The following is a 143,468-nucleotide window of genomic DNA, read 5'->3' on the forward strand; positions in this document are numbered from 1 at the left end:
TTGCACTTTCTTCTGGAAAGAATTTCCTCCTCCATTATGTTTTGGTATGATAGATAAACATCTACCCAGGACCTCCAAAATTTCAGTCCCCTTTCCTAGCTCCCACCCCCAGTATAAGCCATGCTGCCATTTATCAGCACTGACAAGACTGATGATTCCCAAGCTTCTGAGTGATGAAATTACAAAGAAAGTAGGAGGAGGCTTGTTCACCAGAGGGTAGTTTGAATTGATTGTGGACATGTGTCAAAGATGTGGCTCAATGAATTCAGGGCGTGGGCTCAGGTGGCCCAGTGAAGAAGGTTACTTCCTTGGGCTCTCTCTGACCTCAATTTAAACAATTTATTTACAGTTGGGATTCTGTGGGTTTTCCATGACATTAAAGTGAGTTGAACACCTCAATGGACAATATAAGAATTACCCACTTGGAAGCCTCCCTGGACCAAGAAAAGTGATGCATTTAGATTTGGGGGAAAAACTCACTAAAGACCAAGATGATAGAAATGTGGGAAGAAATATCAGATGGCAAAATAAATGGTTTGTTTCTCAGAGAAATTAGTAGATCAGTGTTCCAAATATCCCATTTCATTAACAGCATCAACATGCTCAATTGCCAGTGATGGGTTATCTGATTAAGATGGGAAGAATGTCCATTAAAAAGTGTGTAGTATGAATCAAAACTTTCAAGATGTAAACATACATTTAATGCATTCTTTTTGGACGGTATTAATAGTATGTTGAGAAACACTTTGTTTGGTCAGAAAAATAAAATCTTAAGGATTTGCTTTTTTTTAAGACTATGTATTCCTTCTTCTCTTGAGAATCTTATTCTATTTCTCAAGATTACTGACAAAACTTAAAAAACTAAAATGACCTCAGTTATCCTTATTCTGGCCTTCTGTCATGAGATCCCCAAATATCTTCAAGTACTTTAAAATGTTTAGGATAAACAATGAAATTACCAAATGAAAATTTGAGGTAACATGCTGAAATTTTAGAGAATAAAGGAGGAAATTTTCTTTCCACTCCAACCCATGGAATATAAAAATGATAAATAGAAGCATTGACCAATCCTCAAACTCTTGCTAAGGGTAGGCAAGTGATGTTTCAGATTGGTGTCTAGTACAGTCAAGCTCTGGGTCTTCAATACCCCTAACTTCTTGATGTCTGATTTTTGCCATCTGGTTTAGCTTGTCCATTCTTGCCTGGAACTTTGTTATGGAAAACAAGATGGATGCACCAGTTGTATCTCTGCAATCTCTTTCTCGATAGATATTTTGCAAGAATGCTCTGCCTTTGACATATATATCAGCATAATATTATATAATATGTATCAATATTATATTTTTCTGAAGTATTCTGGAAAAGTCATCTATCCAAAACACATCCAAAGTAAATAGGAAGATAAAATGATATGTGAGCCACCAAAAAAAATCTTACAGAATACTCCAGAATACCCATTAGCCATTGTTCAGAACTTGCCTGCCTCTGTTTAGATACAATTCTTACATGCTTAATCTACCAACTTTTTATTCATCCAGCATCCTATTCTACAAAAAGAGAAGCAGTGAACATCTAGAGAGAAGGAACATGGCCGGCAGAAGTGGGAGCACTGGAAATAACCAAAAATAAACCTGATGATGGCTTTGGATGCAGAAAAGAGAACTTCAAAACACACTAAGGATAAAAGGGATGTCATTCTAAGACTGGAACGAGGAAACAAACAGACTTGTGCTTCTCAACATGCCCAAGACCTTCAAAGAGGTTTATTATAATGGAACTGAGTCATCAAGGAAAAGTTAAATTATGTTTCGAAATAAGAAGGCAGAAGATATATTTGCCATTCTATAACCTTTCAATATATATGGCTGAAATAATTTTGCTTATTAAATAGATATTGAATGTTTACCATGCATTAAACTGCACTCCCTCTACCCTCACCTTTTAATTTGTTCTTTAATTTTTAGATAACTGAGGCCTTGAAGATATCTACTGGTTCTTAATGACCTATTCTAACATAAGCCAGGCCATAAAGATAGTCGATAACTGAACCAGAATGGCTGGCCTTCTGCTGGTCCACTGTAGCCCCAAATCTCCCTCGTGAGCTGTTCATAATGTGACAGAAGGAGATGATGAGATACAGACAAATAAAACCCATTGCTGTGGGCTGGGATGGTGGCTCAGTGGTAGAGGGCCCCCCTAGCACGGGCAGGATCCGGGTTGGATCCTCAGCACCACATGAAAATAAAGGCATTGTGTTGTGTCCACCTACACCTAAAAAATAAATATTAAAAAAAATCCATTTCTGTGTTCACTATGAGAAATTTTAGTGGAAATAATAGGTCTGTGGGCCTGGGATGCATTTCTCTTTCTTCTTGATACAAGGAATAATACTATCTCTGTTTTTAAGTTGTTGACACTATAAATTGGAAAGAATTCTGAAAACTGGAAGAATAAATAACTGATTACCTTTCCTACTTTGCCCAAATATCAGAAAACTCAAAGCCAAGATAGTGACTCACTTTTGATTAGTGTAAAGGAAATCATGGAAACTATTTTGTGCACTACGTTTTGTTAAAACACATTTTAAATTTGCTTTATTATTCTCACTTATTTTGAATCTATATCCTTTTACTATTTTGTTTTAGTTTTGAACATGTGTATGCATATGGAATTTAACATGTACTAGAAACTGTTCTAAGCATTTTAAAAGTATTAATTCATTTTAGTTTTCATAAAACCTATGCAGTAAGCACTATCCAATCTATAGATAATCAAAACTGAGGCAGTGAGAGATTAATGATTCAATTCTTAGTCTGTTTAATTTTGCTATTACAAAATGCCTGAGGATAAGTAATTTATAAAGAAAAAACTCACAGTTCTGAAGACTGAAAATTCAAGATGTGGGGGCCACATGAGCTTGATTTCTCATGCTGTTCTGGATATGGTGGGAAAATAGATGGATAAGCAGTTGCATGTGGAAAGATGAGTGCAACATACAGTCACTCACTGCAAAAGAGTCAAGTGTCAGACTCATTTACAACAACCTGCTCTTGCAATAACTATCTCCTCTCTCACGAACCACATTAATCCTTTGGTAAGGGTGGAACCTTTATGACCCAATTACCTCTTAAAAGTCTCACCACATTTCAACATGATTACAATGAGGAACAGGTCTCTAACACATAAATTTTGCAGGATAAACCATCCCACATATATCTCTTTTAATCTACATAAAACTGTTCCATAAAGCAAAATATATGTAGCAATCTATAAACAACTAATTGGAGCCAGGTACCATGGCACATGTCTGTAATCCCCACGGCTTGAGAGGCTGGGTCAGGAGCATCACAAGTTCAAAGCCAGCTTCAGCAATTTAGCGAAGGCTTAAGCAACTTAGCAAGACCCTGTCTCAAAATAAAAAATAAAAAGGGCAGGGTTAAGTGTCCTTCTTAAGGCTCAGTGGTTAAGTGCCACTGGACTCAATCCTCCATATCAAAATAAAAGAAAAAAGAAAAGTTGTAGTATACAGCTTGGCTTATTGAATAAAAATGTTTATACATAGTACAAATGGAAACACCTTATGAAAGTAACTAAAAATTGAATTAGTGCCGTATTGGAAAAGAAAGTTGGAGGAAAGATGTAAGAAGTCAAAAATTATCTGCTATCATGAAGATTAATTTAAAAACTTAAAATTTATAAGAGAAAGTGATACATATATAGATATATGTGAGTAAATAAATACCAGGGGAACAAAAGCTAAAAGTTTAAAGTGGTTGCTTCTGGAGAGTAGAATTCAGACATTAAAGTGTCAGGAACTGCTGTGTGTGTTCCTTCATAAGTCTTTTCATACTTTAAACTTTTTAAAACTGGGGGAATAATAATTTTGAAAAAATTGTAAATATGATGACTTCTCAAATCATAAAAATGACTATTCTTTGGTTCCCTGGAAACACGTGGTGGTGTGACAAAATATCATAGGGGATTTTCTAGGCAACAGAGTGACATTTAAGGTGATGTATGTCAGGGTCCAGATCTGGCTACAGTTGAGGTTCATGTTGCTCTTCTGTCAGCTTGTATGTCTTCAGATTGAAAAGCTCTCCTTCTCTGAAATACAGTGTATCCCAAACTCTGAAACTTTTAAGTAAATACCTCAGGACAGTGTTTTTTAAAGTGTTTTTTCACACCCTGGATGCTTGGTGCCTCATGTTCTATAACAGATCCTCTGTGTGTTTGGCAATTAAAATTTTTAAAAAAACTTATAGTAGTTTGCATATATTTCATAAATTTGAAATTTAAGATTATAATTTTTGCTAAAATCTCATTATGATATAAGATTGTTTAAGCTTTTAGAGGTTGAATTGCATTGATCAGAAGCTCTTACCTAACATTCATCTAAATTGAAATTTTTTTCTCTTGGTTCCTGGTGCTTTCAAATCAATTAAAAGTAGTCACTTGTATCTGTAATATTTGCATTTTTTTATTGCTATCAATCCAGCTCAAAGAAAACATTTCCATAGCTCCACAATTGCTCATTAAAGATTAAAAGGAGTGATGAAATGGTAATGTAAATACTGTGACTCAAAATAAAATTGGAAGAATAAATAAAGAGCAGCACTCCAGTGTGAATAGATTATAATGCTGTTTGAGCTGAAGCAAATGAATTTAAATATGCAATGATTTTGTACAAACAGCCAAAAATGAAAAGTGTGACTAATATTATTATAAATATAAGACAAATGAATTTTATTGGAAAATTGATCCACTGCCACCAGTCCCAGTATATTATCTGTTAAAACACTTGTCTATAGTGACATGCAGCCCCAGAGGACTGCATGCATGGTGACTCTTGTGAGATCTTGTAGTTTTATAAAACTACAAAAAAATCATGTTATCAATACACAATAATTTAATTATTTTTCTGAAAGCAGATAAGTGGCCAAACTACAGACTGATATTTATTCTAATTTATACACCTGCCACACTTTATTACTATGCAGGCTTAAAACAAACAAGCAAAAGGTCAATGTCCTACAGCAGAGAGAGCAGAATAATCTTGGAAACATGATCAAACAACATGTCATATGAGGTATTAATAAGTTATCTAACATAGAACAATTGTAACAATGCTGTATCACCTCACATTTAGAACAACTAAGTCAGTGGAACAGGCTGGAAGCTCACACACACACACACACACACACACACACACACAAATATAGTTTTTACATATGATGGAAATGACTATAGACATCTATGGTAAAAGAATATCAAATTTAATAAATTGTGCCTGAACTGATGCTTATTCATATGCACAAATTAGCATTGTATCTTTACTTCCTGCTACATGAAAATAAGTAAGTTCTAGATTGTGTGTGTGTGTGTGTGAATCAAAAGAAGGACTTTATAAATGTTAGAATAAAATATAGATTTATTTATTTTTATGACCTCAAATTAAGTGAGTGTTTCTTGAACAATAGTTAAAACCACAAAGAGTAAATGAATTCTCTGGATAAAAGATTGAGATACCTGATTATGCCAAAATGTTTAAATTTGATATGAGATTTTAGGACATATTATGTACTAAAAACATGAAAATATGAATGAATCACTCTTAATTTGAGAGTGGCAGGAAGGGAAATAGATGCAGAGATGGTGTCCCAGAGATTTTAGTTATATTAATATATCTGTATATGCATATCTATATGTAATTATATTGAAAATAGAATAAGTATAACAAAAATTCTGGAAAAATCCTAGTTTGACAAAGATAACTTCTTGGTGTGAGTTATATTATTTTCTAGAATTTATTTATAATGCTTCAAGTAGTTAATAATAAAAGTCATTTAAGAATGTTTAGGAGGCATGGAAGACAGAATGCCAGGTCAATATTATTCTGCAATAATATTTATAGAAGGAAATATTAAGGCAAATGGGAAAAATGGTATATTAAAAGAGAGAATTGCTGAACAAAACTTATGAAATATACATTTTAAAAACTGCACATACATACACCCCCATGACTACATATTTTTCTTAAAGAGCAATTGAGCTTAAGCTGGGAAGTTTTTATTATAACTTTTCCCCACAGAATAAAAAGTATCTGAGCTGAAATGGAATAACTTTGTTATGAAACTTGAATTTCAACAATTTAATATTTTTATCAGTCTTCTAATGAACAAATAAAAATTAACCTACTGATGAAAATTCTTCTCCAAGTGACACTGTTAGATGTAATGTAATCTACATGGTAAACAATGTGGAAGGGCAGTAACTTTCTGTAGGCCAGCAGATAACTCATCTCATTGTTTATCACTGATGATCAAGTTTTGATGTGGATTTGAACATATACACAGTATATCTAAAGTAGAAGAATTTGATGATTTCTGTTTGTTTTGTTTTATTATTGAAAACCCAGACTACATAAGAACAATTTTTACTTGGTTAATTGTTTTTCTTACTGAGCCACATAAATAGGTCAAGGATTGACAAATTATGGCCACATGTCAAAGCTGCTTCACTAATGCTCAATCCACCAGCTATAATAACATTTATATTTTTAAATAGCTATAATAATAAAATAAAGAGCAATATTTTCTGATGCATGAAAATGTCATTTTAGTGCCCATAAATATAGATTAAAAAAAAAAACAGGCATAGTATAGGGGCCAAGCAGTTGCAATAGAAAATGTACAGCTTGCAAAGCCTTAAATATTAACTCTAATGATTTCCAGAAAAAGTTTACTAACTCCAGACACAAACTCCAAATACATAACTCAAATGTCCCAGCTGGATATACAAGGAGGAAGAGAGATAAATTGAAAGTACAATATTTTATATATCAGTGTCAATTCACATGCGGCTTGATTCACAGAGGAGCTGTGTAGAAAGTATACACCTTGGCCTAACACTAAATGAAATTGTGAAAATTATTGACAATGACTTTAACTCTTTTATTTATATCATATGAAAAAATCATGGACATATAAGTGATGGGGCTTATTCATACCACCATAGCCTGGCTTCTGAAGGGAAAACTGTTTGCACGAAAAGGGAGATGAAATTAAAACACTATATCATAACATTGAAAATGCCAGTAAAGATCATATTCTTATTTTCACATTGTGTTACTCTAGTTAATAGTAAGAATTTATCACCTTCAGACCAAAATCTCACAAGTTTATATGTTGAAAACAAGATGTAAATTTTCCTGAGAAGATAAAATAGTGGCTAAATTGACCATATTCTTGAGTTTTATTTTTCAAGCCTTTGATGTTTTGTCATTTTTCCGAGAATGAAATCAATGATCTATTATTATGAAAACTTAAAGTCCCCCTTACCACCAAATGTTGAAAGAGAATTTCCAGAAGTATTTCAAAGCGAAATGAAACCCACAAGTTCAACCTTATATTGTTGCTATTGTTTTACTGTGACAATTCATCTACACAAGCCCAATAAGGTGACAAAAGTCACTTTCAGTGAGCAAATCTCTAACTTCCAGGTCCATGTTTAATGCCAACAAGAAAAACTGTTACCAAACAGTTGCTCCCATTCTCAGTGAAGCATAAATATTATTTTCTAATAAATAAAGGTCAAGATCTTAAAAACTGCCTAGATAGGTGACCTCACTGTGCTACCTTCATGAAGACTGCACAGTCAGTTGTTCCTTCCATGGTTTGAAACAGAGATGATTAACATTCTAAGAATCTGCTTCCTGTTTTGAATCCATTATTTTTTATCTGCCTAAAAATTTTTGGCTGAACTTTTCATAAAAGTAGCCCACAGTCACTGGGATAAACTTGGATAAAATGTTCCAAAAAAGAATAAATGCCTTTTTTTGTTAGAAGTAAATAGTGTAAATGTCATGAAGAATATTGGAAATCAAGTGGAACCTGAAGAACAGGTAGGACTTTGATACAGATATAATTTGAGCTCAGAAAATCACACAAGCAGAGGCATAAAAGTGTGATAATCAAGGTAAGTTTGGAAATGGGGAGAGCAGGTTAGCTCCTGGGAGTGAAAAATTAGTATAAAGAGATGGAAAAAGATTGCAAAAGTAACTGAAAAGGCAATTCTTTTGTTTCCTACAATGATGATTTGTTAAATTCTATTTACTTCATCTTTAAAGCTTTGAGCTTTTTTTTTTAATTTTATAGGTCTACCAAAGAATTATCTAAAAGAATTTCCAAATCAGAAATGTGAGTGCCAGTGAGAACAGTGGTTTGTTATAAATGAAAAGGTCCTATAAATATGGACAAAGAGCAGAAAGAAACAAGTTTTCACAAACATACTGACAAAACTTTAAAAAGGATATGTCAGTTCCATCCTAAAATTTTAAAGACTCCTCAATTACCAAATAAGTTGGAAATTTGAAAAAATATTTTTAGAAATGCACTCTCAAAAAAACCCCAAACTTAATATCTATTCATCCTTTCTCAAAATGTTATTGGAGGATATAACCCTCCCCCCCACAAAAAAAAACAGAAAAAAAAATAAGAAAAAAAATATGGAATCCAGGCGTCAAAGCATCCAACACAGGAGGGAGACTGAAGGAATCACTAATACAAAGTAAAGGAAGATCTGAAGACCTGGCATGTTGAGCAGCAGGCTACAGGCATACCAATCCCCAGCAGGAAAAGCCAGGCAACTCTGGAAGCAACTTCATAAAGAATATGAAGTTGGAACACAATGTAATGTATTTGAAAATATTAGCTGGAGATTTACACAATTAGAGGAGAGCATGGGACCAAATTAAGTGAAAAACAAGTCACTCACAAATTCCAAGGACAAGAAGATATTTTCAGGAAAAAGGTAGAAAGAGAGAGGGAGAGGGAGAAGGAGAGGAAGTGAAAGGAAGAGGAAAGGGAAGAGAAGAGGAAGAAATTACAGCATACTACACAGCTTAGCAGCAATCAGTGTTTACCTAGTTATCATAATGTAAAACCTGAACATTGTTTTATTAAAGTTATCTATACAGGATAAATGGGGCATGGGAAGTCTGTATCAGGGACAGATGAAGATAAAATTGAACTATCTTCACCTTTCATAATGGAGAGTTAATAGTGAATGGCTATAAATTTGAGAAGTAGCAATATGCATATTTTATATAGAAGTATGATGTTATGACTATAAGAATCAGGAGTTTAAAAGGAAAGTAGGTTTGGCTTAGATGAGGGAGGTGTGGACTATTCTTTTTCATAAAAGTGTTACTTTTTGCAGGTATCTCTGACCTTATGTTAAGGATATGATTAAGTATATGATTAATTTATATTAAGTATATGATTAATTTCAATAAAAACTAAATAGTATGTTTTAAATTATTAAAATGTAGAATACCGCATCCTACCTATGAAGATGTGAAACAAGGATTAGAAGATATGGACTAATAAATACATTGATTTGCAGAAATTTCTTCCTTGATCCTTAAAATAATGTGCTAATTTAGATAAAAATCAAATGTGTTCCATTAATTAAATACAAGGATGAAGACTGGCAGGGCAGAGAGCTGAGGACATCACTCACACCTCATCATATAACTTTGAAATCCATGATAGTGGGTATCAGGTTGCTATGATATTTAGATTTCCTAGGATATGGGGGAATCGAATCGATTTTCTTTTTAAAAGTCAATATTTAAAATATACCAAACATTGTATCTTTTTTTAACAACATGTCTTAATTATGTTCTTAACTTGAATAGTTTTAGATTAAAACTTAAACTATTTGAGCGGATTTGTGATTTTTGAGATTTTTTAGGAAGTCTGAAACAAATAGTTTGCAAAACGTGTCTGTGGCCAGTTAACAAATGGACTCCTACTGCCCCCTGGTGGTTAATATGGTCAGAGACACATGACGTGAAAATGGGATCTTGTGGTCTTTTTGAAGGATGGAACTTTCATTTCCTTTAGTTGCACTAAATAAATTGCAAGTTTTATAAACTCTGAATACAGTGGAAATATTTTGAAAATTAGGATTTGCCAACTCAGTAGACCATAAAAACAACTGTGTGCTTTTAATAATTGTCATATGGATTGGACCTAGCAAGATTTTTGCTTTCCAGAGACATCCTGACATTCAAAGACAGGATGCGCACAGACAGCCCATCCAAGGAAGACAAAGTTGGCCCTTAGGCTCTATGTTCTTTTCACAGTGTCTTCTTGTCTTTCCAAACTCTGTCCGCAGGGACCACATGGCCAAATGCTGTCAGCAACTACAATGTACTTTGTGGAGAAATCGGGCTTAGTGGAATAAGTAGAGAATGGTGAAATCTGAAGGGGGGGGGGGAAAAAAACCCCTGATTTGTTCCCAACCATCAGTAGATGTCATTTTAGGAAAATTAACTTCTCTTTGGTCAGTTTCCACAACCATATAATAGTTAAAATTCTAGCTTCACTTGTGCCAAGCAAAACTATAAAGTCATGTAGGTAAGTTGCTCAATAATAATAATCAATTATAATTATTGCTACTTTATACATTTAAAAGATAAATAGGCCTGTGTGGAGGATACAGAATATAGTCACCAGCATCACTTCTTGGAGTACCTTGGTCATTTATATTCATCCACACATGACAACACTATTACATGTATCTTCCTAAGAGATTTTTTTCCTATTCTCTGAGACAAATATCAATTCTTGCCTGAATTTCCAGCTTGACGTTTTCAGCTGGCTTGCCATAGGAGTTTTGGATTTGCTAGCCTCCCAATCACATCAGCCAATTTCTTGAAGTAAATTACTCTATAATTATATATGTGTATAAAAGTATATGTATTTTATATATATGTATGTAGATATATAAATGTGTGAGTGTGTGTGTGTGTGTGGAGAGAGAGAGAGAGAGAGAGAGAGAGAGAGAGAGAGAGAGAGAGAGAGAGAGAGAGACTGATCACATGCTGATCACATATATATCTCCTATTGGTTTGTTCCTCTGGAGAACACTAATATAGTCAGAGGGACAAACATGGTCCTAAGTGTCTCCTCTATGGTGGAAAGCAGGTGTAAGAGATGGGCTAAGGGCATAGTGACCCATGCAGTATTATGCATATGATTACCAGAGAATCTCAATCTTACCCCTAGTTGTACATGCTCCAGTAGAGATTTGTCAGCAATACTAAGATTAGCATCTTATCATTAATGTAACTAAAATTTCAATCACTTCTATACATAACATATTTATACTGACATTTTGTAGCTTCAGTAGCTAGAAGTAAATTATGAAAGATTCTGGAACCTCTGCATTCTGGAAGTGCTAGAAGAGGTGACAGTTTCAAAAGACTTCCTATGCATAAGAAAAGTTCACTGTAGCTGGGCATGATGGAATTATATGTCTATAATTCCAGCCACTAGGGAAGTTGAGACAAGTTGATCACAAGCTTGAGGTCAGCCTGGATAACTTACAGAGAGAACTTGTCTCCAAATTTAAAAAAAAAAAAAATTGAATGGGCTCAGGATGTAAATTACTGGTAGAGTACTTGCCTAGCATAGGTAAAGCCCCAGATTCAACGATATTATCAGGTGGGGAAGAAGGGAGGTAGGAAGGGAGGGAAATTCATTGGAATGGTGCAAAGAAGTGGGGGTCAAGGAAAAGAGCAGAAGGAAATCTGACCATAGTGGCTTCAGTGATCCACTAATGAGCCTTCACTAGAACACTTTTCTTCTAGAACAGCAAAAGACATTCTTGAAGGCCATACCAGCATAAGGTATTTATTGACTCAAATGCTAAAATTATTGATAGGTGAGGTGCAGGTGAGATGCAGAGTTTTCATTTTGTGTTCATGGGGTTTGTTTTCACATCATTAGCACTTAGAGCAAATCATAATAAACTGGAATTCTACTGATCAGAAAATAACTTACACAGAAACTGAGTTGAGGAATAAAGGTTTGAGGACAGAAGATGGTTTGCTAAAAAATTAAACAGAGCTTAAGGTTCTTAAAGACAACCAGACAAAAATGCCCAGAGGCTTCTAAATATGGTGCCTTAGAGTGTGGGAGTGGTTACCATTGACAATGATGTGAAAATCAAATACTGAAACAAAATAAAAATAAAGCCATGAAAGTAGTAGATGGGATTGCAAAGGGACAATGTGTGAAGAGGGGAAAGCAGAAAGAGAGAGCAAGTACATTTTTAAGGATTTCAAACAAAGAGGTCTGATACGAGGAGATAAAAAGTTAATTTCGATGCAGCAGATGTTATTGTTCTCAGGAATGTGTTTCCTTTTTATTCTTGCTTGTCCCAGTTTATTCCACTTTGCCCACTTCACTCCGGGAAGGATTGGATACTGTCAACTCTAGGGGTATATTTTAAATGATATAAGCTGATCTTTGTGCTCCATTCATATAAGATAAGATAGTTTTCTGTATCTGTGAATTCCATATCCTCATATATGACCAAACATAGATCAAAAATATATGAAAAAAATTGTGTCTATAGTGAACAAGTACAAATATTTTTCTTGTCATTATTTCACAACTACTTACATAACATTTACATAGTATTAGGTGTCATAAGTAATCTAGAGATGATTTAAAATATAAAGGAGGATGCGCATGGGTTATATGCAAATACTATACTATTTTATCTAAGGGTCTTGAGCAAGATTTTGATATCTGCAGAGACCCTGGAATAAATCCCCCATGGATTCTGAAAGACAACTATTTATGTGTATGTATAATACATATCTGTATATAGTACACATAACTATAGGTGTTTTTAAACACACACACACACACACACACACACACACACACACAACAACAGCAACAACTGGCCAATATATTGTGCAGGGAAACCTGCAGTAGGACTTCTGAGAAAATCTTTGATGCTGAAAGGCACATGAGAAATGGAGCTCTCCTTCTGCTGGCTGCTGTTCCTCTTGGAGCTGCAGCAGCCATTTTGTGATGATGCTTTAGTCAACTTTTTTGCTGCTGTGACTAAAAGACTGACCAGAACAGTTGTACAAGAGGTAAAGTTTATCTGTGGGCTCACAGTTTCAGGTCTCAGTTCATAACAGCTAGCGCCATTCCTCAGGGCTCCAGGGGAGGCAGGAATAACATGGTGGAAGAGTGTGGCAGAAGGAAGCAGCTCACATGATGATCAGGAAGGAGAGGGGGGGGAAGGGGAGAAGGAAAGGGAAAGAGAGAAGGAAGAAAGGAAGGAAGGAAGGAAGGAAGGAAGGAAGGAAGGAAGGAAGGAAGGAAGGAAGGAGAGAGGGAGGAGAGGGAGGGAGGGAGAGAGAGAGAGAGAGAGAAAGAGAGAGAGGATCTCCACTTGCCATTTACAAATATATACCCCAAAGCCACACTCACAATACCAGACTTCCTCCAGCCACACCCCACCTGCCCACTCAATTAATCCCATCAGGTGGTTAGTTCAGATTGTGTTAGGGTTCTCCTAATCCAATCATTTCTTCTCTGAGCCTTCTTGCATTGTCTCACACATGAGATTTACAGGGGACACCTCACATCCAAACCATAACAGATGATGAAGAACATTAGCTCAAGGATGACAGAGTAGAAAGTGGAAGGAATCTGGGTTCTCAATCAGATCACTGAATCGTTAATTAACTACTCTAGAAAGAAAGTACTTAAAAATCATGGGAGACAAATTCTTTGCAGTGTTTAAATTAGTTCACCATATGCTTTCTGTTACTCATTTGCAGCCCAAAGTACAAAATACATAAAATGCAGCCAGAGTCTTTATATCAAGAAAAGTAAATAATAGCAATTTTTTCCTGATAGTTCAAGAATAAGTAGAAAAAAAGTCATTGATCTAGGTCCAAGTTGAAAGTGAAAAAAAATTTTTTGAAACCTTCAATTTTATTTAATGCATACTTTCAAGGAATACTTTTAAAAATAAATGAGAAATATTATATTGATCAAGGTTTAATCAGGAAAAAGAACTATGAGGAAATAGATGACAGGAAGTATGGGAATTAGTTACAGGTTTTGATCTTACCAATTTGAGGAGCTGGTTAAACAGTCGTGATGAACAGACTCTTTCTAATACTGGAGATTGAGGTCCACATGGCAGAGAGTCGGGAAGGGAAGATGAATGTAAAGTGGGAAAGAGTGAGAACAGTCCCAAGCTGACAAGCACAAGCAGGTGCCCATGAGAAAAGACTGATAAATGTGTCGTTTCTTGTTTCTTCTCACCTTAATGGATTGAGTGTCCTGCAGGAACAAGGGCCCTTCATCCATATGCAACCCTATAAAGCTGGCCAGGAAACATAGACACTGATTCCAGGGGAGGTGGCACAAGTGCAATCAGGATGACCAGGTCACCATTCACACAGAAAGTGAACCAGCAGATAAGCAACAAGATATGAAGTTCACAAAATGATAAGCAACAAGATATGCAAGGTCCTCCAAATCTCCCAGAAAACTTCCTTGTGGCCTAACAGGCAACACAGAAGAAAGGGAATTCTGGAAAATGTAAAGTATCCTAGCTAAGTTGATATGATAAAATTCACCATTCAATAAAATTCACTAGCTGCCAGTATCCTGTGAAATAAACAGAGTCTAGTTATTATGGAGTTATTTTTTCTTGATCTAATAGGATGGACTTTGGAAAGAGCATTTAAATATTTATATGCATCCTTAGAGAGCATTTTAGTAAGTAGCATACATTTTGCAAATTACTTGCACCTGCTCAGACATCCTATTATTTCAACTAGAAGGTATAAAATGAGTATGTATCACTTCTGTATCACACCCTGAACTTTCTTGAATATGCAGATAGTGAGAATGCACATCTTAAGAAACAGTTGATTTTACTGACATATACATCTGGCTATAATGGCAAGAGACTTCTGCCAAAGTGCCATACTCTAGAGTCAATTTTACCAAACGTATCAATAATATTATTGTCCTAGTCTCAGAAGATCCATAATGAGGGTCACTCAGGATCAAGGTAAAGTGAAAAAGAATTAACATCTGAGGAGTCTATTTTGACAAATGTGTTTTTTTGTTACAGCTAAATGAGCGTCTCAGCAGTAAACAAACCATAAACAAGATTAGAACTATATAAATATTTACATGGGCATACTATGTTCATATGTGTATATACATGTTTCAGTTATGTATTTTTGTGAAACAAACTACCTCAAAACTCAGTGGCTTAAAACAATAGTATTTCTGGGCAGAGCTCAATGAGGATGACTTATCTCTGGTCCATTGAGAGTTGACTAGAATGATTCAACAGGGTCTGCAGGAGCCCTGATGGCTTAATTTATATATCTGATGCTTCAGGGTGGGGTGACTGGAATGGCTTGAGTTATCTGGGCTTCTCTTTCCACATGGGTTTCTCAGAATTCATTGGTCTATCCCAAAATTCTTTACTTATTGTACTCCATAAGGAAGAAATTAAAAAGCTGCAGCATATGTTAAGACCTGGATCTCAAAGTCACACAATAAAGTTTTAAACACATTTCATTAGTCAGAGTCACATGGCCTACCCAGATTCAATAGAAAAAATTAGTCCTCACCACTTATTTGTAAATACAAACCTATCTGTTCAGGATTGGGTGCAATGATTGGGGTCAGCTTTCTACTTGACCTTACTGGCTACAACAATTCATATGCCATCTATGTACCCATGTAAAATATAACCCCTTACTCTCAATACTCCCCAAGTTTTCATTCACTTATGAAATCAAGTCTTGAAATCAAAATCATGATGTGACTCAGATGTGAACATGGATGAAACTCCTTAGGTGGTACCCTTCTTGTTCTGAAGATCTAGGAAGTGAAAAACAAATTATTTGCCTCCCAAACACCTAATAAACAATAGTGAGATAGGGATAACTTCAAAGACACTAGTATTTTAAAAATTAGAAATGAAAGACCCACAGTAGTAACCAGTCCATAGCACTTCTGAGACCCACCTGGGCCTTCATCACCAGCAGCCCCAAAATCATGGAAGACACTCTTCTTTAGTACTTTCTCTGTAGGTTTTAGTTCTAACATCTGAGCTCTCTCTCTCTCTCTCTTTTTTTTTTCAAAAGAAATGACCCATTTTTATAGATCAGCCACTTTTTCAGTGATTCCTGCTCATAAAAATGTGGGGACCCAGGAACTTCTTTTCTTATGAACCATCTGTCCAATGTATTCCCAGTAGGTGACTTTAAGCACCTTTAAGAAATACAGTTATGTGGCTGGGGCTGGGGCTCAGTGGTAAAGCGCTCGCCTTGTACGAGAGGCCCTGGGTTCGATCCTCAGCACCACATAAAAATAAATAAAATAAGAATACAATTATTATTTTAAGTGCTCTTTGGGACTTTTAAGAAATATGGTTTAGTGTCCCAAAAGACACAGCAATAATTTAGAGTTTCTCTTCACTCTTCCTTGGACACATCAAACCACTGTGTGGAAATGCCCTTAAATACAGGAGGACTTTTGCTACAGTCTGTCTATAATGTACAACATTTCAGAATTCTTGATAAGAGGAGTTATGATCACACATTGGGTTGATCTTTATCCTGTAGTACATTTTACTGGCCACATCCTAGATTTGATCTCTGTCCTGAGGCCATTTATTATATTAAAGATATTTTGAAGGATGGGACATGTTTTGAATCCTATTTTTTTCTAATTCTTGAAACAAAACAGTTCTTTCTTCAGCTAATCTCTCTCTTGCAATACCTCATCATACTAATAAAAGAAGAAATGGGCATTTTCCATGTTGTACTTAAAAATCTCCTTAGCCAAATCTAATTTTATTAGATACACTTTCTTTTATATCAGTGTGATAGCATTGCCAAATATTTCATCAGGGAAAGAGAAATTTTCTAACTGCTCATTTATCTGCCATATTCACTGTTCCTCTAGCTTTCTCCAAAAGTCTCCTTGAAAAATCAGTTGCATACACTTTAAAAGGTAATTTAATGGTGAAGGCCTGTCTTTCATATCATAGTGGAGAAAAATTTCTAGCCCAGTTTTTTTTAATCCCCAAATAGTCTATAATGAACAATTGAGATACTGTCAAAAATATTTAAAAATAAAACCATAGCTTTTAAATAACATAGTTTAAAAAGAAATAATGAAAGAAATTAGAAAATATTTTGAGAGAATAAAGCAAAAACGGAAGGTGTGTGTCCATAAGCCAAGGAATGGCTGGGGCCACTGGAAGGTGAAAGAGACAAGAAAAGATACTTCCATAAAGTGTTCGGTGGGAACACGACCCTCCCAGCACCTTGATTTTAAGTGTAGTTCCCAGAATGCTCCCATTAATGATTCCTCACTACCTGAGAAGATGAGGTACTAATGAGCAGAGTAGAGTGCTCCCAGTGAGTGAATCCAGTTATGCACACCTGAGTGTTATAAAAATAAGAGAAGAAACAAAGAAATGAACTGACAAAAGAATAACCAATGGAATGAACAAGTGAAAGGAGGAATAGATGAATGATCCTGGCACCAAACTGTTTGTGAAGTTGAGATTGGCCCATATTCTGTTGAGATTCTTAAGGGAATCAAATTTGCCGAGTTTAAAAGATATTTTCAAGCAAAACTGCGAAGAACTTGGCTGAATTTTCCAGTTTTAATATTTTGATACATTAACAAGCAAATAAAGGTCTCATTTTTATTAAAAAAAATTTTGAATTGAAAATAAAACTCAATATAGCAAAACTTGGGGGATGCCCCTTAGGCAGTGCTTAGAAGGAAATTTATTGCTTTTAGTGATTGTGTTAGAATAAAAACAGGGTTCAAAAATCAATGACCTTAACCATCACATTACAAAATAAGCAAAAGCAAAACAAAACAAAAAATTCTAAACCTAATGTAAGTAGAAGAAAATATATGAGAACAGAAATCAATCAAATAAAGAGACAAGCAACAGAGGAAACCCAGATGGCTTTAAGCTTTGCAATGACCTTTTAGGTAGGAAACAAAGGCACAAGCTGTGAAAAATACAACAAGCTTGACTTATTAAAATTAAAAATTTCAGGTTTGTGAAAGAAGGTGAATAAAAGACAAGCTGCAGACTCGAAGAAAATATGTGGAAAAGACACATCAGATAAAGGTTTGCATCAAAATATATTTGAGAGTGTTTAAAACTCAAAAAGAAAACAACTCAAAACGGGGCAAAGACTTAAAGAGAAACCTCCTGAAAGAAGACATACTGATGGCAAATAAGCATAAGAAAAGATATTCCATGTCATCCATATCATATGTCAGCAGGGGAATGCAAATTAAAGCAATAAAGGGATATCACTACCTACCTATTGGAATGGTCCAAATCCAGAACACTGACACCACAAAATACTGACAAGAATAGAATACGGAGCAACAAGAACTGTTATTCAATGCTAGTGAGGGCAAATTGGTATAGCCTCTTTGGAAAGCAGTTTAGCAGCTTCTTGCAAAACTACACACACTCTTACCACACTATCTAGCAGTAGTGCTCCTTGGTATTTATCCAAAGAAGTTGAAATTTTATGCCCATAAGAAATTTTCACACCAAAGCTCAGAGCAGCATTATCCATAATTACCAAAATTCAGAAGCCATCAAAATGTCCTTTATAACATGAATGGACAACTGTGGTACATCCACAGAATATTACATAATGCTAAAAAGAAATGCACTACCCAAGTCATGAAAAAACAAGCAGTGCATAAATGAAAGAGGCCAATGTGAAAAGGCTATCTATGTTTTACAATTCTGGGAAAGGCAAAATTAAAAGGATCAGTGGTTGCCAGGAATTAGGGCAGAGGGAAGGATGAATAAACGGAAAAATTTTAGGGCACTGAAAATACTCTGTATGATACTAAAAATTTGGGTACATGTCATTATATATTTCTCCAAAGCCATGGAATATATGCTAGGGGTGAGCCCTAATGTAAACTATTGACATTGGGTGATAATGATGTGTCACTGTAGATTCATCAATGTAGCAATGAACTACTGGTAGGGGAGGCTGACAACAGCGATACTTCGCATGAGTGGGGGCAGAGCGTACGTAGGATATGTCTGTATTTCCCAATTTTGCTGTGAACCTAAAAATGCTCTAAACCTATTTTTGAAAGTAACAAATAAGAAAGAAAAAAGAAAAATTTAATAAAACAAAAAACTGGTTCTAAAAATATCAATAAACTGGGTGTAGTGGGGCATTCCTATAATCCCTGTGACTCACAAGGATTTCAAGTTTTATGTCAGCCTCAGCAAATTTGTGAGAACCTGTCTCAAAAAATAAAAAGGGCTGGATGTAGCTCAGTGAAAAGCATCCCTGGGTTCAATCCCAAGTACATTAAATGAATGAACGAATGAATAAAATTGACAAGCTTTAGAAACAAAAAGGAAATATCATTACAGATTGCAGACATTTACAGGAAATATGAATAACTAAATACCTCTCCCAAAATTTGACAACCTAAAGGAAATGTACAAATTCCTTAAAAGATAGAAGAAACTATAAAAACTGACTGAAGAAATAGAAAATATGAATAATCTCATATCTACTTACACCAATCCCAAATGTTCTTCCTGGTCAAAAGAAGTCTGTCAAACATTTAATTAAGAAATTATACTCCTATACAAAACTCTTCCATAAAATAGAGGAATACACTTCTCAACACACCCCATATAAAAAGGATATTAAAAAATTACACCTTATGCAGTGTATACATGTATCAAAACATCATATGGTACACCATAAACATGTACAATTATGTTTTTATGTATCAATTAAAAAATTAAGAAAGCAAGCACAGGAAATCTCTGTGACTTTAGGAAAAGGTTTCTTGAGTAGAATACAAAATATATTAAATATTAAGAAAAAATTAGTAAATGTAATTTAAACACATTTGTACTTTGAAATTACTGTTAAAAACAAGGTGTTAGGAGATAATATTTATAATATAGATATAAAATAAAGAATTTGTACTCATGATATACTTAAAAATGCTTTAAAGAAGACAAACCAAATACAAAATGACCAGAAGATTATACTTAACCTAAGAAATACAAATGACCAAAAAGCATGTGAAAAAAGCCCAGTTCATCAGTCATTAATAAAATGGAAATACAAACCATAATGTGATTCCACTGCACAATTATTGTAATTCCTAAAATATATTAACAATAGTTAGTGCTGTCAAAGATATAAAACAACTGGAGTTTTCATACACTGCAGCATGGTAGAGCCAATTTGAAGAGTCTGGTACCTTCTTAAAAAGTTCAGTGGTGTACTTGTCATTATTCCTTTTCAAGGTATTTTCCTGAGAAAGAAAACATATACACAAAGCAACTTGCAAAGAAATGTTTATGGAAGTTTTATTGATATTAACCTAAAACTGGAAACCCCTTTGTTAGGTGAGCAATTATAGGAAGGAATGAAACCGGATGTAGTAGCCCACACCTGTAATCCCAACAACTCAGGAAGCTGAGGCAGAAGGACTGGAAGCTCTAGGTAAGCCTCAGCAATTTAGCAAGACCTTGTCTCAAAATAAAAAAGAAACGAACTAGGGAGGTAGCTCAATGGTAAAGCACCTTTAGATTCAGTTCCCAGTACCCACCCCAAATCCACCAAAAAAAAAAAAAAAAAAGGAATGAACTACTGATAGATGCAACATATACTAATCTAAAAACAAAACTAAGCAAACAAACAAACAAAAAAACCCCCAAAACTATGCTGAGCAAAAGAAGTTAGAATAAAAGAATGTACACTGTATGATCCCAGTGGTTTTAAACTCTAATGTAAAGATAAATTTAACCTACAGAATTTAAAGCAGATTAGTGTGTAGATGTCTGGGCCAGTTTCAGAATTGGATTTGACATAGAAGGGGCACAATGAAAACTTTTGGGGTGATGGAAATATTGTATTGTGTTTGTTAGTATATTCTTTTGCCCAAATGTACTGTATGCATTTTATTATATGTATAGTATTCTCAATATAGATGACTAAAAGAAAAACTTGAGTTTCCCTTTTTAGGATGTAGATAACTATCAAAGAAAACTCCTCTCAACCTAACAAGAAAAAACATGGACAATCTATAAAATCTTAGTTATTTTTTAAACCAATTTGAGCAGAGGCCACGAGGTAACCCAGTCAGCTGAATTGCAAAGAGTGGAAAGATTCTGAATTACAGTACTACAGAACTACATAAACTACAGTTAGAGGCACAGCATGACAGCAAGAGTGCTTAAAATAGGTAAGTATAAACCAGATAAATTTTAATAATTCTTAAAGGCTGAATGTGGACTATAGCTTGTGGTCACAAATGCAGTGAAAACATCCCTGTGTCAATTTGAGACAGTTCAGTTTCAACATTAGATCCCACATTATAAAGCTCTTGTTTGGTCATTTCTTGGATAAAAAGCAAGCACTGTGAGAAACCAATATGTAACAGGAAAAGAGTATGGCACTCCTATAATCTGAATCTATAGTTTGAAAAGTTGTGCAACAGATAAACATATCCCATAAACAATCACTTAGAATTATTTTAAGGATAAAATGCAAATACTATTTTCCTTTTAATTCTCAGCAAACTAGAATTAGAAGAAAATGTCCTTAAGATAAAGAGCATTACAAAAAATAAACTCCTTCAGTTAACACCAGTTAAATAATGAATTCTTAACTTCCTCTACCCCACACAGCAAATTGTCCATTCTTTTCCAAGTTTGAGGCCAGCCTGGGCAAATTAGCAAGCACCTCTCAAAATAAAAAGGAGCAGGGATGCAGCTCAGTGGTAGATAACTTGCCTAGCATGGAAGGCCTTAGGATTGATGCTCAGTACTGTATCCACCCTCCCCCCCCCCAAAAAAAGCCAAATCAAATAAAATATAACCTCTAAGAATCTAGAATGAACCTATTAGAGCTAATTAGTGATTATAGTAAGGTCAAGAAAAAATGTTACATCCAAAAAATGATTTCTCAAAAATCACATAAAATTATTTACAATAGCATAAAAAGATGAATTTATACTTAGGAATACATCTAAAATATGAACAAAAGCTAGATTAGTACAGTGAAATACCACAACACACCAAAAGAAATTTAAAATTCTAAATAATGAAAATAATGTTCTATGTTCATGAGATGAAAATCTTAGTATTAAGGGGCTGGGGTTGTGGCTCAGTGGTAGAGCACTCGCCTGGCACATGCAGGACTCTGGGTTTGATCCTCAGCAACACATAAAAATAAATAAGTGAAATAAAGGCATTTTGTTCAACTACAACTAAAAAATAAATAATAAAAAAAGAAAGAAAATCTCAGTACTGTTAAATTATCAGTGTTTTCCAGTCCAATCACAATCAAAACCCTAGTATGTTTTTGGGTAGACACTGACAAATTTGATTATAAAATGTGGAAACATAAAGAAATTAGAAAGGCTAAAATAATTTTGATTATGGTTTACTATAAGCATTAATAATTAAGATAGTGTGGTGTTGGTATAAAGACAAATGCAAAGTAATAGGACAGAATAGAGAGCTAAGAAACAGACCCATATATATAATTTATTTTCAATAAAAGTGAAATTGAGATTCAATGGAACAATCTTTTCAACAAATGGTGCTGAAAAAACTGGATATACATATCCAAATAAAACTATAACTGATCCAGACTGCACACTATACATGAAAGGCAAACTCAAAATTAATCAAAGACTTAAATGACTGAGGCATTTAAGACCAGGTATCAAGACCAGAATCAGTAACTTTGCAAGGCCCTAAGCAACTTAGTGAGACTCTTGTCTTAAAATAAAAAGCAAAAAAAGGGATGAAGAGATGGTTCAGTGGTTAAGTATCCCTGGATTAAATCCCACTCCACCTCCCAAAAGTATAATCCTTATGGTGTCATGTGTGACCTTAGTTTAGGTAAACATTTATACAAAGAGGAAAAAAATGATAAACAGAATTTAATAAAATAATTAAAACCCCTACATTTAAAAGCAATGTTTAGAAAATAAAGACAAACCACAAACTAGAAGAAAATATTTGCAAAATTTACTAATGAGTTGTATCAATAATTATATTTCATAAAATTGGAAAAAATTTGAACATACCAGTGAAAAGGATGGCAAATAAACACATTAAAAGATGTTCAACATCATTAGTTATTAGGGAAAATTAAAACCACAGTCAGTTATTATTAGAATGGCTAAGGTTTTTTAAAAACTGACAACAGAAAATCTCACACATAGAGTAATTAAGAACTCTCATATATAAGAGGGAGGAATGTAAAATGGTACGTTCAACTTGGGAAAGTCAGTTTTTCCTTTTTTTAATAAAGTAAAACACATAACCTGAAAATACTATTTCAAAAAATTTACCCAAGAAAAATCAGAATACATGTTTACCCAGAGAATTGTACATGAATGTTTCCACCATTTTCATAATAGCCAAGACTGAAAATCCAACTTTTTCATCCAGCTGCTGAGTAGATAAACAAATTGTAACATACCCAATACAAGGTATTTTTTCAGCAGTGAGAGAATGAACTACTGTTAAATGCAAAAACGTGGATGAACAAGAGCATTATGTTTTGTAAAAGGCAGACTCAAAAGACAATATATTAAATGACATTATGGATAAAGTAGTATCTATATGAAAATATCAGTGTTGTCAGGGGCTGGTTAGAGGAGAAAGAAATAGAATTCATTAGTAGTGATGGAAACATTTTGTACCATAAATACAATATTACACAACTGTATAATCTGTGAAAGCTAATCACACTATATGCTTAGAAAGGATGTAAACTTGATCTGATTTTTTTTTTTAATGTGAAAAATACAGCAAGCAAGAGGATTTATTTTGGTTGTTTTTGCTACTTGAGATTGAACCCAGGGGCACTCTATCACTGACTGAGCTACATCCCCAGTTATATTTATTTTTGAGACAGGGTCTCTCTAAGTTACTGAGGGTCATGCCATATTGCTGAGGCTAGTCTTTTAACTTGTGATCTTCATGCTTTAGCCTTCAAAGTATTACAGGTGGGCGGGCACCACTATGCCTGGCTAGATGGGAATTTTTAAATTTTACTTTAAAAACATTGGAAATGCAACATGTTTCTATTGTATTAGGGTCTTTACAAGATGGGTTCTTTAGGTGTGAGTAGAAAAAGATAATGTATCACGCCATTTAAAAATAAATTTCTTTTCAAAGTGTAAAGGAATAGACAAATCAAATTGTTTTATATTTTCCTATTATAACATCACCATTATTTCCTAAATAGCCATAAGTTATTGAAACCAATTCTTCATTTATATGTAAGTTTGGTCTTTGTAACTATGAAGTTAATTTCTGTATTGATTATTTAAGTCAGCAAAATAAATACACTATTGGTAAGACTCAGTGGCTTATGCCTGTAACCCAGGCTACTCTAGAATTAAAGCAGGTTGATCCCAAGTTCAATGTCAGCCTGGGCAATTTGGTGAGTTCCTGTTTCAAAATTAATGGAAGAAATTTATGGGTTCAATTCCCATAATAATAATTCCAAAATAAATGGAAGAAATTTGTGGGTTCAATTCCCAGTTTTGCAAAATGAAAAAAAAAATTAATTGGAGTCTCTCCCTGCCTGCTGCCAATTTTAATTTCTAGAAATAAGACTTGAGCATTTCTATGTCTCAAATGCCCCAGGTGATTTTTATCAGCAAAATTTAAAAACTGGAAGGCAGTAAAAAGACTTAAGTATTCAGAAGATACTGATACGGCATGCAACTTACTAATAATACCAATGGATCAAGTTAACAATAGCAAGATAAAAGACAGGCAACATTGGCATTTATAGGACATAGGCATTTCTGGGTAAAACACCAAAATAATGAAAAAAAATCCAATTTTAGGTATTGGAGATAAAGCAGTGAGTTGACAAAATTAAGGCTCTGCTCTAATGGAACTTACATTCTACTGGGGAGGTAGTCAATGGCAAATGATCAAAATACATAAGGTCTAGTAGAATACGTAAGAGTGGTGAAATGCTGGGGAAAAAAGCAAGGTAAGGGATTTAAAAATGATGGACTCAGGATACTAATTTGAGATGACAATTGAGCTGTGAACTAAAGGAGGTGACAGCTTGGTAAAAATCAGACAAACACTCTAATAGAACAATGCTGACCCAGAAGGATTCTTCCATGTTCTAAGAGCTGCAATGGCAGTAGTGATTCAAAAAAGACTGGAAACAGCTGAGAGAAAAGTGTTTAGTTAGGTCAGACCTAACAAAAAATGGGGAAGGCATTTTAATGTTATTGGTGTAAAAGGGGTGTTTGGTTTTACATATTATAAGATTAGATATCCACCAGCTATTACTTAAGTGGAGATGAGATCAGGGGTGTGCTTAAAAGCAAGATACTCAGCACAAAAAAGAAAAAAGCTATTGAAACAAGGACAGAAATCAAAAGTCATATGATAGCAATAGAGCCTCCGGAAAGTAAACAGAATTGAGACAACATCCAAGCAAAGAAAATCAAAAAACAAAACCACCTCCACCTAGTCCATGAAACTCTAGGGCACCACAAACAAAGCTTTAAGATTTGAGAAGTAAACAGATGAAAAAATGTAAACAGTGGGCAGCTCAGTTCCACAGTTCATTCTTTAGAAGAAAGCCTAAAAGTATATAACACTGCAATTACAATAAAGCGACATTTTCTTCCAAACTATGCTTATTACCAATGCAATCAGTATCTTAGCCCTTTTAGTAGAATTATTGTTTCAGACTGTTTATTCCTTCAGTTTAATATTTAAATCAAGACTCAAATGTAGAGTGGACCATGAAATTAAGAATATCTCATTCATTTGTGAGTTTAAAACACTAATATTTCTTCATATTACAACTTTTTTTTTTTTAAACTAAAGGACAAAGTGGCTAGAATTCTGTTAGGGTAAAAAAATTAGCACATTAAGGTCCACTGGAGAATTTCTATAGACACTCAGAAAAAGAATCTTAAAATTTTTTTTAAGTCCTCTTTCCTAAGTAATCACATCTTTCATCTTTATACATAGCTAAGATTTCCTATCCTTCACTCTTCCTTTACAAGGACTCCCAAGATATTCTATAAGGAAATCAACCCATTAGGTCCCAAATTTTTAAAAAATTTAAAAATGAAAATTTATAAATTCTACTACAAGATCACTTATTAGCTATTTCCAAGAAAAAAATGTAATTTTGATTGAATTATTTTCTTTACTGCTGCACTGTTCTCCAGATGTCTCCCTTTTAACAACTTTCCCTCTTTGAAAATCTTGTATACAGTGCTACAAAAATATGTAAATATTTTATACTTTTTGAGTTTTGAACTTAATCTGCTTAAAAATGTTTCTGTATAAAGATGTTTGTACAGATCTATTCAGAAAAAATTATATTATTTGCTAATAAACTAAAAAATTTAAAACTATCTCCCATTTACCAATATATGGTCATATTTCAGATATTAACTGGGTAAGCCTAAAACAAAAATCTCATATTTAAAAATTAGTTGCTTTTCTAAACCTCCATCCCTTTTCAGTCTTTGTATTTATAAAGCTACAGTAATTAGTTATGATCCAAAGTTAATTTTCTAGTCAGAAACAAACATGCAGAGAAAAAAGACATGTCAAATAACTCCTGTAATGTTCTTGACAAATCACATTAAAATGATAATCTGTATAAATCTGTTAGCCCACAATCTACCCAATCTTTTATTACAAAAACTACAAAACCAGATTTTTTAAAAAATCACATGTAATCTAGAGTATATAAAATTCTGACAGTTGTTTATTAAGCCACTCACACCCTGAAACTAATGAAGGAAATCATTCAAACTCCTGTTTTCATAGTCTTAAAACTATTTTCTTTCTATATACCCTAAATAAGGAATATTTTCTTTATAAGCAGAGAGGTCATTACTTTTAATAAGAATCTTTTATTGCATATTATTAAAGTGGAGAGTTGACTGATACAATGTTATGCAAAATCTCTCAGGCTTAAACAAACGGATAAAAATAGTAAAGCACAATGAGCATGTAAGAGACAAAAAAATAAGCATTTTTATAGAAAATGATCCCTGTTTAGGTACTCATGTTCTTCTCTATTGTTTCTTAACAAATTTATGGCTTATTCCTTTCCTAAATAATTACATTTTACAAATAATTACATGTTTAGTATCAATAAATGTTAGTATTAGATTCTTCATTCAACTCAGCTAGTTGACTGAAATATTAGAAAACTAGAGCTCATTCTCTTATTTCCAAAAATACAATACTGTTCTATGAAATTTGCACAAAAGGATATAATGCAAATGTCACAGCTTACTAAAAAATAATGTATTAAGAAAGGTCAACCCCAGCCCCTTAGCTGTGTTAATATATTGAGCAGCATAATTTTTTAATCAAATGCTCTTGTGCAATAAAATTATTTATATTAAATGTGGAGAAAAGTGGAAAACTTTTAAAAAAAAATGTCAGCACTGAGTTCTTTCTTCATTTTCATATTTAATTAGAAACTATGGAGTTATTCCTTCATATGTTGTTTCAGATATCAGGAACAAACACATCATCATTCTTCAGGGCAACTATATCTAAAAGAAAAATCTGTGTTTAAAGGGAGGGTGTTGTTTCATCCACATCATATAAATTTTAAAACTGACTGGGATAAAAGGAAAATATTAAAAAAAATATACAAACTTTAGTAGATTGCAGCTTCTACAACAATTCAATTTGGACATGTATAGGAATATTATAGAAATATGTCCATATACTTACATTTGTCAAAAGTAAGGCTCAAATTTGTTACATCACAGCATACATCCAAGAATGAATACATGCCATGATTCAAAATTTCCCACTGAATACAAGAAATAAAAAACCTATGAATAAATAAGGCATCCTAAAATATTGTCTGCAGAAAGCCAAATGGTCCAACAAAAATTTCTGTGATCTAAGTTTTATTTCATAGAAAGATGTACATAGTCTTCAAAATTGATTATTTGTAGTACTACACATTATCAATTTTCAACTGCTTACCAAAATATCCTTTCTCTGGTAGCTAAATATTACTTAAGGGAGAGAAAAAAAGATTAAGTGCTTTAGGGAATAAGAATGCAGGAGAAAAGTACAGGAGCCCACATATCCTTTTTCTTAAATTTAATTTGTAATATATAAGGTTTTTATATACAATCAGTGTGCATTGTAACAGTTTATATTAAAAGTCAATCAAGTTTGTCTAAAATGTTAACCTGGCTGCATAGCACATTTGACATTATTGCCCACATGAAAGGGGAAAACAAATGGATTTACAATAACTTTTGGCTGTTTTGGATTCTTAGAGTGTTCATACACCTACTCTTTTAAACCAAATGCATCTGAAAAAAATGTTTCCAGAGCATGCAGTTTAGATTTTCCATATTATTTCACCATTTTTTTTTTTTTAACTACAAACACAATATTGGCTAAAAAAGAAAAAAAGGTGGGGGGCATCACATGTATCTAATAAAATATTCAATATAAAAAAGAGAACTAATGGAAATAAGTGGCGCCTTTCCCCATTTTTTAACATTCTAAACAATGATTCCATCAAGACAAATTATTAAAAAGTGTTATTAACACTGTTTTTTTTTGTTTGTTTGTTTTTTGTTTTTTTAATAAGAAGGCCTGAGTTGGTAGGGAAAGGAACAGTGAAAAAAAAAAAAAAGCCTGAGAAGGGGAAGAAAAGTAAGGAAAGTTCATTTAATACATTTACAATAATTTACAGCCATTTTTTTCTTGTAAAAAGGCATAATAATAGATCACAAACAGGAAATTTCTGGCTATATTACAGATATAAGTACAGAATTTAAATATTCAAGCTTGTGATGAAAAGCGGCAAGGTGGTCGCAGTGTACAATGTAAACAAGTAGCTTTGGAAAGTGAACAAAGTCCTTGAGTGTTTTTTCTTTATTAAGAAAAGAACTCTCTTTCATTCCTTCCTGAAACATGATCACAGGTCAGAGTAAAGTTCATATACAAACATAATTTAAATGAAGGTCAGTCTAAAATCACTGACTTAAAAACAGTTTTATCCAGCCTATATTCGAGGGCAGTGTTGAGGTCCCTGTTATAGTAAACATTTTCCATTTCTTTAAAAAATAAAAAAAAAAAGTACTACAATATCTGTAGCACAGTGCAGCATAATCCTTAAATATAAAAATATTTTCTCTTCTGTTGGGATAATAGACCTTGCATCCTGGAAAGAAGTAACAATACTGCTACTGATAGAAGATCTGTTTATATCTTTCAAGTCATGTAAGGCAATTACTGTGTTGGTTTATGATATATGGCTAAAAGAAAAGTCCAGAAAGACAAAACATCAGTTTTTGTTATGTTTTCCGACTGCTCCAGGTATGCTCAGGTGTACTTTTGTGTTCAACTGAATGTTCAAATGGAGATCTGGAGCCATAAGGAGACCTCTGATCTAGTGGTGATCTAGGGCCACTACTGGAAGCTCTGTGGTCCATTTGCCAATCTGAATGATACCTATAATCCCTGGAAGATTTATGGTGTATATATTCAGAACTTGACCGGTGATCTGAATGTAACCGATGATCTGAATGAGATCGGTGATCAGAATGAGATCGATCTTTTAAACTTCCTTCCAAATTTGACCTGTGATCTCTACTCCTGTGATCATCCAGTTTTCTGTGTTTTTCTCTGTCACTGTAATATCTAATAAAAAAGAAATTAGGTTTTTAGTCAAACTAATAATTTAAATTTAAATGTTTCAAAAATAATTTTATTAAAAAACAAAAATAATATTTTAAAACATGCTTTTAATTGTATACAATCTCAGCATTTCATTAAACTATAAAAATGAGCTTTAAAATTACTGGAAATATCTCTTTGAGAAAATTATTTAATGCATAAAACTAAAGTGACCCATACTGAGTACCTCAGTCAGTAGCTAATTTCCCATGCCCATCTTAAGAAAACTGCTACTTTTTATACTATGAATCACTTGTAATAATTCATCTTGATTGTCTGAAAGTTGGAAAGTGATAACTACAAGTATATAAAAAAAAACCCTTAAAATTCAACCCTTTTTTGAATGTTGAAGATAAAAATATGTGATTTTACTCATTCGTGTGACAATTTGCTAAAAAATAAATGTGGTAATTTAACGAGAAATAATTTCTATGTTTGCCTGTTTAAAAAAATACACTGAATGTATGTTTTTTGGTTGAATAAAAGTTATTAAAAACAATACAAAATTGCCTGTGAAATTATATATAAGTATATACTACTACAAATATGCCTTTTTCTTTTTATTATATTCCCCTTTCTAACATTAAGTCATTCTATAATGGATATGTTTAGTATGACAGAGGTTCTCAGAGAAGAAATTGCTGCTGTGAGCATAACCAAATACAATGTCTTCTAATTTCTTTTTCTCTTTTTAGTGCTGGGGATCAAACTCAGGGCTTCTTCGTGCCTGCTAAGCAAGTACTCTATCACTAAGCTATATCCACAGCCCTTCTAATTTCTTGCTGATCTTTACTTTCATTCTTAAAGTTTTTGAGTTTACTTTTTTAAAAAATATTTATTTTTCAATTGTAGTTATACACAATACCTTTATTTTACTTATTTATTTTTATGTGGTGCTGAGAATCCAACCCAGGGCCTCACATGTGCTAGGTGAGCACTCTACCTCTGAGCCAGAACTCCAGCCCAGTTTACTTTTAGTAATGATTAAAAACACTGCTTTACCAATAAAGGAGTAAATGTTATTGTGCTATTATTATATATTCAGGCTGCTTATTCTTCAAAGGTTTCAAATAATAAAAACAATACATATTTAAGACTTCCTGCTTTCAGGACTATACCAGAGTGCTGAGATTAAGTTTAACGTTACGTTGTATCCACATGAATTATTTTTTTCTTCTCATGATTTTTTAAAAATATGAAATGCAGAATTCCCTTCAACAAATTTGAACCATTATTTCATCATGTTCTATTTTACCCTATTATATTTTGAAAAGTATTTGAGGCAACAGTCTCCAAAGCCAATATTGTAGATATATATTAGAAATAAAATATCCTCTTAATTTAAAGGTACTTTTAAACAATAATGAATGTCACATGAACAGAACTCCTTACAATAACTTTCATCTCTCGTTGCATATTTTGATTCAGTTTTATAATCCCAAAACCACTTTATACAGAAAATCAGTTCTTATTAATAACAAAAAAGTGGTGTATGTCAATTTTTCTCATTTACAGAACAAGACCTAGACTGACTGTGTGAAAATTAACTGGTTGATAGGTCAAATACAGCAAGTATGGTTTAATTAAAAGGAGAAGGATATGAATAAGCAAAATTTCAAAAGTAACTTGTCAAATTTACCTGCTGTCTTGCTTGTAGTGATCCCACTCACGATGATCTTTACCATTACTAAATGATGAATATGGTCTTTTCCTGGAATCTCTCTTTTTGTAAGAATCTCCCTGATGACGGTCTTTATGATGATCGTGATACTGAGATAAATGTCTATCAGAAGAATAACTATCCCTGCTGCTATCATCATGATTTGTATTTTCTTTTAATCTTTCCACATCTGTTGGATAAAGTCCAACTTTTGTTAATGACTTTAAAAAAACAAAATCATTTCCCAAATATAGGCAGTTAAACCAGTTTTAAAATGGTCTATAAAAGCAGCATAACTAAAGGTCACGGGATTCTGAAATGTAAAAAAAAAAAAAAAAAAAAAAAAAAACCTCACAATTGATAAATACAGGGCCCACCGTTTCTCAGATATTTGTGCCCTTATACAGAAAGAATACATTATTCAAAGTTACATTAAAAAAAATAAACATTAACCTTAAAAAATTATTTTACAACTTGTACAAACTGACAAGTTGGTTGGTTTATGGAAAAGATAATAAGCTAAAACATTACTGTTTAAGAGAATAGATTTTTATCTAATAATGTAGAAATATATGAAAATTATAGTATTTTCAATATAAAGGTACTTTTAAATTGGAACGACTCAATCCTTTTTATAATTTGATTAAAGCCCCCCAAAAGACAATTTTTTTTAATCTTCCAGAACAGTTAGTAAAGCTTACTTACCTGGATTTCTAATCATATGAGCACTCGAGTTACTGTTCTGGTCATTGTTTTGCTAAAATAAAAAAAGAATCTTTTAAATGCCTTCAAATACCCCTATAAAACAGAGGAATAGGTAAAATTCTTAAAAAAGAAAATTCTGATAATAAAGTTTCACATAAGACATAAAAATGAATATGTAACATTAACAAATCTTCTTTTTTCTCTAATCTATCCCATGATTGTTTTTTAAAACCAACTTTGAGATTTTATATTTAACACAACAGTTGTAAAAACAGTAATGAAAATTCCCTTATGTCCTTCACCTAGTTTCTCCTAAAGTTAACATCTTATATAGAATAATGATCAAAACCAAGTAATTAACAATGATTGACTCAATACTATTAACTGAAATATACTTTATTCTGATTTGACATTTTCTCTAATGTCTCTTTTCTGCTCCAGGATCCAATCTAGAACTCCAGGTTACATTTAGTTATTATGTATTTTGTGATAATTCCTTAGTCTTATTGGCATAACTTTGACATTTTTGAAGCATACCATCATTTTCTGTGATTCCATTAATTTCAACTTCCTTCTGTGGATCTTAAGCTACTATATATATATATTTTTTTTGGGGGGGGGGTAGTACTAAGAATTGGACCTAGGAGTATTCTGCCACTAAGCTATATCCCACAGCCCTTTTTATTTTTGAGATAGGATTAGCAAGGCACAATGGCATACACTCGAAATCCCAGTTGACTCCAGAGGCTGAGGCAGGAGGGTTCCAAGTTTGAGGCTAGACTTGGCAACTCAGGGTCCTAACCAAATTAGGAATACCCTGTTTTCAAAATAAAAAATAAAAAAGTCTAGGGACATAGCTCAGTGGTAATGTCCTTGGGTTCGATCCCTAATACTGAAAAAAAAAAAAATATATATATATATATATAAATATATATATATCAGACACAGGATCTTCCTAAATTGTTCATGCTAGCTTTGAAGTTGTGCTCCTTCTGCCTCAGCGTCCTGAGCAGCTGCAATTACAGGCATGCACCTCCACACCCAGTGATGTTATTTTCTAATGCTGATTTTTCTGTATCATTCATTTCTTCTACATTTATTAGTTGAATTATTCTGTATTAAAGAATGAATCATGACTTTAATGACATAAATTAAGGAATAAAATATGATGCACTATTTTACCTGAGACTCTTGGCGTTTTTTAATAGCATGCTTATATAATTTATGCAATTTTCTTGCATCAAACTCAGTAAATTTAGATACGAAAATCCATAGGTTTCTAGAAGAAAAAAAGATAAAATTACTCTGGTGGAAAATATTTAGCTTTTGCATAGAACACCAGTCCCTGACAAAAACACATATACAAGTAAAATTAGCCATTAATGAAACAAAGTCTAAAAAGATTAATTTTTGGAAGACTCTAATGATACAGCTCTAATTTCTCTTTCAAATCCCTTCATTTTGGAATGAAGAGCAGTAATAATCCTGATTTGAAATGGACCCAAAATATGTAAACAAACCAAGGACGAACTCTCGAGATTTGTGTTATTATACAGACTTTGTATGAGATCAAGTTACGTTAACAGCCTGTGTAGAAACATCAGCAGATGATATGAATTAAGCTTCTCAACAAAATGGTCTTAATGAATTAGAAATTGTTATTTTGGGGGCTGGGGATACAGCTCAGTTGGTAGAGTGCTTGCCTTGCATGCACAAGGCCTTGGTTTTGATCTTTAGCATCACACACACACAAAAAAAAAACCTGTTTTTGTGGGGGAGATGTGGGGGAGTAGTGGGGATTGAACTCAGGAGCACTTGACCACTGAGCGACATCCCCAGCCCTAGTTTGTATTTTATTTAGAGACAGGTTCTCATTGAGTTACTTTGCATTTCACTTTATCTGAAGCTGCTCTGAACTCTCAATCCTTCTGCCTCGGCCTCCTGAACTGCTGGGATTACAGGCGTGAGCCAACTGCACCTGGCAGAAATTGTTATTTTTTAAAGAATCATTTTTGAAAATTTTTAGTTGGAGATGGACACCTTTATTTATTTTTATGTATGCTGAGGATCGAACCCAGGGCCTCGTATGTGTGAGGCAAGTGCTCTACCACTGAGCTACAATCACAGTCCAGAAATTATCATTTTTAGTGATATGGTCACAAAAGTAACAGGATCAGGCACTCTAAGGTAATGGATGGTATATATCTTGATCTCTCTTCCCATCCAAAGGCAGCATCAGTAATTAATGAAAAATTTTAGTGATGATTTCCTAAAAAGTATGTATATTAGATAATCAAATTGTATGCCTTAAATATATATTTTTTATATTTTCAGATACAGCAAAAAAATGCAATATTAGGTTCCATCAGAAAGCACGAATATTCTCTGTAAGTATAGCTACACTAAAGTTTCAAAATTTTCTTCAGTTTATTATAATCATAAATAATTTAAAGTAATTTAAAAGCAAACTTGGCTAAGAAAACAAATGAATTTACAGACTATCTCTAACATACTTATATTCTACAATTAATTCACAAGAGCAGGTGGTAGAAAATTAATAAACTACTTTTTTATTCATAATTAACTTCTTTTTAAAAATGTTTTATTCTAGAAAAATCTAGTCAGGAATTAGATTCTGATTACATCACCTACATAACTGTTGTTAGGCCAAAAGCAATAGAGGTGTTATGACCAGACAAGGCCAAAAGTAAAAATAATAATAATAATAATAAAAACTAATCTCTGAAATATTTATCAGTTGGGGTCTTTCTGTTCCCCTTTTCTTTTTAAGGGAAATGGACATAACCAGAGACAGGCAGTGGCAGGAGGAGTTAACAGCAAGGAACATGGAAATAATGTGGTTAAGAATGAAATGGGAGAAAAATAAAAAATATTATTTGCCCAATTTGGAAAAGAAAACAGACTGGAGCATGTCCTTTAGAGGTAACATGACACATGACTGGGGATGGGGGGGGGGGCTTCTGACTACTGGTCTCTCTTCTTCCAAAGACTCTCCCCACTTCCTAATAACTAACTAAATCTGAAATAACATCTACTTGAATTAATCACTATTAAATTAGCTAAATTTGGCATCAGGAATAATGACTGCATTATCTTTTATTTTTCTAGTTTCATGAAAGGTAAGCAAACAATAGTCAAGATTATACTTGGCAACCATTTAACAGAACAAATTAAACTTTAGATCTTGAACGTTAATAGATAAAGAATTTGACCATATTTCCCTTTAAGTCTAATATACATAACTGAACTTCCTTGCATTTCTCTTCTTCTAGGGTTCCAGGCTTTGGAGAGCATCATGAATTAATAAGGTTTGAGAAGAATGGAATAATTCTGTTTATGGCACAACAGCCTCCCTCCACCCCCTTCACAGGTTTGTCACCCACAACCAACCATGGTCTGAATATATTAAGTGGAAAAATCTTAAAAAATAAATAATGTTTTAAATTTTGAGCCAATCTGAGTAGCAGGATGAAATTTCATGCCATCCTACTCGGTCCCAGTCCTACTCCATCTCACGTAGGATGTGAATTATCCCTTTGTCTAGCATACCCATGCTGTGCTACTTGCCTGTGAGTCATTTAGTAACTAACTTGGTTTTCAGATCTACTGCAGAGCTAACGCAGTGCTTATGTTCCAGTAACCTTTTTATGGCCCCCAAAGTGCATGCTGCCAATTTAGAAAAAGAAGCCATAAATTGTTTCTTTTCTGTGAAAGGTTAAAGTTCTCAACAGATAAAGAAAAAAAATATCATACACTAAGGTTGCCAAGATCAAGAGTAAGAACCAATCTTGTATCTGTGAAACTGTGCAGGGGATTAAAAACAAAAAACAAAAACAAAAACAAAAAAATGCTCCTTTTGTTGGTTATAGATACAGTACAAGTACTGAGATAAGATGGAAAAGGCATTAATATCTTGCTGTGCCTTTAATTTATAAATTAAACATTAATGTAGTTATCTATATACAGGCAAAAACCTAGAATACATATGGTTCAGTACAATCCCTGGTGTCTGGCACAAATTAGGGGTCCTGAAACATATACCCTGCATATAAAGGCAAACTGCTATGTGTCTATATTCTACTTATAAATAAAAGATTATGTCAGACACTGTGTACTTTAGGATCATGGTCTCTCATTCATCATGATACAATCAAATTTACCATGAAATAATTGAAAAAACATACAGTGTCTCACAGTTTAAAAAGTGCTTGAATACAGATGTCATTCTGGAGATAACAGATGTTATCTGGAGATAACAGTGGAGCTCAATGATACTGATAACTGTTTAAGGTTACAAAGTAAAAAATGGGGACACAAAGCACATTTTCTGATGCCAACTTTAGCAATCATTCCAAGACCTCATACATGCAAAAATTTAGGCTACTATTATTATTATTGTCCATGCATGGATTTGGTTTTTCTAAACATTATATTTCAGTTTGCACTTGTGTACAAAAGCCTAATGGTTATTATAATCAACTTCCTAGCTTCTTTTTATAAATGGGTTCTAGTTGAACTTACGAGAAAGGAAATGAAACAAGGAATGGACATACACATATACATATATAAAATTTAAATCATTAAAGCTCCTCCAGTAAGTTATTTACATTTTTTGTTTTTGACATATAGCTACAATGCATATAGGAAAGAAGTCAACAGACTGACATCACTGACAGTTATGTGCCAGTCTTCTTTCCTAATTAAGTCTAGAAAGTTGGGTTTAATTTTAACTCTGATCTGGATATGATAATCATTTAGACGTGATTTGTAAAACAAAAATAGTATCACAGCTAAGACTTACAACATTAAGATAAACTGTGTTCCATCTTTTTTTTTAAGTAAAGGGAAAACATAGAAGTTTACATTTTACAATAGTTGGAATGTTTTAATTTTTATGACTTTATATACATATGCAGAAGATAAACTGCTAAATTTATGTAAAATAAATTCTTTAGGCACACTGATTTCTAAAGATGTTATTGAGAATAATTTGCTGAATTGCAAAGAAATTTTAAAATAAAATGCAATGACTTTTTAATTTTAAAATGAAAACCTCTTTTTCCTACTTAAAAGCAGAGATGCCACCTGTAGCTTATCATGATAGATAAATAACCATTCATGAATAAATGCTTTGAAATTAAAGGGAGAAAATTAAAACACTCATTCTCACATTATTTCTTTAGATGCTATTTTGTCACTTAATCTTCAGAGGTAGAAAAATAAAAACACAAAATAGTTACAAATTTATAAATTGCCCAGTTTCTGAAAAGTTATGTCACTTACTTTCTCCACTGCTTTATTTGTTCAGGATTTGTATATTCTTTCAAACATTCTGTAATATGATCTCCAATTTTTATTAAACACTGTCTAGTATGCTCCAGTTGTTCTCTTTCAGAAAGGCCTTTCTCAGGCCTATCAAGTTGTTTCAAAGCTGCTTTGACAGGCCTCATTCTTTCTTTACACTTAAAAATGGGAAAGATATAAATTTATTAAAAAACATGAATTCAATAAGATCTATTTCAGTGATATTTACATGAGTAAATATAGCAATGTTTGTGGCAAAATATGCAGTTAAATCACAACTAATATACAAAGATTTTCATTATTTAAAAATCAATCTTTAAGGAAGTAAAAGCTTTGTAATTTACTCAGCTGAAAAATAATTGTTTTTTATACTGCAGTGCCCCATTCTGAGTAGACTTAAACAGAAAATACTAAGAAATGGCAAGAGTAATACATTTCAGAGTAAAACTTACCTATAATAACTATAAAGTAAAATGCAAAAAAAAATGGATCTTTATATAATACAGGTGTATAAGCTGTCTAATCCAAATCTTTCAGACAAAGCAATAATTTTTTTTTTTTTTTTTTTTTGGTGGTACAGGGGATTGATCCTAGTGCTTGACACATGCTAGGCAAGCACTCTAAAACTGAGCTGTATTCCCAGCCCTTTTAACTTTCTGAGATAAGTTCTGGCTAAGTTGCTCAGCCTGGCCTTGAATTCATAATCCTCCTATTTCAGTCTCCCAAGTAGCTGGGATTAAAGATGTGTACTACTGCACCCAACTACTGATAATTTTTGTTACTTTTATAATTTGAGTGTTGGAGAATAGCGGATGGGTGATGGAGATTAAGCTTTTCCTTGATAAATACTTACATGGTAAAATGATGAGACATCAAAAATTGTATAATTCAGTTTTATTACACTAACAGAAACTATGGCTGTATACCAAAATCAGAATAAAAATGTTACTAAAAGCTGTAGATAAAATTTATGAGTATAAATATAAAAACATAAAATTTATGAGTATAAATATAAAAACAAATTTAAACAAATATCCATATCAATTTATACATGAGGAGCAATTTAGTTTGATTCTAAGAAGACAGGCTAACATCAGACAACATATTTAGTTGATGCCATTTATTAAAAAAAAAAATCCTTACTCCACCACTCTAAAGGGCCATTGTATTGGTATGGATTTGCTTAGGAGTATTATATTATGTTTTACTGGTGAATCAGTTGGGAAGTTTTTCATTCTTTGTCAAGAATAGGTTAAGTATCATTAGAATTGTGTATTCTTTTGGTTCAAACTAGAATTTAGTTACACCCAATGCCTTTTTTTAAAAAAAGCAAAAATTCTTGATTTCCTACATAATTTCAGCATTATCCATAGTTACTCTGTTTCCAATTTTTGATATGATAGTTTATACCCTGCTAGAAAATAATTTGTTCGATATATATTAAATACAAGCTATACTCCTGTCATCATCTATTTTTAGGAAATAGAGCAGTAAGTCCGACAGTGATGTTGAAACCTGGACTTTTCTTGAGACAAAAAAGAAATAATAAAATAAAAGCAAAACATTGGGAGTTAGATGGTAACAGCTTTGATTTAAAAAAAAAAATCAGAGCAAGGAGCTTCCTAACTTATTAAGATTTTGGGAAAGAATGATATTTGAGAAGACACCTTAAAATGTTATGACATTCCAAGTAGAGGGAAGAGTAAGTACAAATGTCCTAAAATCTGTTTGATATGTTTAGAAGAAAATGAATACCAACGTGGCTGGAACGAAGTGAGAGAAAGATAGCAGGATGGTGGAAGCTAACCAGATGCTCTACTTTTGTTTTTATCTTGAAAAAGATGGAAACACCATTTGAGAATTTGAAATGCAGAATTAACATGGTATGACTCTATTCTTCCGATAACCATCAAAAACCTCTCTGGTTACTGTATGAAATAAAAACTGAGGTAGACGGGGAAGGGTAGAAGCAGTAAGAACATTTAGAGATGTCTCTGTGTACAGAGCCAAAAGAATTTGCTAATTTGAAAGTGAACAGAGAAGAAAGGGATAGATGACTAAAATGTGTGCCAAGGCTAAAGTCTAAAGATAGGAAATGGAGAAATTATAATACTTAACAAAGTTCTTTTTAGGTACTAAAGTCTATGTTTTGCTTCAAATGTCGCATCCAACCCTGACAATAGTTCTTTTCTATTTTATAGAACAAGGTGACAACAGTCAAACCCAGGTCAACTGACTCAAATCCTCTATTTCTTAACTTAGCACTAAATTATACTATCATTTCTGAAACAAATCAATGAAATATAAGGAAGATCAAGAAGTGCCAATACGGCAAATATCCAACAGAATAAAGAACAAGAAAAGAGTGTTTAATATCTTATCATTAAGAGCTAGTTCCCAATAAAACAGAATTCCTTAAAAAGAAGTATAATCCAGTATAAGCCTAGAAAGTCTGGCTCCAGAGTTCATATTTAAAACTATTCTATTCTTCATTTCCAAGATATACAAAAGATCATTTGAAGATTAATGAAGAGAAAATTCATGCATTGTGCACAGAAGAAAACTTTTCATTTGAGCAGTGTCCTGAAAGTTACAAAGCTCAAGAGGAAATGTAGGTAAAGAAAAGAAGCTAGAGGAACAATCTTACCTTACACAGTAATTAAGTTTATAGAGTAGGGAGAGCTGATTCAAGTGAGGAGTTTTATCTTCTTCATTCCCACCCAATAGAGAGAATTAAAAAAAAAAAAAAGTCAATAGAAAATAGGGAGGCTTGATTAAAGTCACAAATAAAAAGGTTATCCTTAAAAATGAGAAAAGGAATCCCAGTGCATGAGACTACAAAAGAGATTAAAATGAAAGGTCACTGTAGGATGTTAAGGAAAAGGTACACACTCATAAGCTGCTGGTTCAACTGCAAATTGGTGCAACCACTCTGGAAAGCAGTATGGATTTCTCAGAAAACTTGGAATGGAACCATCATTTGACCCAACTGTCCCTCTCCTCGTACTATACTCAGAGGACTTAAAATCAACATACTATAGCAAAGCAGTCACATCAATGGTTACAGAAGCTCAATCTACAATAGCTAAACTCAGAACCAACTTAAGTACCCTGAATGAATAAGGAAAATGTGGAACATATATACAATAGAATATTACTCAGCCATAAAAAAGAATGGAATGATGGCATTTGCCAGTAAGTGGATGGAACTGGAGTCTATCATGTGAAGTGAGTGAAATAAGCCAATCCCCAAAAACCAAAGGTTGAATGTTCCCTAATATGTGGATCTGACTTACAACATGTAGGAAAAGGGAGGTGGGGAGGTTCATCAGATGGGACAGGTCATAGTGGGAGGAAGAAGGTAGAGATGGGAATGGGCAAGACAGTAGAATGAATTGGACATAACTTGTTTCTATGTTCATATATGAACAAAGGACCAGTGTAACCATATCATGTACAACTACAAAAGTGACAAGTTATACTCCATGTATGTATTTCAAAATACATTCTACTGCCATGTGTAACTAAAAAGAACAAATTTTTTAAAAATTCTGTTAAAAAAAAAGGAAAGGCCAAAAATAGCACATATGGCTCAAATAAATAAATAGTAGATAGGAACAGCTTACTTTGAGTGTTCCAAATTCTCAGTGACTGGAATGATACCAACTGTTAACAGAACAAGAAAACTGTGAAAATGTGGTAGGAACTACTATGTTTAAAAGAGCATGGAAAGCATGGAAAGCTATTGTAGGGGATGTCATAAAATCTATAGAGAATGAGCACGTATTCATTTATCAGTAATTTCCAGTCAGCATCCAAAGGAGAGAAAAAGCGTGAAAAGAGGGCAAGAAGAATAACATAGTGGTCAATCACAAATTTAGTGTTAGAAGGGAAAATGTATATCTTTCAAGTAAAGTATTTGATTAACAACAATGATAAAACTAAAAGATAATAACCCAGTCTAACCAGTGATGTATGTTAATTGCTCAACTAGTATAAATCCTTAAGAGTCTAGAATAATGTGCATATCATAATCCTGGTTCAAGCTCTGAAAATTCGATACCTATCTTGTCTTACTCAGTCCTTTTCTCTATAATTATTACTTCTTCCTAATTTTGCTCTATACTTAGACTTTTTAGTTTCTATCATTCTACTCTCATACCTGAATTCAGTCATAACCTCTACTGAAATCACTATCAATTTTCATGTTTCTGGAGCTTTTTGGAGGAGAACACTGTTTGAAAACTTTACAAGTACCAATTACTTTGAGTAACATAAAAGCATGCTAGCAAGTAGAACTAGTATAGTTTAAAACTGTTGTTCAAAAATAAAGTATGGGAACCTGTGTCAGTCTGAAACAAAATAAGTACAGAAAGTGAGTGTGTTCAGAAACATTCACAATAATTTAACAGTACAATTTTAGGTCTATTCAATCTAGTAATAAAAAATTGTGGTTTATATTTTATATATAATTTTTTCTTCTTTTACTTTTGTTATTTTTATTATCTATTCTAAAAATACTGGTTTCTAATAAACTGACATAAAAATAATGTTTCACCATTGAGAAGAAACACTAGAATACTAAACCTACTGGTTTAAGAATTTACAATTCTTTACCTTAAAATTCCAAAGCTAAAGGAAAACTTTTGGTTCCCTCTAAAACCTTCTCCTTCGATCCTTATTAAAGGCTTTCCAAAACTGATTCTAATTTTAGAATTATCTAAAATTTAAAACTATTATTTATATCAATCTGAACTCACATTCAAATACATTTCTAAGTTCACAGCTCGATTTCATAAGTGAAATTGCAACTCAGTAAAATGTTACATGAATTAATGCTAATAATCAGAAAGTCTATTGCTTACAATGCTGAATGTCTTCTGATCAAGTTCTTCAGATTCTTCAGATATTGGAACTGGTTCACCACTTGCAGTGATATGAACTGGAGCATCAGACACTGAAGATTTTTTGGATCTTTCTTTACTTTCAGACTTGGATTCACCCAGCTGAAAAGAAAAAATAAAAACAAAAACCCAACAGCAAAGGCAAAATGATTAAAACTTTCAGACAACAATTACTGTCTCAATTTATCCTACACATGCTTATTCTCATTGAATATTTTTATCTATTTACTTTTTTTTAAAAAAAGCTACCCTATATTGTTACCATATATGTAAGGCATTAAAATGTATTCAAACCTGTTTTTCTCCTTTATACATTCCCACACATACTTCTAAAGAACTCAGTTATATAGACTTATATGGGCTGATATGCAATTTAGTATCCTAAAATGTAAATATGCTGATTGTTTTATTTTCTAAATTTTACATTATGAATTGCATACCTTTTCTTCTTTTATGTCTTTTTCTTTCTGCATAGCTTCTTTTACTTTGCTTTCTCTTTTTTCTTTAAAATCTTTTTCCTTTATATCTTTCTTATCCTCTTTTTCTTTTATCTCCCTTTTAAGTTCTTTTTTATTCTCCTTTTCTTTTGCTTCCCTCTTCTCTTCTGATTCCTTCTTTATACAAACATCTGGCTCAGGTTTTTCTTCACTGTCTCTTTCTGTTTTAATTTTTTTATTTGGATGTTTCACAGAAGTGATCTCATCCTAGAAAGTGCAAGTATGGCCAATGTATTACTAACTGAATTTTGACAAAGACTAATTTTTTTTTTTGGCATGACTATGTATTGCATGTATGTGGATTCTGAAGGAGATAACCCAGAATCTCCTTAAAGATACATGCAATGTTTATCTTCCTATAAACTAAAGTAAGCCAGTCCCATTCAAATTAATAATAACCTTAAAGGAGACAGAAGTTCATTTAATTGGCAAATGTTTGAAAAGGAAGGACCTTTGCTTTATGCATCTAATGTATCCACTACATAGGTAGAATTCTGTTCTATAAGAGACTACATTATGCACCACAAGGGGAAAAATATTTTTTAAAAAGTAAGATTTCAGACCTTAGCTTAATTTTAAAATGTAACGCACTTGAAAACATGCCACGTTCCCATCTCCATACAAAATGTTACTGTTCTAAAAATGCATTTTTACCTTATCATCTTCTTCATCAGACTTCTCTGAAGGCAGGGGAGAGGAATCGCTCTTTATTTCCTCTTTCAGTTTCATAGATTTTATTGCTTTATTCTTCTTAGCTCTTATTTTTCTTCTCTTTAAACCTCCCTAAAAACATTATTTTTCATTTTAACCAAACCCACAAATTTTTTAAAATTTTTCATTTTTATCATTTGCAGCACTGGGAATTGAACCCAGGACCTTGACCATGCTAGGTACATGTTATTACATCCTGGCCCAGAGATTTCATTATTTAAAAACTTCAAAAATACTAAATATAAAGGTTAGAATATATACGCCACCCATACTTTAATAAATACTAGCCGAGAAATGAGTAAAACAGGCGTGGTGGTACACGCCTATAATCCCATCAGCTTGGGAGGCTTGCAAGGCTGAGACAGGAGGATCTTTAGTCCATAGCCAGCCTCAGCAATTTAGTGGGGCCCTAAGCAACTGAGAACCTGTCTCTAAATTAAAAAACAAGTAATTTGAGTGGGATGTGGCTTAGAGGTCTAGAGCCCCTGAGTTCAATCCCCAGTACTCAAAAAAAAACAACAACAACAACAAACAAAACAGGAATGAGTAATATAAGTGGATTTTCACAATTAGGTTATTATCACCCTTGATTAAATTCAATGGTACCAGAGATATAATTAAAAATCAGTTTTAGTAGTACCCAGGTAGTTATTGTATTCATAAGTAAACTTTTAATGGCTGCTTTAAGCTTCCAATCATTCCCTTCTTAGTGTCTTTTTTTGGAACTTCCACATAAATAAGGTCAGCGACCTCTGATACTATTACTTAAAGTCTAATACCTTCCAATAAAACAGCTCCCTGGCTCAACCTCTCAAAGAGTACTCAACACTCTAAATAATTTTCTTTAATCCCTATCAAATACTAGAAATAAATGAACTCATCAGTTTTAATATATATGGTGAAATAATGTAAAGGAAAACATTACCATATTCAAATAAAACTTTAAAGAAAAACTATAAGCTGTATTAACTATGCATGTCTAGGATGGTCAGTAAACTAGGTTTACCTTATTCAAAAGAAAAGTAAACCACTCTTAAGCATCTCAATTTTAACTTACTGCACCAGAAAGTCTCAGAGCTTCTTTTTTCGCAAGGTCTCTACTAAGTAATTTGATGAGGTAGTCCGCACGTGTCTGCAACTGTTTTGCTTGTGGTTTTTTATCAGGATCATCTGGAAGAATCTGAAAAAGCAATTAAATTTCAGGTTAAATAACATAAAAAGCTTATTGGTGACAGGCCAAATTATACTGTGTGCAGGTATGAACATGTAACAATAAATACCATCAATGTATACAACTACACGCAACAATAAAAAATGTGGAAAAAAGTTTACTGGTAAAAAATATTTAACCATTTTTAAGAAATATAATAACTTACTAAAGTTACAAATTTTAGTATTTATAGGAATGACTCATTCAATATACATTTTAAAAAATATCTACACGACAGGCAAAATTTAATTTTCTAAGAAATGAATCCTAAATAAATATGCCTCAACAAAAGTCCCTTGTTATTACCTTTCAAAATGGAAACAGAAAAGTTTGATTACAAATTTCTTTCAAATATACAAAAAGTGCATTTAACATTTGCTGTTATTAAATGTTACATTATCCTTAGAATCCCTTCCTCTCAATAACACCATATATATATATATAAAAATAACAATTCCTGGAATACAGAGTACCACCTATTTAGAAGGTGACCTCCTGAGGAAATTTTCACAGTGGAAATCTTGACATTTAAGTTTTCCTTAATAGGAACAAATGATAAAGCATTGATATCTAAAAGTTAGTACATATCTAAAGAAGTACCAAAAAAAAAAAAAAGAATACTTCCAGTGTTTTCCATTTTATGCAAAGATATTCTTTTACCTAACACAGTAGAATCAAATCACCAAAAAACTTAAAAATACATATTTTTAAAAACCTTGACAGCTTAAGGATTGTTTTTTGTCTTCAAATAAGTTAATGATGTAACAGAAGATTTTTTAACCCAATAATCTAAAGGAAAATATACCTGTCTATACCTGTCTTAATAACATTCCAGAAGTATGGCAAAAGACTCAGAAATCACTTATTTAAACTTAATCCTTTCATGAAAACAAAGTTCTAAAGAAGCCACGAGCACACAACTAACCAGAGCCTTGATTACTTATTCCTAGTTTATTCCCATAATAATTTAAAAGATTAGAATAAATTAAAGCCAACAAAGTCACGAGATATACAGTACCTTATGTGTTAGACTGAGGTCAGGATCCATTTTAATCATTTCCCAACTTCCATATCCATATTCATAAATACCAATTAACAAATTGGAATCATCTTCTTTGCCCCAGTCTATATCAAAATGAGCTGCCTTCGTGTGGCATGGGATTGTATACCTATTATTAAAGTTAATAATTACTTCCATGTTTATAACTGACATTAAAAAATTAATTCTGAAAAACATATTTGAGTCATTAAAAATTCTGGTCCAAAAGTAGCCAACAATGCCACAAAAACTTAACATACCTTCATATCAAAGCTACTTAACAACAAAAATTTTATAAAGTAACTCACTGCTTTCTTTCTTCTGGATCTGAAGGGATAGATTTGTGCAAAGGTATTAATTCTTCTTCATGGGAGATGACCAGCTTGGCATTCACTTGTACTCCTGATATTCGGAATGTTGGCCCCTTCACTTTTCCAAGTCTCCCACCTTAATTTTTTAGAAAAGAGTATAGAAAAACATATAAAGCATAATTCTACAAAATACAGAACAATATGTGCTATTACTTAAGTATTATTTATACCATTAAGAAAGGGATTACTGACAAAACTTTCACTATATATAATAAACCAATCATTACAATCTGGCAGATGTAGATTTCAAATTGCATTTCACGTAATTAAGTAAATTATTAATCATACAAAATAGATCATCTATTTGTTCTGTCAGCCTCTAAATAAGAATTCTAGTATGATTTTTTTCTTTAGTGTATCTATTATTAAACCTCATGTAAATATTTTTCTTCAGGCATATGAACTGTAAAATAAACATAATAAAATAACTGTGCACCAAACCAATATCACATGTATATATTTACATTTTCTTCTCCTACTTATCCATATTAAAAAGAAAGTTTAACAGTAATTTCTGACATTGTGTCCCAGTCAGAATACATCAGGGACTCTAAAGGATAGATTGTATTGCCTTCAAAACTGGAATTCTGTTCTCCATTTCCTCTAACTCAGGTCGTCCTTCCTTTGTCTTGTAAAGCATCTTCTAAAACTAATTAAACAGGTAAGTTAAGACATAACACCTAACTCAAAAAGTATATCTTGAAACTTTCATTTTTCTCTTTTAAATTACTCATTTTAATGTTACCTGTTCGTTCTGTTCCTGAAGAACTATCCTTTAAAGCTTTGATGCAGCCATTATGCACCAATTCTCCTAATCGTCTGAGGTCTGTTTCTGACTTATCAACTAATTCAGCATCTCGAGCAATTGCATCTAATCTGTATCAAAATAAGACAAATTTCAGGCATATGTGTTAAATGATGTAGAACTGTTTGTGATAAACCAAGTTTTCTATTTTAAGATCAAAATGTCACTCTAATAAATGTCTTATAAATTCCAGTTTAAAACTTGAAAAAATATTTCTACTAAAATAATTTAGTAGAAATACAAATTGTTTACATATTCCAAGACAATAAATTCTGAAAACTCATTACAGAGCAATTGGAAAATTAATTGGAAAACTATATAATAGGTATACAGATTTGAAAATCATATGCCAATTCTATAAAATCTTTTTTTACAAATTAATCAAATTTTAAACAATACAAAATTTTTATGACAATTATAAGTGAGAGTAAACTATGCAACAGATAACATAAAGAAAAATTAACTCTTAGACATTTTTCCATCATCTAAAATAATTATGCATGTATTTCATTGCATTTTTAGTTGCCTCAAAAGAAAATATAATAATCTCTATTTTTAAAGTTTTTAAGAGGAAAAAGTCAATTAATTTGAGTCTTTGCTGCTCTACATTCAGAAAGGGTTGGCTACAACAAAAGACAAAGAATATTTATATGACCAACAATTATTGGTATTAACCCATAGCTTAAAAAATTTTAGTTGTTTATGTACTAAGAGGATGTAATTTAAAAAACTAAAAATATTTCTAATTAGAAAAAACAGTGGTAAGTTAAATTAGCAACTCAGCACCTCTATGAATAAATTTGTGGTACATAAGTTGTATAATGAAAAATCAAACAATGAAAAATACATTAGTTATAAAAATAAAATTTAAATTTGTTTTAGACAACTTCATTTATAGATAAGAAAAATTTATAGACCACAATAAAAATATCTTTTTTAAAAAATCTAAAATTTGATTCCTAGATTGTTAAGTGCCTCTTAAAAGCAAATTAAACAAGGTAGCAAACTAAATATTAATACAACTAAAGCAAGCTGACAGTTATATAAAATTTTAGAATTCTATGAGGATGACAAATGCATTTACCTTTCTAAAGGGCCACCAAATTTCTTATAGCTCTTGATAAACCTAGCAGAAAATAAACACTTGGTTGAAATGTGATCTTCATTATCCATTTAAAAATACACATATATTTATAACATATGCAGAAATAAGATACTTATTAGTGCAAAAATAAATTCAGAGCACATTTACTAACAAAAAAATGAAAAAGGTATGTTATAAATACACAAATGTCAAAACATGAAGTTATATACCAAAGTAAAACAAGTACTTTTACACCCAGGATGAACTTAAGATACCAATGTAAATAAAACAATAGAAGCTAAATTTTAGTTTAGAATTACTTTATTATTTTCACAAGACTGGAAAAGGGTTCAAAGTTATCACAGGAAGTGTCTCCAGAATAATTATCAATCATACTACACCTCCTCACATTCCAAGTGCTGATAAAAATAAGACAGATGTGTGGTATTACACTAAACAATGGAAAATAAAAATTTTACTTCAGAAAAAAAGCTATGTAGGTGGTTGATAGATGAGGAAAAATATCCAGGAAAAGTAGAAGATGAAATGCTTCTCCAAGTAAAAACAGAACCAGCAAATCAGATGTCATAAAAGTGCTCTTAAGGAAAGCTAACAATGTATTTAGTTGTCTGCTAGGAAGAATGACCTTATCAGTCAGGTCTATGATTTAAAAGACAAAAGTTACAATGGCTTGAAAGAAACAAAACAACAAACTCTAGAGTAATGAACAATCTTTTTACAAATTTCACATGCAAAACTATTATATTAACAAAATAAGTTGTTACCCCATTCCCCTTAAAGAAATATGGTATATTTTGAGCAAAAACTACAATTTATCCTGCATGGCTAATCTTAACCCATTTCCTACTTGGTCATATCAGAGATGGTTTGTTACTATTGCTTGTTCTGTGGTGCTGGTGATCAGATAGATGCTTTGGGCATGCTAAATACATAATCTACCACTGAGCTACATTCCCAATCCCAGAAATGTTTTAAACATGGTTACTTTCAAAAAGCAATCACTTCAATGTTAAGACACTAGAAAAATACAGAACTAAATTATTCCCACAAAAAAATAATAATCCTGGGAATCAACAAAGCAGTGTGAATTTTTAATAAACAAAACCATTATTCTGAAATTCATTAATAAAACCAAAAAATTTTAGTAGTCTGCCTAGCAATAAATAACATGCAAAGATTAGAAGTTGAACTTGCTTTTACAGTTATAATGAACCCAAAAGCCAGGAAGGAATGCTCAATTCCTACTCAAACATCATATATTTGCCTTCTCTAAAACTATCATCTTAATTTTTGAAAATTATTAATTTTCATATTTTAGTTTTACTTTCTATGAAACCAAATTAAAACAAAATGGTCTATTATCATCTTACCGCCTAATTTCTGCATCATTAAATCCTTTAATATTCTCCCGAGGGATAGTGCGTGGTCTTCCACGTTTCTTTGGCCTTTTCCTTTCTGAGATTGAATCACTATCAGATCCAGAGTATCTCCTACTTCTACTGCGCCTCCCTTCACTTCCATTGAAACTAATCTGGAATTTGAAAAAACAAATTCACCCAACTTAGGGTAAAGTTAAGTTTTTATCTAATGGGCAAAGAAAAACTATAAAAACTTAGAATATTCCACAAGCAAAAGTAATTAAGCAAACAGAACAAAAAATAACACATTAATGACAAAGGGTTATTAATAGCCTTAATAATTTAAGCATGCTTATAAATCAATAATAATCAGTCTTTTGTAAAAATATGAAGTTATTAATAAGCAAGTAATCAAATAACAACTCCTTTTTAAAATCCATCACTGTTGACAAATACCAAATAAGTAATAATAGTCAATACTGATAATGGTACAGAAAAACAGACACTTATGTATCTATCTCTGTGGGTATTTAACTGAGGGCAGAGGGCAATTTTAGCAATATTATCATTGTATTGTAGAATAATAACACTCATGATATACTGTCAAAGAGCAAAAAAATTCTATAACAATGTGACTACTATTTAACCTAAGAAATGAAATCCATTTAAAAAATTACAATGTTATATACTGTAATAATACTATTAGTCATGTATCTCAGAGTGGGGAAGAATGATTCCTTATCCCTCTTTTCTACTTTCCTTCTAAATATTCGCCCATTGCTGTTCTAACTAGGCTATATGTCAAATATCTATTTCACAGAAAAAATGCCATGTAATCCACTAAATGTCTATTCCTAATATCCACAGTTTTAACACATGCAGCAAAAAATACACTGTATTAAGAGTTTTTTCAAAGCCTCTATACATATTCTGAACCCTATTATTATTTTAACCTCCTCTAACCCTTTCATAAGACTTAATGTAATGCTATGCTTCCCATGCACTATAAAAGGAAATAATTTTAGAATTCACAGAAATAAATAAGAAACAACAAATGTAGTCCCTTTCAGGCCAAATTATTTAGTTCCACTACTGCTTGTTCTAGAGAAAACTGGTAGGGCATGGATCCAATCCTAACAATAAATCTAACCTATAACACAGAAACCAATCCACAAAACTACAACTATCTTATATTTGATAAAGGGGCTAAAAGCATGCAATGGAGGAAGGATAGCATCTTCAACAAATGGTGCTGGGAAAACTGGAAATCCATATGCAACAAAATAAAACTGAATCCCTTTCTCTCGCCATGCACAAAAGTTAACTCAAAATGGATCAAGGAGCTTGATATCAAATCAGAGACATGGCGTCTGATACAAGAAAAAGTTGGCTACGATCTACATACTGTGGGGTCGGGCTCCAAATTCCTCAATAGGACACTCATAGCACAAGAGTTAATAACTAGAATCAACAAATGGGACTTCCTCAAACTAAAAAGTTTTTTCGTAAATAGGGAGCCTACATCCTGGGAACAAATCTTTACTCCTCACACTTCAGACAGAGCCCTAATATCCAGATTATACAAAGAATTCAAAAAATTATACAATAAGATAACAAATAACCCAATCAACAAATGGGCCAAGGACTTGAACAGACACTTCTCAGAGGAGGACATACAATCAATCAACAAGTACATGAAAAAATGCTCACCATCTCTAGCAGTCAGAAAAATGCAAATCAAAACCACCCTAAGATACCATCTCACTCCAGTAAGATTGGCAGCCATTAGGAAGTCAAACAACAACAAGTACTGGCGAGGATGTGGGGAAAAGGGTACACTTGTACATTGCTGATGGGACTGCAAATTGGTGCGGCCAATTTGGAAAGCAGTATGGAGATTTCTTGGAAAGCTGGGAATGGAACCACCATTTGACCCAGCTATTCCCCTTCTCAGTCTATTCCCTAAAGATCTAAAAAGAGCATACTACAGGGACACTGCTACATCGATGTTCATAGCAGCACAATTCACAATAGCAAGACTGTGGAACCAACCTAGATGCCCTTCAATAGATGAATGGATAAAAAAAAAAAATGTGGCATTTATACACAATGCAGTATTACTCTGCGTTAAAAAATGACAAAATCATAGAATTTGCAGGGAAATGGATGGCATTAGAGGAGATTATGCTAAGTGAAGCTAGCCAATACCTAAAAAACAAATGCCAAATGTCTTCTTTGATATAAGGAGAGTAACTAAGAACAGAGTAGGGACGAAGAACATGAGAAGAAGATTAACATTAAACAGGGATGAGAGGTGGGAGGGAAAGGGAGAGAGAAGGGAAATTGCATGGAAATGGAAGGAGACCCTCAGGGGTATACAAAATTACATACAAGAGGAAGTGAGGGGAAAGGGAAAAAAAATACAAGGGGGAGAAATTAATTACAGTAGAGGGGGTAGAGAGAGAAGAGAGAAGAGAGGAGGGGAGGGGAGATAGTAGAGGATAGGAAAGGCAGCAGAATACAACAGACACTAGTAAGGCAGTATATAAATCAATGGATGTGTAACCGATGTGATTCTGCAATCTGTATACGGGGTAAAAATGGGAGTTCATAACCCACTTGAATCAAAGTATGAAATATGATATATCAAGAACTATGTAATGTTTTGAACAACCAACAATAAAAATTTAAAAAAAAAAGTTACTGGAAAAAAAAGATAAATAAATAAATAAATCTAACCTATAAAATCATAATTTTTCTTAAATGCATCAGAGATGAAATAACAGGAAAATCTACTTCTGTAAAATATAAAGAAAAATAGGAGTTTAAAAGAAGAGATGAAAATTAATTGAATACTGGCTCACTTATAAAGAGCTAAGGTGACAGACTCTTGAGTATCATACAAACAGGTAAAAGAAAGTAAGTATAATTTCGTAAAGGCAGGGTTGGGGTATAGCTCAGTGGTAGAGAGCTTGCCTAGTACATGTGAATCCCTGAATATATTACCGGCAGGGCAACTGCAAGTCACAACACCTGCTAAAGGCTAAAAGTAGGCAAACATAATAGCATAGGACATCTAGAAAGCAAAGACAGGGTGAAAACTTGTACCCACTCTCAGGTACTTTCTCCTCCACCAGGCACTTATGAGAAGGACAGGCATGCTGGGAAACTGGAGGGAACATCCCAGGAGCAAGCCAAAAGAAAGGTAATACAGTCAACTTCTGGGGGACAGGTGGGAAGCTCTGCCAAACCTTTCTCATCTACTGGCCTAAGGGCACGAGAGAACCCCCTATTATGGTTGTAGGAAAGAAAACAAAAAAACTTTTTCATTAGGAAAGAGGTTAACTGGGCAAGGACCAATGTAAAGCAGGAATCATACCTCTGGTTCAAAATTTTTAGGCACCAAAAAATCTGAGTAATCAATGCAAATAATCTTATAATTCAATGTTCTAAAAAATAAAGATTAATGCAAAAAGAAGCCTCGAATTAGAGTTTTTCCTATTGCCAAAGGATATAAGAGAGCTTTATATTAAAGTTAAGTATTTTGTTTCTTCAGGTCATAAGAAAAAAAAAATTCCTTTAAATCCAATTTGTATAAAGGAAACTGTTTGACCAGTATAGAGTTAACCTAGAAGTCATTAAAAAAGATACTTGAAAAATCTTCCAAATATTTGGAAATTTAAAAAACACACTTCTAAGAAAACTATGGATCAAAAAAGTCATTGCATGGGGAATTATAAATTATTCTGAAATGAAAAACATTAAAATGTGAAATTCATAAAAAAATCCTTAAAATTAAATGCTAATATTAGAAAAGAAAGACAATTCAGTATTTATGCTCACACCGTAAAACCTTTAAAAAAAGGAGCAAGTGAAACCAAAAGCAAGGAAGAAATGATACAGAATAGAAACACATGAAAGTGAAAATAGAAAAAAAAAAAATCAATGAAACAAAAAGTTGATTCTTTGAAAAGATTAATAAAATAGGTTAAATTCTACCTAGAATGATCAAGAAAGAAAATATTAACATTAGGTAAGTGAAAAAAGAACATCATTAAATATTCTACAAACACGATAGAAAATTATAGGCCTAGATAGTTTCCCAAACAATACTTCCACCAATAAAGAAATATTTCCAAGCTCTCTAATAGTCCCCAGAAAAAAAGGGAACACTTTTCAACTCATTTTATAAGGTAAACATTATTAAATCAAAGATACTATAAGAAAAAAATATATATATAAACAAAACAAACAAAAAGACCAGTCCAAGGTGACTACTATACTCCTAACAAGAAAGTTTAAACTACAAAGTCACCTGTTTTGCACAGTTTCTCATTCTTGGGAGCATATAAATTTCTTCAAGTTCCTTTTGCCTTTCTTCTTCTTCTAACCGTCTTCTTTGATCTTCTGGAATGATTTCTTCCCAGTTTTTTGAATTTCTTTCAGGTTCCAATTCAATGTCATCTTCATCCATATTTGAAAAATTGGCAACCTGATAAATTTCAAAAATTTTAACAGAGTATGTAGTATAGAAAAATGTATTCGTAAATTATAAATTTCTTAAAGAGAGAAACGGTAACATGTTAAAACCTGGGAAAAAAAACATATCAGTAGGACACAGCATCCTGTGCCTATAATTTCAGTCACCCAGGAGGATGATGCAGGAAGATCATTTGCCCAGGAGTTTGAGGCCAGCCTGGGCAACAAAACATAGCAAGGCTGCACTCAAAAACAAAAACTAGCCAGGAACAGTGGCGCATGTCTGTAATCCCAGTGGCTCCAGAGGCTGAAGCTGGAGGATTGCTAGTTCAAAGCCAGCCTCAGCAAAAAGCTAGGCACTATGTGCCTTAATGAGACCCTGTCTCTTCTAAACAAAACACAAAATAGGGCTGGGGATATGTGGCTCAGTGATTGGGTGCCTGGGTTCAATCCCCGGTTCAACCCTCCCACCAAAAAATAAATAAATAAATAAAACTATACAAAACAAAAATATCTTGGGAAAATGAATATGACTAAGACTATAAGCTAAACCAGATATGACTACTAACCTATCTACATTTACTTCTTCATTAGGGCACAGAGAATCAAACCAAATGACTCTAACAATATTCCCTCCAGGAAAGCTTCTCTTTGCCCTGCTGCTCAACAAAATTATTAGTGTAACAGAACTAGAGGCAGATAACAAACTAGAGTCAGTTAACAAGTAATAATAAAAAAAGGTAGTTTATACTATTAACACATTAAATAATATATATTCTATAGAATTCCCAGACCAGTTCATGAACTACCAAGTGCTGTTGAACAACAGTCTTATCTTTAGGATCAAAAAAAAAACAACAAAAAAAAAAACCAGAATGTAACAAGGATACAGACATGGAGCTCTGTTAGAATTCAGATAAATGACTTGGGTTCCCTAAGTCCTAGTGTTTTCATTTCTAAAGGAATACACAGAAACAGCAAAGTAACTTTTGTGAGGAGAAAATAACATTCAAAGCACCGAGAGTCTGGTATATAGCAAGTACTCATTAAAGCTGGTTACCAATACAATAGTATTAAAATGTATAGACTTTATTTATAACTGGATAAAGACAAGAAACTATGCTTATTCCACATATGAAATGGGGCTGAAAATAACAATGTTTATTTTTTCGTGTCATAAAAATAATCTATATTTATTCTACTTATCAGTAAGTTTTTCCAAATTACTGGTCAAATTAAAAGTAAATCATAGCTCTGTCTTAGGAAACAGTTAATTAGACCATTCTCAGACTGAGTGCCAGTTCCATTAATCTTCACTTCTCATCAGGATTATTGAAATAGTTATCTAACTTATCTCCCTGCTTCAGTTCTTGTTCACATTATAGTCTATTCTTCCTAAGACTAGTAGAGTGACTAAATTACCAACTCTTTGCTCATTTCTGTGTCCCTCATGTGTGACACATATTATAGGTGCTTTGTAAATATTTTTTGAATGAAAAAATGCTAGGAGTTGAATTGAATCCTGACAACTTCAGTTCATAGTAAATGATAAAATGGAGAGGAACTTGTTTCTTCACACTAAACAAGGGCATTCAACTTCCTCCATAACATCAGCTGATATATGTTGTTTTAGATCTTTTTATAGCTCTGTATGTACCCTCACCAAATTGTGTATATTTATAAGTATTAATAAATGGTTAACTTACTGCTTATTTTGTCTGATCAATTTAAGTTTTCTTATTAGTGATTGTGTTTCCTTATTAGTCTTCATAAGCATTAATGATAATGATTAAATTGATATAATATAAAAAATTGCTCTAATAAAAATCAGTTAAAAGGGGCTGGGGTTGTGACTCAGTGGTACAGAACTTGCCCAGCACTCGTGAGGCACTGGGTTCGATCCCCAGCACCATATTAAAAAAACTAAATAAACAAAATAAAGGTATTGTGACATCTACTTATATATATATATATTTAAAAAATCAGTTAAAAGTCCTCATTCATTTACTCAAATACTTGAGGGCATGCTATTTGCTGAGCATTAATTATTCTAGATGATAATTAGAAAGTAACTAAGTTTATCTGTTCATAAGCAATTTGGTCTCTTAATCACATCAGCTGCTACTGGTTTTTCTGAATAATAAAATATTTTTATAAAACAAATTTTAAGAGAAAAATTATCTTATTATATAAAAGAAAAATTACCAAAATACTAGGTAACTCAATCCCTCTCAATTATATAAAGAGAAATCTACCTTGAACTGGGAAAGCAACTCATCTCCTACGGTCAAAGGTCCTGGTTCATTTTCATGAGTTTCAGCCCTCTTCAAGATTTCATCTATATCCATTTCCTATAATTAAAAGACAAACTTTATTTTAAATACATGTGAATCTTTCCTTTCTATCATAATACACATTCTGAGTATACATTTTTTTTTTTTTTTAACCTGGGGCTCTTGTTCTTCTCCTTCAGGTTCCTTAAAAAGTTCCTCAGCACCAAACTTTAAAATGGCTGATAATTCTTCTTTATTGAAAGGAGTAGAACTAAGAACAAATAAAACAAATAAAAATGTTTAATTTTAATAGTTCATATTTACATGGCACTTTTATTACATTTACATAGTCACCTTTATAATTGTTATATAAGAAAATTAAATGGGGAAGTTTTAATATAGTTATTTTTAAACTAAGGAACTTTTGAAGTGTAGAAGTTCATGAGAATAAATCTGTAGTGGAAAAACCAAGTACTGAAGGTACACACTCTGACTGAAATTAGTCTTCAAAAATATAGCACTTCAGTGATCCACTCAGTGATATAAAATTTTAGAAAAATGAGTTTAAGGTAACACTAAAATGGCATTTTTTTATACTAAAGTAACCACCTTGATGGAGCAGAACCTGTGTGAAGTACAGTCTTGCCAGTTGTGTCCATTCTTTGAATTACAAGATGATCTAAAACCATCTTCTTTTTGGCCCTTTCAAGAATATCTTCTTCAACTGATCCCTTGGTAACTAGACGATATATATTCACCTGTAAAAACAGGCATGAGGAAGGAAAATTACAGTAAAAGTATTTGTTGTGCTAACCTGAAGTGCTCAAACATTAGTATATAAACTGGATCATCCAACATGAAGTTTTCATTATTATAAGCAAAATAAATAAAAATAACAATATAGTTAAAGTTCTTCAATTTTAGAAATTTTTGAGAATATATCTTACTATTTTACAGTTTAGCTAACAGATTTTCTTCTCTATTTTTTTTGAAAAGTAATTCGTTATTTAAAGTTGATTTAGCTGGGAAAAAAGAAAAAAATGGTAAATTTCTAAATCTTATGGCAGTTCCTGTGATTCTGATGTTTCATCACTCACGAAATATAAAATTCTATGAACCTCTCCACAAGACAATGAAGAAGCCTCAATTACAAAACAAAGCTTCCCAAAATTGAAAAGGACTTCCTCTATTTTTTAAAGTCAGAAAGAGGTTCTATATGGTTGGAATAGTTACAACAGTAGTGAAATATTTTGTTACAGTGGTGCCAGTTGGTTGAACAAAATCTATAAAATGAAAGTAGCTTTTATGTGTGTCTTATCTTGTAAGCACAGGGACAATATATGATTAATATATCAGCTACTGCTCAAAATCTCATTTAAAACAACCAAGTTATTTGAAGATAGTTAAGATTAACTATTCTGTCTGACTCTCCAGGTGTGGTAAACTGGTTTCCTCAATAACTAATTGGTTAAATAAAATAGCAAAATGACTATGTTTCCTCTATCTCCTGATGATCTTAATTCTAAATACTAACCATAAAAAAATATTCTAAACTAGTAAAATAACAGAAATCAAAAATACCTGTTTTTTTTGCCCAATTCGATGAGCTCTTGCCTGTGCCTGAAGATCATTTTGTGGATTCCAGTCAGAATCAAATATAACCACAGTGTCGGCAGAGGCTAAGTTAATTCCTAAACCACCAGCTCTTGTAGAAAGCAAAAAGCAGAAATCCTATAAGAAAATGTAAATAAGCAAGATTTAAAATTCTAACAAGTGAATGAATAATCAAACCAAAAAAATTGATTTTGTAAATTAAAAAGAACTTTACTAATAAAATTGAAAATCAACATTGAAAATTAATATATAAACCTTTAGAAAGAGCAATAAACAATACTCCAAAATACAAATAAACATGTTAATAATAAAAAACAAATTACTTTAGTATTTAATTATGGTAAAAAGAGGAAATGGAATAGGGGAGTGATGAGGCTTTGACTACATACGTAATGTTCATTACTTTAAAAAATAAAGGATAAGGTACATAACAAAGAATTCTAAATGAAAGTGGATTATTCACTTCAAAGCAAATTAATTAACATGATGAAATGGTATTGTTAAGAAGAGTATAAAATTTTTCAGATTTAACAGAAAATAGACTTTAAAAAAGCCATTTGCTAATAAACTAGCTAATACCAATAAATTTTTTAATCAAAGTATAAATATAACTACACAAAATATAGGATTAAAACAAAATTTACAATTTTTAAAGCATTCATACCTCTGATCCCTCAGCATTAAAATGATCTAGAGCTTGTTTCCTCAGCTCCCCTTTTATTGATCCATCTAATCTCTAGAATAAAACACATTAAAATAAGGCATATACCACATTCAAAATGTTAAAAAAACAATTAAAATTATAAAATTAAGTATAAAAAGGCATATGCCCTTTATTACAACTTTATGAATACAAAGTACTATAATAAAACAATGTCCAGTTCTTTCTCTGTGTTCTTTACCAATGATTATTTCCAAGAGAATATATAGTATCAGCAGTCACACTGTTCTGCTTAAGACTCATTGTAGGAGATATGTTAATGAATACATATACCTGAAATAAGTTTCATGAAATGTACTATAGTCTCATAATTTAGAAGCTGTTTTATCTCTTAAAATGTTGTTGAAACTCATTAAACTGATTCCCAGGATCCATTAGCTGGTCACAATCCACACTTTAAAAAACATTGATAAAGTCCAATGTGGTTATTGAACCAATAGCATTAGTGTCAACTAAGAACATAACAACTTAAAACTTGATCCTCACTACACATCTATTGAATCAGAAGGGTTCAGCAAAAGCCCTCCTTCTAATTCTAATGCATGCTAAAGCTTCAAAGGCACTGAAGGCTTTATTCCAAAAGCCTGAATAACTATCTTGAATGCCTTGAGCAAGAGATTTGAATTTTCTCAGTGTCAACTTCTTTCTCAGTAAAATGGACATAACAATAAGTGCCTCCTTCACAGACTACAGAACTTAGCACAGTGCTTGACATACACTGAGTACTTCCTAAATATTAGCTGTTATTGGGCTGGGGGTGTGGCTCAGTATTGGAAAGCTTTGCTTAGCACGCGCAAGGCCCTGGATTGAGTAAAAGGAAAAAAAGAAAACAAAATAAAAACAATGCTATTATTTTCACTTTAATTATAATCGACATTTAATAAATTTATTTTAGATTAGAAATAACTTGCTTACTGTGATCATGCATTCAGTGGATGAGTTAAACTAGTATGCTGGGAAACTGTCAACCTCTGCTTTGTTATTGTATAAAGTATTTTGAATAGTGGATGACATTTAATAATCATTTATAAAAATTCTCAGTGGACAAATTATAAAAATGAATGTCTGTAACCTGATAAAATATGCACAAACTTTTTATAGAAAACATTTTACTTAATGATGAATCATTATAATTATTATCAGTATTGCTATTCAACATTGGACTAAATGTCATAGCCAATGCAATAAGAAAAAAAGGTCTTTATAGAAAACCTATAAGGATTAAAAATAAAAAAATTAACAGAGACAATATAACTGTCCATCAAATGGAAAGCCTGAATGATTACTGCCTAAATTATTAAAATGCATCATGTAACAAAGTTACTAGCTATAAGATTAATAACCAAAATCAATGGTATTTTTGTAAGGTAGCAGAAAATAGCTAGATAATAACAAACCTAAAAGGTACTAGAGTTACAATAGTAAAACCAAAAACTCAGGAACTGAGATTATAATAAACGTATGTAAAAACATGTTTCTGGTTGATACTGGTTTGGGTCATTGAATGCAATTCTTATAACTAAACCAGGCTGCCATTTTAGTAAAGTTTCAGAAAGGAATAAAGGTATAAATATGTCCCTTTCAAAAATATTTTCAGTAATCTTTTTTTTTTAAACCTACCTGTATCTCATTTTCCAAATAACTAGTGTTAAGAATTTCTGAACCTTTGCAGATTTTTGCAATGTAGATTAGTGTGTTTCTAAAATTTTTGCACTGATTATTTATTATTCAGTTCATTTAGACCTACTAAGTTAGTTACCATGAATTTACTAGACCTACTAAGTTAGTTACCATGAATTTACCTACCTTTCAGATTCTACCATTTCTTCCTTTCTCATCTACGTTCTGAAAAGTTTCTACCCGCCAAACCCCCAAGCACTATACTGCTATTTGAGTGACTTTCAAGAAGAACAAAGAAATAAGTGTGTGTTCAATTCATCATTTTTATAAGAGGCTCACTCTGTGAGTATATCTCCCAAGGATAACAGATATTCACTTGGTATTTACTTGGTACCTGACAATGCCCCCCCCCCTTTTTCCAACAACAGTGCAGATTGTTCATGGGAACTCCAACCAGTGAACAGCAATCACATCAACTGGCTTAGCATGTAGCCAACTTTACTTAACTGGGTTAAGGGAATTATCAAAGAATGACTGAGTCAGAGTCAAGTAGGACAAAGGGCACCAAGGCAATATGAAAAGACTGCTTTTTGTGGCCTGATTAAATGTGACATTCCTCTTGAGAGTACAGAAGAAAATCCAAGGTGCCCTACGAGCTCTAACATAAGGAGAATGCCAATGGTTTATAAGGAAAAATAAACTAGGTATGACAGCAGTTATTTATTTAAAAAAACTATTTTTTTAAGAGAGAGAGAGAGAGAGAGAGAGAGAGAGAGAGAGAATGCATTTCAATATTTATTTATTTTTTTAGTTTTCGGAGGACACAACATCTTTCTTTGTATGTGGTGCTGAGGATTGAACCCGGGCTACACGCATGCCAGGCAAGCGCGCTACCGCTTGAGCCACATCCCCAGCCTGACAGCAGTTATTTATGACATGCCTTTTAGATTTCTTTTTTTGCAAATGATGTTTAATATACACTGCTTGCTACTGATAGTTTTTTCAGGTTTTTCATTTTACACATGTAGCTCAAAGTGATTGTTCATAATTGACATAATTTTAAAAATACTTTCTGAAAATGTTACTTTTAAAAAGATAATGGTTATATGAACTTTTAGTTTCACTATACATATTTTTAACTTTAAAAAGAAAAACCTGAAGAACTGAGATTTTGGTTCAGTGGTAGAGCGCTTGCCTTTACGTGTGTGGGGCCTTCGGTTCAATCCTGAGCACCACACAAAAATACATAAAATAAAGCTATAAAAAAAAAAAAAAGAAAGGAAAAATCTGAGAAAAACACTTAAAATTAGAACTAGAAAGCCCATAAGGATAGTGATACATCATCTATTGTGGCATGGTCTCAAACAAAAAAAGCTAAAAGTAATTCTCTCCAGGAAATGATTTAGAACAAGAAGGAATTGATGGTAAAGAACTGCTTACAAGCAATTCTGTACTATTTTTTCCATTTGACCTTGTACACAAAATAACTTATTTAAAAATATACCAGAGCAAGGCTAGAGGAGGAATGGAAAGGCAAGGAGTAGCTAAAGGATACAGAGTTTCTTTCTGAGGTGATACAAATGCTCTAAAACTGACATGGTAATGGTTGTACAAATCTGTAAAATATGCTAAAAAAAGCAGTGAATGGTATATTTTAAGTGGAATATGGAAATTACATATCAAAGTGGTTTTAAAAATCCTCAAATAATGGTACTCTTCTACTATTCCCCTTAAAAAATGACTATATATTTTCAATCTTGTTCATATCAACAAAACCTGTCCTTCACAGCATTTACCACAGGGATAATGTTTATGTTCATTTGTAACTACCTACACTTTAATGTCTATCTCCCACATCAGATTATGAATTCCAACAGAGCAGGGATTATGTGTAGTGAGTCTCTTACTTCTCCTATTTTACTATTAGCACAAAATACATACTATTTACTAGCTGTACATACTGAATGTTAACTATGTTTCTGGCACTATTTATAAAAATGCTGTAAGGATTAAATATATTTAAGTACTGAGAAGAGCACCTGACTCTAATATCCACCTATTATAGTTTTCAAAATCTAAAGCAAGCATAAGAGACTGAATTAAAAGGAAATTAAAGAAAAAAAAGTGCTTTGTTGGTAAATATAAGGGAAAAGAAAAAGGGAATTATGACAAATATTTTTTAAAACATTTCTTCAAAGGCTAATAAATTTTACGTAAAAATCCACTTCATTTACAAAATAATTTCCAAGTTAATTCTGTAAAATAAACTGAAGAATCAGATGAAACTTAAAAATGATAAAGAAATACTCACTTGAAAGGGGAATTGGCGATATTTTAAATATTCTGCAAGTATATCTAACATCCGCACCATTTGAGAAAAAATGAGAACGCGATTGCCTCGTTCTCTTAGGCGAATTAACAGCTTGTCAAGAAGAATCAATTTTCCGCTACTACGAATTAAGTGCTAAGGATACAATAAATTTAAACTGTTACAACACATTAAAAGAAGCAAATGAAAAAAAAAAACACACTTTCATTGTTTTCAATTGAGATTGTGTATTTTCATAATGGTCTAAAAACAATTTCAGTTTTCAAAATTTTCTAGAACCTTTACCATTTTGCTATATTACATTAATTAAAATTGTCCCTTACCATTTAGCACATGGATTCTTTTATTTTTAGAAAGGAGTAAGAATTGTTTCACTCTATTTGCTAGTTGTCATATACTATTTCTCCAAAATCTTAGCCAAAAGCATAGATGAAGAGCAATCTAACATTTAAATGAATAAGCAAATGTATTATACATTAGTATCTGATCCTGGTTCCCCAATGTACTACTTTGACTGGATTACAGATATGCTCTCATATTTTTAAATTTATCTTCCAGAAATAATGGAAAAAGGGAGGCTCTGGTGTCAAGATATTCTTTGGACTACGATTTGCAAATTCACAAATTCAGCATAATCATTTTTTCATAATTATGAATGTACTAATAGATTTTTTGCTGGGTAAATTACTATAATACATAGTTTGAGAAATATGTTTATAAAACTGATCAAAATAATGATATATTAAAATTTTAAGTTTTTTTATAATGACTAAAAAATAATCAAAACTATTATTAAAGTAAAACATTAACCAATGAGAATTTCTAACCAATATATTACATAAGGCACTACACCATTTTCAGTTAAAATTAAAATGAACATTCCTAGAATTTTGCTTTACCACAAAGTAATAGTCAAAAATTCTTACTTGTAAGGCCTCCTGTTTATTATAGAATTCATTATTATCTGGTGGTTTAATGAGGTAGCAATGGTTACAACATTTCTTTAGCTCCATCATAATGTTCAAAAAGCCTGAGGTACTGCCCTTGGAACCTTTGCTGAGGGCTTTGTAGTTCCTAGTTAAAATCCATCTTAAAAAAAAAAAATAATAATGAAAATGATGTTTAACAGAACAATAACAAGATGAATTCTGAAACCTTAAAAAACGAAACCTAGTACAAGTAAAATTGTACTATTATGAAATTCACAACTGGATATACCACGGACTGAATCTCATTCATAAGACTCATGGGAGTCTTTGTTATGTGAATCATTAACTGTACACAGAAAAGGCTTTATGTAACATTGTAAGGGATAGTGTATTATAATAGGGATAGTGTATTAATCCTCCCACTCCAATATTTGCTACAAAGATGGCCCAATGTATCATCTACTTGAACCTTCTTACTCTTTTACGGCCTTACAGACAGCTTCTAAAATTAGACCTTTTACTCACACCTAAAAGAAACCTCATAATACCTGGTCTCAGTTAGCCACATTGCCTTCTCTAAATTACATTTACACAAAAATATGCAACTTACAGAAGAACTTTTGGTGCTACTAGTCCAAACTACATAAAACATTTCCTTTTACCATTTAGCACATGGATTCTTTTATTCCATCTTTTACTGTCTTCCTTTCTTATAAAATTCATCTTTAAAGAGCTGTGAAAATCCCAAACTATCTAGTTTATATATATATTTTTAACTAGCCTTCTTTACCACCACTTATTTAGTATCTCCCTGAATTTTATTACCCTATTTTTGTGTATCTTTGAAATTTTCCCTAGTTAAAACCTACAACTTTTGTAATAAGTATAATTTTAAGAGCATGATACTTAGACTTGAAACAGATGAAGCAATGTGCTTTATTTTATGCAATTAAATATTTAAGCAGATGATAGGACATTTGATTCTTTAAATAAATGGTACTATATAGATTTTGACATGGAAAATATACACAAAAAGTTATGGCTCTTCTTCATAAAGTAGGGGGGCCTAAAATTTTGTCCTAATTTTTTTTAACCTCCATCTGTCAATTCTTATAATATCTTAATTTCATGGAAACCCTAACACTTAAAAAAATTATGTAACAGTATAACATCTAGAAAAGAAACAAAATGACCTGTTAGAAGATGATTCAGTCTTACATTACCCACAATTTGAAGGTGCCATTATATCTCTTTCTTTATGCCCCATTATGTCATAAGACAAACCCATTCTAAAATTCAAGAGTTGGTACCCTTAAGGATCCTATTTGTGAGGAGGGTGGGAACACCAAGACAAAAACATGGAAGTCAACTAGAATTAAATATTTGAAACGGGTGTTCTGTGTACAGCTTACTTGTAATATTGTTTCTGTAAAGCACTCATTTCCATTCTTAAAATCTGCTCAACCTTGGCAGGAAGAGATTTTTCTACATCTTTCTTAACTCGGCGTAACAGAAATGGCTCCAGTTCTTTGTGGAGGCTTGCATAACCATACTCTCTCCCTTTCCCATGCTCTTCTTCAAAATCTTCCCAGGAAGAAAACCTTTAAAATTTAAAATAATGGAACAATTAAAAAAAAAAAAAAAAAGTGGATGAGATTTAACAGGGTAGTCGTAAGAATTTTCCTCCCTTCAATTGTATATACTTATAAAAGTAAAATATGAGTTCTATTAGTCATGATTCTCTTTGAGCTTAAATCAGAAGTATTTAAGTATGAAAGCAATTATTACTGAAATATTTCTCACAAATAAAAATTTAGCCAGGTATTATGGTACATGCCTGTAATCTCAGAGGCTAGGGAGGCTGAGGCAGGAGGATTGTGAGTTCAAAGCCAGCCTCAACAGCCCTGTATCTAAATAAAATATAAAAAAGGACTGGGGATGTGGCTCCGTGGCTAAGCATCCCTGCGTTCAATCACCAGTACCAAATAAGTAAATACATACATTTAAAGCTATGAATCTATTATTAAAAAATGTGCATGCTCCCATCATGAAGTTATTTAACTTTTTCTAGTCTATTTTTCCTTTTTTGTAGAATGGGATTATCAGCAGCTTGTTGTTCTTTTTACTACTACAACTTAGTATGAAGAATAGTACTATTTTGATTTTCAAGCAAGGTATATTTTGAGCATGGGTAAATCAATTGTTGTAATTTATTATACATGGCTACGTACAAAAATTTAAAAATTAAAATGCCACAAACCCCAAATAGTATCTCACCCCATCTCCTTTTATTCTTCTCAATAATCTGTGAAACAATGTTTTAGAGCAATAAAACCACTAACTGATTTTTATTACCTGCATTAATTTTTTTCCATCCAACATTAGCATACAAAATCATGACTAAAATTGTATGTCCCAAATTAGTCTTACTTTTCTGGCATAATGAAATGCAGTAATGACCACAGCTCTTTGAGGGAGTTTTGTAGAGGAGTTCCAGTAATAAGCAGACGGTGATTCGATTTAAAATCTATTAAAGTTTTATAAAGAAGGGAGTCATCATTTTTTAATCTATGTGCTTCATCAACACCTATGAATGCCCAATTCAAACCACCAAGGAATGCCTTAAAAGAAACAAAAGAGCACAGTTAATATTGAGAAAAAATGGAATTTAAATTTAGTATTCCTCTTTGATGTGAATTCAGGTTAAAATAAACTAAATTAAAAATAAATTTTGTCTAATTTCCAAATAGAAAAATAATTTTTATTTCAAGATTTATTGGAGTCTTTAAATCATGTAACACATCATACTAAATGTTTTTTCTATGACTAATTTAACCATTAGAAAACAGAGCAAATATCAGGTTGAAATTTATACTAGCTTATATAATGATAAGAAAGGAAAAACTAATAATACCATTTAGAACTTTACAAGATTTTAAATCTTGGTGGTGGTGCACACCTGTAATCATAGTGGCCCAGGAAGCCAAGACAGGATGATCGCAAATTCAAAGTCAGCCTCAGCAACATACACAGGCCCTAAACAACCTAGAGAGACCCTCCCTATCTTAAAAAAATAAATAAATAAAAGGGCTAGGGATGTGGCTCCGTGGTTGAGCACTAAACAAATCCTAAGTCCAATGAAAGTCTCCATTAATGTCAATTTGGAACAGTGTCTTATTCCAACTGCAGGTATTATTTACTACTTGACTTTCATGTACTATATAGATCTCTATCTAATATATAAATTTAGATCTCTAACAGGCCTGATTCTGCTGCTTAATAACTGTGTGATCTTAAGACAATTTCATTAAATTCTAGGAGACTCGATATTTCTATTCAATAAAGTAGAAACAACAAATAGAATGTAGAAGAGAGAATTTATTGACACAGTAGCTGTAAAGCAGTTAATACAGTGCTTCATAAAGTGGTAGTTTCATCGTGTTAAGCATCATTCTCCTCTCTAAAATGCTTACAAAATCAACAGACACTACAAACTGGTTTAAGTGAAGAGTTGGCAAGCATTTTCTGTAAAGAGTAAAATCATAAATACTTTAGGATTTGCAGATCAAAATGTGGTCTCTATCACATATTCTTTCTACATAATCATTTAACTGTAACCCTTTTAAAAGGTTAAAAGTCATTCTTAGCTCAAGGCCCACAAGCTGTAGTTTGTTGGCTTGTGTCATGATTTAAGTTATCCTTTCATACTGTCTACAAACATACAATAAAGGCAAAACTGACATATACAAACAAACAACAACAACAAAAAAAAGAGATAATACATACCTTATCCTTCAATAAAATTTCATAAGTTGTTAAAAGTATATTAAATTTTAACCGTTTGGTCTGGGGATGCATCCACTCATGTGTTCGTATCTATTAAGAAATTTTAAAGATAATTAAGAGAAAATTAAGCAAATTATTCTTTTCCTTGAATATCTAAAACAAAAGCCACTCATAATACATACACATACAAAAACCTGTGAATGTTTATACAACAAAAATTATTTTTAATGTCCTGCATGCTGTATTAATCTCATCATGAAATACAAACACTGTATCATAGAAACATCTTATTTAAAAAAAGAAACAAACATCTTTTTAATACACACCTTCACTGAAGAAAGATCTCATTTAATAAAACCCAAGAAATTCATTTAATATTAACATTTACGGATGAATATCTGGAGTTTTCTTCACAATGGGAGGACAATAATATGTAGAGGTATAGAAGAAACAAAACTGGCAATGAATTAAAATTGTGAAGTGACACTGTATTGACAGCTTTGTATATCTGAAATTTTCTATAAGAGTTGGAAAAAATACATATGATATCTAAACCTTATTTGATTGATTATATCCAATTTTTATTGTATCTAATTATGATATTTTATTATTTTTATTTTATCTTTGTGGCAAATTCTATGCTAGAATTAAGGCTACAAACCAGACACAGAGGCCCATGCCTGTAATCCTACCTACTTGAGAGGATGAGGCAAAAGGATTCCAAGTTTGAGGCTAGCCTCAGCAATTCACTGAGACCCTGTTTCAATATAAAAAGGGCAGGGGATGAAGCACAGTGGTAAAGGGCCTCTAGGTTCAATCTCCAGTACCAAACAAATGAACAAAACAAAAGGAAAGAACTACAGAAACAAAACAGATAAAATACTCATGGTCAAAGACAGTATTTCCAGATTTTATATTTTAAATCTGTGGGGAAACAACTTACCATGTTTCTGCTGTTAATATCACCTAAATAAACCACAGCATTCATTTGAGAAGCCCATGTCTGAATCTCCCTTTGCCAGGATGTGAGAGTAGAAAGTGGTACTACTAACAGAAAAGGTCCATATAACTGATGTTCATGAAACAAATAGTTCAAAAATGAGATTGTCTGTATTGTTTTTCCAAGGCCCATTTCATCAGCAAGTATGCAACTATTTCCTCTACAAAGTTAAAAAACAAAAAATTTTAAAATAAGTATGTAATAAAAAATAAGTATGTAATAAAGATTCAATACATACAGAAGTCTTTTCATATCATGTGGACACATTTATATGAGCATACGTATGATCTATTAGAGATAAAGTCCAGAGATATTAAATAATTATAAAAAGTATCTAGGAAGAACACAGGTGAAAAACCCTAGCTAAAATGCAACTAGAAGTTATGTATATTCTCAAGAGCAGAAACTATAAGATATGGAAAACGTGGACTAAATTATTACTGTAAATAACTATAGAAAAGAGAAATATTCTAGAAATAGTGTGAGATGAGACTGTACATGATATTTAAATTGAATAAAAACACACTGAAAAATTCCAACAATTAAGTTATACTATATAAGTCCCTTCTTACTAGTATGTAATAAAAACTATTTATAAAAAACAGGGAATGAATATAAAATCCCAAAGGGCTTTATCCTTTATAATAATGGAAATCTTCTCTAACTTTTTATAAAATTTTTAATCTCAAAATGATTTTAAAATATACTTACTTGCACCATGAGTGAGCAAGCCAATTTAAACCATTCAGTTGATAATCTCTCAATTCCAAACCCTCATGTCCTCCAATATAGGATGGTTGCTTCTTCAAGGCTACAAACCTTGGTCTCTGTTTTAATACCTGTAGTGGAAATAAATATTAACTTACAGAATTACTAAATATGAGAAATTATACTAAAAGATGAAAATTTTCAGCTTTCACCACTAACTATAAAATTCCATCTAAAGTCATCAATTTCAGAGTCACTACTCAAAATGTATCTCAAGATTTAGTCAAGACTATTTTCTAGGATTCTAACAAAAACACAGTGAAATATTCTGCCCTCTTCTTGAATAAACAAATGAGAAAAATCATCTCCTGCAAAAATACATGGGACTCAAGTATTCACAAGCAAAGACTAATATGTTAGATTCATTCATAACCATTCCTCCATCCTTCATCTAAAAATAAACCATAATATTTGTTTAGCATTCTATTACATTTCTGATCTTAAAAATACCATAACAGGGCTAGGGATATAGCTTAAGTGGTAGCGCGCTCGCCTGGCATGCGTGCGGCCCGGGTTCAATCCTCAACACCACATACAAAGATGATGTGTCTGTCGAAAACTAAAAAATAAATATTAAAATTCTCTCTCTCTCTCTCTTTAAAAAAATAAAAATCATAATAAACCCAAAAACTATCGCCAATAACTTCATACCAACTATGAAGATTTCAAAAGTATTAGGCCAGATAGTCCAGGATATTTTCTTATGAGTGTGTCCCTCTTTTCCTTTCCTGCCTTCAGAGAAAATATCTGCTATTTTTAAACCCCTCTAATCTCAAGGAAGATTTCCCTATTTTGTTTCCCCAGTTTATTCCCCACAATGATCACCATCACCACCATCAATATTTCATCTTTCTGACATAATGTCACTCAATAAAAATAAAAGTCAACGCTACAGGGCTAGAGTTGTGGCTCAATGGGCGGCACTGGGATCGATTCTGAGCACCACATATTAATTAATTGATTGATTAAAGGTCCACCAACAACTAAAATATATGTGTAAACATGAAATTAAAAAAAAAAAAAAGTCAATGCCACATCTAAGACCACATAGCAATTGGAAGACCCTTACTTCCTATAAGACCTATTAACCAAAAAGTAGTCTCCTTAGGTATGTCTGAAATCAAAATACAAGTCTACTTAGACCTGTAGAATTTGTGATGCATAAAAATATCTTCATTGATTAAAAATGTCAAATAATACTCACTTTGCAGTCTTTAAAGGGAGTAGTTTTTGATTGGTTCCTACTAAAATACTCGTCAATGCATGCTTGAAACTTTTTAGAAATGAGAGCTCCATCTTCCCAGCTGCACTCTGAGTATGGAAGCCCCTGCCATTTGCAATAATAATCAGGATAACCAGCTGCTGACTTTTGATTGGAATGAGCTGTGAGATAAATTAGTATTTATTTTATCTTTTGACATTTAACTTTTAGAAACAAATTCTCAGCAAAGGCTACACAAGTAAAAATTAGTCATCTGCTTTATTAATACTATCATTTTTCAAATATACAATTAATACTATATTTGACATGTAAAACATCAAACTTACAACATTTTAAAATTTTTCAAGTATACATACAACAAAAGTTTTATCAGAATCATTTATTACTAACCAATTATACGTTCCACTATTTGATACTGCTTATGTAGATCATCTGTAAGCTCTTGTTGGCAATTATAATATTCTACATCTTCTGGTGAAGCATTTTTCAACCTGAAAAATATTAATCCAAGAATAGACTTCAAAATCTCCTCTAAATCACTTATCCTACTTAAACACTTATCACAAACACATATCAGTCAAGCACACAAGCTCCCATTTTACCACTTCATCACATAAGCCAAGCTTAAACAATGAAGAAATTGAAACCAATGGAGCATCATTAATTTTTAACTTTACAAATTTGTAATTTTTAATGAATTATATATGTTTTTACACACACACACACACATATATATATATATATATATATGAGAGAGAGAGAGATTAGATACACACACACTTGTTATCAAGGAAAAATTTGGATATGGCTACCCTAAGAGCTTTATCTTGAAATGGCATACTATAGATCAGGTAGTTATTTTAGTTCTTGTATATTTTTTATTACTAAAAAAGCTTAGTGATAATCTTTGAATTATAAATATGTGTGTGGGGTGGGGGGCGGTTTACACAGCATGCTTACCATCTTTTTGTTTCTTGATCTTTTTTCTTATAATTATCCAATTTTTTCATTCCTCTAACATTCTGTTGCTTAAGGGTTTCTTCTGTCTCCCAGGTGTTGTGGATATGCGACCATCCTTTCCATTTAATTAAATACTGGATTTCTCCTGGTTCCTTATTTTTTTCAAATCCTGCATTTGGGTCACCATCTGCTTCAACTGCATAGATGGTGGTAGTAGCACCAGTAGCTAAAAACAAAAGTACAAGCCCTTTAACATAACTGTTATAGGATTAGGATTATTTCCTTTTGACTCTAAATTTCTAAGAATATTAGTACAAAACTAACCTCTTATATAAGTGAATAATCAGTACAAAAATTTATGTCAAGTTATATTATACCTAAAAGCAATTCAGAAATTTAGAAATAAAGATTATTTAAATTTAATACCCTCACTTTTTTTTTTAAGAGAGAGAGAATTTATTTATTTTTTTAGTTTTTGGCAGACACAATATCTTTGTTTGCATGTGGTGCTCAGGATCGAACCCAGGCCGCACGCATGCCAGGCGAGTGCGCTACCTCTTGAGCCACATCCCCAGCCCCAATACCCTCACTTTTAAAATTCAAAAAATAAACAAGGCCAAAACACAGTGGAGCATCCAAGATTACATGCCAATTTACAATATTAACAATTAGGAGGCTGTTTTTCTTGTTAGTTTGTTTTTAATTTTGAGATAACTTCCCCAGGCTGATCTCAAATTTGCAATCCTCCTGCTTCAGCCTCCCAAGTCACTCGATTACAGGCATGCACCACCACATTCAGATGATTTTTAATTATTTTAATGTTATATTTTAAAACTACATCTCTAAGTAACTAAAAATAACCTACTATATAAGATATATGAAAAATATTTCAAAATCCAAACACTTTGTATAACTGAAAATACTTAAATAGCAACTGATTATTTAGTTATAAGAGAAAAATTTAAATGCGTAAGTTTGAAATTTTCCAAATATCATGACATGAGGTCAAGTGAATAGCTTCTGAAAAGATCTAAAAATAGTTTTATAGCAAACAATTAAAACAAAAGAAAAATCCACCATCTTGGCTTTCAAATTTTAAAAAAATTAAGAAATACTTTAAATAACAAACAATAAAATGCTTTTTTGAAAAATACCTCCTTTTCTCCCAATCCGACAATCCATAAACTTTTCTATTGTTTCAAATTCTTCTTCCTCAGGTTGAGGAACATCCTCTCCACACACTTCCAGAAGATCATCAGAATCTGTTTTCATTTCTTCATCTTCCTTATAGCTAACATTGACAGTTGCTTGGCGACGAGAACTTCTTTTATCATTATCATAGTCTTCATCATCATCATCATCAGATGAATCAATCTGCCTCTTTTTCTGTCCAATAATCTTTTTTCCATTTTTTGACTTAGAGCTGAGGAAGAGCAGGTTTTAAAAAAAAAAAAAAAAAAGACATTTTAAAGCAAGTTTTGAGGAACTATAGAAAAAGAATGAATACCTTCTGTAACTAATAATTTTTCAAACCAATAACATAATGCACTTACCGATTCTGAGGTTTTCTGCTTTTGACTTTGTTTTGGGGTTCATAATCCGATTCTGTTTCATCACAGCTGCTTTTATCTCTCTCTTCAGATTCTGAATCTGAACCAGACTGAGATGGAGATCCTGACCCAGACATCTGCCAATCTTCACTGTATATAAAATTTATAAAGTATTTTTATTTAAACATACATAACTAAGTTATGTATGATAAAATACAAAGACGAGCACATACTCTTCCAGTTAACATAAAAAATATTCCTTTTACCTATGCTAGAAAATATTAAATGTGTGTAAAATAACACTGGAAAATATTCTTCATAGATTTCTCTCTTCAGATTTTTATTAATTATTTAGATACCTCAAATAAACTGTACATAAAAATGGTATCTGATTCTCATTATAGATGAAAATGTACTATGCTAACTCAAAAGAGCCACAGGTTTAGTTTTGAAAATCTTGTAAAATTATTCCATTTGCCCTCTCAAAAAACAAACCTAATTTCTTTCGTTTTAATTTTCTGCAGACTGTGATTTGTAAAATGTCTTAATAAACTGAATTTACTAATGGTATATTTTCATTAAGAAAAGCTTATTTAGAAAAAAGTGTTTAAAAAATAAAAAAATTACCAATAGTATCATCTCAATCAATATTCAACAATTATCTTTATTACTATTTTTAGTCATTTAATCTATTTCTTTCCAATTCACATGAAGAGAATAAAATATTGGATGCACATGTGTTTTACTATTAGATAAAGTTGAAATAAAACACACGTATATTAAATTCTTTCATGTACAGGTTGAATATCCCTAATTCAAATAAAAAATCTGAACTTTTTTACCATCATCATATTTGGGATGTTTCAGATTTGGAAATATTTCAGATTTTTAATTTTAAGGTTAAGGATGGTCAACTGATAAAGTCTGTAAATATCCCAAAGTGTGAAAAAACAAAAATGTCAAACACTTTTGGACTCAAGCACTTCAAGTAGATATAATCAACCTATATTATATCTTGCATTGGCTATAGCTTTTGCTCCATTGCTGTGTCTCTTGCATTAATCAGGAGTATGCTAAAGATTATAAAAACAAACACAGATAAAATCTGATTATGAAAGTAAATAACAAAAGCAAATTGTTATCTTGAGATCTTTTTAAGGTTTGGACAATGAATGTAGCAATATGCAGGCCATATGAAAAAATCTATTATATTTGAAGTAAATTTTTCAAAACCATTCATTTTAAAAAATGTATACTTGGGGCTGGGTTTGTAGCTCAGTGGTAGAGCATTGCCTTACATGCGTGAGACCCTGAGTTTGATCCTCAGCACCACATAAAAATAAATAAATATATATACCTATATTCATTTTAGGTTTAAAAATTAATAACTCAGTGAAAGATTTAAATAGTTGAAGAGACAAAATATTTGAAATTGCACTTATTTTGCTTTAGAAACTAGAATACAGGGCTAGCTCAGTGGTAAAGTGCTTAACTAGCATGTATAAAACCTTGGGTTAGACTGCTAGCCCTGCAAGAAAAGGAAAAACAACCTGAAAAGTAGAAGACCACAGATTTGGAGTAGCTGAGAGTTAAAAACAAAAAGAAAACATTCAAAGATACAATGAATGAATTTTCAAAAAGTAATAAAAAATATGAATTCTTATATTAAAGGTATATAAATCCTGTAGGAAAAACATCATATCCAAACACAGATATAACAAAGTGAATATTCCAAATATTAAAGACCAATAGAACACTTAGAGGTCAAACAACAGAACAATGCTTTTAAAGAATGAGAAAAAAAAATCATTTCAAATGTATATAAACTCAGAATCTGAGGTACTTATTGAGTCATGGTTTTTATGCAAATACAGTAAGTTTCTAATTGATTTCTTTCATGTCAGTGAAGTAAATTTCATGTGCAGATAAATAGTAAGGATAATTATTAACATAAATTAACAATTGTCAATTACCTTATGATCCCTATACTCCTAAATTTCCCAAGTTATTAAGATTTTTTGATATTAAGGCTAAGTAGATCTTTAAAATTTACAAATATTTAGGGGTGAGAATTATAAGAGATAAAGAAGTGACACAAAAATCTAAGAAAGATAAATGTTATGGGTTAATGGTTTAAATCATAAATGCCATGAACAAAGAAGTTCTGAAAGTCTATTTTTGGCAACAACTTTCATAAAGAAATACAAAGTTATTAGTATTTTCCTGATGCAAAAGTAGTCAGCTGAGCAAAATGACATACTCTTTATGCTTTTTCCTCTTGACCTCACTTGATGAATCATCAGAATCTTCACTGCTAGAGGAATCCTGCAAAGAAAAATTTTTAAAAAGTCACTCATAAATGTTTAAAATTTAACCAAGCCAGCTATACTATATAATATTCACTTTGCTAATAAGAGTATGCTTAAGTTCTTTTCTTTTTGTTCTATGTTCTTATATTTACATTAGCTGGCTTAAAGTAATTAATAATATTTTATTGGGAATTGAGATAACAAAATCAGATAAATATCATAATGTCAGCACTTTGTATAAAACCTTAAAATCTACCATCTCAGGTGATCATTATTGCTGTGTAGTATAGCCACAACAAGGAATTTGGTATTCCAAATTTTGAAATAACATTATTCTTCAACAGTAGATAATTTTTGACACAGTTCTATCTAAACACACATTTACATATACTTATACACAGACACAGAATCTACATTATTTATAACTGCAGTCTAGTCTTTAAAAACTATTATGACAATAATTTAGTTTTTCACTAGCCGCAATATGAAACCAATCTATGTTGGTTTATATACACTCAGGGAATATTATTCAGCTACAAAAAACAATTTTATCATTTGCAACAAGATGGATGGAACTGAAAGACATGTTTACTGAAATAAATGAAGCACAAAAAGACAAATATCATAAATTCTCACTCATAAGTGGAAACTAAAAGAAGAATAGTTTCTAGAGCCTGGGAAAGGTGTGGGGGAAGGAGGGATGGAGACAGGCTCATTAATGGGTACAGTAGTGGAGGCAGCTGAACAGGAGGAAACACTCTAATGTTACATAGCACGGTAAGATAACTATTAACTGACAATAATTAACTGAATATTTCAAAAGTGTAGAGAGGACAGTGTATTTTCAAGGCAAACAAATTATGATATCTGAAGTGATAGGTATGCCAAGCACCTTCATTTGATCTTACACATTGTATACATGCAATAAAATATCAAACCCTATCCCCATAAATATGTACAACTGTTTTAGTTAGAAATAAAAACACTTTTAAAAAAACATGTTAACATTCTATACAAATTTACAACTATAATATTCATCCACTGGTGTGTACAGATGTATATGTCTTATTTAATTCTGTCCTTCAAATTTCACATTTACGTTTATTTATATATATATATATATATATATATATATATATATATATATATATATGCATGCAGTGCTGAGAATTGAACCCAGTGCCTTATACATGCTAGACAAGTGCTCTACTACCACTGAGCTATAACCCCAGCCCAAATTTCTAGTTTTGCTATAATGAGCAAATGCACACAAATTTCACATTATTCTGAATTAATCTCTAAAGTGGAAATACTGGATAACATTATGTCTATATTTCAAGATTTTTTTACAAGTATATTTAAATGCAGGTATTTTCCATTTATCCTTTCAAAGAAATTGCTTTTAATAATTTCATTAATATTAGATGGTCAAACATATGATCTACTTTTAAAATAATAACTCATTATGATAATTCACCTCTTCTGATCCACTATTAGATGAAGCTGGATGTTGCTGTTGCTGTTGCTGCTGCTGCTGCTGCTGCTTCTTAAGCATTGCAGATCTCTGAACAGCAAGAATACTGGGGCTAGATTTCCAGAACTGTAACAGAAACATGTACCAGGAAAAAGATGATATGTGGCAAAAACAGAAAAACAATTTACTGTCAATTCTAACATTTTCTCTGCCCAAATAATAAATTGACTATTTTCCTCTTTCATGTTACAAATACAGTATCACTGCAAAATAATTAAAATAAAATGCCAGACTTCACTATATATAAGAAAATTAATGGAGTGTCAAGTTTCATACATGACAATAATCATCCTCCTCTTTTAAGAGCATTATTTTCAAAAACAAATTGAAAATATGCTATGCTGGTGCTACTCAGTATAGTTACCTATTTTATCAGTGTGAGTAAAGATGAAGAGCTGAGTCAGAATACAAATCAACTATGTCACTGTATACACAATAAGCTCAGCTGACCTTTCTTCTTTTAAAGCAAGACTTTTCTCTATGAAAGCAGTTGTAGGTTGATTTATACTCTCGGCTCAAGCATCTAATCTCATTAAAGACTGATACGAGCTAAGTAACATAGCATATAATATCAGGAAGTATGGTCAGGTTTTAGTTTATGCTGTAGTACTTTGTTTCAAGTAGAAAAATACCCTATCCTATTCTACCAATTATCTTAAGAAGCAAATATTAAATCTTCCTCCTATTAGTAATAAAGTATCTCCTTTTAAAGTCTTAAAAGGAGATATCACTGTAAACTTAACAAGTAGACCACATGAAGTCTTTAATTTTTACCCATGAAACTACTGTTTATGAAATTCAACTTTTGCCTCAGAAAGAGGTAGAAAAGGCTTTATCTGCATATACATTTATGTTATATGTGCCATTTTATAGTTAGACTGTTTCACTTAAGCTAATAGTTCACACTGATATATAGCCACAACTTGTAGAATTACCAAAAGTAAACTTTGTTTTAAAATTGTTTTGTAACTCTATAAATTTTCCCAAAGTAATGCCAAAAATTTAATTTTCATTGGATATATTTATTACCTCAGTTCCATCAACTTTTGGTGGTTTTGCTTGAACTTTGTTTTCTCGTGATGTGTCTGACTCAGACTCTGACTGACTGCCTGATTCAGATGCAGAGTCAGAGTCACTGCTACCTGACTGGCTACTGCTTCCATCACTGCTGCTTCCAGAACTCGAACCTGATCCAGAGCCTGAAGCTGAACCAGAATCATCATCCGACTGGCTACAATTAGAAAACACACATATTTCAAACAATATTCATTAGGAATTTAATAGTCAGAAGGAAGTTCCAGATCATTAACCATTATTTCAATATATCAACTGTCTATACCCAAATAGAAAAGAGAATCAATGTTATTTAATTTATAGTAACATATCTGACAGATTTTAAAACATATGCAATAAGATATTCTCCCTTGAAGTTAATAAACAAAACCTCAATTATAGGCTTCAATGTCAGACACTTGGAAAGAAAATAAATTTGAGGTATGGTACATACACGTTTAAGAGGCCAGCTTTAGCAATTACAAAAAAGAAATTGTATGAACGAAAGATTTAATATGTTTTTTTTTTCAAAGAAAGAGTGAGAGGGGGAGAGAGAGAGAGAGAGAGAGAGAGAGAGAATTTCAACATTTATTTTTTAGTATTTGGCGGACACAACATCCTTGTCTGCATGTGGCGCTGAGGATCGAACCCGGGCCGCATGCATGCCAGATGAGCGCGCTACCGCTTGAGCCACATCCCCAGCCCTGGAATGCTCCATCCCTGGGGTGCCCTGTCCCCTCAGGGACAGGCCTGCCTGTGCCTACAAGATTTAATATGTTGAAAATCTTTATATCAGGTGAAAAAAATATATTTGTAGCTCTCATTTGTTTTCAAGACTATTGCTTCATTCTATCATTCCAGGAGATGGCAATTTACTATAAATAAGCTACTATAAAATGTAATTTACATTAAAATATCAATAATACTTCTAAGAAAATCATTTAAATTTCTCATGGTTCTACAAAAATAAATCTGAGGTAATAACAAATTCTCGTAACATTTCCTAACATCCACACACAACCATGAGAAAGCAATTATCATCTGATTGAGAAACTATCTTTCTTCCCATTTTTAATCATTGATCTAAAGTAGGAGAGAAATCACCTGAACTAAACAGTTGAGTAAAATTGTTTTTATTTTCAAGGCCATTTTTGCATGTGGTATTTACATATGAATGGTTGGAAACTTGGGTATTAAATCTCTGTAAATATGGTAGACTCAGCTTTTGACAGAATTTCATCTAGCTTCAAAAAACCCGTAAGTAACAGCTTGTGCAGGTATATACAACAAAAGTTTTACTACCTTCTGTAATTTTCAATAGTGCCACCAGATGGCAGAACTGGCCTAAGAAAACAGACTACAAAATAAAGTTACTCTAATCCTTTTTTTCAGAACAAGGACTTATTTTTTGCGTAATAAACATTTGCAGAAAGGATTTTGATTCCACAAGTCAGATATAAGTTAAAATGTTTAAAATAAAAGCAAGTGTATCATGCTCTTAACATCTAGTAGAAGGCTTTTTCTTCCTGGAAAACAGTAAATGAAAACTTGTCTCTGAAAGGTTTATGCTATCAAGATCATTTTGCCAGTTTCTACCCTTTCATCACATGGTTCTGAGGCCCCAAAATAGCACAGTGTCTTTAAACTCAAAAAAAAGAAAAAAAGTTAAGTGCAGTAGTGCACACCTGTAACCTCAGCTACTCAAGAAGCTGAGGCAGGAGGATGGCAAATCCAAGGCCAATCTCACTTAGTGAGACCCTGCCTCAAAATAAAAAATAAAAATGGGGATTTAGCTCAGTGATAGGGACTCCTTGCTTCAATCCCAGTACCACAAACAAATCCAAACAGTTTTCTTAAATTCCCTTAGAAAAAATTTTAGCAATGATTTTATTTCTCCATTTAACACATTAAGAAAAATTTTCACTGACTCAATAAGACACTAAGTAGAGTAAAATGAGACAAAGTCCTTACCATTAAAGAACTAACCTTGAGACATTCATGTAAACTGACAAATATCTTTTTGTGCTGTTTAAGACAACTGATCCAGACATAACTAGACTGGTACAGTAATCAACAAGCATTCAGAATGAAGTGTTATTAAACTTAGTCTTCAAGTGAGAAGAGTTAAGCAAGAGTCCTCATTTTAATAGCTTATAACTTTTTTCACTATATTTTTTCCAGAGTACTTAACATAGAACCTTGTACAGCTGGGTACTCAACAAATACTCTAAAAGTAGATGGATGAACACAAGCACCATGGCACAAGCCTGTAATCACAGCTACTGAGAGACTGAGGCAGGAGGATCACAAATCCAAGGCCCACCTAGGCTACTTGGGGAGATCCTGACTTGAAAAACAAAAAAGGTTGGGGATATAGCTCAATGGTAGAGCACCTGTGGGTTTCATCCCAAGTAACACACACACAAAAATAAAGTAGATAATGAGTGAATAAATCTGGGGGAGGGCTCTATTATAGGCCTACATTTTAAAATAAATCTTCCAGATGCACTACTAGTCAAAACTGCTCCTTAGGGATTCAGGGAGTATAGCTCAATGATAGAGTGCTAATTAGCATTTGCAGGGCCCTGGGTTCCATTCACAAGTGTTCACACACCCACACACACAACCCTGCTTGTTAACAAATCAAAATTCTTAAATGAATATAGGAATTTTTCCTTTCACATATTTAGGGAGTAATTCTGTTTGGAAATAAAACCAACAGTATGACCCTAGGTTTACTATTAGAATGTGTTTACCTTTGGAATTAGAAGTATTTATTTTGTTTCATTATTCTCTAGTAAGATGAAGAATAGGTGGCTGAGCACATTGATGCCTATCTGTAACCCTAGCAACTCAAGAAGATGAGGGAGAAAGAATCACAAGTTCAAGGCCAGCCTCTGCAACTTACTGAGACTCTGACTCAAACAAACAAAAAGGACAGAAAATGATGTACTTCAGTGGTAAAAGTTTGATTCCTGGTACCCCCGCCAAAAAAAAAAAAAAAAAAAAGCAAAGATGCTGCGGGAGGAGTACCAATGGGTACTAAATTATACTTACGAGAAATAAGTTCTGGTGTTCTATTGCACAGGTATAAACTACAGTACAAACTACTACAGATGATGACAGTGTCATTTATTTCAAAAAACCAAGGTAGAAGTTTTGGAATGTTTTCCCAAAGACAATGTCATTTATTTCAAAAATCCAAGCTAAAAGAAAATATTTGGAATGTTTTCCCAAAACAGAAATGATAAATATTTAAGGAGATAAACATGCTTAACCTGACTTGAACATTATACATATATATATATATATATATATATACACACACACACACACACATACATATCACATGGTACTTCATAAATATGTAGAGATCTAATGTGTCAATTAAAAAAGGAATATGCAGAATGTAGAATATCTTATTTACTGCTACAGAGTGATTTCTAGAATATAATTTTTTTAAAAAGCAAGATACAAAACAATATGGTATGCTTCCTCTATACAAGAAAGATGGAAATATTTATATACACTTGCTTATTATTTTGAAAAAAGCAAGAATAGCAGCATAAACCAGCAACTAATTTAAAAATGGCTAAGAGAGTAGAGGCAATACGGATTGCCAAATATTCTTCAGTTTTGAAATTGTGTAAATTTTATATACCTTGTTTATATACTCAAAAAATTAAAAATGTGTGTGTGCAGGGGAAAACGGGAAAAAAATCTCTATATTCAGACATAAAAGTATAAGCTAAAATATATGAATAGCCTTTCCCTAATAACTCTTTCAGCCTAGTACTACAAATGCTCCAAATTCAATCTAATTATAGCATAATTTTAAGTCTCCAGTCTTTCTCTAACAAAAGTCAGACACCTATAAGGCCTTTCATGAAAGATTTCACCCTAGCCTAATTCTCCATTTAGATTTCTTCAATTAGTTTATACCTAACAAGTTTAGCAATCATTAGTGATTGTGTGGTTTTGTCCATTATTTAATTAGAGGGAGGAAAATGGTGGCATTTTATCATTCTTCATTTATCCAATATAATTTCTTCTTTAGGGGGCAATACAAAGAAACTTTCTTCATATTAGTTATCCTTGAGGCACAGTTCATAAATGAAAGGCATTTTCATTTCTTTTTCTTAGTTACCAATTTTCAAAAAAGTAAAAACCACTAGCATTTTTCAAAGCACATCAATAATTTTTAAAGTTTCATTAAAACCTCATGGATTTGAACTTATTTCATAAATTTTAATACACTTTAGCATCCTTCTTGATTTCCATACTGTCCCACTTTTAGCCAATAGGAAATCCTTGATTAGCTCCAGAGTCCTTTTGACAAGACTTCAGTAATCTTTGATAGCTTACTTGCTTTTTGGCATGACAAGATGTCCCAGGCTCACCTTGCATATTTCTTGCCTCTGGACTGGTTGTTGTTTTTAAGATTACTTTTAATGGAATGGACTAGGATATGTGTATTTTTAGAGAAAATACATTAATTTATACTTTTCCAACTGAAATTCAAATTTGCAGACTTTTTTTTTAACCTAATTTCTTTGGTTTCATATTTATATCATCACTTGGATTGTGTTTCTTGGTTTCAAATATCTTTGGTCAACTAATTGCTTGCTTTATCTTAGAATACATATAATATTTTCAAAATAATACCATAATTAGTATCAACAATCATTACAATCTCATTACTGAAAGTTAAATTTTCTTTGCAATTCCTTTTGTTCTCAGGAATACTCACTCCCACAAATTACTGCTTTCAAATCAGGTGAAATAATTTTTTTGAAATTTTTTTTAATTGTAGGTGGACACAATAACTATATATTATTTATTTTTTATTTATTTATTTTTTGTGTGTGGTGCTGAAGATCGACTCCAGTGCCTCACACATGCACTGGATGAGCACTCTACCACTGAGCCTCAACCCTAGCCCCATGAAATAATTTATTTCTGTGTAGCTACCAATTTGGTATAATTAGGGTCATCTGTCTTTTTTTTATTTTTAAGGACTGCCTTGTATTCATTTAATACTGTTTTTTTATTACTTGGATCCAACTTTAGAGCTTACAGAGAAGTTAACTTCCATTCCTGTTTCTTCTATACTATATCCTCTCCCTTTATAATATTCTTTAAAATTTTTATCTTCCCTTTTATAATGTAAGCAAATGAATATTTATGCTCCCTCTTTTATAATTAACATATTTAAAAATCTTAAAGAAGATCATATTTCAGTTTGGTCAATCTTCCTAATCTTTCAGTTCCATGTTCAATGTAAGATCCTATACTGTATTTGACTTTCATGTCTTTAATTGCCTTTAATCTGGAGAATTATATCCTAGAAATCTTCATTACTCCTCCACTGAACCATATCCCAAGCCCTTAACATTCCTTTATGCAACTGCATATAGACCATTTTGCATACACTCCAGAGTTTCAAGTTACCCCTCAACTAAAAAAAAGGAACACTTCCAATTCTTTGATACTGTAAATAGTGGTACCAAAAAAAAGAGCCCTTTGCAGATATCCTTTTGCATTTATGTCAGTGTGTTCGATTTGTTACTCTCAAGTCAATGTGAATATCTTTTAAGTTTTAAATTTACAATCCCTAGCACCCAGATCTTGAATCCTAAATACTACTCTACACTATTTAACTCCTCTGAGAAATGGCCTACTCTAAGGTTATGACAGGGAAGGTACATAATTGAGCCCAAACAACCTAGCTGTGTTAAAAATTACTTTAAAAAAAAAATGAGAGGATGTTAGATATTGGCAGGAGTGGGGGGTGGGTGAGAAGACAATATGAAGAAGCTTTCATAGGACAAATCTGATATGAGCACCAAAATAAAGACAGTAAGGGATTATTACCCCAGAATAAAAACAGGAATCATTGAGTCCATGCTAAGACACAGTCAGCGGGGAGGGTTCTGACAGCTCTAAATTTCAACTGGTAACTGTGAACAAGGTGGTTGTGCCAGAAAAACAATCATTTGAATAACCATAGAAAATACTGGTTCAAGCAATAATCATCATTGGAGGCTACAATTAGGGGTAGAGTTTGATGAGTAAGATATTTATATAGCTGCAAAGTGTCTTTTAACAAATAACTTATTAACTATGTTGAATAAATTTAAAATCACAGTGAAGAAACCAGGCAATACCTTTTCCTATGGCAATGCCAACGAGGACAGACAGGCTATATTCGCTTCAGATGTGATATCCTTCAGAAAGAAACCATTACTTGCACAGAATAAGGAATGTATAACCTGGATCTAACCATAAAAACCCAAAATGAGAAATATATTCTGTAAAATAACTAGCCTGTACTTTTCAAAATGTTCATCTTATGAAAGACAAAGAGGAATACTGCAGATTAAAGGCAATTAAGGACGTGAAAGTTAAATACAGTATAGGATCTTATACTGAACATGGAACTAAAAGATTATGATTGACCAAACTGAAATATTACAGTACTGTATCAATGTAAATTTTCCAGATTTTACTAACTATAGAGGGCATATGGAAAAGTGTACCTTTATTCTTAGAAAATATATACTGAAGTGTTAACATGTAAGAGGCATGACTTTTGCAATGTATCAAATGGTTCAAAAAATTAAATACACATTAACATGGATGCAAATAATATGTGATTTTAAAGAGAATAACAGAAAATGTGGCAAAAAGTTAAAACATTAGTGAGTCTGGGAAAGGGCATATAAAGTTGATACTATTCTGGTAAGCTTTGTGAAATTTGAAATTAACTCAAGATTTTAAAAACTAACAATTTTTTTTTAATATCACAAGCTTCTTCCTCCATTAATCTTCAATATTATACAACTGTGTTTGCAGGTAGTAAAGGGCACAAAGATGGAAGATTTAAAAGCCACAGAAGTCAATGAATATGGAAGTTAAGTAAACATTCACTGGCATAAAAAATAAAAATATCTAATATATAATGAATCAACAAATTGGCCAAACTAGGAAGGTAGAAATACATGTAATTTTTCCCTTCTTTCTTTTCTTTTTTTTTTTTTTTTGGTGCTTGGGATTGAACCCAGGGCCTTGTGCATATGAGGCAACACTCTACCAACTGAGCTACATCCCCAATCCCTAGAAATGCACATAGTTTAAAAAAAAAAAAAAAACTGAAATGATAAAAATAAATGCTAAAGGAATTTAAATAAAAATTGTATTCAATACCTGCCTCAGACACTGCTATTTGATTAACTCACCATGTCTTCTTTTCCTTAATAACAGAAATTCCAATGTTAAGATCAATCAGTATGGCCAATATCTGACAAATGAGACATAAGCACAAGTTTTGGGTTGTACTGCTCAGAAAGCTGTTCAATAGAAGCTGGCTCAACTAGACATGCTCCCTTTATTGGCCCTTCCGATTTTCCTTGAAAGTTTATAGACAACAGCAGGAAGAGATAAGATAAAGTGCTCAAAATGTATATCTCTGCAGTTTCTTTTAGCATAAAGGCTAATATTCTATCCCTACATTACCAAGGTTATTGTATTATAGTCTATGTTCTTAATAACTTGAATGACTTAAAAAAATTAACATCTTCTTCAAACTCTAACCTACATCAAAATCACCATTCCAATTTTTTTTAAAGAGAGAATTTTTTAATATTTATTTTTTTTAGTTTTCGGTGGACACAACATCTTTATTTTATTTATTTTTTATGTGGTGCTGAGGATCGAACCCAGTGCCCCGCGCATGCCAGGCAAGCACACTACCGCTTGAGCCACATCCCCAGCCCACCACCCCAATTTTTAAAATGTGTATGCATGGGTTCCATTCCATACTTACTAAACCCTGTGACAAAGCCAGCACTACATTTTGAGGTTTTAACAGCTTACCTTGGGGTTCTTGAGATAAAATTATTAAAATCTGATCTCTGCCTACCTTTACAACTATCAAAAACCACTCTCTTTCTCTATTTGCACTTCAGCCTCACTGAGTTCCTTTGACCCTCTTTTCATGCTCTTTCTCACCTCACAGTCTTGGTTTAAGTTGGTATTCCTACCTATTAATCACCACCTGACCCTCTTCCCTAATGTAACTATTCTATTATTTATCCTTCACTTCTGAAGTCATGCTTTTTGTAGACTTCCTCCTCAAGACAACTTTAGGCAACTGGCACTTAACACATGGTAACATGAACACCTACTTTCTAGCATTGTATCTGACAGATTCTAAAAAGATATCTGTGAATTAGTAAATGCTTAATATTATCTCCTCTTTTGTTTTCTAATTGAAACTACTGTAAGCCTCCATCTTCCACACAAATTCTCATTTTCCTCCAGGTTTCTTTGCTTCTATATTTCTTCTTTTGGTTCTTCAACAAATTTATCTAACTTAAATGTAATATATAGAAATAACTTCTGAAGAATCAGAAAATCTACAAACACTTCGACAGTCACAACTGTGCAAACCTAAAAACACTGGTTCCTATGGATGCTGCATATATACTTCAATTCATAAATTATTTTTTCCTGAAGAAATGTCTAATACTTGGAAATTTTCATTCACGTACATTATCTGGTAGGTCCTGAGGGTCCTCTCTTATTTATTTTCCAGTAAAGATAATACTTTTTATAACTCTAATTTATAAGATATTTTCATACTGTGTTTCCATTTTATGCTTACAATAAAAAATGTCCTTGAATAATAATGATCATCACATTCCACCATCATTAATAATCCCATGCCCCTTCCCTTCCTCCCTCAAACCCCTCTGCCCTATCCAGAGTTCATCTATGATATGAAAAATTATGCTCTACATGTGTAATAAGAATTGTAATGCATTCCGCTGTCACATATAAAAATAAACAAACAAACAAACAAACAAATAAATAAATGTATGTCTTTGAAAGCATATGTAAGGAGTTTTCCTAGACCCTTACATAGGAGGCAAAACTTCAGGGTTAATAATATTCTTCATTTCAGCTGCAGCCAAACTCTTAGTTCCAATACCAATTCTGGCCTGTTGGCCAAAGGTCCCGACGTGACCCTTCAAATATCCCGTGCTGCCATGTTTGTTCAAAAGTTACTGCTCTGGGTTCCCTTTTGTTTCTGGTACATGTAAGTAAGCCTTCTTTCAAGTTCAGTCACACAATTTAGTGGTTTCCTTTGCTCTATTTTGCCTAGCATTTTCATATATTTGAGGGAAGGGACTGCTCTGGGAAGGAGAGAAAGCCAGCATGACAGAATGGTAAATTCCCTTTTTCTATTCCCTGTTCTCCATTCAAATCAATCCTATGACTTAATGAAAATATTAAGACTCATCCTGGGTTCAGGAATAAAGTAATGATGACTTTCTAAGAAAAACAGTAGCAAACGGGCAGCTGCTTTACCATTATACAAACAGAAGAAACTAGTACTGATAAACCATGAAGATTTAAAATGTCAAGAAAGTAATATTGGTGTGGGTATGAAAGTCATAAGGGGGAAATGAAAAAACACCTCAAACCAGTAATACTACAGAAGGAAAAGAGATCATTTGTGTATTTAACCATAATAAGTAAAACAGATTGTAGGGCTGGGGATGTGGCTCAAGTGGTAACACGCTCACCTGGCATGCGCGGGGCGCTGGGTTCGATCCTTAGCACCACATAAAAATAAAATAAAGATGTTGTGACCACAGAAAACTAAAAATAAATCTTAAAATATTCGCTCTCTCTTTAAAAAAAAAAAGATTCTAACAAAGCCTTAAATCAATAATTTAATTCTATTAAAGATTACTTTATCCATTTACTTTTGTCTCTAATACAAAATTTTTCCTTATTATATTTCCATTTCCCTACCTTTTCGTCTTATTGTTTTAAACTGTCAGTAGTATTTAGATGGGTTAGACTCGTGGTTGAATGGGTGATATACTAATGGACACACTGATAGAAGGTAATCTAATTGTCCATAAAAGTTTATAATAGAGGACTGTGTGCCTGAAAAACAGAGCTGTACACATAGACAAAACAAAGAACTGTGTTTACTAGAGAAGTACACTGTACTAAATTTTCATTTTGTCTTATTCTTTTCGCATCCTAATACTGTTTAGTTAAGTTTCAAAAGCATTTCTTTTTGGAGAATTTTTTAAAGAATTTTTTTACACACACCAAAGGGAAAATTCAGGGTTAATTTACTGGTGTTTGGAAGTTCAACTGTGTATTATGCTTTCTAATCCTTTCTTGTCACTGTAATTGTTTATATCTGTACACTCATTAGATGAGCCTGAGGTTTCTGCTACATGGAAATAAATATACTTTTAAGATTACTGTGAAAATGAAAAGAGAAGTAAAGCATACTGCTTTACTTAGGAGTTCAACATTGATAAGTATAATAGATAAAACCATTGATCTTTTTCCTGAGTTCAAGATCAGAATCATTATTTCAAAGTTTGTTTTAGGTGTCCTTTGGACTGTCATAATTAACAAATATAGGAAACATGTATGAATAATAACTATAAATATATTAAAATATTCAAAACAAATTATATAATAAAAAGGAAGACGATTACTAGTTGGTACCATGTATCAGACATTAGATTCTTGTTCAATCTTTCAGTTTCGACTGGTATAAATCCATCCAGCTAAAGATAAGATTTCTCAGTATTTCTTTCATCTAGTTGTGGCCTCATGAACTGGTTTTGGCTATAGAGATAGGGTCAGAAATAAGGTGTGATATTTACATCATATCCTTAAATATAAAATGGCTTGCCTTATATCCTCTTTCCTATTCCCAGCTCCTTCGTGCTTGTTGAAAATAACCATTGAATAATCAGAAATCATATGTCAAGAACAACAAAGCTGTTCCACGAACCCTGGGTACCTACATAATCAGAAAAGGTAGAGTTCACTTACCTGACAGTGAAAAATAATAGCATTTGAGCCCCTGTGTTTTAGGATCTCTAGAAGAACATATTAAATGGTTCAATAATGAATACACTGTATTGTTTGTGCAATAAGTATTTTTAGAAGAACACTTTTTACTCAATACATGATTTGACTTACTTGCTCATCAACTAACTATTATGTAAGGGTTTTTACTGGGGGCAAAAAGCTGTGGAAAAAAGAAAAACTTAATGTGTAATCAAAATATAAAAGATGGATTAATTTCTGAGAGTAACTAGAGGTGGTAGAAAGGAAACTGGAGCAAAACTTACAGACAATAAAACTCAGCAGAAGTATCCATCCCCATACTTTTCCCCATCTGGAAAATGTCTCTTCTCAGAAATAAATAATACAATTTTCCATTCTTTAGGACTACTCAAAAAAATATCATGTCCTTTATGTATCTATCCCTACTTTCCTCAGGCACAGGTCAACTGTTTCAGCTCATATTCCTACAACATTTTGTTCATATTACTTACAATTCCTTCACAATATCACAATTATGTTTATACATATACTTCTCTTCTAACTATACCTTGAATTCATTAAATTGGAATCTTTATTTTAATTGTTTTAATAGACCATTATCTGCTTCAGCATAACTGGAAAAACAATATGGAAAGTAGAAGGCAATAAGTAAACACTAAATATTAACAAAAGAACATGTTTGTGGCAAAAGGTAAATAATTACTTTCAAACTTTTGGACCTAAAATATAAATATATTTTACATAATAGTGTTGTAAACACATACAAGCACACAAAGTTTTATCCAATAACACAAAAACTACCACCAAACACTTTAGAAAATTCAGACTATCTTTTCACCTGTATGCCTCTAAAACTCAAGTAAATGCCATTGATGTGTTATGCACTTGCCACCAAAAGCAATAGTTCATTTATGCATTCAACTACCAAAACACAAGAAAAATTATCTTATAAAATGAAATTTTAAAAAAGTAGATATGACTGCTAGAACTGCTAGAGAGGGGTACTAGGAAGGATAACTTTTAGTATTACTAATTTCAAAGGTCACTCTTTGAGTTAGCTGTGTTGAATCTGAGCCAAACTAAAAATATTTCCTTAAATATTCTCTAGTAAGCATTTAAGGAATGATCTGATGAGAAATAGGACTATATATAAATACATTTAAAAATCACTGAAGAATAGCTACATAAAATATCTATAATTTATCACAATATTAATGACATAATAAAAATAACCAATTCTATAATTTAAAGCTATAATAATTTCTAGCAGATGTTTTTCCTCCATTAGTATAACCTGTAGAAATTAACTTTCAAAATAATCAAGTTGGAGATGACCACAGATAGCTCTTAGAGATCACACCAGACTGCCATGAGATGAAGTGTGTACATTTCACTACATTCACTCTCTTCTACTAATATCATCTGCCTTAGTATAAACTTTCTTTTTGCCTAGCCAGTCAAAATGTCTCACCATCATAAAAACCACATTACCTCGGCACTTCTAGTATGCATGAAATTTGAAGATTATCAGTGATTTAAATGATCAAAGAAAGGCAAAAACAAAAACCACTAACACCTTACTCATAGTATTGATTTGAAAGTTAAACCATTTGTCCTTGTAATCAAATTTCTCTCTCCTACATCTGAACTACCACAGGATTTTGTTATATCTCCATATTTACTACATCCATCTGACATTACATATTTGTGAAGGCACCTCTCTTGATCATAAGCTTCAAGGAAGAAATTTTAGTGTTTCATGGTATCTACCACATAGTAAGCTTCTCAACCATCCAAATGAAGTCTCTAAAGACAGATAATCTTATTTTTGAAAGCAACCACAGTAAAGCTGACAAGCAGTAATTGAGAGTGCCCACTATAATGCCTTATGCCCCAATTCTGAGAGAAAGAGATTATCACAGACACTGAATTCCCAAAGTTAATATATTTGAACACAATTTTGCCACTGCTTTTTCTTTTTTGGTACTGGGAATTGAACCCAGGGGCATTTAACCACTAAAGCATGTCACCGGCTCTTTTTTAAAATTCTGAGATGGGCCCTTTCTAAGTTGCTTAGGGCCTCACTAAATTGCTGAGGCTGGTCTTAGCCTCCCAAATTGCTGGGATTACAGGTGTGTGCCACCATGTATGGCTGCCTCTGCTTTTTAATCTCAGTGGTTTTAACTTGGATCTGATTTAATCCATCAATAAAGATATATTTGAGCATAGTTTTAACACTTAATTAAGGTTGACTTTTGACTAAGCATTCACCTCATATCACAGTAACAGATAATAATATATTTCCAATTATAAACTGCAATTCCCATAGTTACTCATTTATAACAAGTTGATTCTGGCACAATAGAGTCCTAGGGTCTTTTCCTAAAACTAGTGATTCTGACCAGTTCATTCACACGGAGAATACACTACCAAAGGTATCTTTCTATACACACACACACACACACACACACACACACACCCTTTTTTTTTTTTTTTTAAATTCTGCAATACATCCTCTTTTCTCATTCCTTTACCTTCAGGTACAGAATTACAAAGCTAGGATACCCAACATCTAATATAAAGGATGTGCACTTCTTCATCAGGGGACATGATTTCTATGAAAACTATCTCCAAGCTGGGCACAGTGATGCACACCTGTAATCCTCCCAGTGGCTCAGGAGGCTGAGACAGGAGAATCATAACTTCAAAGCCAGCCTCAGCAATGTTGAGGCACTAAGCAACTCAGTGAGACCTGTCTCTAAATAAAATATAAAATAAGACTGGAGATCTGGCTCAGTGGTCTAGTGCCCAAGAACAATCCCCAGTACCCAAAACAAACAAAAAAACTATCTGCATCACTCATATGAATATACACCATTATTTCTTCATTTTCCCCCAAACTTTACCAATTCTATTAAGATTAGAAAAGTTAAATCCAGTAATTTACCAAATTCCATTTTCCTTTCAGATCACATCCACGTCTATATGGCCCCATGATCTAAATATACTCACTTAATTGATTTGTGTATATAAACTGTTCCTTCCACTATTGCTTCCAGATTATCATAATCTTTTTAGAAGTTAATTTATAGCTTTAAAACATGGTAAAAATGTTGAATAACTCCAGGTGAATAGTTTCAGATATGTGCATATGAATTTTACTATGAATACAATTCTTCTGGAAATCTTTTTAAAATGGAAATGATGATTCAGTAAATCTGAGATGCACAGGGAAACTTTTTATGGTGAAGGAACTGTTTAGTACAGTACCAAGGTAGGATAATTTTATGCATTTTTCAAAACCCATGGAACTTACATTATGTCACAGAATAAATATAATTAAGCAGATTTTAAAAGTCAACAAGATATTGGAAATCCTGGGGTGGAATTGAGACTAACAAATGAATCTAAATTTATTACAAATTTATGACATAATACCTTAATGAAGTTGAGGGCAAATAAGCTCACTTGAGTAACTTTGGAAAACAGTGGTTTGACTACAAACTATAAGGCTAAATATTAAATTACACTGTACATAAACACTGTATACCAATTAATAAATTTGTTTCTCCTTGGAATATAGTCTATAAATTCTGAAACTGCTTTACATACATGCTATGTTGAATATATGAATACACAGAGGTTGGATGGTAGGTTTCACATTTCTCATGTTAGACTTACAAAGTTATAAGGGAAGTTGAAATGACCTTGTAAGAAACGATATATGTGGGCTGGGGATGTGGCTCAAGCGGTAACGTGCTCACCTGGCATGCACGGGGTGCTGGGTTTGATCCTCAGCACCACATAAAATAAAACATAAAGATGTTGTGTCCACCGAAAACTGAAAAATAAATATTAAAAAATTCTCTCTCTCTTCTCTCTCTCTTAAAAAAAAAAAAGATATATGCTTATTTTAATATGTATGTAGATAGATACAGAAATAACTTGATTCAATATGTAAACATGTGTCACCTATCTCTGTTCACTTTGTCTAAGAGGCCTAGAAGAGTGACATTTGAGTAGCAACAAGCACAGCCAACACCCAACTCTTCATTTCTAAAACCATGCTAGAATAAAACGAACCAGTGAAGTCCTTCAAGAATGGCCAATTCTATGTCAAAAGGATGGCTTTGTGTTTAAAAAAAAAAAAAATTAAGATGACCTGAAAAGGCTTGCATGACCAAAGTTTAATTTCACAGCAAAATATATAACTCACTAATAACAAGAAGTATAAAATATATATACATAAATCTTTGTATATATATAAACAGAAAAAAAATGGAGAAAAGAATTCTTTACAGAAATTCTACTTAATATATGCAGATATACTCCCACCAGGAGATGGAGTTTAATTACCACTCCACCACTTGAGAGTGAGCTAGACACAGTAACTTGCTTCCAGGGAATACAGTATAAAAATTTTTCTACAGAAAAATTTAACTTAGTAACCTCGATTTGTGAATTTTAGAAAAGAGATTTGGTTTTCTTTTCTTTTTAATTAACATAATAATTTCTATGTAACAAAATAACATTTACAGGGTACTATGTCATAACTCAATAAATGTATACAATGTATAATGATCAGATCAGGATATTTGGCATGAAAAGTATTTCAGAACATTTCCATTAATCATATTTCCTACTCGTTACCTATCACCACTGCCTCCCCAAGACATTTTAGAAGCTGAGATCCAAAGAGGATAATTGAAGCATGAAACAATAAAGTATTTCACTTCTATTGCATAATAGAATGAAAAGGACATAACTTTCCTATGTTAATATATGAATACACAATCAATGAAACTCCACATCATGAACAACCGACAAGTATACTAAGTAGAATCCTAAGTAGAATAAGTTATATCCTATGTATGTATAATGTCAAAATACACTCTACTGTCATATATTTCCTATGCCAGTGTAACATACAGTTCCCCTACATAAATGTAAAATTTATACATTTATATTTATTATTATTAAAAAATATTTTAATGTATTAATATTGTTAATTGTTAACAATATTGTTAATTAATATTGTTAAAACTGTTAACATTGTTAACACTGTAAAAAGATATAGTGAAATAAAGGTCAATAAAATTCCATTGCAACCTTCACATGAATTCTAAATGACTATGACTGTTAAGGCACATCAACATTTCCCCCCACTCTATAAGAATTATTCAGAAATATTACATTTATATTTAGGGATTAAAGTGATTCAAATAAATTCTTAAATGTACTTGGAAATTTTGTTGAAAATTTAATCTACATGCAAGTACCTATTAACCAATCCAAGCAAATTATAATCCTATATTTCAGGTATTTACCCAGTAATCTATTAATAGGGTAAATCATTCAAGATAACTTTACAATTAAAAAAAATAATAATAAGTCTAACCGGGATTTGAGAAACTTTGTTACAAATGACAACAAAAGTTCAACCCAGCTGGAAACCTGCTTTGAAATCTTCCAACATTATCTTTAGAAAGTTTAACTTCAGTTATAAAAAAAAAATGGTGTTGAGCTGAAACTGTTGTACAGGTGCATCCTGGCACACATTTCATAATAAGTAAGTTTCAAAACAGTTATAATATAGCCAAAATGACCTATTTCCCTGAGCATTTTTTTTTTTCTTTTTGGTCAACAGTTACAGAAAGTTCTCCTTATAGAAGGAAAATCCTCTTTTTTCCTTTTTGGTAGGAAGTTAATTATAACAACCAAAATGCCCAATAACATCTTTTAATTCTATTTCACTTCAGAAACTTTCACAAAGGAAAATTCTGCAGTAAAAACACATTTTAAAATTCTGGCCAATAAAAATCAAATTCTTCTTAAACAACCTGCTATGTAGTTACAACTTTTGATTTTTCCAAGAAAATTCCTGTAAGTTTACCTCTCAGTTTTTTAACTATGCAGGAGCTCTTTTTTTTGTAATGTCTAAAGAGTAAAGCATCGAAGGGAAAAAGTGAGAAGGGACTGTTATAATAATGACAGCTGAGCAAGGAAAGAGCATAACATCTATAAGAAAGAAAATGAAGGCAAAACAGAACCAAGTCTCTCTCTTTCTGATAAATGCCAAAGCAGTTGCAAAAACTAGATAACTTGATAACAACACTTCTCAGAAGCACACAAAACCTGTACGGTAGAATTAGTGACTAAGAACAATTAGAGAAATGTTTTGCATTCATTTAAAATAAGTATGCACTGTGAAAGAATCTTTTAAGTAAATATGATTTCACAGGAATCATATTGTACAGGTGAAAATTTTTTTAAATTTTCACCTGTACAATTAAATTAGCTTTAAAATTCCTCTTTGCTTTAGGTATGGCAGCAAAATATAGAAAATATATAAAAGATTACTGGAATAGATAAATGGTCAAAATATACCAGCAGGCAATCTCCCTGCATATCCAAGTAGAATATTTTCCTATTTTGTAGGGTGTTTGACTCCTGGGTTTCCTCTGGATATTTCTACCTATCAGCCAATTCATTATTCACTAATGAGTAAGAGAATACAACATGACTCTTTTTTATTCTCGCACAGCAATCAATATAGCTACAGAGATCTGAATCAAAGCTGAGATTCATAAGACTTTTAATTTAACTTTGCCTCTGGTGATTGCAGTCAAACTCTGTTGTCTGCAACTTCACCATACTTTGTAATTAAATTGTAGGATAAAACTTTGAAATCAGTTCAACTTCTCAGTTTATAACTGGGAAAATCATGAGAACTTACTAGTGCAAACATGGTGTCAGCTCAAGTTTTTAACTCCTAGACTAATACTTGCTCAACTAAATGATGTTTTCCATAACCTATTTCTTACTCTACTCTCTACAATATTCTTGGTATCCAAACATTCTATCAGGGAAAGGTGATAAAATATACTAAGCACGGCCAAAGAATTTCAAGTTTCAGATCAAATGCATATAAGCACAACATAATTTTCTATCCAGCTTTTTTTCTTAAACCCTACCAACTTGTCTGTTGTTATCCACACCATTTCTCCATCACTATAATTACTGTCTCAGTTATGTAGCACTGTTACATAAAACATATTAATTATAATAAAATATGTACATTTGTAACATTTGCTTATTAGAAATCATTAGTCCTTTACCCATAGAAGCATCTCAATTCTCAATTTAAAGATAAACGGTTTACACTTCATTGTATTTATTTACTTACTTGTTTTTGGTACTGAGGATTGAACCTAGTGGCACTTAACCACTGAGCCACATCTGTATCCCTTATTTATTTTGAGACAAGGTCCCACTAAGTTGATGCAGCTGGCCTCAAACTTGTGATCCTGTCTCACCCTCCTGAGTTGCTGGCATTGCAGGCATGTGCCATCATGCCCAGGTCCCCATTTTATTAAAAGAGCAAAAATCAGAGCATCAGAAATTAATTTACACTAGTTCACACAGTTAATAAGTGGTAGAACTGGTATAAGTAACCAATATGACTTCAAAATTCATTTTGCTGATTTTCACCTATGATAAGTGCACATAACTATGTGAATTTTATTTCAATGTGCAAGTAACTCAAAATTGGGGGTGCTAAAAAAGAATTTAAAAAGAGTATTCCGATGTGAAGAGCTGTTTTTTTAAAAACACATAAGTTAGACAAATCTAATTTAAAAAGACATGGCACAAGTAAAAACTCTTAACTCATTCACAGATAATTAAAAGTTCACCATGAAAAAAATAAATGTCCAGATCAATGTTATCTATAAAGCTTTCTTCAGTGATAAAAATGTTTTCTATCTGTGTTGTCCAAGATAGTAGACACTACTCATGTGATATTAAGCACTTAAAATGTGTCTGGTTTGTCTAAATAATAAAATTTTTAATATTCTATGATTTAAATTTAAACAGCTACATGTGGCTAGTGGCTACAGCACTGGACAGCAAAGGTGCAAAAAGCCAAATGCCAGGCAAAATGAGTATACCAATTCTTAGTATATTTAAGATTTTTACCAACAGTCAAATCAATTTAAATACCTTTTTTATATGTTCCAGCTTCCATTATTACCTCAAGCATAAACCTAAAATAGATTTAAGTACTTCAAAATTCAAAAAGTTCCAAAGAACTTAAATATTTTTTAAAATATTTAGAATAGGTAATGTCAACAAAGCTTCAAATACTAGAAATCTTTTCAATATTTGGATGGCTAAGACTACAAATTTATAAAAAACAGCAAATGGATATTCAGTCCTCCTCACAGTAAACAGTTGATAAAGTTGTTGCTTACCTTGATTCTCCACTGCTGTTTCTAACACTTTCTTCATCACTATGTCCATTCATTGTAAATATCAAGGAGTTTTAAAATAAAATATAAATCTTCCCAGCTTAAAAGATGAATATAAATACTGACTCCTCTTTGAATATCAAAAATTCAGATGAATTTTCTTGAACATTCACAATTTCCTGGGACCCTCTTTGATTCACCTAAAGAAAACATAAAAAAATAAGAACACTTTCTGTAGAAAAAGATAAATAAGCCCTGCTTAGAACTTGTAGAAATCTACCTAGGCCAATTAGACTAAAGATGGTAAGGAAGGGGTGGAGGTCTTTTACTTAACATATCTATTATGTATTTTCTTATCACTTACTAGAATTTAGCAGGCTATATTGCTAAAATGTTTTCCACAGAAGAAATCAAAACATTTGTGGAGTGATAAAACTTTTAGAGACTGCCACTGTGTATCACTATTTATATAATTTACTAAAGCAAAGTGGTACCATGCAACATATAACTACATCCCTAGGAAATGGAGTCTTATTTGATAACTTGATTAAATAAGTGAAGGGGGAAAAAGGGTTACTCTTAATGAAGGCCTAATTTCTATCTCCAAGAACTTCATATACTGTGAAGGAAAGTTTTGGAAATGTTCACATGAGAAAATAATAAAAAGTTACATAATTTTAGCAAAAATGCACAGGACAAAATAAACATGCTCTTTTTCAGGTAAACTGATAGTAGAGTGAAAAAAAAAAATTTACTAGTTTAGACTTGCAGAGATTCCATGAAAAAAATAAAAAAGTAATAGAATATACACTCTATGTGCTTTTTTTAAGTAAAATTTGGTGCAACATAATAAAACAACAAGACACAGTATTTGCACTCTCAAGATTTCAGCACAACAGTAGAGTCACCTACAAGCCATCCACGAATAAACAAAGGAGATCTCTGGCAGGGGAGGGAGAGGAAGAAGCGGGGGAAGGAGACGTCAGATCCTTCCCCAGTCAGAAAGTACTGAGACAGCCTACAGAAGCAGAGCTGTCCTCAGACCTCAGCAATGAAAATTTTCTCCTATGATTATCTGCATTACATACAAACACAAAGAGGTGAGGAAACAGGCTGTTGCCAGCTCAATCATAGCAGATTCTGCATGTGGATTGGGATCTTAATTCTCCAGACTTCAGGGTAGTCTACCCTCTTCTGCAAGAGCAGGTTATCTAAAAAGTAACTGTTCCACACAACATTTATTCTTCAAGTTAAACATAAATTCCAACTTTAGTCAAAAAGCATTAGTATTATAACAAGTCTTAAAAGTCTAAGTACTCTGCCTCTTTCCCTAAAGTCTCCGTTAAGAAAGTTCTCTCCTTTTCGTTCTTTCCCTTTCACCTTCCTTTCGTCCCTCAAAATGGCTTTCTCTGTGCACTGTAACTTCCTTTCCCCTCTCACTCCCTTCTCCGAGTAAGTCGTCTTTCCGAAACCCTTTTCAGAACCGCAAGTTCTAAAGCTTAAAGCGCACGCAGCTCTCCGCTGTCTCTCGTGCGTCTCAACAATGACTCTTCTCTAAGTCGTTAAACCTCTACAATCCTCTACTTCTATCCTCTGTGTTTTAACAGTTGTTTTACTCCTACTAAGTTTCTGAAGGAGGACTCCAAGAAAGAGATTGGGAAACCATCCTCCTTGCCCGTCCAACTCAGTCTGGCTCCCCATCAGCCTCCCTTCCGGACGTCTCCCCTTTCTCCCGGGCCTCCATCCCGGTCCCAGAGTATCTTCCCGCCTCAAACTTCCCGCAGAACCGCCCCGCGCCCTCCCAGGCTCGCCCGAGCCGCCGCCCCCTCCCCCTCCCCGCGGAGCCCCACGTGCTGGGTGCCGGGGTTGCAGCAGGAGAGACGCACCGCCAAGCGCTCGCCACTTGCGGATCTCCCTTTACGACCCAACCGGCCCCCTGCCCAAGAAACCCGGGCCGGGCCGGGCTGGCCGGCGCAAGGATGCGCTCTGCGGTGGCCGGCCTGCACTCGCCGCTCACACGCCCCCTGCGCGCCTGGCCCGCCCGCCAACGCCACCACCGGCCCTCGCACAGCCGCCCTGGCCTTCTCCTGGCCACCGGGCCGACGCCTGGGCACCGCGCCGTCGCCGCCCTCCGCCCAGCGGGCTCCAGTCCTCCCAGCCACATCCTGACCCACCCGCCACCCCCTTTCTTACCGGCGGACGTGCGGGCTTGGCGGGGCGGAGGAAGCCGGCTCGCAGGCAGCCGGCTCCGATCGGCGGCCTCCCCCGCGCCCGGGCCCGCGATCTTGCCGCCGAGTCCTCGGGCTCCGGGCGTCTCGGGGTAAGCAAGAGTCCGGGAGGGATGGGGGAAGGGGAAAGACGCGGAGGGGAAGGGGAAACCCCGGCCCGCGGCACCAACGCGCGATTCCCTGCCGAGTGGATCCAACAATCAATTCATTATTGAAGCACCAAAGGCGAGGGCAGCAAGAGCGAGAAGTAACGAGTCGTCGTCTCAGCCGCCGTCGCGCGCGCGCTCCCGCTCCCGCCGCTTATCGGCCCCCGGCAGCCGCCATGACGCCGAGAGAGCGAGGGAGCGCAACCGTCTTCGCCGTAGCCACCGCCGCCACCGAGGTCGCCGTCGCCCCCGCCTCCCGCGCGACGTCAGCGCCTCTGCTCACTCCCCTTCCCCACAGGGCGCGAGACGGGCGGCCGCGCGCACGCTGAACCCTTTCTGCAGGCGCTTAGGCGGTAGGCGGGGCTACGTCGGGGAGTTGTGGGCGTTGAGAAAAAAGCGATTGGTGCTGGGGCGGGGCGGAGAGCGTGGTGCGCGCGCACTTGCGGGAACGCGCACGCTGGATGCGCGGAAGCCGCCGGACTCTGACCAAGGCTGTGGCCGGCAGGTCCTCGCTCGGTGCCCGCCCTCCGTGGCCGGGCGGTGAGTTCCGGGAAGTGGGAGCTACAGGCTCGCTCTGTGCGGGTGTGAGCGCTACCGTCACTCCTACGGTCGCGCAAGGACGTCGCGGCGGAGACACTGAGGAGGAACCAGGGAGAAACCGGGGTGGGACTCGGGGAGCCGCGAAAGCACCGCACTGGAAAAACCGGAGGGCCGCGTCGCGTGTAGTGTAGAGTCGCCCAGGCCTCGCCCCGCGCTCCCGCGGGCTCCTGGCCGGGTCTGAGCTTTGGTCCGCAGAGGCCGTGCGAGAGCTGCTGCGTCACACCAGGCAGCCTGGGAACCCAACTGTTGGGCAACTGTGGTCGCCTCCCGCAGCCTCCTACGCTTGGGTGACCTGCCGCTGAATATCCCTCGGGGGTTGATACCTTGCACGGGCGGGGCACCGGAGGAGGAGAGAAAATAGAGTTCTGGTTGTTGACATCCTGTGACGTTGCTTGATTCATTTGCGGGTGACCCATTCCTGGTTCAGAAAAGAACTTTTACAACCTTTCCCTTTTAGGTCCCTCCATAGGGGGCGGGTTGGAGGGTGTGGTGCCGAATCGCAACAAAAAAAGCTACTCGAGGGACATTGGTAACTGTCTCAGTTTAACATGCTGCAATTTAGTTGATAGTTTGGTTCATAACTGTATCTGCAAGCCTCAGTTACAACCTTGTCAGTATGTTGGAAACACTATCTTTTCAAGCATGGTGATACCCCATTTCGCTGTTTTTGAAAGCATTTTTGTATGATCAAAATTAGTTTACACTTATCCGTTTTTAGGTGTGCAAATTTGTGTTGAAATTCCTTAAGGTTAACGATCATTTTTGAAACTTTCTAATCCCATTCTTAAGTCATTTGATTTAATTTAAAGCCTGCCTTCCAAGTCAAATGAATATGATTTCCATAACACAAATTCTCCGAATAATAATTCTTTCATTTGGGAGATACTTGCTTAAATGGTTTGGTCTATCTCCAACAAGCTTAAAATGAAATTCAAGGTTCTATTCACTTTGGGAAGTGGGGAGAGGTATTCAAAAAACATGCCTGTCTTCAGTCATTAAATAGTGAAACAAAATAGGACATTACCATCTTTTGTGTGCTCTACCTCCTTTTTTTCCTTTTTGCTAGATATTAAATAGCTTTGGGCCGGGAGTGTGGCTTGGTGGTAGAGTGCTTGCTTAGCATGTGCAAGGCCCAGGATTCAATCCCCAGAACCACACACACACACAAACACAAACACACATAGCTTTAATGCTGGGTTCAGAGGAATAGTGAGATCATACAAATCTGCATTTCTGAAGCCCCTTTAGTATTGTGAACTAAGTACTAATTTTTAACATTAAGCTTTGTATTAATAATTAGCCTTAAGGATACAAATTTTGCCCTTTTTTTCTTCTTGATTACTAGAATGATAACAAAAATCAAAGCTCCAGACAAACTAACCTTGACAAAGAATAATCAGAAGTATGGTTCAGATAACGAAGTCCTCATGTATAACTAAAGCACATTTTGTCATTGTATTACAAAAAGAATCAGTGTATAGTCTATTTTACATGTTTTTTGAAAGCATGTCAAATCTTTTTTAACTGCTTACTGTACCTCTGATGAGCTAGTTTACCTATAAGAGCTCTAGCAACCTCTTGCAAAAACAATCCTGCCAAATTTATAATAAAATATTAAACATTGGAGATTTATATTTCGAGTAAAACCGTACTTTATTGCTCTGCAGAATTTTAGAATGTGGAGAAACACAAAGTAAGTGGAAAACTGCAATAATCTTGGCCATACTATTTTTTTTTAAAGGCAGTAGATATTGCAAACATTTTGAATGATATGTTATCTGGAAATTAAATTCTCAGTTTCAATTTGAATAAACTATCAGTATTAAAAAATAATGATCAAACATTGATAATTTCAACATGTTATTAAATAGTAAAAATCCCAGAAAATTATCAACACTTGGAGCATTTTTTTGTTGTTGCTGATTTTGGTTTTTTACTATTTAATTTCTCCTTTGGAAATTTTTATGTTCCTTGGGAGAATTACAGAATCTAAGATAGCATTTTGTGGATCCTTAATTCTCATATACTATGAATAGGGCTAATTACCAATGGGTGTCCTTAAATGGTGTTAGAATAAGAACCACTTCTCAAAAATTGTGAAATATGTAACATAAGATAGGATTTAAATCCCATAATTATATTCATGCCATTTATGGAAGGTGTGTGTCTGAGTAGCCATTAAAATATCTGATATTAAAATGGTCCCTGAATAAAGATGGTTCAGTTGACTATATTTTAGCTTATGATGGTGAAAAAGTGGTACACTTGCAGTAGAACTACTTCAAGTTTTGAATTTCAATCTGGATTAAGGATATGCAGTAAATACTTTTTTTTTTTAATACTGGGGATTTAACCCTGGGGTGCTTAACCACTGAGCTACATTTGCAGTCCTTTTAGTTTTTATTTTGAGATAGTGTCTCACCAAGTTGCTGAGGCTGGACTCAAACTTGTAATGCATCTCTTAGTAGCTGGGATTACAGATATGCATCACTGTGTCCAGTGTAAACAACATATACTTCTTAGCAGTAGCATTCTGTGTCACTAAGCTATGGTGTTCAATAGGTTAGATGTAGTAAATGCACATGTGTTTTGATTTAGAATTTTTTAAATTTATGATAGTTTTATTGGCATGTAACCCCATTTTAAGTTGAAGGGTGTCTATTTAAGTTGAGGAGCCTAAAATCTTAACCTGTCACAAAGTCCTCTGAATTGAACTCATGAAATTTTATGCCATCAATAGTGAAAATTTACTGTACAATTTCTATGTTGTGAATTATAAGAAAATAATTATGGGTTCCAGTATTGGGCAGGGGGAGGAGTCAGTCATCTAGCAAGTTGCTTGTTTTGTTCTGTTGGTTTTTTGTTTGTTTCATTTTGTTGTGTGTGTGTGTGTGTGTGTGTGTGTGTGTGTGTGTGTATGTATGTATGTATGTTTTTTTCCCCTGTTGAGTGCTCAACCATCCCATTCCTCCTCTTCTGATATATAGAATTTCTAGGTCCTAGGGTAGCTTTTGGAAAAAAAAAAAAAAAAAACTCAGATTGTTTTGGTATCCAACAGCTGCTCATCCATCCTATGTATAGCCACTTTATTTGAGGATTTTATTTTACTTTTTAATTTTTAAAGAGATGAGATCTTGCTTTATTAGAGATTAGCCTTAAACTCCTGGACTCAAGTTATCATCTTGTCCTTATCTTCCTGAGTAGTTGGGTCCACAGGTTCATGTGCCTCGTTCTCACTCTTAGCTGATAAATTTTCAAATCACAATAAAATTTCAAGTGGAAGGTTCTTCGAGATGATACCAAGAGCAAGTTTGTATAAAATCTGATAGACTGGGTGAGTACAAAAATTTTTACTTCTACTTGCAAAATTGTGTACACAGAAAATAAGAAAAAGAATGTTTAAATGACTGTTCTCTAAATATCAAACTGTACTTTTAGCTGTTATCACTCCCATTCACCTTTTTTTATACTGCAGTCTAAATACTGTCCATTTTATCTCATCAATGTTGTGTTTATCCTTTGCTCTTAATCCTTGCCCCACTGTGTTTTAGTTTAGGCCCTCATTTTCTCTACATCTTTCCTTTCAACTCCCCCTTAGGTTCTCTTCAAATTTGAAAGTCTTATAAAATCACTCTCCTGCTTATATATAAATAAACATACATGTATCTGAACAGATGCATCTGAATATCATATGTGCATAAAATTTTAATATTTAGCCTTTCACAGTCTGACCTCATCATTGCCTCATCATTTCTGGGTGACACTTGACACTCTAAACACACATGTCTCTGGGTCATTAAAAAGATATCTCTCATCATAAGTGGATATAATAACCCATCTATCTTTTGGATTAGTCTTTTGTACATTTAGGGAAATGGTCAAGAAATATAGAGTACCCTAACAAAATTGTACTGACACTCAATAAGACTTGTCAGGCAGCTCTCTGACCTCCTTTTTAGGATATAGAGTTGAGCATTCTGTCAGTGTGGCATATCATTATATGTAATACAGCATTTGTTTCCATGCTACAGTGAGAGCCTTGAGCAGAGAGACTTTGTGTCCCCAGTGCATTGTATTGACATTCATTCATAAATATTAAGAATTTATTACACATTAGACATTGTGCTAGGAGTTGGGGGATTATAATAGAACAAAAACAGACATTTTCAGAGTTAAAGTCTAGTATAGGAAGCAATCACACTGCAAAATCATAACTGAGAAAAATAGTGTGAAGAGACATGTACTGCTGTGAATCCATAGTAAAAAATACTAGTCAGGAAAGTCTTGCCTAAGGAAATGACATGATCTGAGAACTGAAGAATTAAACAAAGAAGAGAACTGAAATTCTGAGTTAAAGAAAAAATGACATAAATTCTGGGGCCAGAAAAAATGTTATTCACTTCCCAGTTTGCTAAGAATAGGTAATATTGCTAGTAACAAGGCACATGCCTATAATCTACTACAAAAACTACTCAGGAGAGTGAGGCAAGAGGATTGCAAGATAGAAGCCAGCCAAGGCAACTTTGTGAGAGACCCTGTCTCAAAAACCAAAAAGAAAAAAAGCAATAAAGCACCCTTGGGTTCAATCCCCAGTACCACCAAAGGGAAAAACAAAAAGAACAGTCCTTATTCATGTAAGAGATGTCCTGTAAATGTCTTTAAGAAGTGTTTGAGCAGCAAATTACATGGTTACCCTATCTATGGGGGAATATAAGAAGCATGGTAGTGCTGGTGCAAACAGCAACAAATGAGATGTATCTACTAGAGGCTAGACCAGTCAGGACTAAAGGCTAGGTAAAGAAGTACATTCTTCAAGACTATGAAAAACCACTGAAGGATTTTAAACCAGGCCATAACTTGATGGGATTGGCGAATTGCAGAATTTACTCAACCTGTAAACCTCAAAAGAAAATAGAAGTGTATCACAGTAGGTAGAATAGTCTAAAATAGGAGATAAAAGAGGTTAGAATGACATGTTGTTAGACCAGGGTAATATAATGGAGGTAGAGTGAAGTAGATTTGATAGGAAAATAGACTAAGACTTGTTAGGATTGGATTTTGTGTTGGAGGAAATGGAAAGTTGTACATTTGCAGCTGAATGATGACATTCTCTTAAAAATGTATTTGGAGAAGGGTAGGTGGTTTATAAGTTTCTTTTGTGAGGCTTTTATGTAGAAATGCAGATATGAGACGTGGGATCTAGATTGAAAATAAAAGCTGTTAAGTTTGTAGGGGGAAATTAATATCTTGAGTATACATGAATTAGATTTTGGATACAGGTTAGGGATGTGCAGTGAAGAATTTCAATTCCATTTGGGCTAGGTAGAAGAAGAAAAGCCATATAAGAAGCAGTATTCAAAAGGATATTATGAAGCTAGGCAGAGTAGCACATGCCTATAATTCCAGTGGTTAGGGATACTGAGGGAGGAGGATCATGAGTTCAAAGCCAGCCTTAGTAACTTAGCAAGGCCCTAGACAACTTGGTGAGACCCATCTCTAAATACAAATGTAAAAATGAAAGGGCTAGGGATGGTGCTCAGTGGTTCACTGCAGCTGGGTTCAATCCCTGGTATTAAAAAAAAAGTGTGGGGTGGGGATAGTATTGTGTTCCTGACAAGACAATAAGTGCTTCAAAGTAGTGGTAGACAGTGTCAAATGACATTGAGAAGTCATGTGAAATAAGTAAAAAAGCCACTGGATTTGACAACATGATGGTCATAAGTGACAGCAAGAACTATTTTGTTGGAGTAAAAAGGCAAGAAGCCCAATTTGAATGGAATGTGATAAATGATGAAAGAATGGAATTCATGTGGAGCTCTCTTAGGTTTTGTTTGATTTATATTTCAGATGGAGGTAATATTTAATATTGTATTATATTAACTGATGTTCATATAGACTGGGAAGAAATAATTATAAAATTGTTACCTGTTAGTGTTTTCCAAAAGTACTGCTTCTAAGAAAACACCCTGAACTAATGTGTGACAACAAGCTATCACCTATGATAGGACATAAGGCTGACTTTCAGAACTAATATTGACCCCAATAAAATGGAAAGAATAACAATAAAATTATAGACATTGAAGTTAAAAACCCAGCACTTTTACTTTAAGACCGGTAAAACTTGCCTGGATGTTTTAAGTTTTACTGGATGTTTAAAACCAAAACTTGGAAACAAAAGAAAGTAAAAGGGCTAAAGAAAAAAATGGCCCATATTTTGGCCCTTGCCCTTTAAGACTAGCCAAAATTCAGGGAATGACAGGACTTCTCTAAGGACCCTGCAACTCCAGTAAGTCACCTGGCCTCCCAGGAAAGGAGTCAGGGAATGCACATTTTACAAAGAGGATTACTGAAGAGTGAAATGTCTCTGATCGTTCCAAGGGAAGCCAAATGTGGTCAGCAAGACCCTGACCCATTCTAGCAGATGGCACATCTAGTAGGAAAAAACTAAAGGAGCCAAAAGGCTTCTCATAAGTTTCCAAAAGTAATCCCTAAGGAACCTCAGCTGACTATTAACAGTAGATAGGTACAAGGTGAATGTTTTACCAACTTAGTCTTAAAACCCAGGAGAGTATAACCAAAACATAGTCATACATGGACATTTTAAAGAAAACACAACGGTTTTTTTAATGTAACTTGAGATATACATTTGTGTCAGTCCCCCCCAAAATAATTAAAAGTGGGAGGCTGTAAGTAAAGGGTTTGGGGGCTGGGGATGTGGCTCATTTGCAGCTGAATGATGACATTCTCTTAAAAATTTGTGTGCTTGCCTAGCATGTGTGATGCACTGGGTTCAATCCTCAGTACCACATAAAAACATAAACAAAATAAAGGTATTGTGTCTATCTATAACTAAAAAAAAAAAATTTTTTTTAAAGAAAGCATTCTTATACAGGAGTGCCTGATAACTACCTCAAAAGATGCTGCCAGAGTCACAAGTTTGTTCTGAGTCAATTTGAGACCTACAGATTTTCCTAATATCCTACATAGGTAAGCTCAATTTGTTTCTCACAGATATGATTCTCTAGCCCTGATATTTATCCCTCAGATTGGTCTAAAAGATGTAATGGGCCACATAAAAGCCCTACATATTTTACCAAGACAGTCCTAAGTGACACAGCTAAAGGAATCCTACTAACACAAGTAATAGTAGTAAGAAGCTGTTTTACAGAATAAATGGCAGTTCACAACTCAAGGAGACACCTTTGCCATTATAGAAACTAAATGTTGTGGATATGTCTAACAAATTTTACTAACGTTTCTAAAGCCTTAAAATTACCTCCACTCAAAAATCAATGGCATGTCAGATCATACCTTCAGCTCTAATAAGTCTTTGAGGTCTGGCTATAATAATGATTTTGGTTTTGTGCTAATTGTTTACAAAAACTAATGCTTTGATGTCTCATTTATTGTTGTCCTAGCATGATTCCTGCCCCATATACACCTCATTCAGTTACCTGCCAACTACTACCATAGACCTCTGGGCTGCCCTGATGCATAAGATGCCCACAGAATCCATGAAGTTTCAGATGGTCATAAAAAATACAACCTGCCATGGAAATTCCATCTGACTTCTACACGGGCTCAGTAGATAGACCTCTGTAGAGGGATTCTGACTGTTATTGCCCTCTGTGCACCCTCCAGCCAGCTTAAAGAAGGTAGAATGGTCATCACCCACTAATAATAGTTAAGGTAGCTCATCAGAGGTGGAAATGAGGCAGGAGAAAGAATTAAAATGGACAGGCAGGAGACTTGGGGGCTCCTTCAAGGTCAGACCTCTGTGTAGTGGTGCTGAGAAACTATGGATACAAGCCTGACCTCATCAAGGTCAGGCCAACTCCTATGTAAGCATAGAAAGAGTTAAAAAAAGAAAAAACTAATAGTGAAACTGTCTGATACCCAGACCCCCTGCCAAAAAGGCACAGTAGCCTGACTAGAACAAAGAATAAATGAAGAGCTTGTGCCTTACCCAGGATTGGGTAGGGGAATAGTGCCCTTATAGATCTATATATACCCCTAGACAATAGCCACTCCTGCTATCCCTCTTTTGGGACCCCTACCCCTAGCCCTTTGGGAGCTCTACTTACTTTCTATTATTCTAATAAGTTCTGTTACTTTTCTCTAAAAAAGGAAAGAAAAGAAAAAAATGGAATTGGTCTAGATATTTCTCAAGACCCTTTAATGGGAGGAGGGAGGAGGATTTTTTTAAATTGTTTGATTTTTGAGAGATTTGATGATTTTTATCTGCTTTGGTGAAAGACTTAAGGTGTTTCAAAGACAATGGGAAATATTATTTTGAGAGTGGTTTAATATATAAGAAAATAGTTGGGTATAAAAATTAGCTGGAAGGATTGGTACACATTAATCATTCAGAAAAGTAAACATTAGTTAAGTCCAATTAGAAAAATGCCTTTTCTATTTTTTTTAATCAGGAACTGAACAATAACATTGTTCATCGTTGTGGGCTCTGGGTAATCACTTCATCGACTTAATTTGAGATTTTCTGAGAGCCTGCTAGTACACCATTTATATGCCTCATTCTCTACTAATGCTTGAAAATTCCATTGGTATAAATCTATTTTAAAGCATATATTCCTAGGAAGAGTAACATGTTTAAAAGTGCCAAAATTTAGAATTACCTGAGAAGATGTATAATGCTGAAGCTGAACCTCAAGAGATCTTATTCCATTTTTTTTTTGAGGTGGAGCCTTGGCATATGCATTCTTTAAAAGCTCCCCCAGGTGATTCTGATGTACATTATTGTTGAAAAAGTTGCCATCATCCTATCAACCCTGCATTGACTCATATAACATTTTATTTAGCAGTGTGAAGAGGCCAGTATATTTATAAAGCAGTGGTACTTAGTGACAGTGGGAGGGGGACTTTGCCCCTCATGGAACGTTTAGCAAAATCTGGAAACATTAGTTTCCTTGAGTTTGAGGAAGTTGGTATTACTTATTTGCTGGAGATCCTACCAATGCACCAGGCAACTTCCTCCTGACCTCAACAAAGAATCATCTGATCCAAAACGATGGTAGTGTCCCTGTTGAGATGTTTTCCTGTGAAAATGGAAAGCCAGATTGTATTTTTAGTGAACTCTAAATGGGAGGGGAGCTTGTTTGATAAGGGTACTAATAAATATGAATCTATGCTACCTCATAACCTTGTTATCAGTGCTTATAACTGGCAACAAAAAATTTCAAAATACATTGTGCAGAACTAAGAAATATAAATAGCATAATAGGCTGGTTATGTTATTTTCCTTGTCAAAAATTTATAGTGCAACTAAAAATCTTATTGCTCTAAATTTGTTGCAATGACTTGGGAAATTAATAGGCAGTAGCCATTGTATTGCAGCTGAATATAATACCAACCTTATAATTCAACAATTTCACTTGTAAGTATATATCCTTTGAAATGAATGCTTATGTCTACTAAAAGTCTTGTATAATAATCTTTAGCAGTTTGATTCATTATAGCCCCAAACTGGAACAAAGCAAAGACTTTGATATACACATAAAATATATATGGGGATTATATGTATATATATATACATATATATTATGTACACACACATACACACACAAACACACACACACACACACACACACACACACATACACAGAATACTACCCACCAATTAAGAAGAAGCTGCTATGTGAATAACATGGGTGTATCTCACAGTCATTGTGTTGAATGATATAGACAAAAAAGAATTCACATCCCTGGGTTCAATCCCCAATACACCACCTCCCAAAAATGGCAGGTGCACTGGTGCACTCCTGTAATCCTAGGGACTTGGAAGGCTGAAGCAGAAAAGGATTGCAAATTCAAGGCCAGCTACAGCAATTTTGTGAGGCCCTCAGCAACTTTACATGACCCTGTCTCAAAAGAGATGGGAATGTAGCTGAGAGATAGAGCACCCCTGAGTGCAATCTCTGGTACAAAAGAAATAAAAATTTACATTGCACAATTCCATTTGTATTAAATTCAAGAATAGGCAAAAATAATTTGTGATGATAGAAGTCATGATAATAGTTCTCTGTGGTTGGTATGAACTTATTAGGGACACAGGGAGCCTTCTGAAGAAATAAAAATTTTCTGTTATATTGGTCTTGGTGGTTTGTACATTGGTGTCTATTATGAAAAAATACATCAATGTCAGGCACAATGGCATACATCTGTAATTCCAGTGACTAGGAGGCTAAGGCAAGAAGATTTCAACTTTAAGACTGATCTGGAAAACTGTCTCAAAATTTAAATGACTGGGGTGTGACTCAGTGGTATAGACCTTCTGGGTTCAGTCTTTACTATACACATACACTTGTGGACACACACACATAAAAATCATCAAGGAGACTATTTAAACTTGGTAAACTTTATTGTAGATTTGTTTCACCCTGATCCTTAAAGGTGAGAATGAAACAGGAAAGCCAATTTTTAACCTCTTGAGGTCTTTTGTCAAATAATTGGTTAAATACAGGGTCAGCTACCTGATATTGCTCAAAAAACAAACAACTGAATACATTTTGTTAAAAATACATATTAGGGGACAGGGTTGTGGCTCAGTGGTATACATTTGCCTAGCATGTGTGAGGCAGTGGAATGGATTCCTGGCACCACATAAAAATAAAAACAAATAAAATGAAGGTTTAAAAAAAGTGCATATTGGATTTAGAGTCAGACTTAGTTTTGAATCACAGCTTCATCCATAATTAGTTATATGAACACATTCAGTAAGTCACTTATTTGCCTACTTTTTGTGACCATAGAAGAAAAGTTTAGTGATTTAAGAAAAATATAGAAAACTCTGTTCTTTGTTTATCCTTGATTCATGGTCTACCACCACTGAGAAATGCCCACACATGTGCAGGGGTGGCCTCAGCAGCTAGTAATTAGATATCTATATAGATATGTATTAGGTGACCTAACACCTCTGACTTTAGCCAGATAGACAACTGAACCCTAACTGGAACAATCAGATTTTCATGAGAATTTAAATTTTGAATTGAAAGAAGTTTGTCAGGCTACTTATCATTTGAACTAAAAAGATGTAAAGTTAGGCCAGGGCTGCCTAACTTTAGGTAGCAAGCATCATGTGGAAAATCCAGGAGTTTTTTTTGAAGGACAAGAATAATTTCACGTTGCTTACTGTGTCACTCAGGGTTGTAAATGTTAATAACTCTAAAATTGATAGTTATCCCTCCTTTACAGGTAAAGTAGATGCAGAAGCTGAATAAACTTGGGATGTAACTCAGTAATAGAGCACTTGCTTAGCATGTACAAGGTCCTGGGTTCAATTTGTAGTACATGCCCCCACCACCACCAAACATGTAAATAAAATGCTAAATAAAACCTAGGCGGTTTGACTCCTGAGCCCATGCTTTCATGAAGATGTGCTGACATATCAGACCCAGTTCTATTAGTTGCATAAGTTCCTAATGACTTTCCAATCCTGATCCTAATTCCTTGGGTCTGCTCACTCATCATTTATCCTTATGAAATTTCATGTTTTTGCTTAACTTAAGCCATCTTGAGTGGATTTCAACTAATTCCAACTGAGAGAGTCCTGTCCCAGTTTGACTATGAGTCTGATTACAAATACGAACCAGAGAGAAATTAAAACTGGCAAAAATCAAGGTGAGTTAATGGGTAACATTGACTTCCCACTATAAGATGAGAACTTAGTTTGCATTATGTAGATATGAATCTTTTATCTAGGCTATCTCCAATAATGTTTTGAAACCCAGATAATATAGTCACTGAGTAGGACATTAGGGAACTTGATAACCAAGAATTTAAAATGTCAAGTGTATGTATGGATTTCTGTATATAGAATTTTAAAAGTACATTGGAAAGGGGGGAATTTTAAATAAGGTTTCCAGATGAAATAAGAATGGAGCATATTTGGATATTTGCTCCAAATTTGATCAATTTGAATTATTGGGTACTATTTCTGCCTATAGCCCAGGGCCTGAGAATTTAAGACCCAGACTAAGAAATCACTCAAGGGGCATGTTGAATTGCTACATAACTTTTTGCCATGTTGTTTCTAACATGGAAATTTTTACACAAAATGCCAGAAAGTGAAATCTTAACAACAGGAACAGTACTCTCAAGAAAGAGCAAAAGATATTAAAGAATTCCAGTTCTTCAGTTCTCTGAAATATTTTCTATTGCCTATTCCTTTCATGCATCACAGAAATATGATGATACCTTATATGTTATCTATCAATAGCCACTAGGACTGGAATGCACTGTGTGTACAAAGATATTATTAAAGGACAAGCTTCCACAATCAAAATTATGCTTTTGTTTGCTTTGAAGCTAAAACAGAGAACAATGTAAAGGAAGACTAATAGCTGTTGCTAAGAAATAGAAATCCAGAAAAATTGACAACTTAAGGAAAAACCTCACCCATCAAATTCTTCAGCTTTAGCTAAATATAAAAGTTATCTCCCTAAGAAAAAATTGGCAAGCTATCCTCTAGGATAGTGCAGTTGCATGCTTAAAACCCCAAAGTCTGCAATAGACCCAGACCACAGACAATCTCAACTCTTCAGAAACTTCCCATTGTCCAATACAAAGGAATCTTCACCAAATGGAAGGAAAGAAACTTAGTGTCACTTCTCAGGGTTGGCCCTGAAGACTATAAAAGGGAATCCAAATCAAATGTAGCAAGATTTGCTAGTAATTAGTGGAAAGTGGTTCAATTAATTTATGTCTTATAAAATTTCAGGGGCCTATTACATACTATCCCATTCCTGCTAGACACATAATATGCTCTAGTTCACCTATTTAAATCACAGATTACAGTTATGTATTTAACTATGTTCTGAATGTTCTGTATATGCCTGTTCACAGGCTAGGAAGTAGGAAAACAATGTTAAGAGGTACAAGGATTTTTCTCACTTGGAGTTTACATTTTAGTTTGAAGGATAGGGAGAACAGAGACAGATGAATAAGGAAATATGATTACAATATGGGATGGGTTTAGTAAAAGGGTAATATCAGAGAGAATAAAAATAAACATTCAAATGGAAAGAATAGTAGGGGAATCAGTGAAGTCTTCTTTGAACTGTTTCTTGAATGGTGAGATAGAATCTACTGGAAGAAGAAACAGTGCAGAAAGGAGAACGGGTGAAAAGACTCTTATTAGGAGGGGGCTTCTCATGTATAAAGAACTGATATATCTGGAGAATAGCAAGTGAGAAGTAGAGTTGGTTATTGGTTGAGTGAACATTCACCTGTTTATTGTTACTTTCAACTTTTATTTTGGTATGTTTTTATGAATTTTGTATTAATACTATTTTGAAGTAAGAAGGCACATTTGGTGAGAGAATCCTCTGTTTTGTTTTTTTAACTCAGGGGCACCAGACCACTGAGCCATATCCCTGGCCCCTAGCTCTATTTTGTATTTTATTTAGAGACAGGGTCTCACTGATTTGCTTAGTGCCTCACTTTTGCTGAAGCTTGCTTTGAACCCCTGATCCTTCTGCCTCAGCCTCCTGAGCCTCCTGAGTTACCAGGGTTACAGGCATGCACCACTTCGCCTAACTCTATATTTCTTTTTGCCTCAAGTTCTCTGTAGATCTTAATTTTTAAAATTAAAATCTGAAATTTGTATTTGGGTATTTAATATAATAGATATGATTAGGCATGAATGCTTTATTTTTTAAAAAACAATTTAAATCAATTTGATTTTATGATTTCTTAATATTTGTTCTCATGGGTCACTTGTTTTCTTTCCCTTTTACTAGATAATGCTACTTTTATTAGAGATATATAAGTAAAACTTGTATAAAACTATTGTTTTATATATGTCAGTAACCATACTTCCAGAGGAAATGGGAGGTAAACCTACATGATTCATGATATATCAAAAATTATTAGACAAGGAAGACACTTTTGAAGGGAAGCTAATACATGCAATTACCTTTGTGCAAGTTTGAGGACATACAGATCTTCATAGATAAATTAATATCTAATTTTAAATGATAATATATACATTGATAAAGTAAGATTGTTATACATTTTGAAAACTGTTCAAACCTTTTTAAAAATCTACCTTTAAGCCAGACCTGGTGGTACAACCCTGTAATCCCAGAGACTTAAAAGGCTGAGGCAGGAGGATTAAAAGCTGAAGGCCAACCTGGGCAATTTAGTGAGACCCTGTCTCAAAGGCAAAGAAGAACTGGGGATATAGCTCAGTGGCAGAATACCCCTAGTTTCATACCCTAGTACTAAAAACAAAATAACAACAATGTAACAAAAACCTATCTTTACAGAATAAAGTGTACACTCTGGTAGACCTGCTACGAGAAAGAAAGTGGTAATAGTATCCTGCCTGATTTTCACACTTCCATGTTTGCCTTGTCTCTAACCAACTACTCTCGTCATAGAAACAAAAGAGGCTTTTTACAAATACAAAACAGATCATATTGCTTCACTGCTTAACACTCTTTCAGAAAAATTCAACCTCCTTTCCACTGAGTCTCACAAGGGCCTGCATGATCTCACTTTAGTCTGTCTCTCCAAAGTCCTCTCCCCTATCAGTCTCCCCTGCTCATTATGTTCCAGCCAATTGGCTTCCTTTCCTTTCTTTCTGTCCTCAATCCTACTGAATTATTTTCCTTTTCCAGGCTTTCCCTATGATTCTTTCAGTGCCTGGAATGCGTCTCTCAGATCTTCCCACGTGGGGCTCTTGTGACAAGATCCCTTCAGTTCTGGGATCAGGTATCACTTCCTTAGTGGCCTTCATCCTTCACTTTTTCTAGTTACTCTGTTTATTTCCTTCTTATTAATGATGATGATTTACAATTACCTCACTTTGTTGTTTACTTGTTTGTTGTCTTTTCCCTTACTTGTAGGTAAGCTCCCTGATAACCTGATATGATAACACATCTGAAAAAGCTAAAGATATGTCTGGGCATGATGGAGCATGCCTATAATCCCAGCAACTAAGAAGACTGAGGCAGGAGGATTTCAAGTTTGAGGCCAAGACTCCACAACTAATTGAGGCCCTAAGCAATTTAGCAAGATCCTGTCTCAAAATAAAAAAATAAAAAGGGTTGGGGATGTAGCTCAGTGATAGAGTGTCCCTGAGTTTAATCCCCAGTACCCCTCCCAAAAAAAGTTAAAGATATGTTAAAAATAAATCACATTTTTTAAAAGAAGCAATTGATATTACAAGTGAAGCACAAAATTTATAGACAGAACATAAAGTCACTGTGCCTTATGAATCTCATATAGACATAACTATCAGAGTGGTAAGAGTGGAAATAGCATGAGTACAACATGCCTACAGTAGAAGGGGGCATTATTGATCCTGTATCATCCCTTCTCCCATACCATAGTGATCATATAGTTCCTCTCTAGAGATAGCCTGATTAACCTAAATTAATCAGGTAATCCCAATCTCCCCATCAGTCTAATAAATTTATGACATTTCCTATGCCATAGCAGGGGTTAAGGAATGGGCATATGACCCAGTTTGGAGTACAACAAAACAACAACAAAAAATGAGAGGCTTGTTTAGGAATTCAGAAAAAGAAATTTATTTGAATGCGAAAGATCAGACAGTGGATCCTTTTTCCCTCTCTGGCATTGAGTGTGACATTGTGAAACCAAGAACAGTCACACTTCTTTTGCCCCCACAAGATAAGCAATCTAAGCATGAAGAAATGACACAGAGGAAAAGAGAAGTGAGGGAACCATAGAGAAATGCAACCAGAGCTGCTGGATAAAGCTGTCTATAAGCTTCTCATAAACTGCTTTTAATTGTGCAGTTCTTATTTCTTAAGCCAGGTGGGATTTGGATTACTTGAAGGTGAGACAGCCTAATAAAAATCCTACCATCTCTTAACCAAAAGTCAAGCAGTAAGATCCAAAACATGTAAATGAAGAAATAGTTGTCAATATATGGCACTAAGAAATATGGAACTTTCTAGCAAAAGAAACAACTTTAAATAGCTGATAACCATGTGTTTCTAAGAACTAGAGATGGAAAGAAGAGAGATGAGACATAGGCTGTATTTTTACTGAAAATTTTAATATTTTTATTTTTAAATCTGATGAAATTTAGGATTTTAATTGAGTTCCTTTTTAAAATTGTGTTTTAAATTACTAAAAATGGAGGACATTTATAAATATACTGTATTTGGTGTTTGAGAGGTAGAAAGTGATCCTAGAGAAGTAGGAAACATAAAGTCCACAAAAGGAAAAGCAGTCTTAATAAGAATTCTGAAGTTGTTTTGTTTTTAAGTGCCTAATGGCTAATTTTTTGTTTTTAAAATATTTTTCTTCAGTATTTAGGTGTATACTATGCTACAAAAACACTGAAAAAGTAGCAACCAATCAAAAAACTGAATGCTTGTGAAAATAGATTTCTTAAATCAAAATGGACATATTTATACATGATATGATTATTGTAGCCCATTCCTGAATGGTAAGAATGTGGGTTTTTTCTTTTCTTAAATTGTTAATATTTTCCCCAAATAATATTTTTTTAAAAAATTTTTTAGATGTAGATGGAAACAATACCTTTTATTTATTTTTTAATAATTGTTTTTAGAGAGAGAGAGAAATTTTTTTAATATTTTTTTATTTTTGGTGGACACAACATCTTTGTTATGTGGTGCTGAGGATCGAACCTGGGCTGCACACATGCCAGGTGAGCATGCTACCTCTTGAGCCACATTCCCAGCCCACAATAACTTTTATTGATTGATTGATTGATTGATCTTTATGTGGTACTGAGGACCGAACCCAGTGCCTCACACATGGCAGGCAAACACTCTACCACTGAGCCACGCCCACAGCCCCTTCCCCAAGTAAATTTATAACCCCATGTTCTATTTGTGAAATACTTCACTGTTTCTATGTGTAAGCAAATGTATTATTCACCAATAAATTTTCAGAGCACTCTTTTTTTTTTAAAGAGAGGGAGAGAGAGAGAGAGAGAATTTTAATATTTATTTTTTAGTTTTCGGCGGACACAACATCATTGTTTGTATGTGGTGGTGAGGATTGAACCGGGGCCGCAGGCATGCCAAGCCACGCTACCGCTTGAGCCACATCCCCAGCCCCCAGAGCACTCTTACAATCATTCTGCATAAAGTTCCAGATATTTTATCCTTAACTCCTCTTACTTCTAATACACTTTGCATCTTTTCTCATTCAGATTTCCAATTGTATCTGATATTTTAGAGAAGGTTTTCACAACCATTTTTTTATTTGTTCTTTTTAGTTATACATGACAGCAGAATGTATTTTGACATATTATACATACATGGAGTATAACTCCCCATTATTGTGATTGTAAAAGATGTGGAGTTACACTGATCATGTAGTCATATATGAACATAGGAAATTAATGTCCAATTCATTCTACTGTCTTTCTTATTCCCATCCCCACTCCCTTCCCTTCATTCTCCATTCTCTAAAGTACCTCTATTATCCCTACCCCCCCCCCTTTGTTTTGGGGGATTGGCTTATTTCACTTAGCATGATAGATTGCACTTCCATCTATTTACCAGCAAAAGCCATAATTTCATTTCTCTTCTTGGCTGAGTAATATTCCATTGTATGTATGTGTATATATCACATATTCTTTATCCATTCATCTGTTGAAGGGCACCTAGGCTGGTTCCATAGCTTAGCTCTTGTGAATTGAGCGTCAGTAAACATTGGTGTGGCCACATCACTGTAGTATGCTAATTTTAAGTCCTTTGGGTATATACCAAAGAGTGGGACAACTGGGTCAAATGGTGGTTCCTTTCCAAGTTTTCTGAGGATACTCCATACTTCTTTCCAGAGAAATTGCACCAATTTGCAGTCCCACCACAAAGTATGCTATAGGGAGCAGTGACATGGATCAAGATTTTTGATTACCTCATGGTTATGGTGTGTAGCTTGTGCTGGGAACCCCTGTGCAAAAGTATAGGTTAAGATTGCCCAGTTGCTTCTGTATCCTGGTGGAGTAACATCTGCTATAATCTTTGGGTGGGGGCACCAGGGATTAAACTTAGGGGCATTCCATCATTGAGCCACATCCTCAGCCCTGTTTTGTATTTTATTTGAAGATAGGGTCTCACTGAGTTGCTTAGCACCTGATAAATTGCTGAGGCTGGCTTTGAACTGTGATTCACCTGCCTCAGCCTCCTGCTGGGTTTACAGGTGTGTGTTGCCTGGCTTTTTTTTTTTTTTTGTCCAAGCTTTCTGGGCCTGGACCTGGATGCTCTGATATACCACAACAGCAGCCAAGAGAGACGTTGGACTTTTGCCACTGAGGAGCAGCTGGCCCATCTGCAGGCCAACACTGATCACAAATTCAAATGCAAAGTGGTGGCAAAGGGGAAGTTTTTCCAAATGATCCAGTCTTTCTTGAGCCTCATGAAGAAAGGACACTCTGCAAATACTATGAAAAAGATTACTAGAATTCTGTTCAGTGTTTAAGCCAGCAATGCCATGGTCTGTTGTAGGTACAGCTTGCATGTATTTCAAGCGTTCAAGTTTTATCAATAACTCTGTAATGGAATATCACCCATGAATAATATTGCTTACTTGTTCATTTTGGGCTTGTAAAGTAGATGAATTCAATGTGTCTAGTCCTCAGTTTGTTGGAAACCTTCTAGAGAATCCTCTTGGACAGAAGAAGGCACTGGAACAGATTTTGGAATAGGAGCTACTCCTTATAAAACAGCTTAATTTTCATCTTATTGTCCACAATCATTATAGACAGTTTGAGTGCTTCCTCACTGATATAAAGACCCACTATCCCATGTTGGAGAATCCAGAGATTTTGAGGAAAACAGCTGATGACTCTCTTAATAAAATTGCACTGACTAATGCTTATCTTTTATACATACCTTCTCAAATTGCCTTGACTGTCATATTATCTAGTGCTTCCACTAGATAATTGCTAAGGGATTGCTATGAAAAGGTATTTATCAGAGAGTCTAATGCTGAGAGAATAGAACTTGCTTGTCACAGTTACTATATAATGAAAATCATGAGAAACTTAGTGAAAAAGTATCAATCACCCAGATCTGAAGAAGTTGCCATTCTAAAACAGAAATTAGAACGATGTCATTCTGCAGAGTTTGCACTTAATGTAATTACAAAGAAGAGGAAAGGCTATGACGATGATGATTAGGTATCAAAGAAACCCAAACATGAGGAAGAAAAGTGGACTGATGATGACCTGGTAGATTCTAACTATTTGAAGTCAATATGTCAGTGCTAACTAATTAGCAGAAGTAGAAAGCATATCTGGCACTTCATTCAAAAGTATAATTTGAAAAAAATCAAAATATATTAAACTTTGTTACTTTAATAAAAAAGAAAGAAAGATTGCCCAGTTGCTATAGTGACACCCTGCCCTGGAAACTGTGCAAAGACTCAGAGTTATCAGTCTTAACCTTGAAACTCAGACACTAGCTCCCAAGGATAGGGAATTCTGAGCTTAGCAAGATAACCATAATACTTGTCAATGCTGTGACCTTTAAGCCTGTCTGCTTTGCAAAAACTTTTTGACAAATAACCTTTTGTTGATAAAACCTATACAGTAAACATGCGGAGCCAGTTCTGGGTCACATTCTCAACCAGAGATCGGTTTCCCACCTGATTCAACTTTCTCTCTTAATGTTTGTGTGCTTTTCTTAATCCCCTATCACCTCTTGCCAGTTTCTGAATTAATGGTCGCTGCAGGTCATGGCAGTATGTCACATAATATTTTATACAGGAAAAATAGTTGCAGCTGGGCAAAGTATCACACACCTGTGACCCCAACCACTCTGGAGGTTGAGGCAGGAGGATCACAATTTCAAAGCCTCAAAACCAGCCTCAGAAATTCAGTAAGGCCCCAAGCAATTTAAGGAGACCCTGTCTCAAAATAAAAAGGACAGGGATGTGACTCAGTGGCAAAGCACTTCTGTATTCAATTCCCAGTAATGAAGAAGAAAAAAAAAGTTGGAGACATAATGAATAATTTTTTCACCTCACAAAAATAAAATGTCCATTTGAGGGGAAAGTAATGCCTGAAATACAGCCTGCATCTAGTCAACATGTAGTTTTGAATTTGCTGCCAGAAATAAGAGGCATCCTTCATAATTCATACAAATGAATTATGATTGAAGGCAAAAATTAAAAAGCAATAGAAGAGCATACAGAATATAATCAATTTCAACTTAGACTGTTGAAGTACCCACTGAGTGTTAGGCACTGAGATCATAGAGATGAGGAATTTACTGGGCTCACAATGAGTAGGGAAACTCAGCTAGTTTGCACAAGACTACTTCAGTTTGCCTGTTTTTTCATTATCCTGTCTCATAGCATCCCCTTTCACTGTCATATGTCTCTGAGTTTGGATGATAAATTATATACTTGATGATAAATTATATATATACAATATATATAAACCTGGCATGGTGACACACACCTATAATCCCAGGAACTCTTGAGGCTGAGGCAGAAGGATCACAAGTTCAAGGCCAGCCTCAGCAATTTAGCAATGCCCTAAGCAATTTAGTGAGATCCAGTGTCAAAATATAAATAAATAAATAGATAGATAGATAGATAGATAAATAAATAAATAAATAAATAAATAAATGGTTGGCTCAGTGGTTAAGGACCTCTGGGTTCAATCCCTGGTACCAAAAAACAAAAATAAAAAATTATGTACTTTATATAATTGGAAATGCTGTATAATTTTATGACTGGCAATACAATAGTTTTTTTTTTTTCAAAAGCAGCATCCAACAAACATGTGAGCAATACATTGTGCTACTACTTTGCAATGTTTACTAGAAGATAAGAATTTTTCAGCTTCATTATAGTCTATGGGACCACTATAGTGTATGCAGTTTGTCACTTACAGAAAAGTCATTATTCAGTGTGTGGCCATATTGTACATACACACATATATACGTGGAACTGCCTTGAATTTTTGCTTCAGCCAGGGCATTCTGCCTCAGAATATTCTCCCATGTCACTTCTGTAAAAATTCTAATAACTGAGTTGGCCACATTCTGCCAGGGAATATCAAGTGTGATGAGGTCCTCATTGACAATGGGACAATTCTGATCTAACCCCCAAATCCCCTCTATCTTAGTTCATTTGTATTTGTGTTATAATATGAAATTATTTTAGTCTTGTCTCTTGTTCCTTTCACAGAGGTAATACCCTTGGAATTTTATGAGTGTTAGGAGTGCCTTTTTATTCATAATGAATCCCAGTATTAGTTTGTTTTTCGTTACTATAATAAAATACTTAAGCAGACTAGTTTATAAAGAAAAAAGCTCATAGTTATCTCATAGTTCTGGAGATTCAAGGGCTCACATCTAGTTATGGCCTTCTTGTCTTGTAGGAAGAATCTTGAGGCAACATAGGGCAAAAAACAGGGAGTTAGCCTATATGTTCCCTCCCCTCTTTCTCTCTCTATTTCTCTGGTAGCAGGAATTGAACCCAGTGATGTTTTATTGCTGAGTTATAGCCCTAATCCTTTAAAATTTATTTAATATTTTTTCAGTTTTCGGTGGATTCAACATCTTTATTTTATTTTTATGTGATGCTGAGGATCGAACCCAGCGCACCGTGCATCCCAGGGGAGCGCATTAAGGCTTGAGCCACATCCCCAGCCCCTTTAAAATTTATTTTATTATTTTGACATAGGGCTCACTAAGTTGTTTGGGGGCTTTGCTAAATTGCTGAAGCTGGCTTTGAACTTGCGATCCTCCAGCCTCAAACTTCAGGGATAATGGAATTATAGGCATGTACCACCATGCCCCACTGGAGGTTAGTATTTCAACATATGATTTTAGCAGCGATACAAACATTCAAATCATAGCACCATCTTACTGCCTGCATTCTCAGACCACTTCTTATACCAGCTATCACTTTGGATGTTCCAGTAGTAGAAGATGATATTAAGTTAGGAGTATAAGAAGTCCATCGAAAAACCGGTAAAAGGGAAAAAACTACTAATTAAGAAGGGAAAAGCTGGGTACCGTGGCCAAACCTGTAATTGAAGGTACTTGGGAGGCTGAGGCAGAAGAATTACAAGTTTAATGTTGGAGATGTAGCTCAGTAAAAAGCATGCCTAGGCTCAATTTCCAATAATAGAAAAACAAATTAGGAAGGAAAACATCAGATTCTACTGCAGATCTGAAAAATTTTTAGCCAACCCAATGTGGAACTGGGAAGAACATTTGCCTCTTAGGGTAATCCTACATTAGACAGAAATGACTATGCCCTACCACCACTGCCATGCTCAGTCATTGGCTAAGGGCTGGCAAGGAAGAGATGGCCCCAACAGGAATGCTAGAATAGATCTTGAAAATGATGCATGTTGAGGTAGTTAGCTTAATGGTATTCAGTGCAGCTGAATGGCAAATTTTATCAAAAAGGGAAATAAAAGTGTATACCTTTATGGCTGCTCCACTGATCTAGCCTGAGAAGGCTCACAGGTTACCTGCAACTAGTAATAAAAGAACTAGACTGTGGTGGGCAGGGGGAGATTGGAGGTGTAGTTTGGTGGTAGACTACTTGCCTAACATGCACAAAGCCCTGTGTTTTAAATGTTAGGCTGAGGGCTGGGGATGTGGCTCAAGCGGTAGCGCGCTCGCCTGGCACGCGTGCAGCCCGGGTTCCATCCTCAGCATCACATACAAACAAAGATGTTGTGTCCACCGAGAACTGAAAAATAAATAAATAAATAAAATCTCTCTCTCTCTCTCTCTCTCTCTCTCTCTCTCTCTCTCTCTCTCTCTCTCTCTCTCTCAAAAAACTCTCTTCATCACTTTAAAAAAAAATGTTAGGCTGAAACAAGGCAGGTCAGTTGAAAGCTGATGAGGAAGCAGTTAGAACACTAGATCTTCCCAAATGCTGGTCACTAGGCAAAAGCCAGCTATCAACTGAGATTTTGTTGGTACACAGTCACAACCATTCATTTACATATTGTCTATGGCTCTTTTTATTTTTATTTTTTAAAACTACAATACAGAGTTGATTAAATTTGAAAATATTTACTCCCTGGTCTTTTAGATGAAAGTCAGCTGAGTCCTGATATATGCTTTTGAGATTATTTACACTTTCTTGTTAAGGTTATTTATATCTATTGTATCTCCATGGTAGAAGAACTATATAACGATCCACTGCTATTTATCTCCTCCCAACTCTACATTCAGGGGAAGCATGTTACTAGCTTGAAATTTTTCATTGTAGAAGTTTTTTTTTTTTTTCTACTGAAATGAGCAAATAGTACAATCTGGGTCTTTTCCTTTTTGGGAAGCTGGTTGTTAAGCAGTTACTAGTAGTGTTTTTCCCTGCATGGTAAGAATTAGAGATTGAATTATGTACCCTTCCCAATTATATATGTTGAAGTCCTAACATCTAGTATCTCAGTGAGAATGTATGAGGAATAAGGACCTCTCAGGAGGTAATTAGGTTTAAATAAAATCTTTAGAGTGGGCCCTAACACAGCATGACTGGGAGTCTTCTTAAGAAGAGGAAATTTAGACACAAATACAGACAGAAGACCACATGACATCACAAAGAGAAAACAGCAATTGATAAGCCAAGGACAGAGGCCTAAGAAGAAACCAACCTTAATGACACCTTGATCTTAGACTACAAGCCTCCAAAACTGTGAGAAACAAAATTTCTGCTTACTAAGCCATACAGTCTATGGTATTTTGTTACAGCAGCCTTAGCAGACAGATATAGTAAGTAACCTGAGAAAGTCAAAGTCCCTGCAGAAGTAAATTTGTCAAAATGACCCTAGGAGCTTTGATCTATGTCAATCTGCATCCCACTCTTTACCCCAATTGTGTTCTGGTAGCACTTAGTTGCGGAATCTGATCTTTAAAAGCTTGCTTTTGGGACTCCTTGAAGACCAGTTCCCTCAGGAAATAGTAAGTGTTAGAACCAGGGGTGTATCAAGACAATACAACTTTTCTTCCTCTCACTTTTCTGTATCTGGCTCCCTCACTACTCATTCTTAAGGTGAAGTGAGGTTAATAAGCAGAATATATAGGTAGTGACAGTCTAAGAGAACATCCCAAGAGTGATAGGGATTCCATCAATCAGCCATCTGAGTGACACACCAAGTTCCCTTTTGCTTAGGAAAAACTTTTTATTTAGATGGTCCTTCAGAGGAGGAGGCAAATAACATGAATGCATAACTCCCTGGGTAGTTTTAACTTTGGTTATAAAAGTTCTGTGTGTCTTGATAGGACATTTTAAGAGGGAAAGACAAACCAATCAGGAAAGTTAACAGTGCAAGACCTAAAGAGAATACATATTGTTGGTACACAGTCACAATCATTCATTTACAGAATATAGTCAATGCTTTTTCATGCTGCTGTGGTGTGAATGTGTCCCCCCAAAACTCACATGTTGAAATAAAAGTGCCAAGCTGATAGTAATAAGAGCTGAATCCTTTAGGAGGTGATTAAGTTAGGAGGGCTGAATCTTCATTGGTGGAATCAGGGTACTTATAAAAGGGCACAAAGAAGTGGGTTTGCTCTCTGCCAGCCTTTTACCATGTAAGTACACAGCCCTCATACTTTTTTTTTCCCTCTGCCTTCATAGGACGTAGCAACAAGTTTGAGATGCAGAGGTTCTTCCATTCAGCCACCCAAACATCATTGTAGAAGCTCTGTAGGCTTCTCCAAGAATACTGGACCCAGAGGAAGAAAATTTGGGAATGGCATAAGGAGCAAGCACTAGATCAGAATACAAAGCTTTGCTCCAAATTTGTGACTTTGAGCTGTTAACTAACTCTCTCTGGCTTTTGGTTTCCTGATCTATAAAGTGGAGATGAAAGTTTTAGATGATCCCTCTGGTATCTTCTAGCTCTAAAATTCTGTGATCTCAGGTTCTACATGGTGATACATCATTCTGTATCTGTCCAACCATGCCAGTGATTTAATCTTACGTTTATAAGCAAGCCAGGATGTGACAAAAAATGATACAATTATTGACTCAGCATTTTACATTGTCTTTGACCCTGAAAGCATATTCCATTTTCAAATTGGCTACATTATTCTCTAGTCAGAAACCAAGAATTATGCCGTTATTGCCTAGTTTATCTGGCATAAATAAGAAATATTCATGTTATTTGAAAACTCTTGGTTTCTAGTACAGAAATACAAAATTGATCAGAAATCTGGTACATCTACTGACTAGTAGTTGTTTCTTGTGATGCTGAAATCCACTGAATTATATACTTTAAAAGAATGAATTTCATGGTATGTGAGTTATATTTCAATTTTTGAAAGTTGCCAAATAAATGAATGAATCACTCCACTAGTTGAATTTTTGGTTGCAGAAGTAAGGGAATTTATGTTGAAATTTTAAAATTCTAATTTCTGATGCTCAGAATAAAACAACAGTGATAATAGAAACTGACAATCAAAATAAAATATAAACAAAGATAATATAAATCAAATATCTGTTAGTCCACTTATTGTTAGGAAATGCTAAAGATGCCTGGTAAACAGAAGACATGGAAGCATACACCTATAATCCAAGATACTAAGGGAGGCAGGAGGATTGCAGTTTAAGGACAGCCTGGGAAATTTAGTGAGACCCTGTCTCAAAATAAAATAAATATGACTGGGAGAATAGCTTGCCTAGCATGCATTAGGCACTGGGCTCATTCCCCAGTACACCGGCCCCCCCACACACACACCAAAGAAAAAAAGAAAGAAAAGGTAATTTGTGCCCAGCTTGGTAGGGCACATTGTAATCCCAGTGGCTCAGGAAGCTGAGGCAGGAAGATTATGAGTTTAAAGCCAGCAAGGCACTAAGCAGCTCAGTGAGACCCTGTATCTAAATAAAACACAAAATAGGGCTGGGGGTGTGGCTCCTTGGTTGAGTGCCCCTGAGTTCAATCCCCAGTAATCAAAAAGAGAAGGTATTTGGCATACATTATTTTTCTTTTTTGGTACTGGGGATTGAATCCAGGGGTGCTTCACCACTGAGATATATCTCAGCCCGTTTTTTTTTTGGCACAAAGTCTCTCACTGATTTGCTTAGGGCTTTACTAAATTGCTGAGGCCAGCTTTTTGTTTTAGCCTCCTGAATTGCTGGGATTACAGGTGCAGACCACTGGGCCCAGCTACATTTTAAGATTTTGACAAGTATGTTATATGATAGAATTTTTCTTGCTAATTTTCAGAGGCAAAATCATGATGAGATCAACTCAGCTTCTAAATCTCTATGGTATTTTTAAATGTTTCTAAGCTTTGTTAGTATCTTACTTACATTTAATGACATGCATTCATTGTGCCCAATATATCGTATATTATTTCTGTAAATCAATTTCTTAATGCATCGAGAGCCATGGGCTTTCTCATTAACTGTAAAATGTGTAATGTTTGATCAAACTTACATGAATGTAGTATTTTAATATTCTTCCTTTCTGAGTAAATTAATATATGTTTAAGGGGGTAATCTTATAAATTAGTTTAAAATAAAAACCTTAGCATTTTGTCTATTTCTTATCTTCAAATATAATTAACAGGAGAGGGCAGTCATAGACTACTTTTACAAATTCCATGGCTTACATATATTTCAGAGAAATCCTATAATTATACTTTTAAAAAAAAGTTAACCTTTCTTCAGTTAACCTATCCTGTTTCCTATACTCAGTGCTGAGGAGTCATTTATATCTCTAATATACCTCTTAGAACTTGGAGGGGCATTAGTACCTGTCTAACCATGCCCCCCCCCCGCATTGTGATTTATTTTTTATTTATTTAGGCACTGAGGATTGAAGCCAGGAGCACTTTACCACTGAGCTACATCTCCAGCCTTTTTATTTTTCTTTTGAAATAGGGTCTCAGCAATTTGCAGAAGCTGGTCTCAAATTTACAATCCTCCTGCCTCAGGATCCCCAGTCATTGGGACCACAGCATGCACCACCATGCCTGGTTTAACCCCCTCATTTTATGAGAAAGAAAATGACTAAGCTTATATGACATATCTAAGACTACCTACCGACTTGATGGTGGAGTTTGTTTAATTTTGTCTTGAGCACTTACCCTCCCACCCCGACCCCCTGCCCGTTTCCTTGATATGCATCCATGAAAGAGGAACTAGCTATGAAATTTATAGTGGATTCAGAAGAGATTTGAAGAAACTTAGGCTTAAATAATGTTAGATTTATGACTCAGAATTACCTAATAATTCAACATGTATTATAAAATAATTACTTTACACTATCTGAATTCACAAATAAAACTGACTCCTCTTCCTAATCCTGTTACCTAGTTTTTATGAACTATTTTTCTTTTGTTAATATGGTAATATTTATATACACCTTAATTCTTTGCAAAGAATATTAGAGACAACCCAGCAACATACTTTTAACAACCATGAAGCTTAGTTTTGCTTCGTACTAAGTAATATGTTTGTGTGATTCTAAAAATCCTTACTTAAGCACATTATAGAAATATCTGTATGTCTCTTAAAATTATTTTTAATAAGAACTTTGACAGGCTTTGAAAATTTCTGGCAAAAGTTATATTTGGTATAATTTAGATTTCCTAAATAATATGATGTGATTCCCAGCATAAGGCTATTATGTGAGGAAACCTAAAGATCAGAAGTATGAAAACAAAAAAATGTTTTTGTTGACTTATTCCTCTTAAGAAAGAGATGAGTTTCCTCGAGCTTGCTTTCCCCTTAGATTTATACTCTTTCTGCCCCTGGGATATGAAATGAAAATTTTATCTCTTTGTAGTTTCATAACAGCAGCAGATGTAGTCAGTCAGTCAGTTTACCATCATATCTGTTATGTCATCAGAAAGCTTCTGTCACCAGGAGTCATTTTTTATACAATACTTACTGACAAATCAGAGATTCACACACACCTCTATGAAGGTACAAATCAGGATCTGTAGTGGATTCTGTGGTCTGATGCTCCAATTCTAGCACTTTAAGGACTAAAATTCCCATCCTTGTTTGCCTGGAGCCTTGGCTTCTGACACTCAGGAATACATTCTCTGGAAATTGATCTTAACTTAAAGAAACTGCCTCCTCCAAGTCAAACCTCTCTGTTGACGCGGGAATACAAAGGTGTGGACTCCTTGTTTTAATTTAGAAATTCTTAGAAGGGCTTCGGGGTTCCCATGGATCAACAGAGACCTCTGTTGCAACTACATTAGAGCTCAACTTCCTGTTCTAACCCTATTTCCCTCTCCTCTCACACATCTGTCTAGGAGACAACCCTTCTCTCCACAATCCTCCTACATGCACATCTTAGAATCTCAGTCTGTTTCCTGAGCTCTCAACCTGTGACACCTTACATATATGTTTACAGGAAAATAGGAAAACAGAAATAAGAAAAAAAACTGAGTGAATCCATACTTTATAGTTATGGGGAAAACAAGAAAATCAGGTTTACATAGCAAATATATTTTCTTACTGATGCCTCTGGTCCTTTTTTATTCTGTATATTCACACACTGGATTGTTTTCTGACATTTACATCTCCCCCCCCCCCCAGTAATGGAGATTGACCCCAGGGATGCTAAATTGCAAAGGCTGGCTTCAAATTTGTGATCCTCTCAAGTAACTGGGATTACAGGTGTATACTATTGAATTTTCCACTTAATTCTAAATTTTAGACTACTTAATCCTTCGATCCATCACTCACCTCATCTTTATAATTCTATCAATAATTTTTTCAACTTAATCATGTGAAATTAATTAATATCTGTGCACAAATGGATTTCTAAATACTTAACTAATTTAACTCTTAACTTTTTTCAGAGATCTAGGTAAAATTTCCAAAGCCTATTTGAACTCTCAACTTGAATTTTCTGCAGACACGTCTGATTCATTGTGCTTAAAAGTAAGCTCATTACCTTTTCACAAGACAATACCCTGGACAATCTCTCTCTTTTTCATACAAGGACAATCTGTCCATTTTCCCAAAGTAAACTCTCTTAATAATTTTTATTATTCCCTTGTATTATGGTAACGATTAATGACTGTCTTGAAAAGTCTAATCAGAAATGTATCTAAAAGTCATTTTTTTTATTTCTTTATTCATGTCTTCCTGTATTCTTTTTAGTTTCTTTGATCTGGAAGCCTCAACTCTGTATATCTTCATTTAACTCATTGCATGCTACTTACCTGTAGTTCTAGAAGGGAAACTGAATTCAATGATGTTTGCAAACACCATTCTGGAATTCATGTCCCTGTTTCTCATCCATTTCTTATACATATCCTGAATCCTTATCCATCTCATTTATTTCATAGACTTGGCATTGATATATGACTTAGGGCTTTTGAACATTTTTTATTGTGTTTAATTAATGTATTCATTTTAGAAATAACTTTATTTTTAACTGATACATAAAAGCAAAAATTGTCCCTATCATATAGTGCTTCAAAACATATATACATTGTGTAATGTTTATATCAGATTAAACATACCTATTCTCCTCAAACATTTATTATTTCTTTATGATGAAAACATTAAAAATATTTTCTTTTGTGTTTTTTTTTCTTTTTTTGTGCTGGAGAGCAAACCCAGGGCCTTGAATGTGCTAGCCAAGCAATTCACACTGTAGCTTTTTGAAATATATAGTACATTATTTTTTATCCATATTTACTATAATGTGCAGTATCGCAACAGAACTTACTTCAAGCTCAAAAACTCTGACTTAGTACTCATTGATCAGTCTGTTCCCATGGTCAGTTGCCCCACTTCCCCAGTCTCTGGTAACCACATTCTGCTCTCTATTTCTGTATCAGTAAGATCATATGGTACTTGTCTTTCTATCAGGCTCTAATCTTATTTAGCCTCTGGAATTCTGATGACCTTCTCTACTCTAGACCACTGCAGTTGGTATAGTCACCATAGTTATTCTCATACCCAGTGATCTGTAGCCTAGCAAACCTAACAACTAATCCCTACATGGAAACCATTACATTTTGTTGCTAACTGTTAAATCTAGGAACATACTATAATTTACTTATTTATTTTTGTAAATAAATAAATTGATTCCAAGGGTACTTACACTGAGCCACTTCCCCAGCCAGTTTTGATTGTTTTTATTTTGAGACAGGATCTCCCTAATCTTGTTGTTTAGGGTCTTGCTAATTTACTGAAGCTGCCTTTGAACTTGCAATCATCGTACCTCAGCCTCCTGAGCCACTGAGATTACAGGTGTGCAATACTGCACCTGGCCAGGAACATACTATTCTTGAAAGAAATTTTTATAAATATATTGAAATCAGCAGTTAATTTCTACAAATATTGTTTGAACAAATAGTATATGCTAGATGCTCTTTTGGGTAGAAATGATATAACATTTAGTGAAAATACTTGTCCTCATGGAGCTTCCTTTCTAGTGGAAGAAGTGTATCTGTTTAAGCCCAGAGCTGAGGGAGAGGTATGCTGACCATGATATTTATACATACTCACCTGTCTGACCTAATTTGTTAAAGTGGGAAAGAAACTGCTTGTCCTACAGGAACCAGCATCTCTTTCTGCAGTAATCCAAAGGATCCGCTACCCACTGCTTCCATTCCACAAAGATGTCTTGGGATCAGTTAGGAAAAGTGCCTTCTTGGCTTAAGCAACTGTATCTCTATGTGGAAATGTAAGACTCATAATTGGTATGTTAAAAATCATGATATTTTACAATGTTATACTGATACACATAAAGCTTCTTTGTAGCCTTCCTCCCCCTTGGTTTGAGAGTTATTTTACAAAAGGAGGCAGAGGATTATTACACAAAAGAAGCTGTACCATAAAGGACACTGATCAGCTTTGCGACTCAAAGCTGACTTTCCTGACCTCTGTAAGAAGAGAATTGTCTTGCAAACCTGGGGAATGAAAAGGTTTTCCCAAACTCCTTTTGCTTGCATTTAACATATCAAAAGATAGGCTGGTAGCTACTGAGCTTTCAAACCACCACTGACCACAATAGGAAACACTTATTATGACCCAGTTCACATCTATGTATAATATTTAGTTTATGTATATTATAGCTGAGACAAAAGTTTCACACACAAGAATACATTTATTCCTTTCAAAATATTTTGATATATTCTGCCCACTAAAATTTCTTTTTAATATACTATTCACAATACACTGAGCTGTGATGAGAATTAAAAAAAAATACTAGCCTAGGGTTTTCAAAAGAGAGAATTCAATGAGACAGAAAAAGAAAAGAGGTTAATTCTGCTTCTGCTGGAGGGGATTGGCAGTGGTGGGGGGCAGGGCTTAGGGACAGCATGAGAGTCTTCAAATTCTTGGTGTTGAGTAGAACTGATCACAGGGAAAAGATCTCATGTGGAAAAATAGAATAGTATTAATGTCAGTTATAAAAAGCAGAGTTTGAAGTGACTGAATTCAGGGGAAAGTGTAAGGTCACAAAGACAATGTGAAAAATAGATATGGATGAGTCATCGGCATAATGTTTATATTCTTATGAGGATAAGCATAAGATGAGTTAAAACCACAAATTGGCATTTGATCAAACAGACTATAACTGACATTATATTGTATAGGTCTCATTCCTGCTGGCCCCAGGCAATGAAATCCTTCCTCATCATAATGATATTACTGTAAGAAAAAGAAGGAAAGAAAGAAAGAAGTAAAGTGGTGGTGCAATCTCTGGTATGGTCAGTGTGATCCTGAAGAGAAGACTACGAAGCAATTAATTGTGGGCAAGGGGTAAGTGGGGGCAGGGGAAAGTGGGGGCAGGTGTAAGTGGCGAGAGGGAAGTTGTACAATAAAGATGAAAAGATAAATATGATAAACATGGGCTAGGCATAAAAATTGGCAGGCTTGCTTACTTAGAAAAATTCTTGAGTGCCTTAAATATGTTATAATTAACTGTCAAGTTTGTGTTCAGTATAGATAATACATGTTAGTGTCTTCACATTGTCTCGTCAGTCTGTCCTGTCCTACACCTCTGAGGCAGCAAGTAGGTCAGGCTGAGGTTTTCCTGCACTGGATTAAATTTAGATTTTTTTCCTTTTTTGACTCTGGAAATGTTAGAGTCCTCACAAGAATGATCAGACAGAAAATGAAAAAAGCTCCTTGTCATTGTACGTTTGAGTAAAGTAGTAAATGTGTAACCCTTGTTTATATGCTCTTTGCTCAATGTCCCTTTTCAGCAGGCCATCCTTAAGCACGCTTCCTATAATTTACTACAGGAACTCCTTATTCTCCTATTCTGTTCTACTTTTCTGCATAGCATTTACTACATACTAGCAATAGTGTGTGTGTGTGTGTGTGTGTGTGTGTGTGTGTGTGTGTGTGTGAAGGGTATAATGAACCCCTATGTTCTCATCACCAAGCTCCAATAATAATATTTTACCAGTCTTATTTAATCTATACCCACCTTTAGTTTTATTTTGTTTCAGGAGTATTTTAAAGCACATTGTAGGCATTATGACATTTCACTCTATACTATATATTTCAGTTATTTTGTTTAATGTCTGATTTCCCATACTAGGAAATGAAAGCAAGAATTTTTATCTACGGTATTTGCAGAAACATTCTCAGCTTCTTAAAAAGGTCTTGTGTCTTGGCATATAATACATGCTCAATACATATTTTTTGAGTAAATAAATATGGAATCCCAAATGTGACATTTTTAAGTCTCTCATGAATTGGGCTTCTGTAGAACAAAGGAAACAAACAGCAGAGAGAAAAGGCAATCTAGAAAATAGGAGAAGATATTTGCAAACTGTGTGTGTGATGTGGAGTTAATGTCCAAAATATCTAGAGAACTCCTACAAGTCAACAGCAAGAAAATATATAACCCAATTAAAAAATGCATTAAGGATCTGAATAGCCATGTTTTCCTAGAAAACATTCAAGTGACTAATCAAAAGTATACTGCATAATTCCATTAATATATACTTCAACTGTAAAGTTTTAGACATTATAGTATTGTTTACCTTTGAGGAAGAGGATAAAAGGATAGTTCCACCTTGTTCTAGAATACCTCTGGTAATTCACATTCGATCCTGGCTACCTGCTTAGTGAGTAATACTACCTTCTGCCCCAAGTTCTGTTCCAGATCACTGGTAGGTTCCCCAGTCTTTCTACCTAATTTAGAGTGGTGGTGGTGGTGCATCTGTGCTCCAATAATAGTCAGAAACTCAAATTTTCCTGAATGGCCCATGCAAATGCATGCCCATTTGTTCTTACTCTTAACTCTGTGCAGCATGGAATTTCCTCTCTCTGAACAACAACTCATACCACTGATTCTCTCTCAGCAAGAAAACCATTCTCCTGATTCAAAACAGAGATGGTACTTCCCTGAAGTAAAAAAAAAAAAAAAAAAAAAGGCAAAAGTTTTTATGTTAGACCTATCTTTGATTCTTAGCTTACCACTTTGAACTTTGTGCATTTGGTCATCATTTAACTTTTTCTTTTCTTTTTTTTTTTTTTCAGGGCAGGGGGTAGGTAGTGGGGATTGAACTCAGGAGCATTCAACCACTGAGCCACACACCCAGACCTTTTTTGTATTTTATTTAGAGACAGGGTCTCACTGAGTTGCTTAGCACCTATCTAAATTGCTGAGGCTGGCTTTGAACTCAAAATCTTCCTGCCTTAGCCTCCCAAGCTGCTTGGATTACAGGTATGCACCACAGCATCTGGCCATCACTTAACTTTTTGTGTAGTTTGCTAACTTCACCTCAGATAGAGCATTAATCTGCAGGATTATATAAAGAAGTCAAAAAACTTTAAACCATAAAAACAAATAACTTAATTAGTAAATAGGAAAAGAAATTGAACAGGCACTTCATAGAAGAAGAAATACTATCAGTCAACCAATAACTGAAAAAATGTTCACCATCTCTTGCAGTTAGAGAAATGTGAATTAAAAGTACAATTAGATTTCATCTCACTCCAGTCAGAATGGCAATTATCAAGAATACAAGTAACAACAAATGTTGGCAAGGATGTGGGGGAAAAGGTACACTCATACATTGCAAATTGGTACAACCACTCTGGAAAGCAGTATGGAGTTTCCCCAGAAAACTTGGAATGGAACCACCATTTGATCCAGCTATCCCTCCTATATCCCTATACCACTCCTTGGTATATACCCAATAGACTTAAAATCAGCATATGACAGTAACACAGCCACATCAATATTTATAGCAGCTCAATTCACAATAGCTAAGCTATGGAACCAGCTTAGATGTCCTCAACAGATGAATGGATAAAGAAAATGTGGTATAAGTGAAATAAGTCAATCGTCAAAAAACTGAAGACAGAATGTTGTCTCTGATATGAGGATGCTAACACAATAAGGAAGAGGGGAGCATAGGAAAGAACAGAAGCACTTTGCTTTAGAGAAAGGGGAAAGAAGGGAAGGGAGGGAGAGTGGGAATAGGAAAGATGGTAGAATGAATTGAACATTACTGTGCATATATGATTACATAATCAATGTAATTCTATATCATGTACAACTAGAAGAATGAAAAGTTATTCTCCACCTATGTATAATGTCAAAATGCATTCTACTGTCATGTATAACCAATAAGAACAAATAAAAATATTTTATTTAGAAAAAAAGAATGATATCTAGTTCACAGGCTGAGAAAACAAGTGAGGATATGATAAGAGCTCAGTAATACTGTTTTTGTTTTTCTTTGACCTTGCGGTATTCCTTGCTTTCTCCTATACACTAGCACCCTCTTGGAATGATTTTAAAGCCGTTACTTTACAAAATATTTATTTAGCATAAGTGTACTTGGTAGTAGGAATCAGGATTACAAAAAAAAAAAAAGAGTCAGCTATGACTAGGTGAACATGATACCTTTATTTTATTTATTTATCTTTATGTGGTGCTGAGGATCAAATCCAGTGCCTGACACAGGCTAGGCAAGCACTCTACCACTGAGCTATGATTTTAGCCCTAGAATCAATTTTGAAAATTGGCAAACTATTATTCCTCCAGAAGCATTTTTTCAAATGCTTTTTTATATTTTTATAAAATATTAAAAATATAGCCTTTATATGTTTATATTTTGGCCTTTATATATTTATATTTTGTATATCTATAGTTATAAATGTGTAACTTCTGAGGGCAGGGGAGGAGTAGGGGGTATAGGAAGGGCAGCAGAATAGAATAGACATTATGATTGATGTATGTATATAAGTGACTCTATGACCAGTATGATTCTGCAACCTGTACAATTAGAAAAATGAGAAATTATACCCCAATGATACAAATGTATGAATTGCCAAGATCATTGTAATGTCATGTGTAGCTAATAAAAAATTAAATTAAATTAAACAAACAAAAAGTGTAACTTCTTTTGTATATCACAAACATTTAGTCTTTACATAGGTTCCTTAGTTCAGTTCTTAGTAACATTCATAGCTTTATTATGCAATCTGTTTGATGAAATGTTATTTAGGGTAAGGGTTCTCAGATTACCTTAGGGAATTCTAGAATGTTCTAGTTCCATCACCCCACATTTCACCTGAACGAATTCATTGGTCTAAGACTATATTTTTAAAAAACTGAACATGTGTTCAGTATTTGTATTTGTCAGGGCTCTTTAGAGAAATAGAACCAAAAGGAAATTTGTATGAGAATGTGTGTATATTTGTGTATACAAGCAGATATTGGCTTATCTGATTTTTATAAAGGCTGAGAAGTCCCAAGAAATGCCCTCTACCAGCTGGAGACTCAGAAAAGTATAGTTCAAAGGTCTAAGAGCTAAAAGCTGATGTAGATTCCAGTCTTAGTCTGAAAGCCTGAGAACTATGAGTGCCAAGGACAGGAGAAAATCAATGTCCAGCTCAAATAGACTGAGAGCAAATTCAACTTCCTCTGCCTTTATGATCTATTTAAGCCACTCGTAGGATTAGATGATGTCTGCTCACATTGGGGAGCAAAATCTGCTTTACTTAGCCCACCAATTCAAATGCTGGTCTCTTCCAGAAAGACCATCATAGACACATATAAATATGTTTAACTAGATATCCTGACATCTTATAGCACAGCGAAGTTGACGTGTAAAATTAACTGTCAGTGTTTTTGTGTATCATGGAGAACCAAAGGGCTTTAATGTCTGAGGCTGATACTGGCTTTGAATAAAAAAAAAAAATCAACTGTTGACTGGCATCAACTTGCCCACTACCCATTCTGAGATAGAATTACTTGAGGGGGTGCCCTTCAAAGACATTAAGGGTCAGAATTGGTTTTTATAGTTCCTTGAAATTTTATAGTCCTTGGAGTTTTATAATTTCTTGGATGAACAGTTGTGTTTAACCTGAGATGAGTCACTTGGGATGACTGAGAAGCAACCCTGCACAAGCCATGGTCCTATATTCAGTCTTGCCTTCCAAGACATACTGTTGCCCTGTATGGCACAGGCATCCTCACTGTACAGGGTGTCATGCCGGGTGCCCTGGGTTTCTTTTGATCCTTCTAGGAATAAAGTTATTTGCTTATTGGCAGTTACATTCATTAATTCTATGGGGCTACAGGATTTCCCAGCTTTTCAGTTACAGTTCAGTCTCCTAGACACCTTAGTAATTAATCTTTTTGAACATAACATCTACTTCCCAAGACATGGATTTTGATATTTAAAAACTGAAAGAATATTCATGAATATTTATGCCTAAGCATTGACTCTGCTGAGCACAGTAGCTTATTTACATGGATGTGTATTTAGTTGGGAACCCTATCTCCATCCTTATGCTATAGGTTGACCTGCAAATACAGGTGGAAACTGTAAGTCGCAGTCTCCATTCTCGTATAGCATCTGGGAGTAGTTGGGCTCCCTCTAGAGCCCTATAGATCCCAAGTGTTAGAAAACATATCAGAGTGTAGGACATTGATCTCAGACTGTGACATGCCCAAGTGCCACTCCAATCAGTAGAAACCATTGAAAACATATTACCTGAAGCCTTACAGCTTTATAGGTAGCTCTGTAGCACCTTTCTTTCACAATCTTCTCTTAATCCTAATGTGTTGATGTTTCTGGTCTGGAACTCTTTCAATATGGATAAACTCAGAGCCTGGAAATTGCCTGTATTCATGAACACACATGATATGTGTCATCACCCTCCTGGTTCCTGAAAAAAAAAAAAAGAAGCTGTAATTCTTCTCAAGAGGGGTACACACTTTTAAAAAGTATGTTGAGCTGGGTGCAGTGGCATACATCTGTGATCCCAGCTACTTGGGTGGCTGAGGCAGGAGGATCCCAAGTTTAAAGCCACCTGGCAACTCAGTGAGAACCTGTCTCAAAAAATAAAAAAAGTATATCTTAATGGTACTGTATCCTTGGATTTCATCCCCAATACCACAAAAGAAAAAAAAAAAGGGTGTGGATGTATTCAGTTATAGAGTACTTGCCTGGCATGTGTGAGGTTCCTGGGTTCAATTCCCAGTACCAAAGAAATAAAGAAAGGAAGGAAGGAAGGAAGGAAAGAAGGAAGGAAGGAAGGAAAGAGAGAAAGGGAGAAAGGGGAGAAAGACAGAGAGAGAGAGGAGAGAAAGAATGAAAGAAAGAGGAAGAAAGGAAGGAAGACAGAAGGGGGAGGGAGAGGCACTGAGAAGGGAAGAGAAGGGAAGGAAAGAGAGGAAATAAGAAAGGAAGGAAGGTAGAAAGAAAGGAATGGAAACAGTGTGGTAGAAACCTGTGATTGTAATTAATTTTCTCTTCAACCCACTTCACTGAAGTACTGTTGCAATTTGTAAGTGTAGTAAGACCAGAACTCAGGAATGCATCGGGACTGGGTTTCAGATTGAGGGTACAGAGGTCACTGGAAGATTTAGGAGAGGAAAATAAATTATTTTATAATAATTATTATAAAAATATAATAATTTATAAATTATTATATTTATAAATTATTCTGATATAAGGAGGCCGACTCATAGTGGGGTAGGGAGAGGGAGCATGGGATGAATAGATGAATTCTAGATAGGGCAGAGGGGTGGGAGGGAAAGGGAGGAAGTAGGGAATTAGCAAGGAAGAAGGAATGTGATGGACAACATTATCCAAAGTACATGTATGAAGACTCGAATTGGGTGTCAACATACTTTATATACAAACAGATATGAAAAATTGTGGTATATATGTGTTATAAGAATTGTAATGCAAAAAAAACCCCACAAAGTAGAACGTATAAAGGCATGAATTGGTGTGAACATACTCTATATACAAAGACATGAAAAATTGTACCCTATATGTGTGTGATAAGAATTGTAATGCATTCTGCTGTCATGTATTTTAAAAAAATCAATAAAACTAAAAAAAAAAAGAAATTATTTTATGAATGAGGAAGAAAAAATGACAAGCAAAAGAAGTGAAATGAGATAGGGACTGCCAGAGGGAGGAATGAGGTTTCTTTCCTTGCAGCAGTATCAGAGAGAGTGTTTCATCCCTCCTTTTACAGCCTGAATGAGGAGGCACAGATGCTGCTGCACTAGGGGTTTCCCAGAAGGCAGTGATCAGAGCATAGCTGATGCCAGCATGGAACTGGGACCAGAGCAAGAATAAGAGTCTGGAGGGAAACCCTAAATACTGGGTGAAAGAATGCAAAAGTTGAGAGAAGTGTGTGGTGTCCTAGGATCCCTCAAGAAAAGAAATTAAATACCATAGGCTGAGGGGAAGTTATGTTTTGGATTACATTTTCCCAGGAATTGTCAGTGTTGTGAAAAAAAATTATTAGTTAATATTTGACATGTATTTATTTACATTTGGGGGGAAAGGGGTTGAAGGGTACTGGGGATTGAACTCGGGGGCACTCAACCACTGTGCCACATTCCCAGTCCTATTTGTATTTTATTTAGAGATAGGTCCCACTGAGTTGCTTAGCCACCGCACATTAGCTGAGGTTGGCTTTGAACTTGAGATCCTCCTGCCTCAGCCTCCCAAGCTACTGGGATTACAGGTGTGTGCCATTTCACCTAGCTTGACATTTGGTTTTAATGCACTAAATATTGAAATAAACATTTTAACATAAATTCATTGAGAATTTGCTCTGTATTTCAGATCTCATCAAAATTTCTAGCAGTTTCTAGAACATTTTATGAAACTATTTAATGGATATCTGTAAATTTTCTTAGATTATGATGCTAACAGAAAAGAGGCTATTTTTCCCCCTAAAACATATTCTTCACACTGCATGAACTCACAGCAGTCATGAATTGTGTCCTTTCTCCTTTCTTGTACAACTTAGCTACACTACAAACTGAATAAGTAGAGCATTCCTGGGGATTCCATGCTGCAAAATGGTACTTTCAGGTTACTCTGTCTTCAGCCAAGGAAAAGCTATCTGGGCATTCTAGCAGGCAATTATCTCCAGGAGAGACTTGAATTGGAAGTAGCTCATCGCTTCTCCTACCCTACCCATAATATCAGGCCCTGAAGACACTTAAGAACTGGATACTAAGCCCCTTTCAAGTCAGGGGATTGTCTGGAGGACTACTGCCTGATTATTACCTTTCAGATGGACCCATTGCACTTGCTATTTCTCATCTCTATACTCTTTCCATCTTACATTGCTTCCTGTTTGTCTTCCTGATAGAGTGAGGTAAGATTGACAGCATGTTTCACTTAAGTGGTTCCCAACTCCTGCAACCTCTGAGGTCAGCTAAGCTACAGAGCGGAAGTGCCAATCTTCCCTGTATATATTGCCAGATTAAATTATAACTTTCCACTAGGAGATAGCTGGCCCCAGTCTGGCTCCTGTGCCAGGGAAGTCCTTTGAGTCATCAAGCACAGTGAAGCTCAGCCTTTTAGATGTCAGTTGTCCCCATATTAAAACCATCCAAACCTCACCTGCTGTACACCTGACTCTGAAAGTCGTATTTTATTAAGAGTTTAATTGTTCTTTTTCTTCTGTCTTGTCTCCCTTTTTCCTCACTGAGATATCATTCGTCTTTGTGTTTTCTCCTATTGGACATTTGACACATAAGATGGAATTACTCATAGTTCTTTTTTTTTTTTCATACTGAGAGTTGAACCCAAGGGTGCTTTACCACTAAATCACATCCCCCAACCTTTTTAATTTTTTATTTTAAGATAGGGTCTCACTAAGTTCTTAGGGCCTTGCTAAGTTGCTGAGGCTGACCTTGAACTTGTGCTCCTCCTGCCTCAGCCTTCCAAGCGGCTGGGATTACATGGTATGCCACCACCCACACCACCCTTACTTATAATTCTTAGTGAGTTACATCATTTTTTTTTAACAAGATGCCCTTCCTTCCCTCTTACCTTCCCTCCTTTCTTTTTTCTAATCTTCTTTCCTTTTAACAACTTTAAAGGTTAAAAAGAACCACTCATGAGTCTACCCCAGGAAAAAAAAAATAGAACACTGACAATAATTTACAGCTACTTCTGTGGGCCTTCTTCATTGTGTCCTCTCCTGATATGTTTTTTTTGGGGGGGGGGTGTTTCCCAAAAGTCATGGTTTGTAAAATTAATCCCCAATGCAACAGTATTGGGAGGTTGGGCCAAACAGGAGATGTTTAGGTCAGGTGGGCTCTGTTATCATGAATGGGTTAATGCTGCTATGGAAAGGGCTAGAGGGAGGGGGGACTCTCTTCTGCTCCTCTGCCATGTGCTCGTCCCCAATAGAGAACTCAGTATTCAAGGCACTCTCTTGGAAGCAGAGGAATAGAGCCCCATGTGGTGTCTTGGTTACAGACTTCCCAGTGTCCAGAAATAAATGTTTTCTTCTTTATCAATTACCCTGTCTCAGGTATTTTGTCCCAGGAGCAGAACATGGACTAAGAATCTCCACTCTGTTATCCGAGTAATCACTCCTTAAATCATGTGTTCATGATTCTCTTGATTTCCTTTTATTATGGTACTATATGAATTCTTTCAAGCTTTTTAATTGTTACATGACTCACTTCCCTTTGCCCTCTAGCTTGAGCCCTTCACTGATTCCAGTGTTCAGTTTCTGCTCAGGGATGAACTAAACACAAACTGAAGTTCAGATATATAATGATTCAGAGCTACTTGACCTGACATCTGTGCTTTATTATGAAGGAAATCAGTAAAGATATTCTAAGGAACTGAAGCTAACTGTTTTCCTTTTTGTTAACTATATCCATCCCTTTCAAACTTTGGAGAGAACTACTTACAGGTAACCCTTTGAGGACTTGTCATAGTTTGCTGCTTTTTTTTTCTTTTTACCAATATTCTTTATTGAAGCTCCTGCCATGAAGATACAATTTAAAAATTGCTTCAGCAAATCTTTATACAACTCACATAAGACTTGTATTTCCCCTCTCTTCTCTGTGTGTGTGTGTGTGTGGGGGGGTGCTGGGAATTGAACCCAGGCCTTTCAGCACCTCATAATGCTTACAAGTGATCCAGAACTCAACTCTATCCCCAAACCCTGTCCTTTACCATTTTTTTTTAGATAGAAACATTTTTATTTACATTTAAAAGCACCCCAACCTATAACTTCCAGAGCAGCCTCCTTTACTCTTTAAGCACATACCTACATCCTTATTATAGAATTTATCTCACTTTATGGTGATTATTTCTAGAGATGCCTGCCTTTTCAAGTCCCTGAACCATAGGACAGATGGTCTCAATCATCTTTGTCTTTTCCACAAACTAACCTAGTAACAGGCCAATAGGAGCATTTGTTTATAAATGAATGCGTGATACTTACTGTTTAAGATTATTAGAAAAATTCTCAAATCTCTAACTTACGGTCACAGACAAATATAACCATTAACTATGAAAAGAGTAAACTTTAAAAATTATTTCCTGATTTGCTGTGTGATGTTGTGACACATATAGTATCCCCCCAAAAAACCTATAAATCCTCACTGAACTAAGGGCCGGAGGGACTGCTGTTTCAGAAACTGTTGTGAGTCCAGGCTTGAGCTTTAAATAAAGACTCTTGTGTGATTGCAAAAAAAAAAAAAAAAAAAAATTCCTCTTCTGCTCATTCTACTGAAGTCTATTTTTTCCTTACATATGGTATTATTGAATAGCAAACAATGGCAAATCATGTATAAGAATCATGCAATATTCACAATATCAATGGAGATTATAACTGATACCGAGATTAAGGATTTATCTTCACTTATCTTCTTAGAGAATTATGAATAAAATGACAGACTTGGAGAAGAATGGGAGAGGTAACAACAGCATACAAGAAACTTAAAAGACTATTTGGAAGGTGAAAAGCAGAGGAGGAACAGTTACTAACTCAGTAGAGCAAAGTTAGCTGTAACCAAAGGGCATGCAGAAGGGAATACCAAAGAGAATCAAATGGAATTGCTTCAGGACTCTGGCAAATCAGGACGGTTCCAGCTGTTATGGCAGTAAAGGCATAAAGTGACATGCCAAGAACAGACAAATGTCTGAAAAAAATCTGTGTACAGAGTAGTTAAACTCTCTACCCCACCCCCACATCTGGAAGCTTGGTTTCTGGATAAATTGAATTAGGGAAGCTCTGGTATTGGAGACACTAGTTCAGCAGAAGTTGATGGCTGAGGGTTAGGTTCAGACACCAAAAGTGACATTCTTTAGCTCATTTGTTCTCTCCCCAAAATTCTAACAACCAAGCATTTGCCCCATTGGACAGGAGACCAAGTGATTTCTTAATGCAAAAATTGAGTAGCGTTGGGATGTCCTAACCAAACTTTTAGCTCCTTATCCAGGTCATTGAGAATGAAGCTAGCCACAAGTTTTATAATGCTGAAATATAAATGATTAGCCAAACTTCTCCAAAGATGTGAAGAGGACTCTTTGCATAAAAAACTCTAGTTGAATCAACCTAATAGGGAAAAGGAGCTCAGAGGATATTGAGATAATGAAAGAAGGACTAAAAATTATTTTTAAAATAAAAATATTAATATTTTTAGAGAAACAAGATATTTCATCCTTGAAACAAAAGCAATGGTACTTTTTAAGGAATCATTTGGGAACCCTTCCATCAAGAATATTCTTATAGAAAATAATGACAAACAAAAACTTCAAGAAAACAGAGCAATAACAACAACAACAACAAAGCCCAAATAAATCAACAATAGAAAACAAACAAAGCTCTGGAGTGTAAGGGAAAAAAAATCTAAGAAGTCCAATATTTAATTAATAAAGTATCCAAAAGTAAAGAACTAAGAAAATGGAAAGGAAGAAATTATCAAATATAGGGCTGGGGTTGTGGCTCAGTGACAAAATGCTGGCCTCATAAATATGAGGCACTGGGTTTGCTCCTAAGAGCCACATAAAAATAAATTAACAAAATAAAGATACTGTGCCCGTGTATAACAAAAAACAACAACAAAAAATCTTTAAAAAAAGACATAATATAAAGAAAATTTCCCAGAATTAAAAAACATAAATCTACATGTTTAACTAGAATACCCAGTTTCTATAGCAGCAAATGAAGGCCAACAATAGGGCATAACTCTGTGAAATTCAGAATTCTACAAATAAAGAGAAAATCCATACACCCTGAAAGAGAGAGAGAAAAAGACAGAAAGCAAGAGAGAAGTAATATATGGAGGATCAGAAGTAGAATGTCGTCAGACTATGTGACATGTATCTAGAAAGCAATAGAGCATTGCTCTCAAATTTTTGAGGAAAAATTTTAATCTAGAATTCTGTACCCAGCCAAACTATTCATTGGATATAAGGAAAAACACTAAACGTACTGTCAAGATGTGAGTCTCAAAAAATATACCTTAAGATATTATTTGATGCTATTCCATCTAAACATAGCAATAAATTCATAAAGAAATCATGAACAGCAAAATCCAACATGCCCAGAATAAAGGCAATGTAAATGAATTCTTCAATGACATCTTTGTATCTGATGCAATCAGTCTGGACTAGAGCAGAAGGATGGGAGACTCCATTTGGAGATCGCTAGGAAAAAAATGGGATTGAAGGATGATCA

At 34.1% G+C, this 143,468-nt stretch overlaps 1 protein-coding gene and 1 pseudogene across 2 annotated transcripts; one reads left to right on the forward strand and one right to left on the reverse strand.

Moving 5' to 3' along the window:
* Window positions 1–28,032: 28,032 nt before the first annotated feature.
* Window positions 28,033–98,950, reverse strand: Chd1 (chromodomain helicase DNA binding protein 1). Of its 2 annotated transcripts, XM_040271820.2 has the most exons (37): window positions 98,813–98,950; window positions 96,623–96,819; window positions 77,454–77,655; window positions 76,368–76,490; window positions 74,842–74,906; window positions 72,585–72,731; window positions 72,186–72,454; window positions 71,032–71,257; window positions 70,462–70,562; window positions 70,054–70,232; window positions 68,793–68,920; window positions 68,025–68,241; window positions 67,082–67,171; window positions 65,726–65,916; window positions 64,708–64,896; window positions 63,293–63,455; window positions 62,349–62,501; window positions 58,361–58,432; window positions 57,664–57,813; window positions 56,692–56,840; window positions 56,257–56,353; window positions 56,065–56,160; window positions 53,646–53,822; window positions 49,343–49,503; window positions 47,952–47,993; window positions 46,808–46,938; window positions 46,000–46,138; window positions 45,671–45,821; window positions 44,500–44,622; window positions 43,386–43,514; window positions 42,675–42,938; window positions 42,196–42,336; window positions 37,310–37,488; window positions 33,188–33,284; window positions 32,006–32,057; window positions 31,280–31,490; window positions 28,033–29,604 (listed from the first exon to the last, which is right to left on the reverse strand). In XM_040271820.2, exons 2-37 carry the CDS (start codon window positions 96,673–96,675, stop codon window positions 29,259–29,261), a joined length of 5,403 nt encoding a protein of 1,800 aa, XP_040127754.1. In that variant the 5' UTR covers window positions 96,676–96,819; window positions 98,813–98,950; the 3' UTR covers window positions 28,033–29,258. The 2 variants fall into 2 exon arrangements, with proteins under 2 accessions (XP_040127754.1, XP_005326193.1); XM_005326136.4 differs by lacking the exon at window positions 42,675–42,938.
* A 1,173-nt stretch (window positions 98,951–100,123) lies between these two features.
* Window positions 100,124–124,898, forward strand: LOC144376842 (cyclin-H pseudogene; annotated as a pseudogene).
* Window positions 124,899–143,468: the final 18,570 nt, after the last annotated feature.

The sequence above is a fragment of the Ictidomys tridecemlineatus genome, chromosome 1 (assembly GCF_052094955.1).
Source record: "Ictidomys tridecemlineatus isolate mIctTri1 chromosome 1, mIctTri1.hap1, whole genome shotgun sequence".
Classification (NCBI taxonomy): domain Eukaryota; kingdom Metazoa; phylum Chordata; class Mammalia; order Rodentia; family Sciuridae; genus Ictidomys; species Ictidomys tridecemlineatus.

Coding starts and splice junctions, on each gene's coding strand:
- Chd1 (XM_040271820.2), bottom strand. CDS start 96,675: ATGAATGGACATAGTGATGAAGAAAGTGTTAGAAACAGCAGTGGAGAA. Junction 57,814..58,360: donor TTAATGCTGAGGGATCAGAG/GTATGAATGCTT, acceptor ATTTTCTTATAG/GATTTCTGCTTTTTGCTTTC. Junction 31,491..32,005: donor TCATATGATTAGAAATCCAG/GTAAGTAAGCTT, acceptor TTTATCCAACAG/ATGTGGAAAGATTAAAAGAA.